Raw genomic sequence first — 144,179 nt, 5'->3', positions numbered from 1 at the left:
CACCAGGGATCACAAGGGAACCTACGGCCGTCGTGGTCAAACATAATTGCACTCCCTTTATGTCACGATAACCGGGTTTTGTCAGTTTTTCTCATTGTCGTTAAAAACTGAATGGCGACTCCTATATTACTAGTCAATTGGGTGTAAACTCACAGGAAATCCAATTACACTTGATTGAATAAAAAGAATCGTCACACCCACGAGGGACGAGGTCACGCATTAGCCTCGCGCTTTTTCGACCCCCTCACAACTATCAAAGTAAGAAAGACTAGATCACATTATAAACAAACTCAAAAAGATCTTATCATCATATGTCGAAAAACATTCGATGAAAGGGATAAGCATGATAACTAAACCTATGCAACAAGTCAGAAGCAACACTCACATTGTAGCACTGGAAATCAAGCATAGCTTTGAAATTCCATGAACTGTTTTAAAGATGGGTTTGAGGCCCATGGTTGTAAAACATTGGGGTTAAATATTTATCATATATGAAATGCATTTTCATATTCCATTTAATCTTGGTTTAGTATTAAATGATGAGTCCCTTCAATTTGACGATATATTCAAGATAGACTGTCAGGACCAGTCTTGTGACTAAGAAATGTCTATCAAGTGAACTTGAATGTCAAAGGTTGAAAATGGTCCCTGGTCGGAGTTTTCTATAAAATTGGACGCATAGAAAACGTTAGACGACTAGAATGCAAGATGACTAGTAGTTCTGTTTCTTGAACTATGTGGACATGGCAATGTCATAATCATTTGCATAGATACTTACTTTGGGAAGACTAGTATCGGACAGACCTATGAAACTTTACTGTAAGAGATGAAAATCTGTCATAAGTAAATTTCATTAAAATGATTAGACACTAAATCCTCAATACCTGAGTGATTTGAGATTACTTGTTTGAGAACTGGTTGCTTTGACGTTGACCAACCGTCGCACCGTAAAAGGAGACTATAAAGGCAACGCTCATGTAATCACCTATCAAACGAAGTCTAATCTCAAGATCGCAAGATTGGGATTGTCCTCCCATAAATCGGGATGAGATGCTAAAAGTTGTACATGGCCACTCGGAGAGCTAGAAACTGTAAAATGCATGGCCGTGCTCAGATGAATCATAGGCTATGATTATCTGTTTATTTGATCAGTTGAACTCTGAAACCGAGAAACACCTCTGGACATAATAAGGATGACAACTCTTACCTTATGTTCAAGAGCAAGCATCGAGCGACAAAGGAATTAGGTAATGCACACTTGTCCCTAAGGACAAGTGGGAGACTGAAGGAAATAATGCCCTTGGTCCAAGTATGCATTCAATGATAAGTCTAATAAATGCGGTTCAGTATTAATTAACAAGTTAATAATTCAGTGAGATCAAGTGAGCTGAATGCCTAGCTAGAGGCCGCTTCAGTTCAAGTGGAATTAATGATATTAATCCACAACTTACTCTTGACTGAACCCGTAGGGTCACACAAATAGTACGTAAACGGATCAAGTATTTAATGGCATTAAATACTCTATCTATGGATATTCGGAATCGACGGATCTTGGTTTCAGTGGGAGCTGAGATCGTCACAAGCAAGTGAATACTCCGGAAACGATGATATTGCCGGAAACAGAAATATGGATCGCATCGGAAATATAAATATTATCCAAGTCGTAGATGTTGCCGGAAACGGAAACATGGTACGTATCGGAAAATATTATCGGAAATGGAAATATTGCCGGAATCGGAAATATTGCCGGAAACAGAAATATTGTCAGAATCAGAAATATTATCGGAATCGGAAAATAATTCCGGAAACGGAAATATTAAATATTTGTTCGAAACGGAAATTAATTCCGGAATCGGAAATATTAAATATTGTTCGTATCGGAAATGAATTCCGGAACCGGGAATTTAATCGGAAGCGTATCGTACGAATTAACATCGGACGAGGCCTGCCGGACGAAGCCCCAGCACGAAGTCGGGCCATCGCCCAGCAAGCAAGACGCACGCCAACACGCACAGCCCATGGCAGCGCCAGGCCCACCGCAAGGCAGGCCCAGCGCGCCAAGGCGTGGCTGCGTAGCGTGGGCTGCGTAGCGTGGGCCAAGCGCACGTACGCGTGGGCGCCCTCGTGGCTTCGTGCGTGTGTGTGTTTGTGTCCATGCACAATTCCTAAATCTATTAGGATTTGGTGTATGATTAAATTCCTATTCCTAAAAGGATTATTTAATTAATTAGAGTCCTTGTAGGATTCTAAGTTTAATTAAATCGTATCCTACTATGATTTCAATTCCCTTTCCAAACCTCTATAAATAAGGGCCTAGGGTCATAATTTATGGACATGGGATTGAAGTATTCTAAGGGTAAGTTTTGAAAGAAAAATAAGCCAAACACTTGCAAACACTTAACCGAATTTCCTAGTAACCTTAAGGGCGATTCTAGTTGGTCTAACTTGAGGCGGATCCGGACGTACTGTGGACTATCTACGGAGGGACGACACTTGGAGTCCTAAACAATTATTCTTGTTCGGTTCGGGCGCAGCTAGGGAGGGCACGCTACAAAGTGTATGCACCTAAATTATGCTAAATGATTATGTGTAAATAATATGTTTCCTGGCATTAAGGTTTTTCCGCATGATTTATGTTTTGTCATATGTATCATAGCCTAACAAGTGTGGCAACGTGCTATTTGTGCATTGTGTGGGCGTCTTTGCACGCGTGAATGGCTAACCTCGAGTTCTAGCTTGCCAAAACCCATTATCCTCCAACTAGGAAACCAAACCCCTTAGGAGCATCATTCAAACCTCATGCATCTAAAATCGCCTTTTTAAGGTCTTTTAGGAGTGCCACTCCTTTTGATTCAAAACCCTTAAACACGCCTCACGCACAAATGCCAAGTTCAAAATTCAATCTAACGGCGTCATAATGCCGGATTTTCGAGTCCAAATTCCAAGTTCCAAATTTAAAATCCAATCCAACGGCGTCACAATGCCGGATTTTCCATTTCAAAACCTCAAAATTCAAATTCAAGTTCCAATCCAACGGCGTCATAATGCCGGATTTTCCATTTCAAAACCTCAAAATTCAAACTCAAGTTCAAATCCAACGGCGTCATAATGCCGGATTTTCCATTTCAAACCTCAAATTTCAAATTCAAGTTCAAATCCAACGGCGTCATAATGCCGGATTTTTTCCATTTTCAAAACCCCAAGTTTCAAATTCAAGTTCAAATCCAATGGCGTCATAATGCCGGATCTTCTAGTCCAAATTTCGAGTTTCAAGTCCAAATTTCCTAGTCCAAACCTCAATTTTCAAATCCAAATCCAACGGTGTCATAATGCCGGATTTTCCAATTCAAATTTCGAGTTTCGAGTTTCAAGTCACGATTCAATCCAACGGCGCCATAATGCCGGAGTTTCTAGTCAAAACTCCTATTTCCAAGTTCAAAACTCAAACCCAACGGCGTCATAATGCCGGATTTTCTAGTCAAAATTTCAAATTCCAAGTTCAAAACTCAAATCCAACGGCATCATGCCGGATTTTCTAGTTCAAACATTCAAATCTTCAAACCCTCAAGTTGCCAATTCCAATCTCAAAACCTCAAGTTCAAATGTCTAAACTCATGATCGGCGTAATGCCAACCTTTTCAAATCCAATTTTCAAAACCTCAAATCCCATGTCAATCTTTCGAGTTTCAATTCCTATGCTCAAAGTTTCAAGTTCCAAATTCATATTGTCGTAATGCCGACCTTTTCCATTCCATATTTCAAACCTCAAGCTCGAAGTTCTAAAATCCAACCTTTCAAATCTCAAGTCTTATGTTCGAAACTTTCCAATTCCAAATCCATGATGGCATAATTTCCCTCATTCAATCTCATTTTCAAACACTTCAAAATTCCAAGTCCACGGCGGCATAATGCCGGACTTTCAAATTCCCAAATTCAATGTCTCAAATTCATGGCGGCGTAATGCCGGATTTTCCATATTCAAAGCCTCACATTCTATATACAAAAGTGCGTCCTTTCCAGTTCAAAGTTCAAACTTCAAATTAAATTCAAACTTCAAACTCATTTTCGAGCTGGAAATCCTTGCCTTCCATTGCTCTCAAATTCAAAATTACAAACATTTCCAATGGGTTGAAACTCCCCTGAAATAATACAAATTCGATCCCTCAAAACACTTCCAATGGGTTGAAAATCCCTTGAAATAGTACAAATTCAAATTCCTATTCAATGGGTTGAAAATCCCCTGAAATAATACAAGTCCAATTGTCAAATGGGTTGAAAATCCCCTGAAATAATACAAGTTCAAAACCCTCTTTTCCAATGGGTTGAAAATCCCCTGAAATAATACAAGTTCCAATTCTCCAACGGGTTGAAAATCCCCTGAAATAGTACAAGTTCAAATTTCGCATCCTATTCCTGGGTTGAAACTCCCCTAAAATATTCCAAGTCTTATCAACGGGTTGAAATTCCCCTAAAATATTGACGGGTTGAAATTCCCTTAAAATAATACAAAATCAATTCCCTTTCAATTGGGTTGAAATTCCCTTCAAATATTCCGAGTCCGACGGGTTGAAATTCCCCTAAAATATTGACGGGTTGAAATTCCCTTGAAATAATACAAAATTCAATTTCCCAGTACAAGTCCAATTTCGAAATTCTCAATGGGTTGAAACTCCCCTCAAATAGTCCAAAGTCCAATAGGTCGAAATATTCTTTCGACATTCCAAGTTCTAGTACAAAGAGTCAACTTCCCCAAAAGAATGAAGACTCCTCTCAAACACTTCCAACGGTTTGCAAATCCCGAATACAAGTACAAAAATCCAAAATCCCGAATCTTCGGAGTGGCACTTAGAGTCAAGTCTAGGTCTCATTCATTGAATGCATATCATATCATGTGTCGGGAAGTCCAAGTTCTAAATCATGTGGTATGTCCTAAATAGGAGTCCTAGGATCCTGTGGGTTCGCCGAAGAGGAGAGAGGTTGAGAAGAACTCCATCAGCCCTAGCCTCCCTCACAGCCGGCATCGAACGAGCAGCCAGTTCATCTCCTACAAATCAAGCTTCAAGTCCCTCAAAATATCTGCTCCAAATGGCAAAATGTTCAAGATTATTGTGGGCGAAGGAACTATGATGAGCGAGTCCGAGTCGGAGGATGAGTCTGGATCCGAGTCTAGCAATGAGTCTAAGAGTCTAGAACTAGAGTCTTGCATCAATCAAGAGCTTCTAAAGGCCGAGCTTCAAGTCAAAACAATCGATGTAATTTCTACTTACTCTTCGAGTTCTAATTCAAAACACAATCCTAATCCAAACAACTTTGCTTCACAAGAAACTGACTTTGAAATTCTAAAAGCTATCGAAAATCATGAAAACGGGACGCCCATAATTGAGGAAACAGAAAATATTAACCTTTCTAACAACAGTGATTCAAAGCTAGTTCAGATTGGTTTAACTCTATCTCAAGCAGAGCGAGATGGTCTTATCAAGCTACTTTCAGAGTACATAGACGTCTTCGCATGGTCCTATCATGATATGCCAAGGGTTGATCCAAGCATCGGTCAGCATACAATTCCCCTTGTTCCAGGTTCAAAGCCCATCAAGCAGAAACTCCGTCGCATGAAACCGGACGTTTCTCTCAAAATTCAAGAAGAGGTCTCCAAGCAGCTAGAGGCCGGGTTTATTCGAGAAGCAAAGTATCCAGAATGGATTGCAAATGTCGTCACAGTTCCAAAGAAGGATGGCAAAGTACGAATGTGTGTGGACTACAGAGATCTTAACAGGGCCAGCCCTAAAGATGGTTTTCCATTACCCCACATCGACATCCTGGTCGACAGCACCGCAAATCATGCCTTACTCTCTTTTATGGACGGGTATGCAGGCTACAATCAAATTCCCATGGCAGAGGAGGACATGGAGACGACAACCTTCATCACTCAGTGGGGTACATATTGCTATACAGTTATGCCGTTCGGACTAAAGAACGCAGGAGCAACCTATCAAAGAACAGCCACAACCATCATGAGCGATATGATTCACAGGGAAATTGAGGTATATGTCGACGACATGATTGTCAAATCCAAAGAGCGACACAAGAATACCTCATTACTTCAAAAGTTTTCAACAGGCTCAGGCAATACAACATGAGGCTCAATCCGCAAAAGTGTGCATTCGGGGTAACGTCACGCAAGTTACTCGGATATGTTATCAGCTCTCGGGGCATAGAGGTTGATCCTTCGAAAATCAAGGCAATTCTCGAGATGCAACCACCAACGAATGAAAAGGAAATTCGGGTTTTCTCGGCAGACTACAATATATCAGTATGTTCATTTCAAGACTCACGATGATCTATGAACCAGTATTTCGAAAGCTCCGAAAAAGCGAGCCCAAAGTGTGGGATGACGACTGTCAGCATGCATTTGACACTATCAAGGATTACCTTTCCAACCCACTAGTACTAAAGCCAGCCATGCCAGGAATTCCCCTCATGCTCTACCTCACAACCACAAATTCAGCAGTAGGGGCTATGCTCGCCCTGGAAGTTGAAGGCAAGGAGAACGCTGTATACTACATAAGCAAAAAACTGATCGAGTACGAGACCAAGTACACTCAGCTCGAGAAACTGAGCATCGCCTTGGTTTGGGCCACAAAGAAACTACGGCACTACATGCTCTCCCATACAATACATGTGATCAGCAAAGCCGATCCTCTCAAGTATCTATTCCAAAAACCAGCTCTCAACGGACGGTTGTCCAGGTGGTTGGTCATGTTAGCAGAATTCGATCTCAAATACATCCCGCAGAAATCTATCAAGGGTTCAGCAGTCTCAGACTTCCTAGCCGAGTGTCCCGTCGAGGCAGAAGAGGAGGATTACGACTTACCCGACGAGCAAATCCTAATGACCAGTGATGACAGTTGGTCAATGCATTTTGACGATGCTTCAAATCAGAACGGGTGTGGTGTTGGAGTAATTCTAGTAGCCCCAGACGGCACTCACATTCCTATATCAGCAAAACTGTAATTCAACGTCACAAACAATGCGGCGGAATATGAAGCATGCATCATGGGCCTGGAATCCGCCTTAGCATTAGGTGTCCAGAAACTTCGAGTGTACGGGGATTCTTCCCTAATCATCAATCAAATTTCCGGCAAATGGAAAGTAAGGAGCGAGAGCTTGGATCCATACCAGTCCTACCTTGAGCAGCTGTCTGAGCAGATAGAAGAGCTACTCAATACATACCTCCCGGCAGAGGAGAACCAATTCGCCGATGCACTTGCAAAGCTGGCCTCAATGATCAACATCCCAAATGGCATGGCTGAAATGCCACTTACAATTAAAACACGTCAAGAAGCAGCATATGTCCATGCTATTGACGACGTCGAGCAAGACGGAGATGAACCTTGGTTTACAGACATTCAAAGGTATCTGCAAAATTCAGAGTATCCCCCGCACTTTTCAAGAAAAAATCGAAGGGCTCTACGACTACAATCAGCCAATTTCGTCATAGAAGGTGACATTCTATACAAAAGGTCCATTGGCGGTCCTAACCTCCGATGTGTTGACAAGCACGAAGCTCAAAGAGTCATGGACAACATACATGCTGGAGTCTGTGGCACCCACATGAACAGGAAGATGCTAGCCCTCAAGACCATCAGGGCTCGATACTACTGGACTACCCTCAAACGGGATTGCTACTTCTTTGTCAAGAAATGTCCTACCTGCCAAAAGTGTGCGAATCTGAAGCACATTCCTTCATGATTGCTATACTCTCAATCATCACCGTGGCCATTCTCAGGCTGGGGTATCGACGTCATCGGCAAAGTCACTCCAACGGGCACCGGGGGTCATGAGTTCATACTGGTTGCTATCGACTACTTTACCAAATGGGTCAAGGCCAGATCATTCAAAGTGTTGGGTTCCAAGCAAGTGGCCCAGTTCATATAAGAAAACATCATATGTAGATGCGGCGTTCCTCATGAGTTCATCAGTGACCAGGGAACCCATTTTCAAGGAGAGTGTGAACATCTATTCACCGAGTACAAGATTCAACATCATCGCTCTTCGCCTTATCGCCCACAAACCAATGGGGCAGTCGAAGCAGCCAACGAAAATGTCAAGACCATCATCATGAAAATGACTACCAATTACAAGGACTGGCCCCAGAAGCTGCATTTCGCATTGTGGGGGTATCGAACTTCAATTCGCACTTCAACTGGTGCAACTCCATTTTCATTGGTCTATGGAATGGAAGCAGTACAACCTATCGAGCTGGAGATACCTTCTCTAAGAATAGTCCTCGAAAGCAAAATCCCAGAAGCTACATGGGTACAAGCACGATATGACGAGCTAGTCATGCTGATGAGCGTCGGCTTCAAGCCGCTCACCATGTAGAAGTCTATCAGCGCCTAGTGGCCAGACATTTCAACAAAAGGGTCAGAACCCGAAACATCAAAGAAGGCGAGCTTGTCCTGAAAGCCCTTCGCAAAAGCACCATGGACCCAAGGGGAAAATTCAAACCCAACTGGGAAGGCCCATACATTGTCAAGAAGATCCTCTCCGGGGAGCAGTCGAACTAACAGACGTCGATAGAACAGAATTCAGATCTCTGACCAACCTCGATCAACTCAAGAAGTTCTATGTCTAAGTTCCATGTTAAAATTCAAGAATCCAATTCAAAGTCCTGTAAGGTAGTCAGAACTACGTCCGGCCTGATTCCCTAACGGGACACGTAGGCAACCTCATTTCGAGGCCCGGCCACTTTAATACAAAAAAATTCAAAATTTCCAAAATTCAAAATTTCCTCAATTAAGGGCATCCTAAAAATCAAATCAAATTTCAAAACTCAATTGTTGTTGTCTTTATTCCAAATGTGCCAATTCAAAGCAAAGCATGTTCAACCGGAATTTAACACAATAACTCTTTATTTGGCTCTAAGGCCTCCAAAGCTAATTCAAATACAAAGTCAGGATCAAGTGAAGCAAAGTTCAAAGCCTTTTTCACTTCCTAAACACATTTTCTAAACACATCTTCCAAACACATTCCAAATACAATTCTTTCCAATACAATTTCAAACACATTTAGCCTACAAAGATCTAGGGTCGGGCGACTATGCTCTCGAGTCTTGGCACCTTGCTAGCCTTCTAAGACGGGAGGACAAAGAACCTCCTTTGGACTCCGAACGGTCAAGCACCGGATGGGCCACACTCCCATCACCTTCCTCATAGTCAGTTCATGCAGGACGTCTAGCTCTAGAACCTCGGACTCTAGCTGGTCCGGAGAGAGAAATGTCCCTCTGGCTTAGGCCTCTCATCCATACAATGTAGCCCACAGACAGAGTAACTGACTCAGGTGGGAACTGGATACTCAAGAATGGCTTGGCGACCCAATACCGCCTCCAAACTTCAATTCGAGTTGCATTCAGCGCAACAGGTTTCGGGTTCTCTTCAGCACAGTCCGGGATCTCCTGTTTCAAGCCATACTGTCTCATCCCTCGAGTAGGCGAGTAGAAGACCAGCATTGTGAGGCTTGGCACCCTCAAAGCAGGAGAATTAGAGGCATGTCTCATGGCAGCAATTCCCCACCAAGGAACTACCCACATTATACAAGATTCAATTCCAGAGAGTGCGCATCGCCACTCGTCCAATAAAAGTTGGCCATACATCATGGGCCGCACAATGAACCCTTTCCTATTATAGCTCTCCATGTTCTCCGGTGGTGCCACCAGCATGAACCTCTCCATAAGCCAAACCTTGGGGAGTATACAAGAAACGCATTTCAAAATTCAACATTCAAAATTCAAATACAAGTACAAATTCAACATACAAGAAAGCTCCAGATCCTTACTTGGAGTAACACCGGACTTCCCGATGGCAAAGAAGAGGGATCCAACTTCAGCAAGTCAAGGCCCAATAATGTTTCTCCAATCACAAGCGGCATTGGGTTCCGACCATTAGCAAACTGCTCTACAATCTCTATTAGGGAGGCATCGCCGTAGCCAAACCCCTGCTTCGAAAAGAGGAAGCGAGCAAAGATGCAAAAGCTCAAGGCCCTCAAGCGGAAAACTTTGGGAACATCAGGCCCAGCAAAGTAGGTGACAAGGAGGGACAAATCCACCCCTCTGCCATATACAACTGCACTCAAAAGTGGGGGCTTCAAGCCCAAATATCTTTCAAAGCCCAAGAAAAAGTGTTCTTCAACACTGGGTATGCATGGCTCCAGCATGATGGGCCACCCCAATATGGCACTAAACTCTTCAGGGAGGGGACATACCTCATTATTCCCAAAGCGGACGACATGATGATTCAGATCCCAAGCCTCCAAAGCAGCAAGAATGAAGTGCACATCCAGCTTTACAAACCGGAAGGAGGCGAGCACCCCAAGATGCATGCCATCAAGCTCCCTTTTCTCCAATTTGCCTAGCGAACCAAGCCACGAGTTTAAGGAATTTTCCAAAGGACATAGGCATTTTCTCTCTTCTTTCGTGAGGAAACAACATACAAGGAATAGCAGGGAAGGATTGATGCAAGAAATGATCCGAAATACTCCCTATTTATGCAGGAGTCGGCTTGCACGACAACACACTGGCGCCAGGCGCCATGTCCTGCGCTAGGCGCAGGGGCCTGCAGCGAAGGACGAGGCCACTGTCCTCATTTATGACTCCGAGTACACACTCTTTAGTGTTTCGGACAGCAAAGTACAAACCTCCATTATTCAAGATTCCAAAGCCGTAAGCCGCGCAAATTCAAGCAGTCCGGATCAACGTTTTGGGCAGATTTCGGGTCAATTTATTCAAAATTCAAGCATTATAGTCCTAGATCGGCGTCCTAAGTCGAGTCTGCATATGCATAGCAAAAGTTGAATATACTTTGACTTGTGCTTTTCCTAACCAAAAAACCTCAGTCAAAGTGGGGGCTTTATAGTGGGTATATACACCCGAAAAAATGGGCAAATTTTTTTTCAAATTTTTTGCAAAATTATCATGCATGCATATAGCTACAAATTTTAGGGCACACACAACGCATACAAGATCAAACATTCAAACATACAAAAGCCAAAACTTCAAAAAATTTCCAAACCAATTCAAGTTCAAAACCATACAACCATAAAAAATTCAAGTTCCAAAACCACACAAATCCATACAAATACAATCCAGCCTATACAAAATCAACCCAGGCAAGCTGGAACTCGCTATCATGCAGGGTCAGTCTGAGTCATCATCAGCTGTGATGTCAACCACAGGCTCCTTGTCCCTGTTTCGCCTCCTGAGGTGCTCCAGATCCTGATCCAGCTCTGTCCCAGGGGTACTAGGATCCTGTTCCGAGATACGAAGTGTGCCAGGAGAGGGATGAACTCCCTGCTGAGGAGAGGGATACTCATAAGGCGGCGGCATTGCCATGTACTGGTACGGCGCAAACATCTGAGCCTGATGCATCCTCTCCATCTCCACATGATAAGCCCATGAATCTGCACCCCAAGGCTGAGGACCACTCCCTCCGAAGTAGTAACGGGGAGGAGGAACAAAGGGCCTCGAACTGCTTGCACCTCCAATCGAATGCCTGGTAGAATCAACATGTACAAAAGAGGCAGCTCTCTGATCAGCATCTGAATACCTCTGATGAGCTCCAGCACCGGACCCCTGTCCTAGGTCCAAGCTCGGTCCCTCCTGCCTCAAGGACGTCTCCGCCTGGGGCTCCCTATCAACGGAACCTCTGCGATCTCGACGGCGCTCCTATACAAAATACAATTTCAAGAATCAACATTCAAATTTCCAGAATACAAATTTCAAAATCAAGAAATGCACCTCTCTGTCCCGGCCAGAAAGCTTCCAGGTCAGCTTGGCGCAATGCCTCTTCCAGGAATCAATCAAGAGCATCCAGCGACGCACTCTCGCCCGAGGTGCCTGCATACAAAATTCAAGATCAATTTCCAAATACAAGATTACAATCAGTTTCAAGAAAATGCAACAGTACTTACAGCGGCATAATGCTCAGGTACAGCATCATACGATCTCCGGTGCGGAGGAGAAGCTACAGGAATGGTCACCTCCACCTATTCCCCGTCCGAGTTCTCATAGCGGAGGATCCTATCAGCATGAGGAATGTCCTCAGGATCAACATCCTCCTCCTACATACAATCATACAATCATCCAATCATACAAGAATACAAGAATACAAACATACAAGAATACAAGATACAAATTTCAAAAGCTCACCGGCAGTACCAAGCGTACTGGTGGAGCCAGCCTCCTCAGGAAGTCGTCATAGCTACCCTTCCTCTGTACAAAGTCCCTCCAAGAACGGCAAACAGCATCGCCCCGGGCATTCACATAGAGCTGGGCAAGATTCTCATCCGGCGCCAGCATGGACTCCGGTGGGTCCTTGGGGACAAACCTGTTCCCCGAATGGTGCTAAAGGGATACTCGCTCCCCCAAATACCACATGTGGCGGTACACCCCTGGAAGCAAAACCCGTCGTCCAGACAAGAAATGGGCATGAGCAGCCGAGGAAGGTACGGGCGCGTTGGCAAAAGGACGCCACACCACCTGCAAAGTAGACAACTCAGGCAGTTATACAATTACAAATACAAGAGAGCAAAACAGTACAAAAAGATTACCTCATCAACAGGTAGAACTCTCCAAGCTCTGCAGGAGGCCGCCAGAGGCACCCTCCTGCGCACCGCTCCTATCCAAGAGGCAGCATACGGGTAAGCCGCAACTCCAGTACGATCCGGCTCCAAAGTCGGAAAGTGCTCATATATCCAAATCTTTCAAAAAAGCAAGCAAAACATCAGTCAAGTTCAAATACAAACATACAAGTACAAGGCACAAAGTACAAGGAGTCTTCAATACCTCCAGCACACTCCACAGGGCAGCCATGCTCGGCTCACTCTGCGGCGCAGTCCGGGAAGCCCATTTTATCTCGTACAAGAGGTGGCTATATGCCAAACCACCCCAGTTGTAGCTCGAAACAGCCCTCAAATCCTGCAGAACTGACAGGAATCTAATATGCACCCGACTGTTCCTGCTCGGGGCCACAACCCTACTCACCAGAGCCAAGAGGAAGAGCCTAACCCTCTGCTCTGCGGACACACCCACACCACAAATAGCATCCACAATCACCGTCACGGAAGCATGGGTGTCGTCATCTGACAAGTCAACAACAGGGCCGAGCAAGGCCCTGGCAGTAGCCGAGCGCCACGTCAGCTCCGAATCAAAGGTCACATTTCTCTCAGAAAAAGGAAGACCCATAATCATAGCAAACTCAAAGGGGGTAATGGTGATCTCCCCCCAGGTCATGTGGAAGGTGTTGATGGTATCCCACCACCGCTCCAACAAAGCCCACAGCCGAGGTTTGATCCCCGTTCTCCTCGAAGTGCCTCCCATGGCACGACAGAAATCAGCCAGGCCCGTTTGTGACCAGATCTCCATGGCCTCCTCATCAGCACGTAGGCCTTTAAAGGCCTTCTGAACCTCCGCCAAGGACCAAAAAGTGCGAAACGGCTTTCCATCGGCCTGCAGGTGAACGAGTTAGTTCAAAACCTATGAAAGTACAAAATACAAATTCAAAACATAAGTACAAGACTCACCAAGCCAGCGCGAGGCCGCTGAGACAAGTGAAACTCTGGTCGAAACACCAGGTCGGAAGGACTCCACCCAATACCAACAAAAGCAGTTACTCCCCGGGGAACCATACCCCCATCCGGCGCATTTATTGCAGCCGCTTCATCATCCGAAGCATCCTCCTCAGCAGCTCGAACCATCGAACATTCGGCGAGCTTCCTCCGAGTGTGACGAGGCATACTAAATCAAGTGGAGTACAAAGTGTCAAAATTCTAAACTGGGGGATATCCTATACTAGCCTATACAAAGTCAAAAAATCAAAAATCCCCAGTGTTAATTCAGCTAGGGACCTCTAGTTCAAAAAATTCAAGTTCTACACCAACGCCTAGGCTATCAACGCCGACCAGGTATACAAGTTCTACACCAACGCCTAGGCTATCCACGCCGAAGCAGGTATACAAGTTCAACACCAACGCCTAGGCTATCCACGCCGAAGCAGGTATACAAGTTCTACACCAACGCCTAGGCTATTCACGCCGAATCAGGTATACAAGTTCAACATCAACGCCTAGGCTACCCATGCCAAAGCCGGCATTTCCAAAACTCTACAAAAACAACATCTAGGCATCCTAGCCTACTCTCCTCTTGAGACCCCGTTAGGTCACCAGTGAGACTACTATCTACAAATACCAGGTACAACATTCAAAAAAATTTTAAAAAAAATTCAAATCTACAAGTTCCAACAGTTCAAGTTCGAGTGGCTATCAAACAATTTTCTACAAGATTCAAGAAGCCTACTATCATGCAATCATCATTTCAAGGTGCAAGAAAATCAAAACTACATGCAATCCTAGAGCATTTTCATAAGCAAAAACATGAAATACTTACATGGACAAGGCAAGAACAAGACCAAGACCAAGGGAAGAGCTTAATCGACCTTTGAGAGAAAGAGCAAAAGAATTTCAAGTGAATGTGCCTCAAAATGGCACGCCAAGGGGTGCTTTTATAGCACAGCCCCGCGCCAGGCGCCGAGGCCCGCGCTGGGCGCAGCCTGCTGCATCCGCAGATTCTGCCGCGCGCGGTCTCCCGTGCTGATTGCACGTCCTTTACTGCTACGGTCTTCCGCACCAAGCATCAAGCGTCGCATCAGGCATCTTTCGAAAATGCGGGTATACACCCGTATCTCCAAGTACAAACAGATGAATATTTCAAGAATACAAAGTCCAAAAAATTACAATGACTCAGGCGTTCGACTCCCAACGGACCCAAGCTCCAGGAAAGTCAGCCGAAATTTCAAAATCTTAAGGGCCAGTAAAAAGCTCTTATCCCCAGCAAAGCACATCCCCAACGGATCAACTCCGGGTATTCAAAATTCAAAAATTCAAGGTTCAAAAATTCAAAATTCAAGATTCAAAAATTCAAGATTAAAAATTTTCGATGGCAAGCTCCGTCCGAACCGATGCGGAAGTACAGTACAAGTACAAACCGGAGTCGTCACAGCCGAACGAAGGTAGACTCTATCCTTTTTTTCTAACGCATGTTTTGTGCAGGTACCGGCGTACAAAGAATGGTCTTGATTGCAGAACATCTTGATCATTCTTCGTCCCTTTCGAAATACTTTGACTTGCGCTTTCCTAACCGAACGCTCAGTCAAAGTGAGGGCTTCTGTAGACACCTAAATCGTGTCTCCCCTTTGGGATGATGACGATACCATTATCCTTACTAGGCGGTTGGAGAAACTCCGTGCGGAAATCCCAATTTCTAAGAACATCTCCAAAATACAAGATCCAAAATCCAATCCCCAAGGCCGTTCCCCTTCCGGAACTCGGTACAAAATGCAATCTTCAAAAACCAATTTCAAAATCCAAGTAAAAACTCATCTAGTAGACCATTCCATTGGTTTTACTAGGCCTTTTCCACTCAAAATCATATAAGGCAAGTCAAATTCGGGCGCCGACCCACAAAACCGAGCAAGTCGGGGCCCGTCCCGTATAATCGGAATTCAATACCCGAAATGTCTTGTTTTTTTATGCAAAATCAAGTCTTAACCTCCAAGAAAGCACTACGTGCCAAGCATCGTACTATTCGTACGAAGGTACATCAATACAAGGCAAATCAAGGACGGAGCCCGCGTCCTTGATTTTGGCAGCACGCATGCCACGTCACCAGCGCCCAACGCTGGTTTGGCTTGCTGCGCTTGCACTGGCTGGCGCTTTCCAACCATTTTTCCTATAAATACCCCCTAATTTTCAGTATTTGGGGAGGCAACTTCAATATACAACGTCGTAATACAAAAATTACGCCTCAAATTCAAGTCCAAAAATCCTTCAAAAATACATACAAACTTCAAGTTCTAAGCAATTGGGAGCTCTAAAAGGAATTCTTGCCTAAACCTAAATAGGTAATTCCGAATCTCACAATATTCAATCATGTTTCTTTGATTTTCCTATTTTAAAAATGATTAGCAAGTTGGCATTTTTACTACTAAAAATGTCACTTGCAACAATCATACATCTTTTCAAAATCCAAACTTTTCAAAATACAAAAATGCAAACTTTCAAGATTCAAGGATGTTCAAAGTTGTTTGCAATCACTTATTTGAACTAGAATCACTTTCAAGTATGGAGTAATCAAAGATGACACCTCTTTAGCTTCTAAAGGTTTAATCTTTTGAGATTCAAGACACCATTTTTCAATATACAAGTTCAAGTTTTCAAATTTCAAGATCCCACAATGTTTAGGGTTGCTCATGACTACTTCCCTAAACTAGGATCCTTTCAAAGTAAGAGCACATCAAAGATCTAACCTTTTCAACATTAAAAGGCCCGATCTTTGAGATTCAAGTCTCTTAAGTTTCAATATTTCAAGTACAGGTTCAATATTTCAAGTTCAAGTTCAATTATTTCAAGTTCAATATTTCAAGATTCAAACTTTCAAGTTCAAGTTCTATATGCAAAATCTAGGATACTTTGGGATGAGCAACTTCTCCCAAGTTAAGATTTTTGGCTTTGAATTCGTGTCGGGCGCACTTATTTTTAAGGAGCCGCTTGGCGTTCGAATCTCATGTGCCCAAGTACAAATTTCAATACCGCAATTTCGATTTTGCACCTTTCAATATTGCAATTTCAATTATGCACCTTTCAATACCGCAATTTCAATGTGCACTTTCAATTCCGCAATTTCAATATCGCATTTTCAATTCCGCATTTCAATTCTGCATCTTTACTTGCCTAGTCCTTCTAGGCAATGTGGACCTACTCCCTAGTCCTTTTCTAGGGGGTCTTGTATTTACTAATTCCGCACTTATTTACAATTGTGATGTTTCTTTATTTGCTTTATTGCTTTCATCACCATACATGCTAAATACAACAAAATGCAAGGTTACATCACGCTTAACAAAGATAATTTCTTGGACAAACCGATCTTAGGTTCCCTTAAATTACCATTAAAGCAAAGTGACTGCCATACAATTAGAGATTCTATTTGCTCTAAAATTCAAACCCACATAGTCTAATCTAGGGTATATTTTCGAAAATGCTATGTCACGTACTCGAATAATTTCTAAAGCTCGCGGAATAAGCATCTCGTTCCTGTGCCCGGATCTCAACCATCCGTTTCGAGGATTCAAAGCCTTATCCAAAATAGAGTCACTTGTGGTCTTTCCAAACGAGACTTTAAATAACGTTTGGTGGCGACTCCTTCGAGGTACAAAAATACAATGGTTTTCTAAAAATTCGCCCCCTTGTAGGGAAAGAGCATACTTGCGATGCGACACAAAAATACCCCCTATAATGACATATCAAAGCAGTAACATATTAAATCTATAAAATAATCCAAAATATACATAAAAAGTAAATAGTAACTACAAATACCTTCTGAATTCAAAAAATCCCCAATCTCTATGTTATCATTCAATTCGATTTCATCCAATTGGGAATTAGCAAATATTTCAAATGAAGGCATGGTTTCCGTAAGCTCCTTCATTAAGTAGAACTGTGCAATAGCCTTATCAACAGAAGCTTGCAAAACATGATCAGAAAAGAATATATCTGATTGAGAAATAACTGGAGACTTATCATGTCCTACAAAAATATTCATATTAAGTAATATCAATAATACGTTAAGGTAACTAGTAACATGCATATAAAGTAACTTCAAACTTCGAAATAAGGTAACTACTAAGAAGTTTAAAAGAAATAATTTTTTAATGATTAGGTAACTAGCAAACTACTTATAAATTTCATAAATTAACAGACCAAATAAAAGGTATCAAGTAACATCAAACTTACAAATTAGGTAACTAGTAACATGGTTACAAAGTAACACTTATATTATAATCAGGGCACTAAAATATTCATATCAAGTAATATCAATAATACTGGTAAGGTAACTAGTAACATTCATATAAAGTAACCCCACACTTAGGAATAACTATTAAGAAGTTTAGAAATAAGGTAAGTACTACAAATAAAAGTATCAAGTAACATATAATTATTAATTAGGTAACTAGTTAACATGCTTACAAAATAACACTAATAGTATATATAAACTAAATAATGACTTGAATATGAAGTAAAAAATAAAAACTGAAATAGTAACAACTAACCAGACTCCTGTTCTTCTCCAACAAGAGCAGATTTCACTTCTTTTGATGAAAATTTCATCAAATCAACATGGTTATTAAACTGATATGAAAAGAGCTGCATATCTCTCTTCATCAACATATATGTTTCTTGTTGTAAGGGGGGTCGAAAAAGCACGAGGCTAATGCGTGACCTCGTCCCTCGTGGGCGTGACGTCGTCAGATCAAGTGTAATTGGATTTCCTGTGAGCTTACACCCAATCGACTAGTAATATAGGAGTCGCCATTCAGTTTTTAACGACAATGAGAAAAACTGACAAAACCCGGTTATCGTGACATAAAGGGAGTGCCATTATGTTCGACCACGACGACCATGGGTTCCCTTGTGATCCCTGGTGTGGGGATCGCTCAACGTACACCCGCAGGGCAGAGATTGAGAGTTCGGGGGACTGTAGCTACCGAGAGGAGTGCTCATCGATAATACTCCAGAGGCAGGTTATCCTTACTAGCTCAGCATAAATAATTGAAGGGACATGCGTTAAACTATTAAACTATTCTGAATTGATTTTAGCAATATGCAACACATAATACTAAATCGATCGTGATTATCTTATTTAGATAGATTTAAGGTACCTAGCATGATAATTCAATTGTCCAAGGTATTATCTTATTAGGCGTGATAGATCAATCAAATTAATAGTTTGACAATTTTATAAAAGGGTGATGAAAGCGATTAAATCATATGAGGGACACATTACAACGCACCCTTGAGAGGTGCGTTGTGGTTCTCAGAAAACTAACCACTTGGCTTTGCTATTTCTCCTTTTATTTAACGAATCTCGGGTTTCCAAGCAATGTTCCAGTATTTAGGCTTAATTGATCAAGCTACAAGGGGCAGGATGCATTCTGTTTGACTTTTGGGTCGATTGCGACAGAACGCTGGATCAATTTCGCAGCGTGAGGCTTAGGCTTAAGGCTAGAGTCAATACTCAGATTATGGAATTGTGAGTCTTTTCACGTCGATTTTAGGCTGTATTTATAGGAAAAGAGTGTGTGGAAAGATAGATTTTAAGATACGAATCCAAAAAGAATCCGGAGATAAAACGACCCTAGGCATTTTCAGCGCCCAGGGCTGGGCGCCGAAGATTTCGGCGCGCAGATCCAGGCGTTGAAAATGGGATATGGGCCGAGTTCTTTGTCAGATTTGGACTCTTAGAACGCGGAGCGTTTGAGATTTATTCGAGTCTTTTAGTGCGTATTAACTCATGACGGAATGCGTCTGGGCCCATTACGAACTCTAGGTTCGTTAGGAATTTAATTAATACGTAACTCTTATTTTCGAATTATACCAAGAATGCAAATTCTATCTCTTTTAGGATTTATGTTGGAGTGCAACACCTAATTCTGACAGGTTTCTATCGTTTATTACTTTGCCACTTTTAACAACTACCTTTTACGGCAGTTACTATTCTTAGCAGGTTTCTACAAATAGCAGCTTTGGCTGAAATGAAAGGGTGATTGAGATCCGTTATTTTCATAGGAGATGCGTTGCCAAGTGGAGATTTATATTCTCATCATCGAACCTTCCCTTTCGGGAATGGGGACGAAAGTAGGCGTCTACAGTTAGCCCCCACTTTGACTGAGTCTCGAGGTGAGACGATGGTCAAAGTACTAGACGAAGTGCGTCATACAAGCCATGGTGTATGTGGCCTGTTTTGCGAGGGTCTCACGAGCCCCCGAGTGATAACATTTGATTTAAGGGTCATCACTTGAAGTGTTAACACATTCCTCACGCGTCATTGGAATTTTTTAACTGATAGTATAGAAACTCCCTCACTTTGTCATTGGAAGTATCTAAAGATGTTTTCGAAATCAAAGCTATAAAGTGTAACTAGGCCTGGCCAAGCACAATCACGAGGTAAAACTCTTTTAAAGATTCTCATTTTCAGGGTTAGCTAAACGAGAAAACCCCCTTGTTTTTATAGGACGTAAAACGAAGGAAAATCCAGCACATCGCTCTTTTTTGGAAAAACAGAAAACCAATCCTTTGATTTTTGGAAAAGGGAAACCATCCTTTGATTTTTGGAAAAGGGAAACCAGGAAAAAGTTATCGCTGCAGCGACTAAGTGTTAGGTTATGATACATATGACATTACATAGATCATGCGGAAACAACCATTAACCCAGGACAACATATTATTTACACATAATCATATAGCATAATTTAGATGCATACTCTTTGTTGCGTGCCCTCCCTAGCTGCGCCCGAACCGAACAAGAACAAGTCTTTAGGACTCCAAGTGTCGTCCCTCCGTAGATAGTCCACAGCACGTCCGGATCCGCCTTAAGATTGACCAACTAGAATCGCCCTTAAGGTACTAGAAAATTTCGGCAATTTGAGCAAGATGTGTGTTTGAATTTTCTCTCAAAAACTCACTTTGAATACTTTGAAACTTGTTATAAATTGTGAGCCCTAGCCTCATATTTATAGGGGTATGGAAAGGGAATCGAAATCCTATTCAGATACAAATTAATTAAACCTAGAATCCTACAAGAACTCTAATTTAATTAATTTATCAAATAGAATTAGGAATTTAATCATTAACCGAACTCTGCATGTTTTAGGAAACGTGCACGAACACAAACACTTGCACACACACGCACGGCAGCCACGATGGGCCCCCATGCGTGCGCGCGAGCAGCAGCCCACGCACCGCCCGCGCGCGCTGCGCGCTGCGCGTGCTGTGCGCGCTGTGCGCGCTGCGCAGCCTGCTGGGCCTGGCCTTGCGCTGGGCCTGGCGTGGCTGTTTGTGCGGCGCGCTTGGCTTGCTGGGCGATGGCCTGGCTTCGTGCTGGGCCTCGTCCGGCAGGCCTCGTCCGATGCTTATTCGTACGATGCGCTTCCGATTAAATTTTCCGATTCCGGAATTCATTTCCGATACGAACAATATTTAATATTTCCGATTCCGGAATTAATTTCCGTTTCGAACAAATATTTAATATTTCCGTTTCCGGAATTATTTTCCGATTCCGGTAATATTTCCGATTCTGACAATATTTCCGTTTCCGGCAATATTTCCGATTCTGGCAATATTTCCATTTCCGATAATATTTTCCGATACGTACCATGTTTCCGTTTCCGGCAACATCTACGACTTGGATAATATTTATATTTCCGATACGATCCATATTTCCGTTTCCGGCAATATCATCGTTTCCGGAGTATTCATTTCTTGCCTGTGACGATCTTAGCTCCCACTGAAACCAAGATCCGTCGGTTCCGAATATTCATAGATGGAGTATTTAATGCCATTAAATACTTGATCCGTTTACGTACTATTTGTGTGACCCTACGGGTTCAGTCAAGAGTAAGCTGTGGATTAATATCATTAATTCCACTTGAACTGAAGCGGCCTCTAGCTAGGCATTCAGCTCACTTGATCTCACTGAATTATTAACTTGTTAATTAATACTGAACCGCATTTATTAGACTTAACATAGAATGCATACTTGGACCAAGGGCATTATTTCCTTCAGTCTCCCACTTGTCCTTAGGGACAAGTGTGCATTTCCTAATTCCTTTGTCGCTCGATGCTTGCTCTTGAACATAAGGTAAGAGTTGTCATCCTTATTACGTCCAGAGGTGTTCCTCGGTTTCAGAGTTCAACTGATCAAATAAACAGATAATCATAGCCTATGATTCATCCGAGCACGGCCATGCATTTCACAGTTTCTAGCTCTCCGAGTGGCCTTGTACAACTTTTAAGCATCTCATCCCGATTTATGGGAGGACAATCCCAATCTTGCGATCTTTGAGATTAGACTTCGTTTGATAGGTGATTACCTGAGCGTTGCCTTTATAGCCTCCTTTTACGGTGCGACGGTTGGTCAACGTCAAAGCAACCAGTTCTCAAACAAGTAATCTCAAATCACTCAGGTATTGAGGATTTAGTGTCTAATAATTTAATGAAATTTACTTATGACAGATTTTCATCTCTTACAGTAAAGTTTCATAGGTCTTGTCCGATACTAGTCTTCCCAAAGTAAGTATCTATGCAAATGATTATGACATTGCCATGTCCACATAGTTCAAGAAACAGAACTACTAGTCATCTTGCATTCTAATAGTCTAACGTTTTCTATGCGTCCAATTTTGCTTATCTCGACTTCTTTTCTTTCAACGAACTCTCGTAGAAGGTGAAATCTACGAAGTACATGCTTGACTCTCTGGTGGTGTCTAGGCTCTTTTGCCTGTGCAATAGCTCCGTTATTATCACAATACAGGGCTATTGGTCCTTTAATGGAGGGGACTACACCAAGTTCTCCTATGAACTTCCTTAGCCATATAGCTTCCTTTGCTGCTTCATGTGCAGCAATGTACTCCGCTTCAGTTGTAGAATCCGCAATGGTGCTTTGCTTAGCACTTTTCCAGCTTACTGCTCCTCTGTTGAGGCAGAAGACAAACCCAGACTGTGATCTAAAATCATCTTTGTCGGTTTGGAAACTTGCGTCCGTATAGCCTTTAACAATTAATTCATCATCTCCACCATAGACCAGGAAGTCATCTTTGTGCCTTTTCAGGTACTTCAGAATATTCTTGGCAGCAGTCCAATGTGCCTCTCCTGGGTCTGACTGGTATCTGCTCGTAGCACTGAGTGCGTACGCAACATCCGGGCGTGTACATATCATAGCATACATTATTGAACCAATCAATGATGCATATGGAATCCCATTCATTCGTCTACGCTCATCAAGTGTTTTTGGGCACTGAGTCTTGCTTAGAGTCATTCCATGAGACATGGGTAGGTAGCCTCGCTTGGAGTCCGCCATCTTGAACCTATCAAGCACCTTATTGATATAAGTGCTTTGACTAAGTCCAATCATCCTTTTAGATCTATCTCTGTAAATCTTGATGCCCAATATGTACTGTGCTTCTCCTAGATCCTTCATCGAAAAACATTTCCCAAGCCAAATCTTGACAGAGTTCAACATAGGAATGTCATTTCCGATAAGTAATATGTCGTCGACATATAATACTAGGAAAGCAATTTTGCTCCCACTGACCTTCTTGTATACACAAGATTCGTCCGCGTTCTTGATGAAACCAAAGTCACTGACTGCTTCATCAAAACGTATATTCCAGCTCCTGGATGCCTGCTTCAATCCGTAGATTGACTTCTTTAGCTTGCATACCTTTTTAGCATTCTTTGGATCCTCAAAACCTTCAGGCTGTGTCATAAACACAGTTTCTGTTAAAACGCCGTTTAAGAAAGCAGTTTTGACATCCATCTGCCATATTTCGTAATCGTAATATGCAGCGATTGCTAACATTATTCGAATAGACTTTAGCATTGCAACTGGTGAAAAGGTTTCATCGTAATCCACACCGTGGACTTGCCTGTAACCTTTTGCGACCAATCTAGCTTTGAAAACTTCAAGTTTCCCATCCTTGTCCTTTTTCAGTTTGAAAACCCATTTGCTTCCAATGGCTTGGTAGCAATCTGGCAAATCGACCAAATCCCATACTTGGTTTTCAGACATGGAGTCTAATTCAGATTGCATGGCTTCTTGCCACTGCTTGGAGCTAGGGCTCGTCATAGCTTGCTTGTAAGTCGCAGGTTCATCACTTTCAAGTAATAGAACGTCATAGCTCTCGTTCGTCAAAATACCTAAGTACCTTTCCGGTTGAGATCTATATCTTTGCGATCTACGCGGGGTAACATTTCTAGATTGACCATGATTCTCACCAGATTCTTCTAAAGATCTCTGAGTTTCATCCTGAATGTCATCTTGAGCATTCTCTAGAGTTTGTTGTTCGACTCGAATTTCTTCGAGGTCTACTTTTCTCCCACTTGTCATTTTGGAAATGTGATCCTTCTCCAAAAAGACACCATCTCGAGCAACAAACACTTTGTTCTCAGATGTATTGTAGAAGTAATACCCCTTTGTTTCCTTTGGATAGCCCACAAGGATACATTTGTCAGATTTTGGATGAAGTTTGTCTGAAATTAATCGTTTGACGTATACTTCACATCCCCAAATCTTAAGAAAAGACACATTTGGAGGCTTTCCAAACCATAATTCGTATGGAGTCTTTTCGACAGCTTTAGACGGAGCTCTATTTATAGTGAGTGCAGCTGTATTTAGTGCATGTCCCCAAAATTCTAATGGAAGTTCGGCCTGACCCATCATTGACCTGACCATGTCTAGCAAGGTTCTGTTCCTCCGTTCTGACACACCGTTCCATTGTGGTGTTCCAGGAGGAGTCAATTCTGATAGAATTCCACATTCTTTCAGATGGTCATCAAATTCATAGCTCAGATATTCACCGCCTCTATCAGACCGCAGTGCCTTAATCTTCTTGCCTAATTGATTCTCTACTTCACTCTGAAATTCCTTGAATTTTTCAAAGGATTCAGACTTATGCTTCATTAGGTAGACGTAACCATACCTACTGAAGTCATCAGTAAAAGTGATAAAGTAGCTGAAACCACCTCTAGCATTTGTACTCATTGGTCCACATACATCTGTATGGATTAAACCCAATAGTTCATTTGCTCTTTCTCCAACTTTAGAGAAAGGTTGCTTTGTCATTTTGCCAAGTAAACATGATTCGCATTTACCATAATCCTCTAAGTCAAATGGTTCTAGAATTCCTTCCTTTTGAAGTCTTTCTAAGCGTTTCAAGTTTATATGGCCTAATCGACAATGCCACAGATAGGTGAGATCTGAATCATCCTTTTTGGCCTTTTTGGTATTTATGTTATATACTTGTTTGTCGTGATCTAATAAATAAAGTCCATTGACTAATCTAGCAGATCCATAAAACATCTCTTTAAAATAAAACGAACAACTATTGTCTTTTATTAAAAAGGAAAATCCCTTAGCATCTAAGCAAGAAACTGAAATGATGTTTTTAGTAAGACTTGGAACATGGAAACATTCTTCCAGTTCCAAAACTAGCCCGGAGGGCAACGACAAATAGTAAGTTCCTACGGCTAATGCAGCAATCTGTGCTCCATTTCCCACTCGTAGGTCGACTTCACCCTTGCTTAACTTTCTACTTCTTCTTAGTCCCTGTGGATTGGAACATAAGTGTGAGCCACAACCTGTATCTAATACCCAAGAAGTTGAATTAGCAAGTATACAGTCTATAACGAAAATACCTGAAGATGGAACGACTGTTCCGTTCTTCTGATCTTCCTTTAGCTTCAAGCAATCTCTCTTCCAATGCCCCTTCTTCTTGCAGTAGAAGCATTCGGATTCAGAAGTGGGTTGACTGACCTTTCTCTTTGCAGATTTGGCGCCAGTTTGCTTAGTTGGGCTGGCCTTGTTGCCACCTTTCTTAGCATTCCTCTTCTTTCCAGATTTCTTGAACTTGCCCCCACGCACCATAAGCACATCCTGCTTATCACTTTTGAGCGTCTTTTCAGCGGTCTTCAGCATACCGTGAAGCTCAGTGAGCGTTTTGTCCAGACTATTCATACTGTAGTTCAGTTTGAACTGATCATACCCGCTATGAAGAGAATGGAGGATGGTGTCTATAGCCATTTCCTGAGAAAATTGCTGATCCAGCCGACTCATATTCTCAATGAGTCCAATCATTTTGAGAACATGTGGACTTACGGGCTCGCCTTTCTTAAGTTTGGTCTCAAGAATTTGCCTATGAGTCTCGAATCTTTCGACTCGAGCCAGATCTTGGAACATGTTCTTCAACTCACTGATGATTGTGAAAGCATCTGAGTTGATGAACGTTTTCTGCAGATCCGCACTCATGGTGGCGAGCATTAGACATTTTACATCCTTGTTGGCATCAATCCAACGATTGAGGGCTGCCTGAGTGACCCCGTCGCCTGCGGCTTCGGGCATCGCCTCATCTAGGACATACTCCTTTTCTTCCTGCATAAGAACTATTTGCAAGTTCCTTTGCCAGTCAAGGAAGTTTTTCCCGTTCAACTTCTCCTTTTCGAGAATTGATCGAATGTTGAATGAATTGTTGTTTGCCATATTAAAAACTACAATTGAAAAGAATAAACAAATAAATAACCATTCACAGTTTCTCTTAATAAACTTAAATTCTAGCATACATGCATAATTCAATGTTTATTAAGCATTTTATTCAAATTATGTGTTCCGGCAGGTGTGAATAAAATGATTCCAAGATCCTAAAATCATTGAAGAACTAAGCACAGTTTGTCGACTTAATCCTAGAACATCTTAGGTAAGCAAAAGCCTTTTGCTAATAGTCTAGAAACTATTCTTGGTTGATAGGTACGTCTAAGAACTTATTAGGTAAACCTATCGATTTTGCCACGACATAAAAGGACTCCTTACTTATATCGTTGAGTTTCACCAAAACTAACATGTACTCACAATTGTTTGTGTACCTTGCCCCTTTAGGACCAATAAGTAACACCTCGCTGAGCGAAAACTATTACTAGATTGATGTAAAGGATATCCAAGCAAGTGTATATTTTGGCATGGCACCTTTTAACTCAATTTTTAAGTTTGGAACTTAAGGCTCTTACTATGTTGGTTAGATTTTAAGTGAACTAAAATCCTTAATCATGCAACATAATCAAGCTTTTGATCTCATGCATTTTAAGACATATTTAAAAGCAATAAATAACTTAAAACATGCATAAGATAAATGTGATCTAGTATGGCCCGACTTCATTTTGAAGCTTTGACTTCAAAGTCCGTCTTGAAAATCTCCGTGGGAGGCACCATTTTCTTCAAATAGGATAAGCTATAACTAATTACAACTATTTGATGGTACGCAGACCATATTTGAATTGAAAAATAACTTTGGTACTTTAGACCAATTACATTCAAATTAATGGTACGCAGACCATATTTTCTATCCTATTTAGGCCATACTAGTCACTTCATAACCTGCAAAACAGTACATATACAATATATACCATTCACCCATTCATTATCATGAATGGCCCACATAGCTCGTTAGTCAAACACATTATGCATCACGTAAACATTTGCAGCAATTAATCAAGGGCACCAATAATCTACCAATTATTCAGTCCTTATTAATTCTAATCAAGTTGTTTTAACCTTAAGGATTTGTAGACCTAATCAAGAGTTTATGACTAAAAAGCGCTCCCACTTAAACCAATAAATTCATATGCTTTACCAATTTTAAACATAAAAATGTATTTCTAGTCTAACCGGAAACATACAAATTTAATTAAAATTTAAAGCTCATATAAATTTATAATTGAATCCAAAAAGTTTAATTTAATTTCAGTCGTATTTAAATTAATTCATGATTTTAATTTTAGTAAAATAATTAGAATAAATAAAATTTATTATAATTACAATATTCAAAATTAAAATCCAAGAAAATAATTTAAATTATTAATTTTAAAATTAATTAAAATTACGTGAACTGAAATTTTCAAATTAAACATTCAAAACGATCTAATCGTAACGCAAACACCCTACGCATTGCACGCCCATGCGCTCGTCGCATAGCTGCTGCATCCCCATCGCAAGCCTCCGCACGCATTGGTGCTCGCTGCGCGCGCCAGCGCTCATCGCACGCGAGCTATCGCTCGCAGTGCGCGCGCGACATCGCTCGCTGGGCGCGCGACATCGCTCGATGGGCGCGCGAGCCATCGCTCGCTGGGCGCGCGACATCGCTCGCTGTGCGCGCGAGCAATGCTGGCAGTGCGCGCGAGTCCTCGCTCGTTGTGCGCGCGAGCAATGCTGGGCGCAGCGCTCGTGGCACGCGAGCTTGCGCTCGCTGCGCGCGAGGCTGCGCGCTCTTGTGCGAGGCAGCGCGCGTTGTGGCGCAGCTCGCTTGCTGCCCACACGCGACTGCCTTGGCTCGCCCTTCGCCCATGCCCATTCGTCCATTGATCGTGGCACACGACACAAGGCAGGGCTGCTGCCTTGTGCTCGTGCACTACGCCCTTGCTCATTGCATTCGTGCCGCACGGGCGACGAGCTCCCTTGCTCGTCGTCGCATGCCCGCATTATACAACACCCCTTAAGGGTAACACGAAGCGTCCATTGCTTCGTGCGTGCAAGTTTTATGAACGAATCGCATAAAAATTTAAAATTTTATATTTAAAATTAATGACAAATTAATAAATAATATTAATTTCATAATTTTAGGGCGAAAAATCGAAAATTTATTATCCAATTGATTTCCGATTGTTATGGATTCAAGTCTAGGTCATAAAAATTTAAAATTTATCATAAATTTACAATTTTTATGGTGGTTTTTAATCATAGGTTTCTAATTAAATTACAATTAATTATGAAAATCAAATTAATTCTAAATTATTCTAATTTTCAACAAATTAATCATAATTACAAATTAGATTGCATAATTAACAAGACTAGGCATTCAAACTTGTTAAACATATGCAATAGGTCAATCAAAAATTCAAGATTTATCAACAAGAATCGCAAATATTTAATTTAACATCTTAAATTTACGAAATTTTGCATTCGAAAAACTAAAACCTTCGAAAAGTCATAGTTAGGCTTCGAATTTGAGAATTCTGGGTTCGGCAGAAAAATAATATTTTTGTCAAAATTTTAGAATGCCTTTTACATGCGGAATTGACACAAAAATCACTCAATTCGGATGAGTAACGAAGAAACTGCCGAAAAACTGCGTACGTATAATTAAATAAACGCAATTTGCAATTAATTAACAATTACGAAAATTAATCACCCCTTTTAATTCTTGCAAATTTGTAATATTTAACCATGTTCATGCAATTTAGATTATGAAAATAATAAGGGGCTCGTGATACCACTGTTAGGTTATGATACATATGACATTACATAGATCATGCGGAAACAACCATTAACCCAGGACAACATATTATTTACACATAATCATATAGCATAATTTAGATGCATACTCTTTGTTGCGTGCCCTCCCTAGCTGCGCCCGAACCGAACAAGAACAAGTCTTTAGGACTCCAAGTGTCGTCCCTCCGTAGATAGTCCACAGCACGTCCGGATCCGCCTTAAGATTGACCAACTAGAATCGCCCTTAAGGTACTAGAAAATTTCGGCAATTTGAGCAAGATGTGTGTTTGAATTTTCTCTCAAAAACTCACTTTGAATACTTTGAAACTTGTTATAAATTGTGAGCCCTAGCCTCATATTTATAGGGGTATGGAAAGGGAATCGAAATCCTATTCAGATACAAATTAATTAAACCTAGAATCCTACAAGAACTCTAATTTAATTAATTTATCAAATAGAATTAGGAATTTAATCATTAACCGAACTCTGCATGTTTTAGGAAACGTGCACGAACACAAACACTTGCACACACACGCACGGCAGCCACGATGGGCCCCCATGCGTGCGCGCGAGCAGCAGCCCACGCAGCGCCCGCGCGCGCTGCGCGCTGCGCGTGCTGTGCGCGCTGCGCAGCCTGCTGGGCCTGGCCTTGCGCTGGGCCTGGCGTGGCTGTTTGTGCGGCGCGCTTGGCTTGCTGGGCGATGGCCTGGCTTCGTGCTGGGCCTCGTCCGGCAGGCCTCGTCCGATGCTTATTCGTACGATGCGCTTCCGATTAAATTTTCCGATTCCGGAATTCATTTCCGATACGAACAATATTTAATATTTCCGATTCCGGAATTAATTTCCGTTTCGAACAAATATTTAATATTTCCGTTTCCGGAATTATTTTCCGATTCCGGTAATATTTCCGATTCTGACAATATTTCCGTTTCCGGCAATATTTCCGATTCTGGCAATATTTCCATTTCCGATAATATTTTCCGATACGTACCATGTTTCCGTTTCCGGCAACATCTACGACTTGGATAATATTTATATTTCCGATACGATCCATATTTCCGTTTCCGGCAATATCATCGTTTCCGGAGTATTCATTTCTTGCCTGTGACGATCTTAGCTCCCACTGAAACCAAGATCCGTCGGTTCCGAATATTCATAGATGGAGTATTTAATGCCATTAAATACTTGATCCGTTTACGTACTATTTGTGTGACCCTACGGGTTCAGTCAAGAGTAAGCTGTGGATTAATATCATTAATTCCACTTGAACTGAAGCGGCCTCTAGCTAGGCATTCAGCTCACTTGATCTCATTGAATTATTAACTTGTTAATTAATACTGAACCGCATTTATTAGACTTAACATAGAATGCATACTTGGACCAAGGGCATTATTTCCTTCACTAAGGACCTGCGCGGTTAGTGGCGCAGACCCCGCCGGCTGAAGGTGGGCGAGCCTGTCCGCTGAGGGTGGACGCCCCGTCCGATAGAAGTGGACGAATCTGTTTTGATGTTTTGAAAATAAGGACCTACGCGGTTTGTGACGTAGACCCCGCCGGCTGAAGATGGCGAGCCTGTCCGCTGAGGGTGGACCCCGCGTCCGATAGAAGTGGACGAATCTGTTTTGATGTTTTGAAAATAAGGACCTACGCAGTTTATGACGTAGACCCCGCCGGCTGATGATGGCGAGCCTGTTTTTGTTTTTTTGAAGAATTTATTTTCTTTTCATTTTCGAAAACTGAGGACCTGCGCGGTTAGTAGCGCAGACCCTGCCTGCTGAAGGTGGGCGAGCCCTGTCCGCTAAGAGTGGACGCCCCGCCCGCTGGAGGTGAGCGAACCTGAATTCGTCTTTTCGATTTGGGACTCGCGTGGTACGTGCCGAGATCTTGCCCGATTGAGGTGGGCAAGTCCCTATTTCATTTGTTCTTGTGATTTCTTTTGAGAATTTCTTTTTATTCATTCTTGTAAGAGCGAATTCTTTCGAGGGATGCTCGGATTTAGTTGCAACCTGAATGTGGGTTGACAACGTGCTTAGACGGACCATTGTCTCGTGGTCATCATCTTTCATGGTTTTGAGCTAGTCTTTACGGCTCAATTTTGCCACTACGTGGGTCCTTGATTAGGGGACTATGTATAAGTATCAACCGCGACCTTTGTCTTGAGGTCGTAATCCGGTTTTATCTTTTGAGATTATCCAAACACGGGATTTCGTACAGCGTACATCTTGTTTAGTAGCTTTTTAACTATTAAAATTAAGTAACAATAATATGTTTAGTAGTTGTTTATAAACATAAAATATTTAAGACATGACTTTGTTGTTTGTTAACTATTTATATTAAGTGACTTTGTGTACGTGACTTTTGTTGTTTGTTAATCTCTACTAATTTAATAATCTCTTGTTGATTATTAGTTAAATATAATTATAATGGCAGGTGGTTCAAAGCCTTCTAAGAAATCTAAAGTTAATAGTAAAAAACAACCTCCCGAGTCTAGTCAAATTCTCAATCAAATGATGCCCCCGTCATGGGTCCAGAATCCTCAATATACTAACCCGCAAAATCAACAAGATTTTCCATGGCAATCTTATCCATCGGGTTTTAATCCGACCCCCAATTATGGCGATTATAATTTTCCTAATCCACCACCTTTCACTACTACAATGGATGCAGGTGGAAGTGGTACTCCCCCCCCCCCCCCCAAATTGCACCTTCCTACACCATGTCCACATTCTCTGTCGGTAATCAATTTGCCGGCTCTAGTCAGATTCCACAAAATGTCAACCAACTAGACTTATAGCTTAATGATGAAGAGATGACTAGAGAATCTAGGAAGAGTGATGTTTGGCCATATTTTAAACTTAGTCGTTGTCGTACTAAAGCTAAATGTAAGGAATGTGGAGGTATATTATCAGCGAAATCTAGTAATGGAACCGGACACTTAGGGAGACTTATAAAAAGATGTCCCAGTAGAGATCCCGACGATACCCAGCCTAAACTAACTCAATTCCACCCGTCTGGATTAGGGTCATTTCACTATAACTATGAGAGGGATAAGGATGCTTTGTCAAAAATGCTTATTCAAGCTGAAAAACCATTTCTCTTTGCTGAGAATGATAATTTTAATGAGTATATTCAGTCTGCACTCCAACCGCAACACCGTAGAGTGTCTAGAAAACAAGCAAAAGCAAGTGCTATGCAGCAATATTCTTCATGTAAACATGAACTTATTTCTGAGCTGTCTAACTTTGATGGTAAAATTCTTATTACCGCCAATCTTTGGGATTCTGGAGTAAGTGCTTTGCATTATTTGTGTGTGACTGTGCATTGGATAAATCATGATTGGATGATGCAAAAACGTATTGTCGGTTTTAGAGCATTAGAATATCCTCACAATGCAGTTAACATAGCTCATTTGATCATGAGTTGTATTGAAGAGTATGGTCTTAAAAATAAGATTTCATCTATGACTTTTGATAATGCTTCCACTATGACTTAATGTGCCAAGATGATTTCCCAAAATCTTTTAGACGTAGTTTTGGATGGAACTACTTTACATGTTCGATGTGCATGCCATGTTTTAAACTTATGTGTACAAGATGGTCTTAAGGAAAATAATCCGTATTATACCAAGGTCAGCGAAGCATGCAATTTTATTAACATGTCTGGTATGAGAAAGCAAGAATGGAAGCATCATCTCAAAAGTCGACGTCTAGCGGTAAGAAAAATTCCAGTTGATGTTATGCATAGGTGGAATTCATCATATGAATTGCTTAAGTTTGCAATGGAATATAAGCAACCAATTACCGAGTTTTTTAATTATCGATGTCCTAATTTAGCATTATTGGAGTCGGACTAGGAGCAATGTGAAAGACTTATGGAATTTTTACATTTGTTTTATGATTCAACAAAATTATTTTCTACGGTTTATACTCCAACTTCTCATACATTTATTGTTAATGGGGCTTTAATTGCACAACTTTTTAGCAAAATTCGTGATGACGAACAATGCCAAAGTTATCTTCCAAAAATGGAAAACAAATTTGAAAAGTATTATGATACTATTCCACTAGTTTTCATATTTGCTTCATTTTTGGATCCAAGGCAAAAATTTGAAACAACTTGTTCATACATTGAACTTTATATCCAATTTTTAGGCCTTCCTATTGACCTTGAGAGTTACAAAAAAATTTAAGTGATTCTTTTTTTCAACTTTGTAGTTGGTATGATAATCGTTTTGGTGAAACTCGCAATGCTCCTATTAAAACAAGGACTCCGGTAGTGGTAAATTAATATCTAATGTATTTTCAAAAGGTTCTACTTTACTTGGTCTTAGCAAAGGCAAGTCTAAGAAAGTACATACTGAAGGAAATATGTCCTTCACCCAAGGTGCATTAAGTCTAATACCAAGGTTCAGATTAATTGCGAACAATTAATTCAGTGAGATCAAGTGATCGGAACAGCTAGCTGGAGCAATGCTTCCGATCAGTGAGTTCTAATGGATATTGAACTCACAACTTACTCTTGAATGAACCTACAAGGTCACACCAATGACACGTAACAGATCACCAGATTAAATGAATCGGAAATTCATTTAATAGCTTTTCGGGAATTAGTTGGAAACGTATTATACGATACGACCTTTGTCGAAATCGTATATCGTATCGCGAATATTCGTAAGCTGGGCGACACGAATAAATCGTATCGTACGCAGTGATTCTTCGTATACGAAACGATAAATAATATATCGAAAATATATTAAATCACGAATACGAAGGGGCATCGGAGTTGTCGGCCCGTCGAGCCAAGCACGTAAGCGTGCAAGGCCCAACGAGCCAGCAAGCTCGGGAGCAAATGCGAGCAAGGCCAGCCCATAGGGCGCGAGCACGCAACAGCGCGCAACAGCGCACAGCAGCGACGAGCGAGCAAGGCCCACGGCCTAGCTGCTCGGCGCGAGCGCTGTGGGCTTCGGCCTGCAGTGTGTCGCTGGGCGCGGGCATGCGGTCCGTGTGACTTGGCGTGCAAGGCTTGCTAGCCGGCCTTGCCTCTTGGCTTGGTCGGTTAGTTAGGTTATGTAAATAACCTTACAACCTAATTTCCAACTTAGCACAATTCATATTACTCAAACCCTAGAGACACAGAGAACCCTAATTCTCTTTGGGCCTCCAAAGTGAGTTCTTCCCAAAAGCAAAGTATCTTGATCAATTGTCTAAGCTACGATTATCAAGACGGATCTGATCGTGTCGGTGAACCAAGTAGAGGAACGACAAGTGGAGTTCTTTATTCGTGTTCATTGACAGATTATTGTGGAAAACACGCTTCGAATGTAAGTTTGCTTAATCTGTGCTTTATACATGTTTCCTGGCTTTGGGGATTGTTCCGCACATGTTATTATGTTTAACTGTATTCCCCTACAGTGGTATCATGAGCCTTATGTACTCAAAGCATGAATTAGCATGATTATTATTGTTTTTGCATCTATCGAAAAATTTTGAATTTTTGTTGATTTTTCGGAATTTTTTACGAATTATTGGATGAATTGCGTAATAATCAGGTCCGAAATCAAAAATCTTCGCTTTTTCGATTTTTAAAACCCTAATCTAATGGAAAACGATTTTCTAAGATCAATACATGGGAATAGAATTGCGAAAACAGGCCTCGAAGTATCGTTTTTTGGGCGTTTTTGTTAATTTTTCATTAAAAATTAAAAGTCTCGGAAAGTAATTCAATTAAAAGGTCAACCTAAACTACTCGAAATTGCTTGAAATTTTGACACAATGTTTCTGAATACATTCTTGATCTATGGTAAAATTTTCAGATTTTTCCGATAAGTATAAACTCTAATTTTGCCTTTCCCCAATACGTAAAATTTGAAACCCTAATTGAATTTTAATTAATTTTGGTTTAATAATTCGGTTCATTGGGAAAGGGGATATAATTTCATGGGTCAGTGGCTAATTTTAAAAATTATTGGATTAAAATTTTGAATGGTTTCGTTAATTTTAATCGCACTTAAACCAAATTATTAAAAATCTGAAATTTAATTGTTTATGAACGATTTAAAGCTTCGGATTTTATTAATTAAAAGTTCAAACTTTAATGTTGATTCGATCGTTCTTAAAATTTTGAATATTGTTAGCCCTTGATTTAATAATTTTACGAAATTGGATTGTCGTTAAAGTTTATTGAATCGTTAAAAATCGTTGTTTTTCGAAAATAAAAATCGTAACCTTTTTTGAAAAATAAAATTAATGCAAGTTCGTGAATTAAATTTAATTTTAATTAAGTTGGTCCGTATTACGAACCAAAGGCACGAACATGAGCATGGTGGAAGTATGGCTCGTCGAGCCATACTAGGCCATTGTGCTTAGGCCGAGCCATGCGACACGGGCAGCAGCAGCTATGCTGCGTGCCTCGTGCGCGCTAGGCGAGGAAAGGGCAGGCGAGGGAGCTTGCGGGGCTGCGACGAAGAAAGGCGCAAGCCTTGCGACGTCCAGCACACACACGATGCACAACACGCAGCGCAGGGGCAGCATGGCTGCGGGGACGCGGAGCGCTCGCGCGATGGGGCTTGGGGTGTGCGAGCCTTGCTCGTGCGCTCTTGGGCCTCACGCAAGGCACGGGGCTGGGCGCAAGCCTAGCCCGACTAAGTAATTGGACTTTTTTTTGTTAAAAATCGTTTAATTCGTTGGGCTTCGTATATTTGCATTAATTTGGGCTAACGGGATATTTAATTTTAATATTTTATTTGCTTGGGCCGGGCCGCGAGTTTTAATTTAATATTTCATAATTAATTATCCGGAATAATTATTGGTTTGAGTGGGAGCCACTAAATGAAATTAAAATGAAATAATTATTTTAATTATTTTCATAGGTCGCATTATTTTAATTAAATTCAATTTTAATTAGAATAAAGTCTAAGGATTAATAATTTGGAAATTGATTAATCTTTTAGGACGCGTTTATGTGAACGTGAATTTTAATTAATTCACGTAAATACTTGCATATTTATATGGGCCATTCGTTTTAGCACACGAATGGGTGAATGCATAGAATATCTATTTTATGTAATGCAGGTACTCCAAGTGACTAGTATGGCCAATTTAGGATAGTTAAATACGGTCTGCGTACCGTTCTATCTTTGAATGTAAAGTATTAAATATAGTCTGCGTACCATGGAAATTTTGATGTAATTTATTATTTTCAAGTATTTCTAAGTTTAGAACTTTAAGTTAGCATTTGAACGAAGATTCAAGACGATGCCAAGCTAACAAGGAGGTGATGAAGATTGGATGCTTCAAGACAAGATGTTTTGGGCCATACTAGATCACCATTTATTTATGCAATATAATATATATATGTTATGCGTGAATGTATGAATGTATGTATGCTTTGCATGAACAGGTTGTTTCCTATGAATCGATTAGTTTTAAGTTCACTTAGTAATCGAACCAACATAGAAACAACTAGGTCCAAGTAATATTGAGTTTAAAAATTTCCTTCCAAATCAACACTTACAAAAATCTAGGGATCTAAGATAGTAGGTTTACGCTAAAGCGAGGTGCTATTTTAGTTGACTTAGGTGGTAAGGCGTCCTAAAGGAGCACGTTGATTGTGGTTACAACTCAAACAACAATGGCATTAAGTTGTGGCAATGGGATAAATTATGGCATTAATTTATTAACCAAGAGTAATTTGGAGATTACTAGCAATAGGTTTTGCTTACCTAAAATCTTAAACTACTTAAGACATGCTAAAGCTGCTTAAGGATTTAGGACTTTTGGGGTCTTGGAATCGTTTCATTCATTTTGGACCATGTTTTTGCTTTTTGCATGAATGAAATGTTTTAATAGCTTTAATGATTGCATGTTTTGCTTTTATTTCAAAGTTATTGAATTGTATGAATGGTTATTTATTGCAAATTCTTTTCGATTGTAGTAATCAAATGGCCGCAAACAATAACACTTTCAATCTGCGTTCAATTCTCGACAAGGAGAAGTTGAATGGCAACAATTTCCTCGACTGGCAAAGGAACTTAAAAATAGTTCTTATGCATGAGGAAAAAGAATATGTCCTTGAGGAAGAGTTACCGCAAGAGGCTGGGCCGGAGGTAACTCAAGCTGCCCTTAATCGTTGGATTCAGGCTAACAGGGATCACTAGTGGAAAAAATACCTGTTGAGGGGGGCATTTTGGGCTTATAGAGGCGAACATGGCCCGCTTCGACAGACGTGGCTTCAACAGCTCACTTAGCTGTTGAGGCGGGCTTTGTTCGCCTCAACAGGTCATCTGTTGTGGGGGGCTTTCAAAAGCCCGCCTCAACAGCCCAAACCCAAAGGGAAAAATAAGGACCTGTTGTGGGGGGCATTACCAAAAGCCTGCCTCAACAGACACCTCTGTTGAGGCTCACTTTCTAAATGCCCCCCACAACAGACCTGTATTTTTGCGCCATAAATTCATATGTTGTTGAGGCGTACATTAAAAGCCCCCTTCAACAACATTAATTTTTTTTCCAAATTCTTTTAAAATATAAAATAGGTGGCAATAACCAAATCTATATATATACACCATGAGTTTTGAAACCTGTACACCAATCAACACCAGAATAGCAAAGGTATGAATCTGCTTATTTTTTATTAATTAAATTAACTTTATTTATATTAACCCAATAAGCGTATAGTACGTACGTTTACAATTTTTAAACACCTAGCTAGCTAGTCTAACAAATTAAAACTAATATTAACAAATAAAGACAAAAGGCTAGAGAGCTAGTCTAACAAATTTCTCTAATCCGGCCACTTAATTAGCTCCCTTTAGATCATGCATTACAAACCTTAATTAAGGCCGTGTTGACTTTCTTCCAATCGACTCGATACCTGCAAGATGGAAGAAAAATATATGAGTACCAAAGTTTACACTCACGATATTATCTTTACATTCCATTGAAGCATAAAAAGATATAGTTGCATACTATAGAGATAATTAAGTTGTTGAAAACCATGCAGCTAAACATGTACTTCTAATTGCTCTGTGAGCATTAAAGTGTCCACGAAAGCTGATGCCTGTCAAACCATGATTAGTTGGTGGAACAACTCTAATTTAGACAGATCTAATTCACATTAATCATGTAATAAGAATCAAATGAGTCCTTAGGTTCTTTAGTTAAAAGTTGGGAGCGGAAATGTTATTTTAGCTCTAAATATGACCTAAAACGACTCAATTAGCCTTAGAATGTGCATACGTAGATTGGAATGAGTTTTATAAAGTTACAAATATGCATATTAATCATGTAATAAGAATCAAATGACTCCTTAGGTTCTTTAGTTCAAAGTTGAGAGCGAAAATGTCATTTTAGCTCTAAACATGACCTATAACGACCTAATGAGCCTTAAATGTGCATAAATAGATTCGAATGAGTTTTATAAAGTTAAAAATATGCATATTAATCATGTAATAAGAATCAAATGAGGCCTTAGGTTCTTTAGTTCAAAGTTGGGAGCGGAAATGTCATTTTATCTCTAAATATGGCCTATAACGACCCAATGAGCCTTAAATGTGCATACGTAGATTGGAATATGTTTTAGAAAGTTAAAACTATGCATATTAATCATGTAATAAGAATCAAATGAGTCCTTAGGTTCTTTAGTTCAAAGTTGGGAGCGGAAATGTTATTTTAGCTCTAAATATGACCTATAACGACCTAATGAGCCTTAGAATGTGCATACGTAGATTGGAATGAGTTTTAGAAAGTTAAAAATATGCATATTAATCATGTAATAAGAGTCAAATGAGTCCTTAGGTTCTTTAGTTCAAAGTTGGGAGCGGAAATGTCATTTTAGCTCTAAACATGACCTATAACGACCTAATGAGCCTTAAATGTGCATAAATAGATTCGAACTATGCAGTTCTGTGCACTGATCTGCACAGCTCAAATCAGAACTGTGCAGATCATTGCACAGAACTAGTCAGTTCTGACCAGTTCTGTGCACTGATCTGCACAGCTCAGATCAGAACTGTGCAGACAGTGCACAAAACTGGTCAGTTCTGATCAGTTCTGTGCAGATCCGTGCATAGAACTGCACAATAGGCAACAAGTTCAAATAAACACTGAAATTGATATAGACATATTAGCAACTAATCAAACTTAAGGCCTTGTTGCTGTTTGGCTACTAGTCAAATAAATATAATGTGAATTTGCCAATTTGAAAGCAGGGAATGGAACTCTGTCTTGATGCCTGCAAGAAGCTTGCTGAGATCATGAGATCGTGCCTCAAGGAAGAAGCTGATTCTCCTTCAATTCAGTAATCCCCTTCTTTACTTTTCAAATATTCCTTCAACCCACCCAGGCCTTGGATTTATGATAGATAATTTATTCTAGAGGTTTCCCCAGTTTTTCCCTTAAGTTATTCCATCCCATTGTAAATACCATACTCCCTTACTAGAACATACTGAATCAGTAGCTACGGAAGATGGAGATTATTAGAATTGTAAGGAAACAAATGCACTTCTAGACATAAAGGTTAATATCACAACAAATTGTCTCAACTTCAATTACTTCCTATTCAGTTCAAACATAAAGGATTCTGCTTTTTTCTTTTGATTTTGAAGCCTCCCTCTCTCAACTACTTCAACGATCATTACCAGGTCAATGCTGATTTCATTTTGCAAAATTTCTTGCACCCATCTGGTGTACATAATTTATTATAACTTTTATCTAGTTTTTAAATTTTGATTACTTCATTTACATTTATTACTGAGAAAGTGAAGTACTGTGTAAAATGGCTATTTTTCCAGGGCATCCCAATACAGTAACAGAACATAACATCTTCTGAAAGTTTATGCCACTCGAAAAACCCTCATAAGACAAATCAAAAGAATCAAATGAAGCAAACCAAACTGAACTTTACACGAGTGCTTAGTACTTAACTAACCTTCCTCACAGAATGCTTGCTATGTGCATTAATGGAAAGGCAATCTTGTTTGTCAGACTCAAAAGATGCAACTGTATTAAAAAAACATTCCAGCTCTACTATGTGGATGGATCACGAGTTTACAACTCATTATAAATTTATGTAAATATATCTACATTCTTGATCAATCGACGAATAATAGGTTCAATTTTGTTGCATAGGAATACAACATACTGGAGGCTGGAGTTAACAATTGATACCTCTAGTTTACAACTTTTAAATTTTTTAGGAAACAAGTCATTTTGATCACCTTTTATTCTGCAGTGGCTAACATGTCATAATGTGGTGTTTATTCGCTTGTTAATTCTGTAAATGGGAGGAATACATGGAGGAACATGGGATCATCTGCATTTAATTAATAGAAATTTATAAATTCTTACAATTTGTTTAAGCGATTAGTTCATCAGCAGGATTCTCAATGAGCACTTGAACTGTTGACCAACTTTTTCTTTAGGATGAGCTTTGAGCCAAGGTAACTATCGAGGCACGTCTGAGACATGAATCCCTTTCTTTTGAAGTGTTTTTCTCTGTCAGTAGGGAACAACATATCAAAAATTTAGTTCGACATTCAAACTCTTAGTTGATTAATCACATAAATAAATAGTTATTTTTACTTACGCATAGGCTGAGAATCTGGTGTAATAGCTGACAAATATGAGTGCTAAATGGACCTCAGGTGCAGAAAGTTTTTCTGAAAATAGACAAAAGAAGCATGAAAAAAGCTTAAGTTCACATCAAAGTTCAGTTGAGGACGTAGGTACGAAGTATATGACCAAATTCACTTGGTGTGCAATGAATCATCCTGACCATCGAAGTGTCCAATTGGTATACAACAGAAGACAGAAGAAGCAGCAAGCAGCAGTTGCAGATAGAGAAGACAGAGCACAAGAGAGTGGCAACCTACACAAAGCAGGAGAAGGAGTCGTTACCAAGCTAGCAGAAAAAATCCAGCCATATAACCTCATTAAATGAAGTGTATTAGGCATCAATCCCCAAGTGCATAAGTAGTAGAAAGAAAGAGAAAAGAGGTATTGAGAATTTTGTATTATGAAGAGACTTGTGACCTAAAGTCACTGACTTTGAGAGTAGCAATCTAAAGTTGCTGATTTTGTATTGTGATCATTTGAGTTCTATTAATCAAAGCTTCTCCTTTTCTCCTAATTCTCGTGTGTGTGTGTGTATGATCTGTTATCTGAATCTGCAAGTTCCTTGCATGGTGACTGGACAATCCAGTGCAGAATGAAAATCCTAGCATTGTTATGAAACACTATCTATTGATGCTACTCGTGCTAAAAGCACTTTAAGGGCGACACGACAATCAGAAGCACAAACGCATAACTTGGTGGAGAAGTCAGTTTTTTTTTTGCAGGGAGCCAGCCTGAAAGTAGACGTAGAAAAGAGGAAGTGATGAGTTCACTTAAAATTTTAGGTGAGGAGAATAAGCAGCATGATGAAATCTATCTGAATAGTGACCAAGTTGATGCAAGGAGAAAGTTTCAATATTATAGTGGAATTATGGGCACCGATGCAAGATAATCTCAAAGTACCTTTAGGTCACATCACCAATCAGAAACTCAAATGAATCATTTAAAAGAAAAGACAACCTCATTTATTGCAGCTAAGGAAGTTAGATTATTGTGTAAGGCATCAGGGGGCAAATGACCAAGGATATTAAAATAAGTAAAATGCCTCATGTCGAGATAGGTGATTCAGGAGTCTGAATATCAACTGCAAAATTCAGAAGAACATATATTACGAATAGTTCAGTCCATAGAGTTCTTTCAGTAATACTGACTGAAAGTCTGAAAGACAAAGCTTAAAAAGGAACAGATGCATTGCGCTGATAATCAGCATTACCCTTCTTTGGTATCGCCAATGTCATCTAATACATTTCCTCTTCCAGAATCTTTTCAGCATTTGCAGCTATAAGAACAAAGACTAGTCCTAAGAGGACTACATACCAAAACATATGCAATTACTGTATAAAATTTACCCCATAAACTGGTTTCTTGGTGAAGTTTTCCCTCAATATATTTTTGACCTAATCAACTACCCTAACCCAGGCAATGGCAAATCAATACTAATGCAATTAGGTTGAACCCCAAAAAAATTAAGCCCTACAGAAATTAACACATTTCAAAAGCCAGCAACAATCATAAAACAAAAATACTCAAACTTCCAGTCAATTTAAAAATAAAAGTAATACATTGCACCGTTATAGCACATTCGAGCCAATAATACTAATTATTCACTCAGTTAGAAAATACCTAACTTCTAATCAAGTTGAACCCTACAAAAATTTAACTGAACTAGAAAAACCACAAAAATTTAACCTAACTTCTATTTTGTAACTGAACTAGAAAAACCACAAATATCAAACCCTAATTTGTAAATTCATCCAATATTGGAACATTAGCCTAAATTCGCTGCATAATCAACTCATTATGCTCAACTAATTGAAGAGAAACTGAATTTTAAGACCAAGCAAAACAAGAATCAATAATAACTAACCTTGACAGATATATTGCGTCATTGTGTGAAACAGAGTCAACCGAGATAGCTAGGAAGACGACGGTCGGCGGCGACTGTTATGGAAGAAGAGGCGAGGAAGGTGGTGGTGGTGGTGGTGGAGCCGCGCAGTGAGGAGCGGTGAGGAGCCGGCAGAAGCGTTGGAAGGTTCTTGCAATTGATTTGTTCGAATAGAGATTTGAAGAGATTTGTACGTGTTATCTGTTTGGCGGTGAGAGTAACTTAATTGTTTTAAATTTTGTTTTGTGAATATCTATTGAAGCGAACAAAACGAAGCCCCCTTCAACAGGATTCTACCTATTGAAGCGGGCAACATAAAGCCCCCCTCAACAGGATCTATAGAAGCGAACATAACAAAAGCCCGCCCCGACCTGTTAGTTAAACTTTTGACCCGCGTTGACTAAGTGGTTATTGAAGCTCACTTATATATGCCCCCCTCAACAAGGGGGCTACAACAGGGGTTTTTTCCACTAGTGGATGTCAAATGTGTGATGCTTGCATCCATGAGTCCTGAACTTCAGAAAACGTTCATTAACTCGGATGCTTACCAAATCATCTCGGAGTTGAAGAACATGTTTCAGGACCAAGCCAGAATCGAAAGATTCGAGACTCGGAGGTTGATCCTTGAGACTAAGCTCAAGAAAGGAGAACCAGTGAGCCCACATGTTCTTAAAATGATTGGACTCTTTGAGAACATGAGAGCTCTAGATTCTGACGTCTCAAATGAAATGGCTATTGACATCATTCTCCATTCGCTTCATAATGGCTATGATCAGTTCAAGTTGAATTACAACATGAACAACATGGAGAAATCTCTTACTAAGCTTCACGGTATGCTGAAAACCGCTGAAAAGACGCTCAAGCAAGAGAACAAGCACGATATGCTTATGGTGCGTAAGGGCAAGAACTTCAAGAAATCAGCCAAGAATAAGGGCAAGAAGGGTAAGGGCAAGGCTTCGCCCTCATCCAAGTCCAACTGCGCCAGTTCTGGTAAACAGAAAAGGGAGACTCGTTCTCTTGCCGACTCTGAATGCTTCTACTGCAAGAAGAAGGGGCATTGGAAGAGGGATTGCTTGAAGAAGAAGGAAGATGAGAAGAACGGGAACGTTGCTTCTACTTCAGGTATGTATGTTATACATTGTAATCTTGCTAATTCTACTTCTTGGGTATTAGATACTGGTTGTGGCTCACACTTATGTTCCAATTCACAGGGACTAAGGAGAAGTAGAAAGCTTGATAAAGGCGAGATGGATCTACGCGTGGGAAATGGAGCACGGATGGCTGCATTAGCCGTAGGATCTTATTTTATTTCTTTGCCTAGTGGGTTTGTTTTGGAACTAGAAAACTGTTACTACGTTCCTAGTATCACCAGAAACATTATTTCCGTTTCAAGTTTGGATTCTAAAGGTTTTAGTTTTCAATTTAAAGACAATAGTTGTTCTTTTTCTTTGAATGGAATGTTTTATGGTTCAGCACAACAAGAAAACGGTCTTTATGTGCTAGATACGAGCAAACACAATTATAACATAAATACCAAAAAGGCTAAAACTGGTGATTCGGATCTCACATTTCTGTGGCGTTGTCGATTAGGCCATATAAACATAAAGCGCATGGAATTACTTCAACGGAAAGGAATTCTAGAATCATTCGACTTAGAGAAGATTGATCAATGCGAATCTTGTTTACTTGGCAAAATGACAAAGCAACCTTTCTCAAAGGTGGGAGAAAGAGCAAGCGAACTACTAGGGCTAATACATACGGACGTATGTGGGCCCATGAGTACGAAAGCTAGAGGTGAGTTCAGCTATTTCATAACGTTTACGGACGACTTCAGTAGATATGGCTATATTTACTTAATGAAGGACAAGTCTGAATCGTTTGAGAAATTCAGAGAATTTCAAAATGAAGTAGAGAATCAACATGGCAAGAAAATCAAAGCTCTAAGATCGGATCGAGGAGGTGAATATCTTAGCCACGAGTTTGATGACCATCTAAAAGAATGCGGTATTCTTTCTGAATTGACTGCTCCGGGGACACCTCAATGGAATGGAGTGTCGGAACGGAGAAATAGGACCTTACTCGATATGGTCAGGTCAATGATGGGTCAGGCCAAACTTCCTTTACAGTTCTGGGGACATGCGTTGCAAACTGCAGCACTCACACTGAATCGTGCTCCGTCAAAAGCTGTTGAAAAGACTCCATACGAATTATGGACTGGGAAACTTCCAAAGTTGTCTTTTCTGAAGATTTGGGGTTGCGAAGCATATGTCAAGCGATTAATTTCGGACAAGCTACAACCTAAATCTGACAAATGTTTCTTCGTTGGGTATCCAAAAGAAACTATGGGGTATTATTTCTACAACAAGTCAGACAACAAGGTATTCGTTGCTCGTGACGGTGTCTTTTTGGAAAGAAATCATATTTCCAAATTGACAAGTGGGAGAATAATAGACCTCGAAGAGATTCGAGACGAACAACGAACTCAGAACTCTTTAGAAGCAGTTCAGGTTGATGAACCTCCAAGGTCTTTAGAAGAGCCAGTGGGAGTAGTTCCTCAAAACGTTGTTGCCCCTCGTAGATCAAATAGAACTATTTTTCAGCCGGACAGATGGACAGGCGTCCTCTTGACTGAAAACTTAGACGTTCTCATATTGGATAGTGATGAACCTTTGACTTACAAGCAAGCTATGACGAGCCCAAGCTCCATTAAATGGTTAGAGGCCATGCAATCTGAAATAGACTCCATGTCTGAAAATCAACTCTGGGATTTGGTTGATTTGCCGGATGGGTTCACACCTATCGGATGCAAATGGGTCTTTAAGTTGAAGAAAGACAAAGATGGAATTGTATACATATACAAGGCTAGATTGGTAGCAAAAGGTTATAGGCAAGTTCACGGCGTTGACTGCGATGAAACCTTTTCTCCAGTCGCGATGCTTAAGTCTATTCGGATAATCCTTGCGATTGCCGCTTTTCATGACTATGAAATATGGCAAATGGATGTCAAAACTGCCTTCTTGAACGGTGTTCTTGAAGAGATTGTGTTTATGACACAGCCGGAGGGTTTTGTCGATCAAAAGAACCAAGGAAAGGTATGCAAGCTTAAGAAGTCCATCTACGGACTAAAGTAGGCATCAAGGAGTTGGAATAAACGATTTGATGAAGCAGTCAATAAGTTTGGCTTCATCAAGAATCAGGACGAATCTTGTGTATACAAGAAGGTCAGTGGGAGTAAAATTGCATTCCTAGTCTTGTATGTTGACGACATACTGCTTATTGGAAACGACATTCCTATGTTGGAGTCTGTAAAGACTTGGCTCAGGAAGTGTTTCTCAATGAAGGACTTAGGAGAGGCACAGTACATATTGGGCATCAAGATCTATAGGGATAGATCTAAGAGGATGATTGGACTAAGCCTGCTAGCTAGGTTCAATATGATGGAAGCCAAGAGAGGCCATCTACCCATGTCATATGGCGTATATCTAAGCAAGAATCAGTGTCCCAAAACATCTGATGAGCGTAGAAAGATGAGTGGAATTCCATATGCTTCGGCTATTGGATCCATCATGTATGCTATGATTTGTACAAGGCCGGATGTTTCATTTGCACTCAGTGCAACGAGCAGGTACCAGTCAAAACCAGGTGAGGCGCATTGGACTGCTGCCAAGAACATCCTAAAGTACCTGAGAAGGACTAAGGATCAGTTTTTGGTTTATGGTGGTACAGATGAGTTGATTGTTAAGGGCTATACGGACGCAAGATTTCAAACCGACAGAGATGATTTCAGATCACAGTCTGGGTTTGTGTTCTGCCTCAACGGCGGAGCAGTAAGCTGGAAAAGTGCTAAGCAAAGCACTATTGCGGATTCTACAACTGAAGCCGAGTACATTGCTGCCTCGGAAGCAGCAAAGGAAGCTGTTTGGATTAGGAAGTTCATCAAAGAACTTGGTGTTGTCCCCTCCATTAAAGGACCAGTGGCTTTGTATTGCGACAATAGCGGAGCCATTGCCTAGGCAAAGGAGCCTAGGAGCCACCAGAAGTCCAAGCACGTACTGCAGAGATTTCATATACTTCGAGAGATCGTTGAAAGAAAGGAAATCGAGATTTGCAAGGTTGGAACTGACTACAACGTCGCGGATCCATTGACTAAACCGTTGCCACAAGTGAAACACAACGCACATGTAGCAACCATGGGAATCAAGCATGTTGGAGGATGGCTTTGATTTTCTAAGTATTGTTTTAGAACATCTGTTAGATCTATGTTTAAAACAATTGGTTTAACCATTTCATATTTATGAAATTTATTTATTTCATATTCATTTAATTGTGGTTTAGAATTAAATGATAAGTCCATGTGATTCAAATCATTCAAATGGGATGTCAAGATGGATTCTTCGACAAAGAAACACCCATAAGTGAACTTGAATATTGAAGTCACAAAGGATCCCTAATCCAGGTCATTGAAAGGTGGACGACTAATGACTAATGAATATTAGATTGCAAGTAGATTACTTAGTTCTGTTTCTTGAACTAGAGTGACTGGATGTCAGAATCTTTTCCATAGATACTTATTGGATCTTGTATCGGATTGACCATGAGAACACTTTAAGGGATTAAAGTCATGTCATAGGTAGTTCTCATTAATGGTGATTAGAAACCGTTCCTCGGAACATGAGCGATTATGTCTGCTCGTTTGAGAATTAGTTCGCTTTGATACTAGCTAAACGTCGCACCATAAAAGGAGGCTATAAAAGCAGTTATTGGGCGTACTATGAATCAAAGTGAGTGTTCATAGATTGCAAGAATGGATTGTTCTCCTATCTTTGATAGGATATGGTGTTGTTGTGTAACAAGGCCTCTCGGAGAGTTAGACACTGTAAAATGCATGGCCGTGCTCATAATGGTTAGGCTTAACCTTCAGAAAAGTTTGACAGTTAAACTCTGTAATCCGGGAAACACTTCTGGACCTAATAAGGATGGCTTGGATCTTACCTTATGTTCAGTAAGTAACACTAAGTGACAAAGGAATGTGGATGCACACTTGTCTGAATGACAAGTGGGAGATTGAAGGAAATATGTCCTTCACCCAAGGTGCATTAAGTCTAATACCAAGGTTCAGATTAATTGCGAACAATTAATTCAGTGAGATCAAGTGATCGGAACAGCTAGCTGGAGCAATGCTTTCGATCAGTGAGTTCTAATGGGTATTGAACTCACAACTTACTCTTAACTGAACCTACAAGGTCAAACCAATGACACGTAACAGATCACCAGATTAAATGAATCGAAAATTCATTTAATAGCTTTTCGGGAATTAGTTGGAAATGTATTATACGATACGACCTTTGTCGAAATCGTATATCGTATCGCAAATATTCGTAAGATGGGCGACACGAATAAATCGTATCGTACGACGGTGATTCATCGTATACGAAACGATAAATAATATATCGGAAATATATTAAATCGCGAATACGAAGGGGCATCGGAGTTGCCAGCCCGTCGAGCCAAGCACGTAAGCGTGCAAGGCCCAACGAGCCAGCAAGCTCGCGAGCAAAGGCGAGCAAGGCCAGCCCATAGAGTGCGAGCACGCAACAACACGCAACAGCGCACAGCAGCGACGAGCGAGCAAGGCCCACGGCCCAGCTGCTCGGCGCAGGCGTGCGGTCCGTGTGACTTAGCGTGCAGGGCTTGCTAGCCGGCCTTGCCTCTTGGCTTGGTCGGTTAGTAAGGTTATGTAAATAACCTTACAACCTAATTTCCAACTTAGCACAATTCATATTACTCAAACCCTAGAGACACAGAGAACCCTAATTCTCTCTATGCCTCCAAAGTGAGTTCTTCCCAAAAGCAAAGTATCTTGATCAATTGTCTAAGCTACGATTATCAAGACGGATCTGATCGTGTCGGTGAACCAAGTAGAGGAACGACAAGTGGAGTTCTTTGTTCGTGTTCGTTGACAGATTATTGTGGAAAACACGCTTCGAATGTAAGTTTGCTTAATCTGTGCTTTATACATGTTTCCTGGCTTTGGGGATTGTTCCGCACATGTTATTATGTTTAACTGTATTCCCCTACACATACTACTACTTCATCTGACATGTCTGAATTTCAAATGTTTTTAAATTATGACTTTATGCGAGGTGAAAGTGAAGAAACCATGAATGATCTAGACTTTCTTGATTGGTGGCAAAAGCAATGCAAACAGTTCCCTGTTTTATCAGCCATGGCAGGAGACATTTTTGCTGTTCAAGTTTCATCTGTTGATTCCGAACGAGCTTTTAGTGCATCTGGTCGTGTTTTGGATGACAGAAGAATTAAATTAAGACCGGATACTCTTGAGATATGTGTTTGCTTCAAAGATTGGTTAGATGCCGATAAAAGAATGTAAGGTCGTGAAGAATGTGATGCTGATTCAGATGATGCAACTGCAACAACCGCATCGGTCTAATCACTAGCATCTGAATTAGAAGGCAACGAAGAACAAGACGATGAAGCTGGTGAAGATGGTGAAGATGGTGAAGATGATCAGGATTATGAATATGATGGACATCAATAATAAGTGTTTAAGTCATGAAGAACTATGAATGTAATTCTCGATTAATGTATGCATAATAAAATGTGATGTATTATCGATTAGTGTTTAAGTCATGAAGAACTATGAATGTAATTCTCGATTAATTAATGTTCCTCCAAATAGTTACTGCTAAGTTTAGAACTTTAGTCTTTAGATGGTGACATGGTGTACCATGAATATTTGAAATCATGAGGTATTATTCAATAGTAAAAAGTCACTTTAGAGTTTAGATACGAAGTACAAAAAAATAAATGAATTTGCATCGTTTGTTTACATAATTCCTTGGCTTCATTTTCATAGTCTATTGGGAATTGTGGATGATTACAACCAAAAGAGACAACTTAATTGGATTACAAAACTATAAACATATAATTATAATCAAAATGCATTGTATAATGCTAATGAAACATCTATACTCCCACTGGCCACAAGCAAAGCCAACTTATTATAGTTTAAGGTAAAGTCTTTTAGATTCCTTTTCTTTTGAACATTATATAAAAAAGGTTCCAATAATTTGTGACGATGCATGTTTTTTGATAAAGACTACCATTTTATTGATCTTATCAGCTCCAACGGTAACAATCTTCGTACATCACAATCATTAATCACCTGGCCTATTTTGGTACTTGTGTGTAGGCTACTAGGCTTGTGCAATGGGGCGGGTCTGGGTTAGGCACGTGGGCTTAGGAACGAAGTAGGCACGTGGGCTTAGGCACGAACTAGGCACGCAGACTTAGGCACGGGCACGACCCGCTAGGCCCGCGGGCTCGTGCCGTGCCTGGGCCAATGAATTCCGTTTTTTGCCCCGACCCGACCCAGCCCGCTTACATCGTGCCGTGCCGTGGGCCGTGCCTGAAATGACTATGGGCCCGCGGGCTCGGCACGAATCCCGGCCCGGCACGGCCCACAACCATCTTTATTGAGATCTAACGCAAAACACAACAGAATTGAAAGAGAAGGGACAAAAATAACCAAATTTCCGAACAAAATTGGCTATTTCCGCCCTAGAAAATCCTAATTTTTGTAAACCCTAAAAAGAGAGAGAAAAGAGGGAGAGAGATTTATTTTGTAAACCCTAATTTTTGTAATCGTGCATTTAGTTCATAAGACTCTTTATTATTAATGAATTAATTTTTTTTCCCGTGCGATGCACGGTTTGGTGTTAATATTTTGTGATTAAAGCTTAAATTTTAATTCGTATGATACAAATAAGATAAGTATACAGTACTATGATAAATATTTTGTTATATCTCTAATACTGTGTGATGTTAAAATCTTTTGATGATGATAAAAATAAGAATATGATGATTAATAAAGATTTAGTCTCATAATAAATGTATCTAAGTACCATTACGCTAATCGTGAAAAGATAAATACAAACCTTATCTTTTTACCTTATCTTAATTATATTAATTTTAACTAAGCTAAATAACTTTAAAAATCAAAATGATCAACACATTTTGTCGAAAGTATTGAAAGTTTGAAACTCTTCACGGTTGCACGTCTAATTAACATGACTTTTAATGACTATGTTGTGTTTTGTTTGATCTAATTTTTTCTATTTTAAGGGTTTCGTTTTTTTTTTTGGCAAAAAATGTATGTAGTATATGTTATGGGGTATTAGGACATTCTTAGATTTGCATATTTAACTCTAGAATAGTAATTATGATCTTGCCTTGACTCTTTTTTTTTGTGTTTGACGATAGTTATCCTTAATTTTTTGAAACAAATAAATTAGAAAGACTGAAAAATGTACCAAATCAATCATTCAAATAAAATAAAAAATCATAGTTTTTAGGGATAAATTAGATACAAAATTAGATATAAGAATGGATATCAGATCCATATAAAAGTAATTATCTGATAATCGAATACTCATGCTTTTCACGGTGATAAAATTACTACTTAAAAACACATTGACAAAGTCGTGGGTAAGAAGTATCAAACCAAATAGTTTATGAATCTGTCAAAACACATGGATTGCGATTCATTGCATATTACATTTTTTTTTTGTAACACAAGGAAAATAGTATAATGTATTGCTATCTCTAGATTACTTACGATACATCATAAAACTTTATATTTTGATAATCAAACTTGGAAGAATCATCCATGCATGTTTCCCCGGCCCCTCTATTATCATGCATGCCTCGTGGGGATTGTGCCTTTATCTTGCTTTAAAAGAATAGTTACATCCTGAATTACCACATTTTATAGTGAAAATAATATCACCAATTCTAGCATATGTATCAAAGAACCCTACATTCTGCTTTAAAACTGCCTCTAAATATTTCTTTCTCGGTGCTCCTGCTTGCCTTTCTCCAGAGTAGATCCAACACACAATTTCTACAATTATTAAAAACAAACAAAATCCATCAAAAATTCGAAAATTTTGTTTACCTACTAAAACCAATTTCCAACCCCACAATAATAGAAAAAATTATACCATTAATCACAATTAGTATAATACAATAAACCGTTACAACCATTAAAAAAATACGAAAGAAAGTAGAAATATGGAAGAACAAATGCAAAACCATTCTATGAACATTAAACTTTAAAACCTACCGCATGCTCATTCGTGAATATGATAAATTGTTACAAGGTTTACAAATTACAACCAATAAAAATGAAATTCAAAAAGTTAAAACATGAAATACAAATGTGAAACCATTCTTCTAAACTCAAATCCTACGTACTGCATGTCTGCATTTATTCGAGAATATGTATTAGGGGGTGGGAGTTAGATAAATGGTTAAATATATACATAGAGAGACTGAGAAAGAGACCTAATACATTTGAATTACTCAATCTTTATCTTTTATTTATCTTTATTTTTGTGACTGGACATTTATCTTTTTATAATTTTTTTTTTAATCTTCTTTGTAATTAATATTTTTTTATCTTTTTTAATTAATTTAAAATATAAAAATAATGACATTGTGACTGGACAATCTTACGTGGCACTCTCAATGCTCTTGAAAAAACTCCCCTATGTATATATTAGATTAGATTAGATTAGATTAGATTGGTTTTTTTTTTTTTTTGGATTTAATTTCATTTTAGATTTATTTTTTAATTATTATAGTGTTTGATTTTGGATGAAATTGTTTATAAGAAATATTAATAATTCATTCGACTTTTTAATTCAAAAATAATTTTGAAGTCTTATTTTTCATTGGCCGAAACCATTAGATTTCCTACGTGGCGCTCTAATATTGGATTAATGTTTGATTTTGGATTGAATTTTATTTTAGATTAGTGTTTGATTTTGGATGAATTTGATTTTGGATTTATTTTTTAATTATTAGAGCGTTTGATTTTGGATGGAATTGTATATATTAGTAATTAATTAATTAATTTAAATGTCTACATGGCACCTAATTAATTATCTACGTGGCACTCGATTTTTTTAAATCAAAAACAAATTAAAAATCTTATTTTTCATTGGCCGAAACCATTAGTAATCCTAGGTGGCGCTCTAATAGTTCAGCAAAGATGCCTCCTAATATATATATTAGATTAATTTTTTTTTATAAAAAGCCAAAACTTAGCTACACCAACTTTGTAGCCCACTCTATGGCAAAGGCTTCACTCCTCTTTGAGGAAGTCCTAATCTTTTTGGAAGAGTGTCCACCTGACATCTTCCACCTTGTTCTTGCGGACAAGGCCCATATTTAGTAATACACAAATTCTTATTTACATGAGGTGTACGATAAATATTGTACATCGAATTTAAAGTTGACGTAAAATGCTTAAAAGTCACCATTATATATGTAAAAGTTATCTACTTTTAGTAATAAAAAGTTTCATTTTAATAAAAAATATTTATTGAAAATCGCTAATAATGTATAAATTAATCATTGAACACTTTAAAATGTTTATCTATTAACTTTTTTTAATAGTATAAATATTAGAGAAAACTGAGTAAAAGTTAGAGAAAACTGGATTAAAGTCACATTGGTGCACAATAAATTTATTGTACAACTTGTGCACGCAAGACCTCTTGTGACATGGACTAAGGAGATTGTTGGTGCAACCCCTCACTTTAAGTCATGTTTCTTTTCCTTTGCTTGCATGATCAAGGGGTTTTTTGAAGGTTGTAGGCCAATTATTGGCATTGATGGTGCTCACCTCAGTGGAACCTACAAGGGACAATGCTCACTGCAATTGCCATAGATGGGAACAATGAGATATTCCCAATTGCTTATGGGATTGTTGATGGAGAAACTGGAGACACTTGGGCATACTTCTTCAGATGCTTGAGACAAATGTTCAGAAACTTTGGTGTGCACAGAGAGGACTGGACTTTCATAAGTGACAGAATGAGGGTAAGATTTATTGCTTTTTCATAGGGGTATCTGGTGAAAATCTAAGATACCTCAGGGGTATCTGGTGAAAATATAAGATACCACAGGGGTATCTGGTGAAAATATAAGATACCTCAGGGGTATCTGGTGAAATAAAGTTTATGAATTACCAATGAATTGTTTATGTGTCTAATGTAGAGTTTATATGTCTGATATAGGGTGTGGATGGTGCTGTTTATGAAGTGTTCCCCCAAGCAACAAGGAGAGTGTGTGCCCAACACTTGTACTCTAACTGTAAACAAGCTGGCTGGCATGGAACTGCCTTCCATAAGTCCTTCTGGGTTGCTGCAAATGCATACAACCCATATGTGTACAACAAGGCAATGGAGAAGATTGCCAAAATTGATCCAAAGGCTGTGGATTATCTGTCCCAAGTGCCAGAGCAGTGGTCAAGGCACAAGTTTGAACCACATGTGGTTTGTGATCACAACACCACCAATTTTGTTGAATCTTTCAACGCTTGTACCAAGCCTTTTAGAGACATGCCAGTGTACACTTTGATGGAAGGTAATGAAGGAAATAATGCCCTTGGTCCAAGTATGCATTCTATGTTAAGTCTAATAAATGCGGTTCAGTATTAATTAACAAGTTAATAATTCAGTGAGATCAAGTGAGCTGAATGCCTAGCTAGAGGCCGCTTCAGTTCAAGTGGAATTAATGATATTAATCCACAGCTTACTCTTGACTGAACCCGTAGGGTCACACAAATAGTACGTAAACGGATCAAGTATTTAATGGCATTAAATACTCCATCTATGAATATTCGGAACCGACGGATCTTGGTTTCAGTGGGAGCTAAGATCGTCACAGGCAAGAAATGAATACTCCGGAAACGATGATATTGCCGGAAACGGAAATATGGATCGTATCGGAAATATAAATATTATCCAAGTCGTAGATGTTGCCGGAAACGGAAACATGGTACGTATCGGAAAATATTATCGGAAATGGAAATATTGCCAGAATCGGAAATATTGCCGGAAACGGAAATATTGTCAGAATCGGAAATATTACCGGAATCGGAAAATAATTCCGGAAACGGAAATATTAAATATTTGTTCGAAACGGAAATTAATTCCGGAATCGGAAATATTAAATATTGTTCGTATCGGAAATGAATTCCGGAATCGGAAAATTTAATCGGAAGCGTATCGTACGAATAAGCATCGGACGAGGCCTGCCGGACGAGGCCCAGCACGAAGCCAGGCCATCGCCCAGCAAGCCAAGCGCGCCGCACAAACAGCCACGCCAGGCCCAGCGCAAGGCCAGACCCAGCAGGCTGCACAGCGCGCACAGCGCGCACAGCACGCGCAGCGCGCAGCGCGCGCGGGCGCTGTGTGGGCTGCTGCTCGCGCGCACGCATGGGGCCCATCGTGGCAGCCGTGCGTGTGTGTGCAAGTGTTTGTGTTCGTGCACGTTTCCTAAAACATGCAGAGTTCGGTTAATGATTAAATTCCTATTTCTATTTGATAAATTAATTAAATTGGAGTTCTTGTAGGATTCTAGGTTTAATTAATTTGTATCTGAATAGGATTTCGATTCCCTTTCCATACCCCTATAAATATGAGGCTAGGGCTCACAATTTATAACGAGTTTTAAAAGTATTCAAAGTGAGTTTTTGAGAGAAAATTCAAACACACATCTTGCTCAAATTGCCGAAATTTTCTAGTACCTTAAGGGCGATTCTAGTTGGTCAATCTTAAGGCGGATCCGGACGTGCTGTGGACTATCTACGGAGGGACGACACTTGGAGTCCTAAAGACTTGTTCTTGTTCGGTTCGGGCGCAGCTAGGGAGGGCACGCAACAAAGAGTATGCATCTAAATTATGCTATATGATTATGTGTAAATAATATGTTGTCCTGGGTTAATGGTTGTTTCCGCATGATCTATGTAATGTCATATGCATCATAACCTAACAGTGGTATCACGAGCCCCTTATTATTTTCATAATCTAAATTGCATGAACATGGTTAAATATTACAAATTTGCAAGAATTAAAAGGGGTGATTAATTTTCGTAATTGTTAATTAATTGCAAATTGCGTTTATTTAATTATACGTACGCAGTTTTTCGGCAGTTTCTTCGTTACTCATCCGAATTGAGTGATTTTTGTGTCAATTCCGCATGTAAAAGGCATTCTAAAATTTTGACAAAAATAGTATTTTTCTGCCGAACCCAGAATTCTCAAATTCGAAGCCTAACTATGACTTTTCGAAGGTTTTAGTTTTTCGAATGCAAAATTTCGTAAATTTAAGATGTTAAATTAAATATTTGCGATTCTTGTTGATAAATCTTGAATTTTTGATTGACCTACTGCATATGTTTAACAAGTTTGAATGCCTAGTCTTGTTAATTATGCAATCTAATTATTAATTATGATTAATTTGTTGAAAATTAGAATAATTTAGAATTAATTTGATTTTCATAATTAATTGTAATTTAATTAGAAACCTATGATTAAAAACCACCATAAAAATTGTAAATTTACGATAAATTTTAAATTTTTATGACCTAGACTTGAATCCATAACAATCGGAAATCAATTGGATAATAAATTTTCGATTTTTTCGCCCTAAAATTATGAAATTAATATTATTTATTAATTTGTCATTAATTTTAAATATAAATTTTAAATTTTTATGCGATTCGTTCATATAACTTGCACGCACGAAGCAATGGACGCTTCGTGTTACCCTTAAGGGGTGTTGTATAATGCGGGCATGCGACGACGAGCAAGGGAGCTCGTCGCCCGTGCGGCACGAATGCAATGAGCAAGGGCGTAGTGCACGAGCACAAGGCAGCAGCCCTGCCTTGTGTCGTGTGCCACGACCAATGGACGAATGGGCATGGGCGTAGGGCGAGCCAAGGCAGTCGCGTGTGGGCAGCAAGCGAGCTGCGCCACAACGCGCGCTGCCTCGCACAAGAGCGCGCAGCCTCGCGCGCAGCGAGCGCAAGCTCGCGTGCCACGAGCGCTGCGCCTAGCATTGCTCGCGCGCACAGCGAGCGATGTCGCCCGCCCAGCGAGCGATGTCGCGCGCCCAGCGAGCGATGGCTCGCGCACCCAGCGAGCGATGTCGCGCGCCCAGCGAGCGATGGCTCGCGCGCCCAGCGAGCGATAGCCCGCGTGCGATGAGCGCTGGCGCGCGCAGCGAGCACCAATGCGTGCGGAGGCTTGCGATGGGGATGCAGCAGCTATGCGACAAGCGCATGGGCTGCGCGCGCATGGCCAGCGATGGCTGTGTGCGTGCGGCCCATGGGCGTGCTACGCGTAGGGTGTTTGCGTTACGATTAGATCGTTTTGAATGTTTAATTTGAAAATTTCAGTTCACGTAATTTTAATTAATTTTAAAATTAATAATTTAAATTATTTTCTTGGATTTTAATTTTGAATAATATAATTATAATAAATGTTATTTATTCTAATTATTTTACTAAAATTAAAATCATGAATTTATTTAAATGCGACTGAAATTAAATTAAACTTTTTGGATTCAATTATAAATTTATATGAGCTTTAAATTTTAATTAAATTTGTATGTTTCCGGTTAGACTAGAAATACATTTTTATGTTTAAAATTGGTAAAGCATATGAATTTATTGGTTTAAGTGGGAGCGCTTTTTAGTCATAAACTCTTGATTAGGTCTACAAATCCTTAAGGTTAAAACAACTTGATTAGAATTAATAAGGACTGAATAATTGGTAGATTATTGGTGCCCTTGATTAATTGCTGCAAATGTTTACGTGATGCATAATGTGTTTTACTAACCAGCTATGTGGGCCATTCATGATAATGAATGGGTGAATGGTATATATTGTATATGTACTGTTTTGCAGGTTATGAAGTGACTAGTATGGCCCAAATAGGATAGAAAATATGGTCTGCGTACCATTAATTTGAATGTAATTGGTCTAAAGTACCAAAGTTATTTTTCAATTCAAATATGGTCTGCGAACCATCAAATAGTTGTAATTAGTTATAGCTTATCCTATTTGAAGAAAATGGTGCCTCCCACGGAGATTTTCAAGACGGACTTTGAAGTCAAAGCTTCAAGATGAAGTCGGGCCATACTAGATCACAAATATCTTATGCATGTTTTAAGTTATTTATTGTTTTAAATATGTCTTAAAATGCATGAGATCAAAAGCTTGATTATGTTGCATGATTAAGGATTTTAGTTCACTTAAAATCTAACCAACATAGTAAGAGCCTTAAGTTCCAAACTTAAAAAAATTGAGTTAAAAGGTGCCATGCCAAAATATACACTTGCTTGGATATCCTTTACATCAATCTAGTAATAGTTTTCGCTCAGCGAGGTGTTACTTATTGGTCCTAAAGGGGCAAGGTACACAAATAATTGTGAGTACATGTTAGTTTTGGTGAAACTCAACGATATAAGTAAGGAGTCCTTTTATGTCGTGGCAAATTCGATAGGTTTACCTAATAAGTTCTTAGACGTACCTATCAACCAAGAATAGTTTCTAGACTATTAGCAAAAGGTTTTTGCTTACCTAAGATGTTCTAGGATTAAGTCGACAAACTGTGCTTAGTTCTTCAATGATTTTAGGATCTTGGAATCATTTTATTCACACCTGCCGGAACACATAAATTGAATAAAATGCTTAATAAACATTGAATTATGCATGTATGCTAGAATTTAAGTTTATTAAGAGAAACTGTGAATGGTTATTTATTTGTTTATTCTTTTCAATTGTAGTTTTTAATATGGCAAACAACAATTCATTCAACATTCGATCAATTCTCGAAAAGGAGAAGTTGAACGGGAAAAACTTCCTTGACTGGCAAAGGAACTTGCAAATAGTTCTTATGCAGGAAGAAAAGGAGTATGTCCTAGATGAGGCGATGCCCGAAGCTGCAGGCGACGGGGTCACTCAGGCAGCCCTCAATCGTTGGATTGATGCCAACAAGGATGTGAAATGTCTAATGCTCGCCACCATGAGTGCGGATCTGCAGAAAACGTTCATCAACTCAGATGCTTTCACAATCATCAGTGAGTTGAAGAACATGTTCCAAGATCTGGCTCGAGTCGAAAGATTCGAGACTCATAGGCAAATTCTTGAGACCAAGCTTAAGAAAGGCGAGCCCGTAAGTCCACATGTTCTCAAAATGATTGGACTCATTGAGAATATGAGTCGGCTGGATCAGCAATTTTCTCAGGAAATGGCTATAGACACCATCCTCCATTCTCTTCATAGCGGGTATGATCAGTTCAAACTGAACTACAGTATGAATAGTCTGGACAAAACGCTCACTGAGCTTCACGGTATGCTGAAGACCGCTGAAAAGACGCTCAAAAGTGATAAGCAGGATGTGCTTATGGTGCGTGGGGGCAAGTTCAAGAAATCTGGAAAGAAGAGGAATGCTAAGAAAGGTGGCAACAAAGCCAGCCCAACTAAGCAAACTGGCGCCAAATCTGCAAAGAGAAAGGTCAGTCAACCCACTTCTGAATCCGAATGCTTCTACTGCAAGAAGAAGGGGCATTGGAAGAGAGATTGCTTGAAGCTAAAGGAAGATCAGAAGAACGGAACAGTCGTTCCATCTTCAGGTATTTTCGTTATAGACTGTATACTTGCTAATTCAACTTCTTGGGTATTAGATACAGGTTGTGGCTCACACTTATGTTCCAATCCACAGGGACTAAGAAGAAGTAGAAAGTTAAGCAAGGGTGAAGTCGACCTACGAGTGGGAAATGGAGCACGGATTGCTGCATTAGCTGTAGGAACTTACTATTTGTCGTTGCCCTCCGGGCTAGTTTTGGAACTGGAAGAATGTTTCCATGTTCCAAGTCTTACTAAAAACATCATTTCAGTTTCTTGCTTAGATGCTAAGGGATTTTCCTTTTTAATAAAAGACAATAGTTGTTCGTTTTATTTTAAAGAGATGTTTTATGGATCTGCTAGATTAGTCAATGGACTTTATTTATTAGATCACGACAAACAAGTATATAACATAAATACCAAAAAGGCCAAAAGGATGATTCAGATCTCACCTATCTGTGGCATTGTCGATTAGGCCATATAAACTTGAAACGCTTAGAAAGACTTCAAAGGGAAGGAATTCTAGAACCATTTGACTTAGAGGATTATGGTAAATGCGAATCATGTTTACTTGGCAAAATGACAAAGCAACCTTTCTCTAAAGTTGGAGAAAGAGCAAATGAACTATTGGGTTTAATCCATACAGATGTATGTGGACCAATGAGTACAAATGCTAGAGGTGGTTTCAGCTACTTTATCACTTTCACTGATGACTTCAGTAGGTATGGTTACGTCTACCTAATGAAGCATAAGTCTGAATCCTTTGACAAATTCAAGGAATTTCAGAGTGAAGTAGAGAATCAATTAGGCAAGAAGATTAAGGCACTGCGGTCTGATAGAGGCGGTGAATATCTGAGCTATGAATTTGATGACCATCTGAAAGAATGTGGAATTCTATCAGAATTGACTCCTCCTGGAACACCACAATGGAACGGTGTGTCAGAACGGAGGAACAGAACCTTGCTAGACATGGTCAGGTCAATGATGGGTCAGGCCGAACTTCCATTAGAATTTTGGGGACATGCACTAAATACAGCTGCACTCACTATAAATAGAGCTCCGTCTAAAGCTGTCGAAAAGACTCCATACGAATTATGGTTTGGAAAGCCTCCAAATGTGTCTTTTCTTAAGATTTGGGGATGTGAAGTATACGTCAAACGATTAATTTCAGACAAACTTCATCCAAAATCTGACAAATGTATCCTTGTGGGCTATCCAAAGGAAACAAAGGGGTATTACTTCTACAATACATCTGAGAACAAAGTGTTTGTTGCTCGAGATGGTGTCTTTTTGGAGAAGGATCACATTTCCAAAATGACAAGTGGGAGAAAAGTAGACCTCGAAGAAATTCGAGTCGAACAACAAACTCTAGAGAATGCTCAAGATGACATTCAGGATGAAACTCAGAGATCTTTAGAAGAATCTGGTGAGAATCATGGTCAATCTAGAAATGTTACCCCGCGTAGATCGCAAAGATATAGATCTCAACCGGAAAGGTACTTAGGTATTTTGACGAACGAGAGCTATGACGTTCTATTACTTGAAAGTGATGAACCTGCGACTTACAAGCAAGCTATGACGAGCCCTAGCTCCAAGCAATGGCAAGAAGCCATGCAATCTGAATTAGACTCCATGTCTGAAAACCAAGTATGGGATTTGGTCGATTTGCCAGATGGCTACCAAGCCATTGGAAGCAAATGGGTTTTCAAACTGAAAAAGGACAAGGATGGGAAACTTGAAGTTTTCAAAGCTAGATTGGTTGCAAAAGGTTACAGGCAAGTCCACGGTGTGGATTACGATGAAACCTTTTCACCAGTTGCAATGCTAAAGTCTATTCGAATAATGTTAGCAATCGCTGCATATTACGATTACGAAATATGGCAGATGGATGTCAAAACTGCTTTCTTAAACGGCGTTTTAACAGAAACTGTGTTTATGACACAGCCTGAAGGTTTTGAGGATCCAAAGAATGCTAAAAAGGTATGCAAGCTAAAGAAGTCAATCTACGGATTGAAGCAGGCATCCAGGAGCTGGAATATACGTTTTGATGAAGCAGTCAGTGACTTTGGTTTCATCAAGAACCCGGACGAATCTTGTGTATACAAGAAGGTCAGTGGGAGCAAAATTGCTTTCCTAGTATTATATGTCGACGACATATTGCTTATCGGAAATGACATTCCTATGTTGAACTCTGTCAAGATTTGGCTTGGGAAATGTTTTTCGATGAAGGATCTAGGAGAAGCACAGTACATATTGGGCATCAAGATTTACAGAGATAGATCTAAAAAGATGATTGGACTTAGTCAAAGCACTTATATCAATAAGGTGCTTGATAGGTTCAAGATGGCGGACTCCAAGCGAGGCTACCTACCCATGTCTCATGGAATGACTCTAAGCAAGACTCAGTGCCCAAAAACACTTGATGAGCGTAGACGAATGAATGGGATTCCATATGCATCATTGATTGGTTCAATAATGTATGCTATGATATGTACACGCCCGGATGTTGCGTACGCACTCAGTGCTACGAGCAGATACCAGTCAGACCCAGGAGAGGCGCATTGGACTGCTGCCAAGAATATTCTGAAGTACCTGAAAAGGCACAAAGATGACTTCCTGGTCTATGGTGGAGATGATGAATTAATTGTTAAAGGCTATACGGACGCAAGTTTCCAAACCGACAAAGATGATTTCAGATCACAGTCTGGGTTTGTCTTCTGCCTCAACGGAGGAGCAGTAAGCTGGAAAAGTGCTAAGCAAAGCACCATTGCGGATTCTACAACTGAAGCGGAGTACATTGCTGCACATGAAGCAGCAAAGGAAGCTATATGGCTAAGGAAGTTCATAGGAGAACTTGGTGTAGTCCCCTCCATTAAAGGACCAATAGCCCTGTATTGTGATAATAACGGAGCTATTGCACAGGCAAAAGAGCCTAGACACCACCAGAGAGTCAAGCATGTACTTCGTAGATTTCACCTTCTACGAGAGTTCGTTGAAAGAAAAGAAGTCGAGATAAGCAAAATTGGAACTGATGACAACATATCAGATCCATTAACTAAACCTCTGCCGCAAGCGAAGCACAACTCGCACACTGCAGCTATGGGAATCAAGCATATTGGAGAATGGCTTTGATGTCTCTGTTTAATGTTTTAAAGTTTTAGAGTTTAAATCTTTGTAAAACATTATTGGTTAATCATTCACAATAAATGAAAAGAATTCATTTTTCCATTTAATTTGTGGTTTATTAAATGATGAGTCCCTTCAATTTGACGATATATTCAAGATAGACTGTCAGGACCAGTCCTGTGACTAAGAAATGTCTATCAAGTGAACTTGAATGTCAAAGGTTGAAAATGGTCCCTAATCGGAGTTTTCTATAAAATTGGACGCATAGAAAACGTTAGACGATTAGAATGCAAGATGACTAGTAGTTCTGTTTCTTGAACTATGTGGACATGGCAATGTCATAATCATTTGCATAGATACTTACTTTGGGAAGACTAGTATCGGACAAGACCTATGAAACTTTACTGTAAGAGATGAAAGTCTGTCATAAGTAAATTTCATTAAATTATTAGACACTAAATCCTCAATACCTGAGTGATTTGAAGATTACTTGTTTGAGAACTGGTTGCTTTGACGTTGACCAACCGTCGCACCGTAAAAGGAGGCTATAAAGGCAACGCTCAGGTAATCACCTATCAAACGAAGTCTAATCTCAAGATCGCAAGATTGGGATTGTCCTCCCATAAATCGGGATGAGATGCTTAAAAGTTGTACAAGGCCACTCGGAGAGCTAGAAACTGTGAAATGCATGGCCGTGCTCGGATGAATCATAGGCTATGATTATCTGTTTATTTGATCAGTTGAACTCTGAAACCGAGGAACACCTCTGGATGTAATAAGGATGACAACTCTTACCTTATGTTCAAGAGCAAGCATCGAGCGACAAAGGAATTAGGAAATGCACACTTGTCCCTAAGGACAAGTGGGAGACTGAAGGAAATAATGCCCTTGGTCCAAGTATGCATTCTATGTTAAGTCTAATAAATGCGGTTCAGTATTAATTAACAAGTTAATAATTCAGTGAGATCAAGTGAGCTGAATGCCTAGCTAGAGGCCGCTTCAGTTCAAGTGGAATTAATGATATTAATCCACAGCTTACTCTTGACTGAACCCGTAGGGTCACACAAATAGTACGTAAACGGATCAAGTATTTAATGGCATTAAATACTCCATCTATGAATATTCGGAACCGACGAATCTTGGTTTCAGTGGGAGCTAAGATCGTCACAGGCAAGAAATGAATACTCCGGAAACGATGATATTGCCGGAAACGGAAATATGGATCGTATCGGAAATATAAATATTATCCAAGTCGTAGATGTTGCCGGAAACGGAAACATGGTACGTATCGGAAAATATTATCGGAAATGGAAATATTGCCAGAATCGGAAATATTGCCGGAAACGGAAATATTGTCAGAATCGGAAATATTACCGGAATCGGAAAATAATTCCGGAAACGGAAATATTAAATATTTGTTCGAAACGGAAATTAATTCCGGAATCGGAAATATTAAATATTGTTCGTATCGGAAATGAATTCCGGAATCGGAAAATTTAATCGGAAGCGTATCGTACGAATAAGCATCGGACGAGGCCTGCCGGACGAGGCCCAGCACGAAGCCAGGCCATCGCCCAGCAAGCCAAGCGCGCCGCACAAACAGCCACGCCAGGCCCAGCGCAAGGCCAGACCCAGCAGGCTGCACAGCGCGCACAGCGCGCACAGCACGCGCAGCGCGCAGCGCGCGCGGGCGCTGTGTGGGCTGCTGCTCGCGCGCACGCATGGGCCCCATCGTGGCAGCCGTGCGTGTGTGTGCAAGTGTTTGTGTTCGTGCACGTTTCCTAAAACATGCAGAGTTCGGTTAATGATTAAATTCCTATTTCTATTTGATAAATTAATTAAATTAGAGTTCTTGTAGGATTCTAGGTTTAATTAATTTGTATCTGAATAGGATTTCGATTCCCTTTCCATACCCCTATAAATATGAGGCTAGGGCTCACAATTTATAACGAGTTTTAAAAGTATTCAAAGTGAGTTTTTGAGAGAAAATTCAAACACACATCTTGCTCAAATTGCCGAAATTTTCTAGTACCTTAAGGGCGATTCTAGTTGGTCAATCTTAAGGCGGATCCGGACGTGCTGTGGACTATCTACGGAGGGACGACACTTGGAGTCCTAAAGACTTGTTCTTGTTCGGTTCGGGCGCAGCTAGGGAGGGCACGCAACAAAGAGTATGCATCTAAATTATGCTATATGATTATGTGTAAATAATATGTTGTCCTGGGTTAATGGTTGTTTCCGCATGATCTATGTAATGTCATATGCATCATAACCTAACAGGTAAATGTTCTGTCTTTGGCTGCATATGTTTTACACCACCCATGTCCTTTTTTTTTTAATACATTTTCTGTTTTGCTGCTTTATTTTGTTTGTGCTTGGATGCTTGGATCTAATAGAGGCTAGGAGTTGGTGTATGAAGAAGATTGGGTCTAGATTTGACAAGGCTGTAGAAATGGGACCAAACCAATTGACTGAATATGCTGCTGGGGTATTAGAAGAGAGGAGTCAACAGTATAGGTTTTGTTCTGTAACAGTTGCTGGGGGAGGGGAATATGAAGTGAAAGAGGGGGCTGTCAAATACCCTATTAAGTTTGATGCAAGGACTTGTGGTTGTGGAGTATGGCAAATATCTGGCATACCTTGCAGACATGGCCTTAGGGTTATTTACCACCAAAGACTTGAGGCTACTGATTTTGTGTCTCGCTACTTCAAAGGGCAAGCATACAAGTTAACTTACTCAGAGCACATACACCCCATGCCTGACCCAACCCAATGGCCTTCTTTTGACCTTCCTATTATCCTCCCACCACCCATGAAGAGAGCATCTGGTAGACCCCCTAAACTGAGAAAAAGAGAGTAAACATGATCCAAAAAGGGGAAAGAGAAATAGCACTGTGAGGTGTGGTAAGTGCAAGGAGGTGGGACACAATGCAAGGACATGCAGAGGTGGGGCCACTGCAAAGCAAAAGAAGGCTGCTGCTGCTGCTGGTTCTGCTGGTGCAGCTGCTGCTGGTGCTTCTGGTTCTGCTGGTGCAGCTGGTGCAACTGGTTCTGGTGCAGCTGGTTCACAGCAAGGGGGAGATCAAGGTGCTTCCAGTTCACAGCAACAACGTAATGCATCAAGTAAGGGAAAAAGGAAGCGTACTTGATTTTGTGATTTATGCATAACTTTTTGCTAAACTTATCATGTATATCTTTTGCCAATGGGAGCAAGTTTTTGTAGAGCTACACTTAAAGTTTTTGCGTGTCGGGGGCACACTTTTGTAAAGCTACTTAATACGGAAATGAAATATCATATTATTGATAAAATGTCATCATTCACTTTCTCATTACAAATACTAGAATAAAAAACATTACAATGTCAATTTTGATAGTTCCATGCATTAATTTCTTTTGTTGCTTGAGTTTCTTCTTCATTTGGTGAATTTCTTCATTCAAGCTTCTGTTTTCTTCAATTTCTCCTTCCTTTGTGCTACCTCTGTTGTTTCTGATTGGCAGTGGTTGCTCAATGCTTCCCTTGCACCACTTGAAGTTGTCACATAAGTCACACTTGTAATATAGTCTTTGAGGATTTTTCATTGTTTCTGAACTTCTTATTGCAAATTTTTTCCCACATATGTTGCATGTTTTGTTTGGAACTACAACGTATGAGGATTCATACGTTGTAGAAGAAGATTGGGAGTGAGAATATGAGCTCATTTGAAGGTGAGTTGGGAATTAGGGAAAATATGAGTTGGTTAAGGGGAAGAACAGAAATTTGTAGTGAAGAGTTGCAGCGGCTCCCCCTTTAAATAGAGAAGGCTCACCAACGGCTTAAAAAAACTAGCCGTTGGTGAGCAGGGGTATCTGGTGAAGTTACCATAAAGCACAAGGGCACCTGGTGAAAATCTAAAAAACCTCAGGGCTACCTGGTGAAATAAATTACGAGGGTACCTGGTGAAAAAAAGTTTCTAACGGCCACTTAACGGCAGGGTTAAGTCATGCGAGAAAATGAAACCTGAGGGGTACCTGATAGATTACTGAAACAACGAGGGTATCTGGTGAATTAACTTAAACCTCGGAGGTATTTCATGAAATATCCGGAAAAAAAAAGCTACACCAACTCACGTTAAACGCTGTTCTCCTTTTCGACCATGTTCTCCTCTTAAATCTTTTCCGGAGATTCTCTTTTGCTGTGGTTTTGCATAAACCCTAGACGACGAATTCGAATTCTGCTTTCACAATAAATTTGGGATCACGGTTATACGTCGATTTAGTAGAAACTTCAGGTACATTTTCATATTCTCTAAATTTTATGTTAGTTTATTGCCTGCTAGATTTTTTAATTCTGATTTCACCTTGTTTTCTTTGAATTTTGATGTGCATAGGTTGATGCGTTTTAGTTGGGATTCAATTTTTAACCTAAATTTGGTTCAGGAACAGTAGAATTCAATTCGTATAGGAGTTTATGATTTAATTGTAGTAACTGGAATTACAATGAATTTTGAGAAATTCCGAGTTAATTGAACTAAAAAATAACAGTATAGTGTTACCTAATTCTTGGTACGAGAATGGTTATGGAAACGAAACGCAATGTGGTATCGAGTTAGTTTAATTAGTCTAATTGTGTACCACTCACATGTACCCGGTTGGCATGTTTAGGATCGAAGTTCGGTTGGGTGTGGAGAAGTTGGGGAAGTGGTAGTGAATTAGGTAATACTGGACCACATTAATTCTTGATTTGTGGCTGTGAACAGATGATGTATTGATATAGTATGTTTGTTCTTAAATGTTGCAGGCTGCAGGTTCTGTTCCTATTAGGTTTTTGCTTTGTTAGAGGTGGGAGGTTTTGCTAGAGGCAGCGACTGGATTATCGTGTGTTGTCATATATTCACTACTGAATGGGTATAGTTCACACCTGGAATTATTATTTGGCACGTTCGATTGGAATACTAAATAGTTTCTGCCAATCTCGGCTACTGAGGGTGCAACATTTGAAGGAAGTGGACTTTTGTGCAACTCAACTGTTGTTTTAAGTAGGCGAGGTAAAATATAGAGGGACTTCCTTTGTTTGATGGTAGTATTTCTATGGGTTCAGCAATACTCAATTATGTGCTAAATCTGTGGCCTTTTTCGGGCCTCAGAGTTGATGATCTGAAGTTATCTGATCGATTGGTTAAAAGACTTTCGCTTCCTGAACACACCCAGCCGTTTGTTTTCGCTATTAGTGAGCCAGAAAATGAGGCCATTGTATATATTCTTGCTGCACAGAATTTGTCTGAAAGATCAGCTAGGGATGCTGAATATTTAATAAAGGAAGTACGACCTGATGCAGTTGTTGCTTTAGTTGGTCATAATACATTGTCTGAAATTCAAGAACATGAAATGGTTGAAGGTACGGGTGATCTGGTTCCAACTTCAGTTTTTAGAGTTTTGATGAGGTGTTTTATGGACAAAACAAACAAAGACAGGTACGAAAATCTTGCTGGAAACTTGGTTCTGAAAGAAATTTTTGGTATTGGCTTCTATGGGCACTTCTTTGTTGCGAAGATGTTGGCACAGGAAATTGGTTCTTCATTCTCGGTTATTGAATCTCCCATTATGAAGTCAGCTGGAGCTGAAATTGATTCATCTTCTGACACTAGTTTGTCTAGTAATAAACTTCAAACTTTGGCATTGCGGCCAAGTAGCCTGGTTCCACAGGATTGGGGTTCCCTAGTTGGTAAATTTCGAAGACTTCACATTACCAGTGATATCCAGTCTCAGATGATCAAGTTGGTATGTCCATTTTTATCCCAGTCATTTATAAACTTGAGTCCTTTTGGGTCTCCTGTGGATAGAGAGTCATGTATAATGGAGCCTAGGTGCAATTATTGCCCCCCACCATTTGCACAAACGGTTTATCCCTTACTCATGGATCTTCATGATATTTTTTCTGATATTCCATCTATGGGTCGTGCTCTAGCATATGCACAGAAAATGTTTCTTGACGTGGGTACAGGAGAGGGGGTTGATGCTGATTTATTGTCTGAAGTTTATACCTTCCGTATTGCAGTGGAAGGGTTGAGGATTGCTCTGAATAATGCTGGTAGACTCCCAATCCAGAAATTAGGGAAATCTATGCCGGGCAAGATTGAATTTCATGAGCTGTCAGTTGAGGATAAATCCCATTGTCTTCTTGCACAAACCCTTCGAAGTCAGGCAAAAAGATTTAAGACAGTAGTGGCAGTAGTGGATGCTAGTAGCTTAGCTGGTCTTAGGAAGTTCTGGAACACTCCGATCCCCGGAGAAGTTAAGGATATGGTTGATGAACTTATTGTATGCCAAGAAGTTGATGCAGAAAGCACAGATGATAAAAAGAAGCGGCTGTTATCTGGTAAACCTGTAGTTGCAGTTGCTTCCGGTGCTACTGCTGTTCTGGGGGTGTCTTCCCTTTCTAAAGCTGTACCATTGTCATCTATTGTGAAGGTTTTCATGTTTAATGTTCCATCATCTTTAAAGATTTTTCTTACACAAACACATAAAGCAACTTTATTTGCACTAACCAAGATTCTTGGTCCATCAAAATTTGTGGCTCCGGGCTTTGCAAGTTCTGGGGCTAAAGCATCCACCGCATTCAAGGCGGCTGCTTCTGCGGAGAAAATTCGTGCCGTTACTCATAGTGTTATAGCTTCTGCGGAAAAGACTAGCTTATCAGCTATGAGAACTGCATTCTACGAGATAATGAGGAAACGGCGTGTTCAGCCAATTGGTAGAAAGCCATTGGCTACCTTTGGCCTTAGTGTAGCGAGCTGTGCTGGGTTGCTTGCATATGGTGATGGAATTGAATGTGCTGCTGAATCTTTTCCTGCAGCCCCTTCCATCGCTAGCTTAGGCCGTGGTATCCAAAATTTGCAGCAGGTGTCTCAATCCATCGGACATTCATGTGGAAATAATATTCAAAAAGCTATAGAGTCACTGATGCACAGGTTCCAAAAACTGAAGATCCAGTAGAGTGAGAATCTATGACTTCTGTTGTATATTATCCTAGCTGTCAGCGGTGGTGAATTCATTAACGATCATTCATCCCATTATATGGAGATTCAGGTGTACATACATCATCCATTGAAGGGAGGGGGTTTGTATTGATGACTGTGGTTTTCCTACTTGCTTTCTGTCAAATACTTTTGTTCTCTCAATCATAAAATAACCTCTCATCATTTTTATAGTGCTTCTTTTCTGTTCTTATTATTACAAATATAGCCCTTCTTTTTAAAATATGTATCTGGCATGTCAAACTAGTTATCCTGAAGAGAAAGGAGAAACTAGAGAGAAAAGGGCATATACACTGCTTTTGAGGATGTCCAGAAAAGTTATCACGTTTCCTGATATAGTAGTGATTTATGATAAAATTTCCCAATATGCCACCTCTTAGACTTAGTGATGGCGATAGGATAGAAATGGCCCAATTATCATAAAGGAGCTTTTCATAACATACTAACATCATAATATCATATCATTTCCGTAATTCTGAGTGGTAGGGAGTCTTGGGACAATATGACAACTAATTCAGAGCCCATTTTACTGGTTATGCATAACTGCATTAGGCAACTTCATCTACCTAGTGTAGTTTATGGGGGTATTGTTTCTGCTATAGCAACATGACCTTTACTTGTGTAGGTGGTCTTCACAGTGTTGCATCTTTGATCTGTAGGTTCTCCACTCTGTAGCTCTGCACTTTCTTTTCCTGAGATCTGAAGAAGAGTAAGTCCACATTAGCTTGCATATGATGTTGTGGATACAGGGAAAACATCTTTGTTTAGTTATTTAACAATCTTAGAGTAGCGCAACAGTGTCTGCAAATGATACTATGACCAAAATGGAGTAGAAGAATGAGTATCACACAGACCCCTTTCAGCCAGTCAGCTAACCATTCAGTTCTGTCAAGTAGAAAACCGAGGGATACAAAACTTAGCAACAAACTTGCTGAAACATACAAAATATTGAAGGTGAACTGAATGCTTCACACGTAAGGTTGCAGAATTGCCACAGTGACACAAAGTTCATTTGCCTGCTTCTTTATGAGGGTTTGTGGAGAAGTAGAGAGGGCAGCCTTTTCATGCCTGTCTTCCCAGAACACTGGGTATACTAATATAGTGAAATTAAGGAAGGTAATTCACCATTGTAGATTTCCTTAATTCCGGACACTGGTAAGAACTAGAGAAGTGTCTTCAAGTATGGAATCAATTATGAGGGTTGGGTCCTGAAACAGTCTCCTTTTATTGGCCTGTTATTGGTATCATTTCCTATTTACTCTGTTGGGGACATCTTATCCTGTACTCTGCCTCTTTCTTTTTTCTGCCTAAATATATTTTTTATTTTATGAAGAAAATAATTAATTTTAGTAGATTTGCAATGAGTTTGAAAGTGCTTATATTAATCAAGTAATATCCAAAGACTAGTACGGTGTTCTGCAGTTTTACTAGCAGAATTGCATAGTAGATTGATAGTATCTCCTTATTTTCACCTTTAAAAGAGGAAAGATGTAAAAGATATGTAGAGTCTGTCTAGCATCCTTTACTAGATTTTTTGTTTTCGCCTTTGGTAATGTCTTATGCTTTAGACCCTTTTCTAGAAGCATTAAACTGAAGGGAGATCATAAAGGAATGTATTAATTTGCTTGATTTGTTCTAGATTAGTTTATGTTGATGGAGTATTCATACCCGTAGCTGATGATGTCAACTCCTAAGAAAAATTGCTATCCATCTGGTATCTCCCTAATATATCAAGCATACAACTTATTCTGCTAAGAATTGTCTCATTTTTAAGAGTGTAGAAAATGTGCTTCCTACTTGAAGTGCAATACAGGTGCGATTTGATTCTGAGATATTCTATTGTTCCATGTCTTTGGATTGGAACTTTCACTCGATTTAGTTTTTTGGATTGTTATCTCTTATTTACAGCCTTACAGGTAACCCATTAAATGCCTCCATTGTTTCTTAAGATCCTTGTATGCTTGACTGACATGCTTCATTTACTAGTATGCAATTAGGTTATACACAGTAGCAAAATAGGAATGCCAGAAAATTAGTTTTTGTAAGCTAGTTTAAGTTTTACTTGTATATATAGCGAGACACCTAGAAGCTTTCTAATAGGAAAGAAAGAGATGTATTGGCTGAATTACAGCATCCTGTCTTTGGCAAGTAGGTATTAATCTACTCTTTTATTTAATGATCCCTCACACAGTTCCCACTCTTTGGGTGGAAGGGGAGGACGCAAGGGTGTTACTCTAGTATCTCTTTTATATAAGTGAAGAGGTGAAGTTATTTTAGTAAATCCACTTTTGGTTTCCCCCTTGGATTACTAAAATACCCTCCACACTTTTAGAATAGAGAATATAATGACAACCTAACTAATAGGAAAAACCCAAAGAAACATTTTAATCAATCTAGACCCTTAACTAAATTTTTACCATTTTAATCAATCTATTTATATGCGGTTGGTGTCCCCCTTGTATTACTAAAATACCCTCCACACTTTTAGAATAGAGAATATAATGACAACCTAACCAATAGGAAAAACCCAAAGAAACATTTTAATCAATCTAGACCCTTAAATACATTTTTACCATTTTAATCAATCTGTTTATATGCGTTCGGCTCTATCTAACTTACATATTTCTTATATTTGCACGCATTACATTTATATTATATTTTTTACATGTTATTTCAGGTTTAAATGTAATAACACAAATATGTTTCTTATATTCGCACGCATCGCGTGCATATAAGACTAGTTTCTTTTGTGCAACACACCAGCTAAACACCACAAGTAAACAGGGAAGAATACAAGGAAAAATACAGCAAGTAAGAGAAACAGGAATCTTTTTGATAGATGAATGCTCAAGGCAGATTACAAAAGGGAGTAGCTTAAGGCTACAAATCTCCAAGTTGGTAGCTTGAGGCTACTAATCTCTATTCTCAATACAAAAACACAATCCCCTCCTCTCTCCTCTTTCCCCTATTTAATTACTAACTTAGGCTACTGGTACGGTGCTTCATAAATGCAGCTGCTGCTTTGTTTTGTCTTCTAGTGGCTAACAACCTTGCTTTCCAACTCTGCTCCTGCTGCAGGTGCTTGGTGTGCCCTCTGAGCATGTGTAAGCCCTTTCTTGTGGCGCCAGCTGTACACAAACATAGGTGGGTCAGCTCTCATGTGGTCCATTACATTATGGTTGAGCAAACCATGTCATTTTCTCTCCAGATTCAGTATTGGCAGATGCTTTTGCAAGTTTTCTCTACACCAGTAACCTATACATGTACGTGTCCAAGTGTCAGACACAGGCCTTTTGTGAAACGTTTGCATGATTTTGGCCCCAAAGAAGTGCCCAAGAGTCGTGCCAATGTCGAGTGTCGAGCATCCGGCATTTATACTTGAGGTGAAATGAAGGGTCGGAGTAACATAGCCAGTTACGATCTTTGTTCAATTTGATTCAATGCTTTATATAATATGAGGATATCATTTAGGATTTCAGGGGATCGACCTTCTATAGTAGTTTGCTGCCTTTATCTTCTTTTTCTTTAAAGTTCTATTGGACAACTATTAGATAACCGTTGTTATATGGGTCGGAATGTTATTCAACAAATATCATATCAGGAAGACGGGAGCAGGAGAGAAGTGTATGCTGAGATGCTTGTGCGGGAACGCATTAAAGGAAGAACTAGGAATGGGTTGGGTATATTAGGAGAGAAGTAGGAGTTGCAGATATAGAGGATAAAATAAGGGAGAACCGATTGCATTGGTTTGGGCATTTGAATTGAAGACTAGAAGATGTGCTGGTAAGGAAAGGAAAGAGTTGGGATCATGGGGATTTTATAAGTAGCCGAGGGAGACTGCAAATGATATGGATGGAAGGACTTAAGCAGGATATGAAGAATTTGGGTTTACAGGAGCACAAGACAGCCAATAGAGGGAATGGAGGGAGAGGATCATGGTTGATGAACACAAGAGATAAAGTCTTGGTTCATGTAGCTGATCCCGTCATTGGGATTAAGGATTGGATGTTGTTTTCTCAGTAAGGCAAAGTAGTAAATATGGTGAATGGTGATTATTAGCATTCTACTAGTATTCTAAGATTATATGGGCTGCAACTCCTAAGTCCCTAGTTCTAATGAGTATCACAATTTTTTGAATTGCGTCTGTTTCTACTTCCGACTATGGAGTTGTCTGTTGTCCTCAGTTTGTCTGTGGTATTATTTGTCACTATTATAATCCTTTATTTTATTAGCTTTAAACTAGGGAAAAGGGTTATTATGTTCAAGACCAGACAAAGTCAAAAAATCAACATGCAATAAAGGAGTATAATCTTTCTGAAAGTGATTAATAGACAAAAAAATAGTACCTTGTTACACTCCTGTTGTAGAAGTTGTTTGTGTCAAGTATCTTCAGTTTCCTACGATTCATCAAATATTGCATGTGGTTGTTTGGGGATGATCAGCCTTGTTTGTTGTGTTTACATTTAATTAACTGTTCAAATGCCACCTTATTTTCGAAATTATCTTAATGATAATTATCTTCATGCCCAATTTTGTTATCTGATTTCTCTAGCGGTCCTTGTATTGATGCATAGTTTTTTTTCAAATATTTAATTTCATTTCATGCGTCTGTTTTTCAGGTACTGTTGGGTACATTAAGGGGGCTTTCATTTTGGGTTCTTAGAAATGGGAAAGAGAATTGTAAATTTTCTGCTATGTCCTAGTGTCCTACCTGAACTTCCATGCAGTTAAGTACTTCCATTTACTATTTTCCGATGCTCATTTCTTAAGCAAAATTTTCAAACTGTAATGTGTAACCTTCTTCCTCAGGCATGCCCAATTTTGTTAACTGATTTTGCCCAGCGTTCCTTCTATGATGCATAGTTTTCCTGAAATATTTAATTACATTTCATGCATCTGTTTTTAAGGTACTGTTGGATATATTAAAGCAATTTGCAATCCAGGAAACTCTTAGTACTACTGTTTTAGAGTAAGAAGAACCGCTTGGGCTTTACTAAGATCCCATTTTGGATTCTTTCGTTCTTCCCTTTGGCTAGGACTTTGGTGCTTAATGCTTTCTTCTGGGTGGTTGAAAGGTATTCTTTATCGTGTATGTTTTTCTGAGGTTGTAACTGACAACTAGGAAACATGCATTTGTCTTTATTAAAATGAAAATGTTAGCTCCATTACTCTGGTATTTAGGCTTTTCTATCCTCTGTATCTCATTACTTAGTTCTTCACTATTGACCTTTATGACAGCCTGGCAGGTGTATGCATTTTCATTATAGCAGCTACTGAACCAGAAAAAAAAAGGACAAACAAAGGGTAACTTATTTGTGTTTATTTTGTTGTAATTGCTTTTTTTGTGAAGCCTTAATCTTGTGCATTTATTTCTTCACTGATATTCTTATGTGCTAAACTGGCTGCATGGCCAGACCAGCAAACTTTTTAGTGTGTTCCAAATGCACCCCTGGCTGTATGTATTAGAGTATATCAGTTCGGCTTGTCTTTATTTGCTATCTGTTAGGTTTTGTATTAAACATAATTGCCGATGTATTGGAGATGTTTGATGAGTGAACTCAAAGCTTCACAACAAAGAAGGGAGTGGGGATTGGGGAAGGGTGGTGGTCTCCCGGAAAAAAAGATATAGTTTGCCTATTGGCCATCTAGGCTTGAATCTAGGCTTTTCATCATTATCATTACCCCATTGCCTCAAAGAAGCTCCCGCAAGAAGCGGGGTAAGGGGGGGTCGGACGTACGCAACCTTACCCCTGCAATTGCAGAGAGGTTGTTTCCAATTGACCCAAACGCGATAACGGGACAACCATCTTCAACTTCATGGAAAGGAAGCGAAGAGGTATTAAGAGCCATTTTGATTTAGTCCATTTCATCCCACAACCAAAAGAACAAATGAATCTTTTATGAGGCCATAAACGACCATATTTTTTCACAATTATTTTAGCACCACTAGGAGTTATAGTTGTCTCTTAGTTCTTGTTCCCCATTTCAGTGATTATGCCAGCTTCTCTTTTGGAACCCGAATGATGTTCACTTAGAAGTTCTCTATGAAATTATTTTATTAGGGATGTATTTTCTTGGGTTGGATTCAAAGTCAATCCTTTAACATAGTTTTGCATGTCCATTTAAATGCTTGATCAAGTATAAGGGTGCAGTTTTGTACATTGGCTTGCACCTTTTAGGACAACAAGGCAGAAGTCAAGGAAATGAAGGGGACAGGTGGAGCTTCATTTCCTTGGAGGGTTGGTTTTTATTAAATTGGGAGGGAAAATTGATCCCTCCCTTCCTCTTTTCTTCCTTCATTCCCCCAACCCCTTATCCAGAACTTCCCTTTCTCCCCCTTTCCTCTTATCCAAACAAAGAGTTCAATGAAAAAGGAATTCATACTTTACACATCTTCTAGTGGTCATATCACTTATTACCCACACTGCTATGTTGGAATATGGGTTTATAAGGTGCCGGTGTCGGGTATGTGATTTAAATTGATGTGTTGAAGGCATGGAAGATGATATTGTCTTTTCATGACTATGGTGGGATAATAAACAAGAGTGGATAAAAATGTGTTAGGGGAATATGATGGTTAGTAGAGGTCATAATAGGTAGTGAGTAATATTAGGTAGAAGACAAATTAGGTAAGTGTAGTAGAATGGTTATAAATAGTAGCACATTAGGTTATGAGAGATATATTGAGAATTTGGTAAAGCTTAGGTTTTGGAGAGTGGTGACCTCAAGTCACTAAACCTAGAGATTGGTGGCCTCAAGTCACTACGCTTTGTTTCCATTTTGTGTTCTTCACCCTTCAAGTAAATTAAATCATTTTAGGACTAAGGCTTTGTTGTTGTTGTTGTTGTTGTTGTTGTTTTTGTATTTGTATTAATTTTCTACTCAAAATAGTCAGTTCATCTCACTTGGTATCAGAGCGGTATAGTTCTGGGAGGGTTGTTGATCTGATTTTTTGAGTTTCATAAATAAAAAAAAAAAAAAAGAAGATGGACTTCAACATATCTGATCAGAAATCCCAAGAGTAGTGGGATGAAATATTCCAAAAATGTAAGGAAGAGTTCATGAAAAACATTATGGAAGGCCTTTCTCCGATTTTCTCTTCGTTTCGACAAGAATTGAAGGAAATCAAAGAGATGTTACTGAAATTAAAGAGGAAATTAAGGAAATGAGAGAGGGTGAACATTATGTAGATCCGGCGGCGAATGGTGTACAAGAGAACAGGGAGGTGGAGAAAAATGGGGGTGGAGGTTTTTTATCAGACCAGTTTGGAGGGAGGGGTTCGAACGGTGGAAGATCTGAAGGTAATTTCGGAGTTCTTGATTTTTTTGACGGAAAATCTGGTTCCAGTGGTAGTCTTGTTGATGGTAATCTCAACATCTTCACGTGGAGGGGTGCTGAAAAGGAGCCACCAGGGGAAGGGTCGTGGTGGGGCCGGAGGTGCTGCATCTGGTGGCCCAGGGTTCTTCGCCGGAGGAAACTTGAGTGGTAGATCTGGTTGTCTCTTACCAGATAAGTTTGGACGTTGTAGCTCACACGAAAGATTTCTTGACAGTGAAGGTCAAAGAGAAGTCACCGGTAGGGGTGGTATGACCGGAAATTGCAGTGTTGGTGGTGGCCAAACTAATAACGACAAAGGGAGGAAAATTTCAGCAACGAATTCAGGTGGAGGAGGGTTAATTGTGAAGGGTGGTTGTTTTAGACTTGGATTCGTCGGAGGTGTAACTGGTGGCGGAGGGCGGCGCATTAATGGAGAGTTCCATAATATTTCAGAAAGAGTGGTGTGTGGGAGAAGCCTTGCTGAGTTGCTCGTTGGTTTGATGAAGAACCCTAATGTGGAAGATGCTAGTAAGGTTAGTATGGTAAAAGGCCTAATAGATGGCAGTATAATTGAATTTAATGTTCTTAGGCCACATGCAACCTATACAGCTAATGAAGTTCAAGAAAACTCATTTTGAGCCCAAATTTACCTTTAATAAGGATAAGCTTACAGCTGGGCTTATGAGCTTTAGACCCATTTCCATATCAAATGACAACCACACCAGTTCCACCCATAACTACAAGATCGAACCCAACCCGAACACAACCCAAACCCGAACACCATTCCCTCCGACCCGTACTCGCTTTACACTTCCCATCTCAATTACACACCCATTTTAACCAAAATTCCATACTATTTCATGACCAAGTACTAAAATTTCTATTTCATATCCAATCTAATGGCCATCATCCTGACAATTACCAATCAAGTGCTACAAAACAAGTGGCAGCAGGATTTTGAAGATGACAAGCTGCAATTGTATTCCATGATTAAGCACCTTGAGTATATATCAATTCTCACCAATGGGAAGTTGCAATTCATTCAGCAACTCGTTCTCAATTGGGCCGCAAGAAAGGGGATAAGGATCATTGTTGTCGGCACCGAGAAGTCAGTGCAAACTTCTATCCACCTTGAGGACAAGGTGGAAGTTTAGGGGGTCGGTATTGTAATGAACTAAATAATAGAGGTCATAATAGGTAGTGAGTAATATTAGGTAGAAGACTTTAGGTAAGTGTAGTAGAATGGTTATAAATAGTGGCACATTAGGTTAAGAGAGATATATTGAGAATTTGGTAAAGCGGCTTTGGAGAGTGGTGACCTCAGGTCACTAAACCAGAGATTGGTGGCCTCAAGTCACTACCTTTTGTTTCCATTTTGTGTCATTCACCCTTCAAGCAAATTAAATATATTTTAATCATTAATTTTCTGCTCAAAATAGTCCGTTCATCTCAGTACCAACATAGATGAGACTCAGGAAGATTGCAGGCTTATCGAATATTGCGGGGACATTGGGCTTGTGGTTGGTGTGTATGTATCTGGTATTGATTAGGTTGTTCCAAGGCTTTATATTTCAAGTATCAGCCGTATTAGTTGACAGTTAGATCTAACTATTGCTATTAACATTAAAATATTGTAACTAATAAACAATATGATTAATTATTTACAACTGAAATATCAACAAAACATGTAATATTGACAACTAATTAAATTAAGTGTGTTAAATTTTGTAACCTGTTCAAATAATGAATTTCTCTGAAGTTTGGTAGCTTGCAAACTTTGCAAATTCTAGGCTAATCATATTAAGAATTTATTACAGTACAAGGCTGTAGTGTTTTAAGGTGAGGGAAAAGGCTAAAAAAAAGAAGAATGAAAAGGGGGAGACACTGCAAGGGTAGTAAATATTGCTTCCAACACTTACGTTCTCGTAGCTCCAATGGTGAATCTCGTGCTTGCTAGTCGTTCACTCCGTCTTGACTTTCCGTGCCTGGGATCTTGCCTGTTAGTTTTTCCTTTAGGGCTAGACTAGGTAGCTCTTTCCGTGCCTGGGATCTCGCCTGTTAGTTTTTCCTTTAGGGCAAGACTTGGTAGCTTGCTTGTGCCAACCTTTGTGTGCTTGCTTTTCCGTGCTAACCTTGGCTAGACACACCATGTTAAACTCTTGGCCGTCCATGTTTCCCTTCGGCCCTTGCTAGTTGCTATCTTGGCTTCAATTGTATTACGTTGTCCGGTAACCCATGCTGGTACAGCCTACTGCAGAGGGTTATGTTCATGATTTCAAGACTTGCGAGTTGCTAGCAGTGTTTAAAAAAACGCGCTTAAGCACTAAAGCGCGAAGCTCTAGGGCAATGCGCTTAATTATGTATTAACAAAGCGTTTGTGAATAAGCGCGCCGAAGCGTGTTTAAGCGCGCAAAGCGCAATAACCCTAAACCCGAACAAGAGGAGATACGCTGCCATCATTGATCTAGTGTACTTTGGTGGATATGCTACTGAATCGAAGATGAGGAGCTGTAAGTAAATAGAGCAGTAAATTGCATGGTTGGTACTGATCATTGGTAACCTTCAAAACCAGTTGGTAAAGCTGTTGTAAGGAGTTCATGAAAGTACATATGGTGGATGGCCTGGATGCATATATTTCACTCATCTTAGTAGTCTGGTCATCTGGTGGATGGTTACCCAGGCCATGTGGTTTGCCAAATACATTTAGAATCTTGCATAACTGAGGAAGAGAACTGTGAAGCTAAGCAAGGTGCATCCAGAGTCGTGCACGGTTGAACGAATCGAGGTATCAAAAACTTGCTCAAACATAGCGTTATTCTGCTGCCATTGTAAATATACTTTGTATTGAATGATCATGTAGAATTGAATATCGGACCTGGCATCCGGAACTTGTGAGATGATCTGACATTGTGTTGATCATCTAGTTAATTCAGTTGTCTGTTAGCTAAAGATATCCCTAGGGTGATCACTTGAATGTATTCATCTCTTTGAAGCAGTTGCGTAACTTGAATGGTTTCTCTTTCATTAAAACTATATGTAGCCTGAAATGCTTGTGCCATCCAACATAGTCTTTGTGCAAATGTATGTGTTAGGTTGGAAAGGTTGATGAGAACTCCTTTTCCAGGAAAAACTAGTTATCAACTTTTCTTAGTTAGGTTTACAAGTGGAGGAATATAATTTGGAATTGGTTTTCCTTTGTAACTTTTTAGGGAAGAACTTGACTATAGATAATGGTGTTTGAGGCTTAAGCCAGACATATGTTCCATGGAAAATAAACCTTAGTCGTATTTGAGTTGCTAGCTTATTCTGTCATACCTTTCTTAGTGCGCACTGTCTATCCCTAAATACATGAGGCTCAGAGCAATTGAGTGTGTGCAAACCATCTCATGTTAGCATGAGCCACAAGTTTATTTACTTGCAAGAATAGTGGTAAAGGGAAAGTGGTTACACACAAGTTTTCTATTAATAGCACAGAACAACATATGAATTTGAGTAATGGTACTTTCTGGTCATCATGGAGACCCTATTGGCTGCTCCTGTGTGTAGATATAATCAAGGTGAGCAGCCAGAGACCTCCTGGACAAGCACTCATCTTTATCTAGCATCTCACAATTGATTTCATCACTTATTTCAGCGTCACTTGTGTCCTGTCATGCAACCGAATGTTGAGTACAAAATAATTTCCATTTGGTTAAAGTATTATCTGGTGCTAAGAGATTTAAAGAGGGAGAGAAATTGACCATGTTTACTCTTTGTTGGTTTTGCAGTACTTGATCACTACGCCCGAGTTCAGCAACAGTAAAACTTAGCATGAAGATGAGGAGGATGAGAGTGAAGAAACAGCTGACCAGTTTGGCCATAGTTGTATTATATGCACTTGAGCTGTGTAGTGTTTGTTTTATGAGCTCATTATTGGGACATGATTACTTGAGTATGGCATGTATATATACATATATGTAGCACGAGAATGAGATTAAGGAAATATTCATTTGTCCATCTCACCGGGTTACGCGTTTAATTCTCATTGGGGGGGCCTATAAGACACTTGTCGTCTTAATTTCAAAAACAGGGTGCGTGAGAATGGAACATATATCTTGTAGATTGGACTCAAAAGAAGGAAGAAAATTCTTTTTTGAGATAAGATCTCAAGAAAAGCCAAGAGGTATGATTTGATTCTCAGGAAATATGTGAATACCTTTTGTTCATATATTCTTCAATTGCTTTCCTAATTGACTTTGATTCAACACCTTTTGCTCTTGTTTACTGTACGAACATATTTTTTTAGAAAAATTTGTCAGCATTTCTTGCTTTTCTCGTATCAAACAACCGACTTTCTGTTGTTTTAGTCCCAAATTGAGACATGTGAGTTGCTTGATAGGATGTTATTTTGCTACAAGCTACAAAACACTCCCTCTGCTTTGAAATAATTGGAACACCCACACATTTTACAACAATTAAGATTAATCATTAGAATGTAACAAATAAATATGGGAAAAGTAAAATGTTGTAATACAACAATAAAAAACAAAAAATTAGATTGAGTGTAGTGGGATAAAAAAATAAAAAAAATAAAAAAGGTTGAGTGAAAAGCTATGAGAATATAAAAGATAGAATGAGTGGAAAAAGAATGCATTAAATATGGTGAGTCATCTACCAAGAATGCATTAAATATGATATGAATGCATTAAATATGGTGAGTCATCTACCAAAAATAAAATAAAACACATTGTCCCTATTCTTTTAAAACATTCCTTCATGGAAATTGTCACCGATATTTTGAAACGGAGGGAGTACAAGTCATGTGGGTCGTTGCTTGTGTTTTCTTGCTGTGAACTCAGAAGTCTGGAGTAATCTGCATTTGTTGCTCAAATTTCCATGTAGAAAATGACAATTGATACTAAGAAGAGATCCTACTGAACCAGCACCTATCACAGGGTTAACCAATATTTTTCCAGATTAACTCTCCCCTCTTCATGTTCATCACTCATCCCTCGCAAAAATATATATGTTCATCACTCCTCAATAACTTCCCACTCCCGAAAGTTAAGCAAAATTATTTACCCAATTTCAATTAGTTTATCGTATTAATCGAAAAAGGGGATGAGTTTAATATTCATTAATATAGAAGCAGGACAATTAAATAATTAGGGCTAATTTTTCTATTCAATCCATTTAGAACACTTAATTAACCCAAAATTTACATACAAATCAAAATTCGTACATTTTAGCTTTAGGTTTCGTTTGTTGAAGCTCCATTCTTGGTGAACTGAGAATTGCACAAAAGATTATAGATAAGAGGAATTACACATAGCACACAATAATTTTTCGCAGAGTAATTACGCAGAGAAGAGAATCACCATTATTGTGTTGATGAAGAACCATTAATGAACATGAAGAGCGGAGAGCACAAGCAATTACTGGGAAAAGGCTGGGAACAAAAACAGTTTCTTTTTCTTTTGTTGTTGATTAGTATTATTTTAAATTTTAGGAAATTAATTAAAATAGTTGGAAAATGCATTAAGGACATATTTTCCAATAGTTATCATCGGAAAGTGACTCGGAGTTGTAATTTAAAGTGCGGTATAATGTTCAAGGATATAATTAATAAAACTGAAAGTTCAAGGTTGTAACCTGTAGAGTGCTAACTTTGTTGGGTTGTATTTGACAAATTTTTCTTTTCTAAAGTGAAACTTTTTTTTTCCCGTATAGAGGAACTTTACATAAGTAGAATACATTCATATACTTGTGGTTGTTTTATATTTATTTGGAACGTTTTCCAACGAGTAACGTTTACCCTTAATAGTTTTAAATTCGCAATTGTAAAAATTATATATTTGAAACATATATATCGAGACGAATCTAATGTTTGTAGCATAATTACATTTTTGTTATATATAAATAACAAATGATGGTCAAAATAAAGTGAATATTTGTGTCAAAAGTAAAAATGGAACAACCAATGGGAAACTAAGGCGGAAATATTTATTGATGTTTAATTTTCAAAATTTAAAATTCAGGCATATAAAACTATTTCATATTTTAAGCTAGTAAGTAACATTAAACAATATCAAAAGATAGTAATCGTTAAAAGGGTGTACTTTTAAGGTAGTGATTACAAAAATCATCTATATACTAAATTCGAAGTGCTAGGCGTAAAGTATGCTCTGTTCTTTATGTACTAAAAGAATTGGGGGTAAAACTTTCATTAAGATTATGCTCTCTTCTTTTGTTATGCTATGGTTTTTTCTAGTATGATCTGATTGGTCTAAATGTTTAATGTGAATGTTTTTTATTTCTTCCGTAAGGTCCAGTTTTTGTTGGTCTTATCTAAATGTTTTATATGAGTTTTTTTTGTTGTTGTTGTGGTCTGACCTGATTTTTTCTTGTCTGGTCTAGACTAATTTTTTTATATGATATGTTATGATTTTAATGAGAATAACCAATCTCTATTCTATAAGGGAACTTCTGTGGTCATTATAGTAAATGACATTTTAGTGCCCCTATATATTAGTCTAAAATGCCCCTACTTTATTTTAGAAGACGCCCCTAATACTTACCAATTATATTAACATTAATAGTAATCCAATATACATATATAAAGGAGGCGTATTTGCTGAAAGATTAGAGAGCCACCTAGGATTACTAATGGTTTCAGCCAATGGAAAATAAGATTTTTAATTTCTTTTTGAATTAAAAAAATCAAGTGACACGTAGGTAATTAATTAGATGCCACGTAGATATTTTAATTAATTAATTATTAATATATACAACTCCATCGAAAATCAAACACTCTAATAATTAAAAAATAATCGATTGTCACGTATATAATTAATTAGGTGCCACATAGATATTTTAATTAATTAATTAATTACTAATATATACAACTCCATCTAAAATCAAACACTCTAATAATTAAAAAATAAATCTAAAATAAAGTTCATCCAAAATCAAACATTATTCTAAAATAAAATAAATAAAATTCAATTTAAAATCAAACATTAATCCAATATTAGAGCGTCACGTAGAAAAATCTAATGGCTTCAGCCAATGGAGGAATATTTACTGAAATATTAGAGCGCCACCTAGGATTACTAATGGTTTCGGCCAATGAAAAATAATATTTCTAATTTCTTTTTGAATTCAAAAAATCAAGTGACACATAGATAATTAATTAGGTGCCACGTAGATATTTTAATTAATTAATTACTAATATATACAACTCCATCGAAAATCAAATACTCTAATAATTAAAAAATAATCGATTTCCACGTAGATAATTAATTAGGTGCCACGTAGATATTTTAATTAATTAATTAATTAATTAATTACTAATATATACAACTCCGTCTAAAATCAAACACTCTAATAATTAAAAAATAAATCTAAAATAAAATTCATCCAAAATCAAACAATAATCTAAAATAAAATAAATAAAATTCAATTTAAAATCAAACATTAATCCAATATTAAAGCGCCACATAGAAAAATTTAATGGTTTCGGCCAATGAAAAATAACATTTCAAAATTAATTTTGAATTAAAAAAGTCGAGTGCCACGTAAAGAAATGATTAACTTTCACGTAGATATTTTTTATTAATTATTTATTAATATTACGCATATACAATTTCATCCAAAAACAAACACCTTCATAATAAATAAAAAATCTAAAATGAAATTCAATGCAAAATCAAAAACTAATCTAATGTAATATATAAAAGTGGTATATACATAGGATTATTATTTAAACATAACAATTTAATAGAATACGTGCATCGCACGGGCTAAAATCTAGTATAGAATAAAAAAAGCATAAAGGAAAATCATTCAATCAAATACTTAATTACAGCATGTAGATTCAAAAATTAAAAAAGAAAAATCCTTCAATAAAATACTTAATCAAGCTAAAGTTCCTTATTAATTAAAATCCATCAAAATTACTCCACAAAAAAATAATAAAGCAATCAAATAGAAAATCAAAATCACATATCTTAATCACAACAAAATATAATTAATTATCAAAAGGTCTTTCATTATCTTTGATGGTTTGAATAATAAAATGGAATTTCTTTTATAGAAAAAGAGAAATCTTTGGTAATGGGCTTTAACACTTATGAATTGACAGGTTAAACATATTTCAACATTGCAATGGGTCTCTACAGAATACGGTCAAGGGTGTCAATTAGACATGATCAAAATTCAGCGAAAGCAAATCGGAATTTTCTGAAAATCTTAAATCCATTTTCAAATTCAACCTAAAACACATCAAGATGTACAAAAGTCCGCAGAAATTCATCAAGTTACAAGAAAAACGATTTTTTCCGTTGCCAAACTTTTTAGCAACGATTTTGGCTCGTTATGGGAGATGTTATTGCGAAAGGATCCACAACGACATTTTTTGTTGCAAAAAATGCATTTTTGGCACATAAATTTTGTAGCAAAATAACTTGTTCCCAAATTTCAAAATTTTAATGGAACATGTAACTTATTTTTGCAATGAAAATACTTGTTGCGAAAATTCCGTTACTTTGGTACAAATGTAATTGTTGCCAAAACCAAATATTATAATCAAATCCATTTGCAACAAAATAGTTGTTGTCAGAAAAAAAAAAAAAAAAAAAAATTTGTTGTCAGAACCTGATTGCAATAGCACATCAACATTTTTAGTAGCTTTAGCCCTCTCTTTCTCCTGTAGCATTGCATAACCATATGAAATTATTTAATCTTCACAATTTAACATTAATTAAAAAAGTTACAAATAGCTAAATTAAGCAGTAGCCAAATATTTAGCCCACATAAACCAATTCAATGTATGTTCGTCACAAAAGTACACCGAAATTACCATGACAATATCAACATATTTTCCAAAATGTACATCATGTTTCCCAAATATATGCAGATGCTAAGAGTTTAAGAGTTTGTTTAACAAAAGGTGGCTAGACAAGTATTTTAGCTACTTGCACTACAAAAAAATTGTACCATTAACGACGGGAAATCTCGTCGCTAAAGGCTAATAATCGTTGATTAATGACGGGATTTTCTGTCACGAACCCGTCATAAAAGGGGGGCCTGTCGTTAATGAAAAATCTCGTCGTTAACCCGTCGTAAAAGGAATTTGCGACGGTTTTTCCCGTCTTTATTTGATTGTTAGCCCCGTCGCAAAAGGCTTTTGCGACGGGATTTTTGACCCGTCATAATTAGGTTGTCATTAAAGATACAAATTCTTGTAGTGTTGAAATTTGATCTGCACCTTGTAGTCATCTTAGGATTCCATGATTCGTTATTCCTGAAATAAAGGCTACAATGAATCGACAGTCAAAATATGAAGTTTTTGTATACAAATTCAGATAAAGATCAAATAGAAAATCTCACGAAAATTAAAAAAAAAATATAAGCAGATTTCAGTTTAAACTAGTTATTGCTCCGGGTGATACCGGTGACTATATGTAATTTGAGAACTAATCTTGATAACCTACATATAACATGAGATAAATATTTGTGCATAATTTATTTTTATATTTTATTTATGTAAGGGTGATTCAATATAAAATTTTGTTAAACACCTTAGTAAACTAAACTTAACAATAGTATAGATTTCTTGATCTTGAGAATCCTAGTTGGTTGAGGTGGTATGCTGCAAAGAATCATCCGGGGGGGGGGGGTGGTGGGTGGGTTAGGTAGTCATTATCATTATCATTACCTCATTCCCTCAAAGAGGCTCCCGCAAGAAGGGGGGTAAAGGGGGGTCGGGTGTACGCAACCTTACCCCTACCATTGTAGAGAGGTTGTTTCCAATTGACCCAAAAGCGATAACGGGACGACAACGGGACGACCATCTTCTACTTCATGGAAAGGAACCGAAGAGGTTTTAAGAACCATTTTGATTTAGTCCGTTGCATCCCACAGTCAAAAGAACAAATGTATCTTTGACTCTATCGGAAATGGACTGGGGGGTTAGGTAGTATCACTTTTTTTTCAGTCAGTAATGGCTTGAAGAAGAAGAATATAGTTAATTGGGTGATAGCTCTACAAAAGGAGCAGATTAGTGAGAGAGAAGGCCTAATGAATATAAAGTATTAGTTTTAAGGCTTTTATTTATTTTTGATGACGGGGAACCCCACTTACACGGGAGGCCTATGGGGGAGACCCCACAACCACACACAAGCAGACAAGTCTTGGTGCCTAGCAGGATGCTATACCATGCCCTAGAGGTGCCATTCGCATCGAACACGGATCCCTCCTGCTAGAGCCTGGCGCTCTAACCACCGAGCTCTGGACCAGGCGGGCGTTTTGGTGTTAGTTTATTTTAGCTTTGGTTACTTTTGGGAGGGAGAAAGCCTCTCGGAATCTTGTATTATCATTCCATAGTTCAATTCTGCAGAATAATGAATCAAATTCAGCTTCCACTCCCTTCTAAATTCATACATGTATGTCGATTCATATCAGATGCCTAATTTTCCACTCTATGGAGAGGAGAGGTTATTGGGTGGGGGAGGGGGTTTGGCCAATCATCCATATATGTACATGTCCATACAAGAAAAACCTTGTTGGTCTCACGCAACAACAGGTTGTACACATGGGATTATTTGATGATTGCAACTAATCTTCTTTCCAACAGACATAGACAATGTATTAAAAGCTGTTTTGAAGGCATTTTCAGAGATAAAGGGTAGATTACTCTAGGAATAGTATTTTGCAACTCACAACCAACTTTAGCAACACAAAATGAAGCTTCACATACATCCAACATGTGTTACAAGGACAAATCTGACTATGGGCTCATCAAACTCCAATAATTGCAGCAGAGTAAGCAATTCACGTGTGAACGTAATCAAAGTAAGCATAATAGGTCGGTTGTTTCAATACAACAATTTAAGCATGTTGAATGAGGCCAGTAATTCAGTCCAAGTTGAAGGCCCAAGTAGAAGAATCAAAGAAGCAGTCAGCAATCAACCTAGGATCATGTGATCTTTTATGACATTTTGTCATCTTGTGTTAGTTGTCATTTTTAGGATATCTTTCTAGGGACTAGTGTAAGCTTTCTATTGGTTGGTTAGCTAGTTTAACTAATTTTGGTGTCTCCATTATATAAGGGAGCACTTGTAACTGTTAGGTTATGAATAATACAACAATTTAATTCATGTAGAAAAACCATAAAGCCAGAATCCAAATTAATTGCCACATGTCAATTAGCATAATTTAGGTGACATACAATGTGATGCATGCCTTCCCTAGCTGCTCCCGAACCGAACAAGAACAAGTCTTTAGAGCCCCAAACGTTGCCCCTCTGTAGAAAGTCCACAGCACGTTTGGATCCGCCTTAGGTTCAACCAACTAGGATTTTACTTAAGGTTTTATGTATTCGGGTAGGCTTGTATTATGTTCTCCCTTTAACACAATGGGAATAAAGAATATGATTTCAATTAAATTGATTTGTTATAATTATGAGGCCCTAGCCTTATATTTATAGTGTAGGAAATAAGGAATTTGAGTTTTACTAGGAATAGAATTACCAAACCTACTAGGATTGAAATTCTTATTCAACTAGAATTGCAATAGTAATTAAACTCTTAATTATTTGAATTCTAGTAAAACTAGGAATACTTAATCCAAGGTTACTTGGAAATTAAGAAATCGGATATTTCTTGGATCCAAAGACAAACAACCCTACGCAGCCACGATGGGCCACGTGGGTGTGCGTGCTGCCTCGGCCCATGCCTCGGCAAGCCTTGCACACGATGCTTGCAGGCTGGGCGCAACCCATGCGCTGCTGCCTTGCCGTAGGCTTGGCGCGACCCATGAGCTGCTGCCTTGCCGCAGCTTGGTGCGGCCCATGAGCTGCTGCCTTGCTGCAGCTTGGCGCGACCCATGAGGCTACTGCCTTGCTTGTGGCTTGGCGCGGCCCCATGGTTGCTGCCTTGCTCGTCGAGCGATGGGTCGGCTCGCTTGCCGGCTTGTCGCTCGTCGAGCTTTTGATTCGTTTTTCAATTCCGGAATTCATTTCGGTTTCGAACAAATATTTACGTTTCCGTTAATATTTCCGATTCCGGAAATAATTTCCTTTTCCAACAATAGTTCCGATTCCGGTAATATTTCCGTTTCCCGCAATATTTCCGGTTCCGGAAATATTTTATTTCCGATAATATTTTCCGTTACGAGCCATGTTTCCGTTTCCGGCAACATCTATGACTTGGATAATATTTATATTTCCATCATGAACCATATTTTCGTTTCCGGCAATATCATCAGTTCCGCAGTATTCTTTATTTTGCCTTTTGACGATTTCAGCTCCCACTGGAACCGAGATCCGTCTTTTCCGAATGTTCATAAATGGAGTACTTAATGAATAATATATTCACTTAAATACTTGATCCGTCCACGTACTATTTGTGTGACCCTACGGTTCAGTCAAGAGTAGGTTGTGGATTAATATTATTAATTCCACTTGAACTGAAGGGGCCTCTAGCTAGACATTCAGTTCACTTGATCTCAATGAATTATTAACTTGCTAATTAATACTGAACCGCATTTATTAGACTTAGCATTAAATGCATACTTGGAACAAGGGCATTATTTCCTTCAGTCTCCCACTTGTCCTTAGGGTTAAGTTTGCATTTCCTAATTCCTTTGTCGCTTGAAGCATACTCATGAACATAAGGTAAGAGTAGTCATCCTTATTATGTCCAGAGGTATTTCTCGGTTTCAGAGTTCAACTGATCAAATAAACAGATAATCATAGCCTATGATTCATCTAAGCACGACCATGCATTTTTCAGTTTCTAGCTCTCCGAGTGGCCTTGTACAACTTTTAACATCTCATCCCGATATATGGGAGGACAATCCCAATCTTGTGATCTTGAGGTTAGACTTCGTTTGTAGGTGATTACCTGAGCGTTGCCGCTATAGTCTCCTTTTACGGTGCGACGCTTGACAACGTCAAAGTAACCAGTTCTCAAACAAGTAATCTTAAATCACTCAGGTATTGAGGATTAGTGTCTAATAATGTAATGAAATTTACTTATGACAAATTTTCATCTCTTACAGTAAAGTTTCATAGGTCTTTCCGATACTAATCTTTTCAAGTAAGTATCTATGCAAATGATTGCGACATTGCCATGTCCACATAGTTCAAGAAACATAACTATTAGTCATCTTGCATTCTAGTCGTCTAGCGTTTTCTATGCGTCCACCTTTATAGAAAACTTCCGACCAGGGACCATTTTCAACTTTTGACATCCAAGTTCACTTGATAGACATTTCTTAGTCACAGGACTGGTCCTGACAGTCTATCTTGAATATATCGTCAAATTGAAAGGACTCATCATTATATGAATGGTTAACCAAAACGTTTTACAAAATCAAATGGAAAAATGAATTCTATTCATTTATATGAATGGTTAACCAAAACGTTTTACAAAGTATTTAAACTCTAAAACTTTAAAACATTCATTTAGGACATCAAAGCCATTCTCCAACATGCTTGATTCCCATAGCTGCAGTGTGCGAGTTGTGCTTCGCTTGCGGTAGAGGTTTAGTTAATGGATCTGAGATGTTGTCGTCAGTTCCAATCTTTCTTATCTCGACTTCTTTTCTTTCCACGAACTCTCGTAGAAGGTGAAATCTACGAAGTACATGCTTGACTCTCTGGTGGTGTCTAGGCTCCTTTGCCTGTGCAATAGCTCCATTATTGTCACAATATAGAACTATTGGTCCTTTAATGGAGGGGACTACACCAAGTTCACCTATGAACTTCCTTAGCCAAATAGCTTCCTTTGCTGCTTCATGTGCAGCAATGTACTCCACTTCAGTTGTAGAATCTGCAATGGTGCTCTATTTAGCACTTTTCCAGCTTACGGCACCTCCGTTGAGGCAGAAGACAAACCCAAACTGTGATCTGAAATCATCTTTGTCGGTTTGCAAACTTCCGTCCGTATAGCCTTTAACAATTAATTTATCATTTCCACCATAGACCAGGAAATCATCTTTGTGCCTTTTCAGGTACTTCAGAATATTCTTGGCAGCAGTCCAATGTGCATCTCCTGGGTCTGACTGGTATCTGCACGTAGCATTGAGTGCGTACGCAACATCCGGGAGAGTACATATCATAGCATACATTATTGAACCAATCAATGATTCATATGGAATCCCACTCATTCGTCTACGCTCATCCAGTGTTTTTGGGCACCGAGTCTTGCTTAGAGTCATTCCATGAGACATGGGTAGTTAGCCTCGCTTGGAGTCTGCCATCTTGAACCTTTCAAGAATCTTATTGATATAAGTTCTTGGACTAAGTCCAATCATCCTTTTAGATCTATCTCTGTAGATCTTGATGCCCAGTATGTACTGTGCTTTTCCTAGATCCTTCATCGAAAAACCTTTCCCTAGCCAAACCTTGAAAGAGTTCAACATAGGAATTTCATTTCCGATAAGTAATATGTCGTCGACATATAATACTAGAAAAGCAGTTTTGCTCCCACTGACCTTCTTGTATACACAAGATTCGTCTGCGTTCTTGATGAAGCCAAAGTTACTGTCTGCTTCATGAAAACGTATATTCCAGCTCCTTGATGCTTGCTTTAATCCATAGATGGACTTCTTAAGAGTGCATACCTTTTTAGCATTCTTTGGATCCTCAAAACCCCCAGGTTGTGTCATAAACACAGTTTATGTTAAAACGCCGTTTAAGAAAGCGGTTTTGACATCCATCTGCCATATTTCGTAATCGTAATATGCAGCGACTGCTAACATTATCCGAATAGACTTTAGCATTGCAACTGGTGAAAAGGTTTCATCATAATCCACAACGTGGACTTGCCTGTATCCTTTTGCAACCAATCTAGCTTTGAAAACTTCTAGTTTCCCATCCTTGTCTTTTTTCAGTTTGAAAACCCATTTGCTTCCTATGGCTTGGTAGCCATCTGGAAATTGACCGAATCCCAAACTTGGTTTTCAGAAATGGAGTCTAATTCAGATTGCATGGATTCTTTCCATTGCTTGGAGCTAGGGCTCGTCATATCTTGTTTGTAAGTCGCAGGTTCATCGCTTTCTAACAATAGAATTTCATGCCTCTCATTCGTCAAAATACCTATGTATCTTTCCGGTTGAGACCTATAACTCTGCGATCTACGTGGTTACATTTCTAGTTGGTTCTTGATTGTCACCAGATACTTCTAAAGATCTTGGAGTTTCAACCTGAATGTCATCTTGAGCATTCTCTAGAGTTTGTTGTTCGACTCGAATTTCTTCGAGGTCTACTTTTCTCCCACTTGTCATTTTGGAAATGTGATCTCTTTCCAAAAAGATACCATCTCGAGCAACAAACACCTTGTTCTCAGATGTATTGTAGAAGTAATACCCCTTTGTTTCCTTTGGGTAGCCCACAAGGATACATTTGTCAGACTTCGGTTGAAGTTTGTCTGAAATTAATCGTTTGACGTATACTTCACAACCCCAAATCTTAAGAAAAGACACATTTGGAGGCTTTCCAAACCATAACTCATATGGAGTCTATTCGACAGCTTTAGACGGAGCTCTATTTAGTGTTAGTGCAGCTGTGTTTAATGCATGTCCCCAAAATTCTATTAGAAGTGCGGCCTGACCCATCATTGATCGAACCATATCTAGCAAGGTCCTGTTCCTCCGTTATGATACACCGTTCCGTTGAGGTGTTCTGGGAGGAGTCAATTCTGACAAGATTTCACATTCTTTCAGATGGTCATCAAATTAATAGCTCAGATATTCACCGCCTTTATCAGACCGCAGTGTTTTAATCTTCTTGCCTAATTGATTCTCTACTTCACTTTGAAATTCCTTGAATTTGTCAATGGATTCAGACTTATGCTTCATTAGGTATAAATAACCATATCTACTGAAGTCATCAGTGAAAGTGATAAAGTAGCTGAAACCACCTCTAGCATTTGAACTCATTGGTCCACACACATCTGTATGGATTAAACCCAATAGATCAGTTTCTCTTTCTCCAACTTTAGAGAAAGGTTGCTTTGTCATTTTTCCAAGTAAGCATGATACGCATTTTCATAACCCTCTAAGTCAAATGGTTCTAGAATTCCTTCCTGTTGAAGTCTTTCCATGCGCTTCATGTTAATATGGCCTAATCGACAATGCCACAGATAGGTGAGATCTGAATCATTCTTTTTGGCCTTTTTGGTATTTATGTTATAAACTTGTTTGTCGTGATCTAGCACATAAAGTCCATTGACTAATTTAGCAGATCCATAAAACATCTCTTTAAAATAAAACCAGCAACTATTGTGTTTTATTAAAAAGCTAAATTCCTTAGCATAAGCAAGAAACAGAAATGATGTTTTTAGTAAGACTTGGAACATGGAAACATTCTTCGATCCAGTTCCAAAACTAGCCCAGAGGGCAACGACAAATAATAAGTTCCTACAGCTAATGCAACAATCCTTGCTCAATTTCCCACTCATAGGTCGACTTCACCCTTGCTTAACCTTCTACTTCTTCTTAGTCCCTGTGAATTGGAACATAAGTGTGAGACACAACCTGTATCTAATACCCAAGAAGTTGAATTTTCAAGTATACAGTCTATAACGAAAATGCCTGAAGATGGAACACAGTTCCGTTCTTCTGATCTTCCTTATATTTGGGACATTCTCTTTTGTAATGGCCGATTCCATCACAACAAAGACAGCTTGATGTGGACTTGTGCTGCTTTGTCTTCTTTTTGGAAACTGAGTCAGCATTGCCCTTGGACTTTCCACCTTTCTTGAAAGGTCTCCCTTTAGCCTTGAGTAAATCTTTGGCTTCACAGTCGAGTACTATTTCAGCATTTTTGACTAGCCGAACAAACTCACCGATTGTTTCTTCTCTTTGTTCACTCATGTAGTACTGCCTGAAGCGTCTAGATCCTTTATGAAGTGAATTGAGTAAGACGGAGACAACCATCCTTTTGCTTATTGGTGAACCTAGCAGACTCAAGTGATCAAATAATGATAACATGTAGTTTACATGATCCCTAAGTGGTTTACCAACTCTTTGTTTAGAGCGAAGGACTTGAGCATGTGTTTCCTGGACTTCTTGCCTGAAACATCTGTTATGAAGATCAACCTTTATCCCTTTCATTGATTCAATCAACTCATGGAAATTTAGGTCTCTTTCTTCCGTGCTTCCACAACAGATATCCCTTAGATGCCCGAGAAGCATATATGGTTCGTAAGCTACAAAACTTCTATGCCAATCGTTAGAGATGTTGCTCAGCATGAGACTCATGACCTTCTGGAGATCCGCATCCCAGGCGGCGTGTCTTTCAGGAGTCATGTATGGGGTAGAACAGTGCATACTCAATGCCATTGAGTTTTACTACTTCAACCAGCTTATCTTGCCATTCAAGAAAACTTGTTAGGCTCAACTTGATCATAAGTTCAGAACCTTTGATGATGTTTTGATTGTTGTTTGCCATAGTTAAAACTACAATTGAAAAGAATAAACAAATAAATAACCATTCATAGTTTCTCTTAGTAAACTTTAATTCTAGCATACATGCATAATTCAATATCTATTAAGCATTTTATTCGAGTTTTGTGTTCCAACATGTGTGAATAAAATGAATCCAAGATCCTTAAATCATTGAAGAATAAAGCACATTATGTATTTAGTCTCAATTCTAAAATATTTTAGGTAAGCAAATCCTTTGCTAATAGTCTAGAAACTACTCTTGGTTGATAGATACGTCTAGGAACTTATTAGGTAAACCTATCCCGTTTGCCACAACAAAAAAGGACTCCTTACTTATATCGTTGAGTTTCACCAAAACTAACATGTATTCACAACTATTTGTGTACCTTACCCCTTTAGAATAAACAAGTAACACCTTGCTATGGCGGAAAACTATTACTTAGATTGACGTAAAGGTTATCCAAGTAAGTGTTATTTTGGAAAGGCACCTTTTAACTCAATTTTTAAAGTTTGGAACTTAAGGCTCTTACTATGCTGGTTAGATTTTAAGTGAACTAAAATCCTTAATCATGCAACATAATCAAGCCATAATCTCATGCATTATTAAGACATATTTAAAGCAATAAATAACTTAAAGCATGCATAAGATTTAAATGTGATCTAGTATGGCCCGACTTCATCTTGAAGCTTCAACTTCAAATTCTGTCTTTGAAAATGGATTGGAAACTCCGTCTTGAATTTCACCAAGGGAGGCGCCATTTTCTTCAAATAGGATATGCTATAATTAAAAATAATTACAACTACTTGATGGTACGCAAACCATATTTAAATAAAAACTTTGGTGCATAAGACCAATTTTACATTCAAATTAATGGTACGCAGACCATATTTACTATCCTATTTGGGCCATACTAGTCAATTTCCATAACCTGCAAAACAGTACATTTACAATATACCATTCATCCATTCATTTATCAATGAATGACCCACATAGCAAGTTAGTAGAAAAATCATGCATCACATAAACATTTGCAGCAACGTCTAATCAAAGGTTCCAACAATCTACAAATCATTCAACCTTATTAGTTCTAATCGAGTTGTTTTAACCTTAGAGGAATGTAGACCTAATCAAGAGTTTAATGACTAAAAGCTCCCACTAAAACCAAGAATTTACATGATTTACAAATTTTAAACATAAAATTGTATTTCCTAGTCCAACTGGAAACTTACAAATTTAATTAAAATTTAAAGCTCATATAAAATAATTTTTAAATCCCTTAATATTATTTTCAGTTGATTAAAATTAATTAATTATAATTTTATCAAGGTTTTAATTTTATTAAAATAATTTATAATAATTAAATTAATAAAAATTAAATTTCGAGAAAAAATTAAATTACGAAATTAAATTTAATTAAAATCGTTTTCAACCGAAAAATTAAACGAACGACCCAACGTGCCAAGGCAAGGACGTAGGCCCAAGCCCACGCCTCGCCCAAGCAAACCACGCCGCAACGCCCATGGGCCGCGTGCACAAGTGCAGCGCCCATGGCCTGCTTTGTTGCTGGCCGAGTGAAGCACCACAGCTAGCAACGCAACAACTCTTGCTGTGCTTGCTGCTGTGCGCTAAGCAGGGGGCTTGGCGCGGCGGCACGCGAGCTCCCTTCCTCGTTGTGCTGCTGGCCTGCCTCTTGCCTTGCGCTACGACGCATTGTCGCCCTACTCGATCACCCGCACAGCACACACCACATATGCCCGTGCCCGCGCGCGCATGCTCGTGCTTGCTCGCTGCCTCGTACCGCATGGGCGACGAGCTACCTTGCTCGTCATCGCATGCCCGCACTATGAAACATCCCTTAAGGGTAACACTTAGCTTCCATTGCTCCGTGCGTGCAAGAATTGTGACCGATTTATAAAATTAATAACTTTTATATTTACATTTAACGACAAATTAATAACCGATCATATTAATTTCACTAAATTTAGGCGAAAAATCAAAAATTTATTATTCAAATTAATTTCCGATTACATATATTCTTAGGGATTAAAACTAGGTCATAAAATTTTAAAACTTTTCAATTTTAACAAATTTTATGGTAGTTTTTATCATAGGATCCTAATTAAATTATCAATTAACTATGAAATTCGAAACAAATTATAAATTATTTGAAATTCAACGAATTAATTATAATTACAAATTAGGTTGTATAATTAACAAGATTAGACCTTAAAATTGTTAAATATATACAGTAGGTCAATCATAGATTCAAGATTTACATACAAGATTTGCAAATATTTAATTTAACATCATAAAAATTACAAATTTTGCATTCGAAAAACTAAAACCTCCGAAAATTCATTGTTAGGCTTCGAATTTTGGAATTCCGGGTTCAGCATCAAATCTTTGAATTTTGTCAAAATTTTAAAACGTCGTTTACATGCGAAATTCACTATAAAAACGTAAGATTTCGACCATTATTGACAAAACTGCCGAAAAATCCTGCGAACATATAATCAAATAATCGCACGAATTTGCAATCAATTAATCCACGAAATTAATCACCCCTTTAATTCATTGCAAATTTATAAAATTTAATCCATGTTAACTATAATTCATTATGGAATTAATTAGAGGCTCGTGATACCACTGTTAGGTTATGAATAATACAACCATATAATTCATGCAGAAAAACCATAAAGGTAGAATACAAATTAATTGCCACATAGTCAATTAGCATAATTTAGGTGACATAAAATGTGATGCGTGCCTTCCCTACCTGCTCCCGAACCGAACAAGAACAAGTCTTCAGAGCCCCAAACGTTGCCCCTTCGTAGAAAATCCACAGCACGTTCGGATCCGCCTTAGGTTCAACCAACTAGGATTTTACTTAAGGTTTTATGTACTCGGGAAGGCTTGTATTATGTTCTCCCTTGAACACAATGGGAATAAAGAATATGATTTTAATTCAATTGATGTGTTATAATTATAAGGCCCTAGCCTTATATTTATAGTGTAGGAAATAAGGAATTTGAGTTTTACTAGGAATAGAATTACCAAACCTACTAGGATTGAAATTCTTATTCAATTAGAATTGCAATATTAATTAAACTCTTAATTATTTGAATTCTAGTAAAACTAGGAATACTTAATCCAAGGTTACTTGGAAATTAAGCAATCGGATAATTCTTGGAGCCCAAGACCAACAACCCAACGCAGCCACGATGGGTCACGTGGGTGTGCATGCTACATCGGCCCATGCCTCTGCAGGCCTTGCAAACGATGCTCGCAGGCTGGGCACAGCCCATGCGCTGCTGCCTTGCCGCAGGCTTTGCGCGGCCCATGAGCTGCTGCCTTGCCACAGCTTGGCGCGGCCCATGAGGTTGCTGCCTTGCTTGTGGCTTGGCGCGGTCCATGAGGCTGTTGCCTTGCTTGTGGCTTGGCGTGGCCCCATGGCTGCTGCCTTGCTCGTCGCGCGATGGGCCGACTCGCTTGCCGGCTTGTCGCTCGTCGAGCTTCCGGTTCCGGAATTCATTTCCATTTCGAACAAATATTTACGTTTCCGTTAATATTTCCGATTCCGGAAATAATTTCCTTTTCCGACAATATTTTCGATTCCGGTAATATTTTCGTTTCCGGCAATATTTACGATTCCGGCAATATTTCTATTTCCGATAATATTTTTCGATACGAACCATGTTTCTGTTTCCGGCAACATCTATGACTTTGATAATATTTATATTTCCGTCATGAACCATATTTCCGTTTCCGGAAATATCATCATTTCCGGAGTATTCTTTATTTTGCTTTTTGACGATTTTTGCTCCCACTGGAACCGAGATCTGTTGTTTCTGAATGTTCATAAATGGAGTACTTAATGAATAATATATTCACTTAAAAACTTGATATGTTTACGTACTATTTGTGTGACCCAACGGGTTCAGTCAAGAGTAAGTTGTGGATTAATATTATTAATTCCACTTGAACTGAAGCGGCCTCTAGCTAGGCATTCGGTTCACTTGATCTCACTGAATTATTAACTTGTTAATTAATACTGAACCGCATTTATTAGACTTAGTATTAAATGCATACTTGGAACAAGGGCATTATTTCCTTCAGTAACAACAACACACTATTCTAAAAAATCAAATGAATAAAAAACAAATGATGGTTGCTTAACTCTTTCTTGCTGAAATGATGAACAAAGTCTTCATGGTATCAGAGCTAGGTTCGACTAAATTAGCTCATTCTCTTATTGTTCTTATTATTTCAGCATGATACATAGAGTAACTAGTATAAAAGTATAACTTTTTATTTATAAAGCATCATTTTTTGAACTGCTTATTTCATCAGCTTGAAAATGGTTACAAGAATAGAACCAACGAGTCCCTTGTATTTGCATCCTTCTGATGGAAGCAGTGCTATTGCTATAGAAAAATTAGTAGGGTCAGCAAACTTTAGATCTTGGCAAAGGTCTATGGAAATCAGTCTAGCTTCTAAAAGAAAGTTAGGATTTGTTACTGGTTTAGTAAAGATTGATCCTACAGATGAAGTAAAATAGTAAGCTTGGGATACTTGTAATAGTATGGTGATATCTTGGATAATAGCAAATGTGTCTAAGTCCAAAGTCTGTCATGTTTGTGAATAGATGTGAACAGATCTGGAAACAATTGCAGCAAACATACACGGTGACAAATGGGTCAAGAAAATATAAGTTGAACAAAGAAATATATGAAACAAAACAGAAAGGGAAACTGATTTCTGAATACTATACTGAAATGAGAACAATGTGGCAAGAGTTAGAGAATCTGAACTCTCTCCCAACAATTACTAGTCTTACAACAGAAATTAATGCATTCATACAAGCTTTGAATCATCAACAAGAGGAACAAAAGTTGTTCCAATTTTTGAATGGACTGGATGAGGTGTTTGGACCTCAAAGAAGCAACATATTCATGATTCCTACCTTACCTTCTGTTGAGATAGCATGTAGTATTTTGCAACAAGAAGAGTCATAGAGAGAAGTTCTCAGACCTATGAAAGAGGACACTGAGGTTACTGCTATGTTTAGAAAGGAATAAACATAAAATGCTCAGCTTGTGGTAAGGGAGGTCATCTCAAGGAGAAATGTTGGACTGTGGTAGAATACCCTAGTTGGCATCCCAGAGGTCAAGGAGATCAAAAAGGAAAGGCAAAGGTGTTCAGTCCATATAACACAAGAGGTGGAAAATGGACAAGAGGTGGAGGTAGAAATGGAAGAGGTGGAAGAATGGATGCACAGGCATAAGGATCTAGTGAATCTAGTTCACAATCAGTAAACTCACCCTTCTCAGCTAAGGAACTTGAAATTCTCATGAAATTTCTTCCACTTCCTTCACAGAAAAATGAAAATGGAGGATCAATCACAGATGAAGAAATAGATGCTAATTATGCATGTATGGTGAGTTGTCATTATGCAAGGACAATAAGAAATGAATGGATAATAGATTCAGGGGCATCAGATCACATGACTGGAAGTCTTGAGAATCTGACTAAAGCTTTAAGAATGGGAAATGAGGCTCAAATCAATCTGCCTACTGACTTCCACAATATAACACAGTGGATTGGTGTGTCAGAAAAATGATATGCAACTCAAGAATGTGTTGTATGTGCCAGAATTCAAACACAGTCTACTCTAAGTTCAGAAATTAATTGGCTTAAGACAATGGGTGCAAAGTAGATATCTACTCCACTTATTGTCTTATTCAAGACATACACAGTCAGCCAATTAGAGGAGTTGGGAAAGCAGTAAATGGTCTTTACTACCTAGTAAATGAACCTATGGAGACTGTTGTGGATGAGCTCAAGAAGAAAGTCAAAAAAGAAAAAGTAGGAAAAATAAGTGCAAATACAATAGAGATCATGAAAATCCCCTCAGTAGTGAGTGATGCTCCTCTGTTGAAAGAAAAAACTCTGTGGCACCAGAGGTTGGGTCATGCACCAATTGAGAAAATTCAGAAGATAAACAATTTAAAAGGGTTTAACAAGGTGAAGTTTGATACTTGCTTAACCTGTCCTCTAGCCAAATTTACTAAGCTTCCTTACATTGTGAGCAATAACAGGGCTAAGGAAGTGTTTGGCCTTGTTCACATTGACATTTGGGGACCCTACAAAGTCTGTACAAAGGGAAATCATAGATATTTTCTCACTGTTGTGGATGATCATTCTAGAACTACTTGGGTGCATTTGCTCAAACTTACATCAGATGCATTTGAAGCCATTGAAATGTTCTCTAATATGTTCAGAAATCAGTTTAACAAGCATATAAAGGTGTTGAGATCAGATAATGCCTTGGAATTTGATGATGACAAATGCAGACCTTTCTTCTCCAAACTTGGAATCATACATCAGACATCTTGTGTGAATAGAGCACAACATAATGGAAGGGTGGAGAGAAAACACAAGAATATACTTGAGATGGCTAGGTCTCTGAGGTTTCAAGCTGGTTTGCCACTGCAGTTTTGGGGTGAGTGTGTGCTTGCTGCTGTATACATTACCAACAGGTTGCCTATACCCCTTCTCAACCACAAGTCACCATTTGAGGTATTACACAAAACTGAACCTAAATATTCTCATATGAAAGTGTTTGGTTGTTTAGCAATGGAAAGTAATCAAAGTATAGTTGTTGATAAATTCAGTGAAAGAGGTGTACCATGTGTTTTTCTTGGATACCCTCATACACAAAAGGGTTATAAACTTCTAAATTTGCAAACCAATGTGCATTTTGTAAGCAGTGATATCAGATTCTATGAAAATATAATCCCATATAAGCTCTTCAAACCTCACATTGCATCCTACAATCATGCTCCTAGTGAGAAAACTTCACAAATTGCCTCTGGCAACTGTGAAGATATTGAAACTGGAGATGAGCTGTCTGAAAGAGAAGAAAAATCTGAACAAAGTGAGATTGGAGTGTTACCTTAACCTGAACCTCAAACACAACCTACCACTAGAAAATCCTCAAGACCACGCAAAACGCCCTCTTGGTATAAAGACTACCACACATCTAACAATGTTTTTGTATTCCAACCTCACCAAATCCAAAAAACCACCATTACTCACCTCACTCCTCAATTCTTTTGCTTCCTAGCCAAAATCACAAACAATCCTAACCCAACTCACTTCAAAGAAGCCACAAAAAACCACAATTGGGTGAAAGCCATGAATGAAGAGCTTGATGCTCTTGTAGAAAACCAAACTTGGGAAATAACTGACTTTCCACCTGGAAAAACAGCCATAAGATCTAAATGGGTGTACAGAACTAAGTATGACAAGGATGGAAATCTTGATAAATATAAGTCTAGACTTGTTTCCGTTGGAAATAGGCAGAACTATGGAATTGACTAGGAGGAAACGTTTGCTCCAGTGGCAAAAATGGCCACTGTTAGGTCTTTATTTGCTGTGGCATCTATTGAAAACTGGTATGTTCAACAAATGGATGTTAAAAATGTCTTTTTGCATGGTGATTTACAGTAGATTGTATATATGAAGATGACACCAGGATATGTTGGAACAAGAAGCAAGATTCAAGTGAGAAAAGAGGGGGGAGATGTTGACAGAAACATCAAGAACAAGGAGAGTTTGCAAACTTCTCGAGTCTCTTTATGGACTCAAACAAGCACCTGGCAGTGGTTTGCCAAACTAAGTTCAGCTTTGAAGTCATATGGTTTCACCCAGTCAAATTAATCTGACTACTCAATGTTTACTAAAGAAGTAGGATCACACTTCACAGTCATACTTGTCTATGTGGATGATCTCATTGTTGCAGGAAACAATTTGACTGAAATCAATGCAGCAAAAACATTTCTGTCAAGTCAGTTTCACATGAAGGACATGGGTGAGCTGAGATATTTTTGGGAAAAGAAGTTGAAAGAACAGAAGATGGATTTTTTCGGTCACAAAAGAAATATATTCTTGATCTCTTACAAGATTATGTATTGTCTCACTACAAAGGTCTAAAGTTGCCTATGGATAGTCATCAAAAACTCACTGCTGGTGTCGGTGAACCTCTTAGTCATCCTGAAATGTATGAACAGCTGGTTGGAAAGCTCATTTATCTTACAATTACCAGACCTGATATTGCATACACAGTGCATGTGCTCAGCAAGTTTATGCATGCTCCTACTTCTGTTCATCTTCAAGCATCTAAAAGGGTACTCGGATATCTATGAGGGGCACTGGTCAAGGGATATTACTTGCTAGCAAATCCAGTGCACATCTAACTGCATTTTGTGACAGTGACTGGGCAGGGTGTCAAACTACAAGGAGATCAACTTCAGGTTTTTGTATTCTGTTGGGACAATCTCCTATATCTTGGAAATCCAAGAGACAAAGTGTTGTATCTAGAAGTAGTGTTGAAGCTGGATATAGGTCCATGGCCTTGACAATATGTGAAGTCATGTGGCTACAACATCTCTTACAAGATCTTAGCTTCAAGAACATGGGCACTACACCAATTATGTGTGATAACCAAGCAGCACTGGCCATTGCAGCAAATCCAGTCCACCATGAGCGGACCAAGCATGTGGATATTGACTGTCATTTCATCAGAGAGAAGACTATTGAAGGAATCATTAGTCCATGCTATGTTACTTCCTCTGAACAAGTTGTAGATGTCTCACTAAATTGTTGCCAACATCTCAGCACCATCATCTTTTATCCAAGCTTGGAGTTCGATCCTCCTCACTCTAAGCTTGACGGGGAGTGTTGAATAAGGCCAGTAATTCAGTCCAAGTGGAAGGCCCAAGCGGAAGAATCAAAGAAGCAGCCAGCAAGCAGTCAGCAATCAACCTAGGATCATGTGATCTTTTATGACATTTTGTCATCTTGTGTTAGATGTCTTTTCTAGGATATCTTTCTAGGGACTTGACAGGCTGAAGTCGTATCACCTTATCAAAATAAACCTAAGTTCACTAGCTAGGTAGCAAGGGAAGTCAGGATCGAATCCACAGGAAACAATGTTCTTTCTACTATTAATTAACTAATCTAGACTATTGGTAACAAGAGGTTTGAATTGGTTTGTAGGTTAAGCTAAGGCAATAATCAAAATGCAATATAACAATATTAAGGGAATCTAGGGCAACAGTTCACCACAAATGCAGACCGGGATCGGACAACGGACAACAACAATCAATTAACAATCATAACTAGGAAAACATGCATCTCTCGAATCTTATGAATTCGTTAGGATAAAATAACTAGCAAGCTCTCGCTATGTACTAGAAATAATTCCTATCTAATAGCCACAGACCAGAAACATCAGACTTATACCTCTCGGTGTATAATCTAAGGTTAATCAAACTCAAATCAAAATAGTCCGGCCGAACAGAATTGACGAGCAATAATAATAAGCTATAGAAATTACAATTAATTAATCAACTAATCATGTCCACAATTAATCCCAATCATGCATTCATGGATCCCCTAAACCCTAGAAATTAAACTACTCACTCATGATAACAAATAACAAAGCAATTAATATAATGGAAAACATGATCAAAAGCAATAAATAAAGCAAAATAGAAACCAATACCTAAATGAAGAACGAAAGGATGAACTAAAAATTGAAACTTTGATTGAAATTAAAAATAAGTATTTTTTGAACAATTTAGAGAGAAAACTAAAATATAACTAAGTGTTCAATACTAGAATAATAGATATCTACCAAAAATAAAAGGGCTAGTATTTATAGTTTGCCCAAAATACAAGCCAAAAGCAGGAAATAAAACTCGCGAAATACGTTGGAGGTTGGCGTCGCCCGATCGGGCGGCGCTTCGCCCGATCGGGCGGCGCTTCGCCCGATCGGGTGAACTGCTCGATAGTCGGCCCGATCGGGCGGTTTGCGAAAGGCTCAGAAAACACGAAGTTTGGCCGACCGATCCGGACCGGGCGATGTGCGCCCGATCGGGCGCGCATTGACAACTGCAATTCCCTTTTAATTCGCCGATCTTCTCATTTCTCCCTCAGCTCAAAGGGCGATTTTCAATCATCATCATCCTTCGCCCATATCACCGAGTCTAACTCCCGGGGCTTAACCGTAAGCATCTAAGGCTCCCGAAAGTCGACGATAATGGTCCCGAACTACTTCGGGCTCATGTAGTGGCCTAAATCAACATGAAACGGGTCTAAAAAGACCAATTTCTCACCAATTAATCCCAAAACTCAAGGCACACTCAATAGCACAGATTTGTACTAAAAACGGCTCCTAAGAGCTCATTTGATGCATAAAAGTGCTAAGGAACGGGGGTAAAACTCTATATAAAACACACATATCAAACTCCCCCAAGCTAGATCCTTGCTTGTCCCTAAGCAAGGAAATCATCGGTGAATACAAGACCAACTTCAACCCCAACATATTTCAAAATGAAAGACATAATTCAAGGCAAAATCTAACGAGCATGCATCAATGTCAACCAATCAAATCCACCCAACCACAATTCCTCCCTAACAATCGTCACGCAAAGCGAACCACAAGTACACAATGGAATTCAAGACTAGTGCTCACACACTCGTCACTCATTTATGTGGCGGGTAAAAGATGTACCCGTTCGTTCTCCTCCCAACATATAAGTGAAACAATGCCCTTCCAAACTCACAACACTCGTGTGTCTAGAAAAACATACACTCAACCTAGTAGTCGACTCGAAATGTGTCATGTCATAACTTGCATTGATAAACAACTACTTTCACATTAATACGACTATATGCACAAAGGTCGGAAGTGAAGGAAATAATGCCCTTGGTCCAAGTATGCATTCAATGTTAAGTCTAATAAATGCGGTTCAGTATTAATTAACAAGTTAATAATTCAGTGAGATCAAGGGAGCTGAATGCCTGACTAGAGGCCGCTTCAGTTCAAGTGGAATTAATTATATTAATCCACAGCTTACTCTTGACTGAACCCGTAGGGTCACATAAATAGTACGTAAACGGATCAAGTATTTAATGGCATTAAATACTCCATCTATGGATATTCGAAATCGACGGATATTGGTTTCAGTGGGAGCTGAGATCGTCACAGGCAAGAAATGAATACTCCGGAAACGATGATATTACCGGAAACGGAAATATGGATCGTATCGGAAATATAAATATTATCCAAGTCGTAGATGTTGCCGGAAACGGAAACATGGTACGTATCGGAAAATATTATCGGAAATGGAAATATTGCCGGAATCGGAAATATTGCCGGAAACGGAAATATTGTCAGAATCGGAAATATTATCGGAATCGGAAAATAATTCCAAAAACGGAAATATTAAATATTTGTTCGAAACGGAAATTGATTCCGGAATCGGAAATATTAAATATTGTTCGTATCGGAAATGAATTCCGGAACCGGGAATTTAATCGGAAGCGTATCGTACGAATAAACATCGGACGAGCTTGCTAGACGCAAGGCCTAGCACGAAGCTAGGCCCAACGCCTAGCAAAGCCCGCGCGCGACCAAAGCAAGCAAAGCCCAAACGCGAGAGCAAGGCCAGCAGGCGCGCCCCCCTCGTGGGCTGCGAGCACTTGCTGTGCCTGGGCTCAGGGCGCGCGCGCACGGCGCCCCTCGTGGGCTGCTGCGCCTGCGTGAGTGTTTGTGCTTGCGTACGAAACCTTGATCGGTTAGGATTCGTATAAAGATTGATTCCCTAAGTCTACTAGATAAATTAAGTGATTGAATTTTAGATTAATTCAGATTCACTAAATCGTTTCCTAGTAGGATTCTAATATCCGATACCCATGCCCTATAAATAGGTGATCAATGCTCACAATTTATATCGAGTATTCAAGTATTCAAAGTGATTTTTGAGAGCAAAAATTCAGTCATACAATTGCCTATATGTGCTGAAAATTCTAAGTACCTTAAGGGCGATCCTAGTTGGTCAAGCTTAAGGCGGATCCGGACGTGCTGTGGACTATCTACGGAGGGACGACACTTGGAGTCCTAAAGACTTGTTCTTGTTCGGTTCGGGCGCAGCTAGGGAAGGCACGCAACAAAGAGTATGCATCTAAACTATGCTAAATGATTATGTGTAAATAATATGTTTTCCTGGCTTTATGGTTTTTCCGCATGATTTATGAATTGTCATATGTATCATAACCTAACAGTGGTATCACGAGCCTCTTATTATTTTCATAATCTAAATTTCATGAACATGGTTAAATATTACAAATTTGCAAGAATTAAAAGGGGTGATTAATTTTCGTAATTGTTAATTAATTGCAAATTGCGTTTATTTAATTATACGTACGCAGTTTGTCGGCAGTTTCTTCGTTACTCATCCAAATCGAGTGATTTTTGTGTCAATTCCGCATGTAAAAGGCATTCTAAAATTTTGACAAAAATGGTAATTTTCGGCCGAACCCAGAATTCTCAAATTCGAAGCCTAATTATGACTTTTCGGAGGTTTTAGTTTTTCGAATGCAAAATTTCGTAAAATTAAGATGTTAAATTAAATATTTGCGATTCTTGTTGATAAATCTTGAATTTTTGATTGACCTACTGTATATGTTTAACAAGTTTGAATGCCTAGCCTTGTTAATTATGCAATCTAATTTGTAATTATGATTAATTTGTTGAAAATTGGAATAATTTAGAATTAATTTGATTTTCATAATTAGTTATAATTTAATTAGACACCTATGATTAAAAACCACCATAAAAATTGTAAATTTATGTTAAATTTTAAATTTTTATGACCTAGACTTGAATCCATGTTAATCGGAAATCAATTGAATAATAAATTTTCGATTTTTCGCCCTAAAATTATGAAATTAATTTTATTTATTAATTTGTCATTAATTTTGAATATAAATTTTAAATTTTTATACGATTCGCTCATATAACTTGCACGCACAAAGCAATGGACGCTACGTGTTACCCTTAAGGAGTGTTGTATAGTGCGGGCATGTGACGACGAGCAAGGGAGCTCGTCGCCCATGCGGTACGAATGCAATGAGCAAGGCCATGGTGCACGAGCACAAGGCAGCAGCCCTGCCTTGTGTCGTGGGCTGTGTGCGATGGGCGAATGGGCGAGGGCGAGAGCAAGGCACGAGCAGTCGCGTATGGGCAGCAAGCGAGCTGCGCCACAGAGCGCACTGCCTCGCGCAAGCGTGCGGAGCCTCGCGCGCCACGAGTGCTACGCCCCAAGCATCGATCGCTCGCGCGCAGCGAGCGCTATTGTGCGTGCGACGAGCGCTGCGCCCAGCGATGGCGTGCGAGCGCTTGTTGCGACGTGCGACGAGCGCTGCGCCCAGCGATGGCGTGCGAGTGCTTGTTGCGAAGTGCGACGAGCGCTGCGCCCAGCGATGGCGTGTGAGTGCTTGTTGCGACGTGCGACAAGCGCTGCGCCCAGCGATGGCAAGCAGCTCGCTATTGCGACGTGCGACGAGCGCTGCGCCCAGCGATGGGCTGCGGCAGCATGCTCGTGCGTCGAGCGCTGGCGCGCGCAGCGAGCACCAGCTCGCGTGATGCCTTGCGATGAGCAGCTGCAATGCGAGGCAGCGCATGGGCTGCGCGCACATGGCCAGCGATGGCTGTGTGCGTGTGGCCCATGGGCGTGCGTTGCGTGGGATTGTTGCGTTGCGATTAGATCGTCTTGAAATTTTAATTTGAAATTTTCAGTTTACGTAATTTTAATTAATTTTAAAATTGATAATTTAAATTATTTTCTTGGATTTTAATTTTGAATATTGTAATTATAATAAATTTTATTTATTCTAATTATTTTACTAAAATTAAAATCATGAATTAATTTAAATACGACTGAAATTAAATTAAACTTTTTGGATTCAATTATAAATTTATATGAGCTTTAAATTTTAATTAAATTTGTATGTTTCCGGTTAGACTAGAAATACATTTTTATGTTTAAAATTAGTAAAGCATATGAATTTATTGGTTTAAGTGGGAGCCCTTTTTAGTCATAAACTCTTGATTAGGTCTACAAATCCTTAAGGTTAAAACAACTTGATTAGAATTAATAAGGACTGAATAATTTGTAGATTATTGGTGCCCTTGATTAATTGCTGCAAATGTTTATGTGATGCATAATGTGTTTTACTAACCAGCTATGTGGGCCATTCATGATAATGAATGGGTGAATGGTATATATTGTATATGTACTGTTTTGCAGGTTATGAAGTGACTAGTATGGCCCAAATAGGATAGAAAATATGGTCTGCGTACCATTAATTTGAATGTAATTGGTCTAAAGTACCAAAGTTGTTTTTCAATTCAAATATGGTCTGCGTACCATCAAATAGTTGTAATTAGTTTTAATTATAGCTTATCCTATTTGAAGAAAATGGTGCCTCCCACGGAGATTTTCAAGACGGACTTTGAAGTTAAAGCTTCAAGATGAAGTCGGGCCATACTAGATCACATTTATCTTATGCATGTTTTAAGTTATTTATTGCTTTTAAATATGTCTTAAAATGCATGAGATCATGGCTTGATTATGTTGCATGATTAAGGATTTTAGTTCACTTAAAATCTAACCAACATAGTAAGAGCCTTAAGTTCCAAACTTAAAAATTGAGTTAAAAGGTGCCATGCCAAAATATACACTTGCTTGGATATCCTTTACATCAATCTAGTAATAGTTTTCGCTCAGCGAGGTGTTACTTATTGGTCCTAAAGGGGCAAGGTACACAAATAATTGTGAGTACATGTTAGTTTTGGTGAAACTCAACGATATAAGTAAGGAGTCCTTTTATGTCGTGGCAAAAATCGATAGGTTTACCTAATAAGTTCTTAGACGTACCTATCAACCAAGAATAGTTTCTAGACTATTAGCAAAAGGCTTTTGCTTACCTAAAATGTTTTAGAATTTAGTCGACAAACTGTGCTTAGTTCTTCAATGATTTTAGGATCTTGGAATCATTTTATTCACACCTGCCGGAACACATAATTCGAATAAAATGCTAATGACTTGTTTAAATTGCATGATTGCTTTCATTTTCAAGTTATTATTCATGATAAATGTTTAAACTTTGCATGCTTCAATGTATGTTTTAATTATTATTTATAATTAAATATCTTGCACTGCAGTAAATCCTTTTAGAAAGGTAAGAGTAAATTTCCTTGATTGGTAGTGAATCCAAGAACGATTCACGGAAATGAGAGAAAATGAGCAATTTAAAATGTACGTTTCTTATAGCGACTTTTGTGGTTGTTTTCGAACATCAAAGTCGAATGGCAAACCAATTGGTGCTTGTGAATTAAAAATACACTGTAGTTTTGAGATCATAAAGCATTGAGTTTAATACGCTCAGCTTTACCAATGGTTAACAACCTAATATCTTTGTCCATTTAATTCTCGAATGAGTCTAGTCCCTAGATATTCGAATAGATCGATGCTTAGAGAACTTTAGAAGCTTCTGGTAAGATCATCTAGTTGAAACTTAATATTCAACATAAATTAAATGGTAAGAACCTTATTGGGGTGACATTGGACATGTCTAACAAAGTATAAAAGTCAACACTAAAGAATTCAATTCTTAAGACTATAAGAAAGGGTACAAGAAATAGGAAAACGAGGAACAAATGAAAGGAATTTACGATTCCGTTTCTACCTATAAGTTTATGTTTAAAGAGAAGTGACCTAGCAATCAAACTTCCTTGGTATCATATACCGCTTGAGGTTCTTACTTCGGTAATAACTCAAACAATGGAAGCTAGGATACACTAATGACCTACAAGTGGGAAATGAAGCATGGCAATGCTACATTAGTTGTAGGGTCATCTAGTTTGTTTTAAGTCCTTTCAAAGGCTGGAACTTAATGGCTATTTTGTTCCATAATCAACATACCTAAATTTCTGTTTTCAAACACAGAAAGACTCACATTCAAGAAAAACAAAAACAATGTTTGTTTGTTTATTTGTATGAAATGGTCAATTACAGGTTGAGTCAATATGCTTGATTAAAACAAACAACTCTTTAAAGAACTTTACTAGGTTCAAATCAACCCCTTGATTTGAGTTCCACTAATCTTTGGCATTCTTGCTTAGACCATATCAACAAGTTAACATTCAAAAGCTCTATTTTAATGGACTTTTGAAAGTTCATTGATTTCTAGATCAATTTAAGACGACTAGTCTTACTTGTTGAAAGTAACAAAAGATATGAACTATTGTTAGAACGCCTAGAAAATAGAGTTCAAATCTAAAGAAAGATTTTATGACTTTATTATTTCACATGGATTTGAGTGAATATAGGTTTATTTACTCAAATGTGATATAAGTTGAATCTGTTTGGCTAAGTTCAAAGATTCAGAAGTATAAATCCCACTTGGTAAGAAATCATAAAGATCTAGGATAGATCATGTTGATGATTACTTGAGACCAAATATGATCATCAATGATTGTGTGTTGTAATTTCACAATCTAGGTCCATAAGATATGGCATATCTTAGTTGGAATAATCGAAGTCAATTAGTACTTGATTCGATTAATGATGAATCATAAAGACTTTTCCTATAATTTCTAAACAAAATGCTCAACTACCACCAAACTAAACCAAATTCGTCAAAGCTATTGAAAAGTAATTTCAGAATAACTTTTTATAAAATATATCTAGAGAGTTGCAAAACTCAGTGGGAGCTTAGTGTTTGTCATTCGACAAACTAAGGCCCAAGTATAGATATATGTTTCATTGTGATTTATTCAAATGAGACACAAGGGTATTGTTTCTACCACGAATTTTGAGAACATAATGTTTGTTTGCTCGAAATGATGTCCTTTTGGAGATTCGTTTCCAAAATGACAAGTGGCAGAAAATAGACCTCGAAAGTCTTCGAGGCGAACAACAAACATAAACGGGCATCCTGGAGGCTTTTCGAAGTGCTTCAGAAAATCCAAACTTATTCTTTAAGGACTTTAGAAGTGGCTTTAAAGAATATACATCTCTTAGAAGACTTTACAAGTGCTTCAAGGAGAACAGAATATTCAAAGGACTTTCAAGTGGTTGTTGATATTCTATTGTTTGATGTTCTATACCCAAGTAGGCATGGAGTTCAAGTCACTGAAACTATGAGACTCTTCTATTAGATAGTGAAGAAACATAGAGTCCAGGTCAATGAAACTATGAGATTCTTCTATTAGATAATAAAGAAACCTACAACTTGCAGTCAAACTATTATCATGTAGATTAATGAGTTTGTGACTTGTAAGAAAGCTATGACGAAACCCAGATTCCCTAAAATGGTTAGAGGCCATATATAGACTCAAATATTTTAAATGGTTAGAGGCCATAAAACATACTCAAGGTTTTGATGACAAAATTGAAATTTTGTTGATTTGCAAGAATAGTTTCACACCTATTGGTTGCAAGTTTGTTTTAAGGATAAAAACCATCAAACATGAAATTGTGTTCACACACAAAGCTAGATTAGTTGCTAAAGGTTACAAGCAAATTCACGGCGTGGATTGTGTTGAAACCTCATGCATAATCGTAATGCTCAAGTCTATAATTCAAGCAATGATTGCATATTGGTACATATGACAATCGGATGACAAAACATCTTCCTCAGTCAAATGTTGGAAGAAACTATGCACATGGTATGTCATAGGATTTGTGGATCCAAATAAATGCTTGAAAAGAATAGCTAAATCTAAGTACAGATTTAAGCAAGCAATTGGGAATGAATTAGAAATGTATTTTAGTGAAGCTAATAAGTATTTTAGTTTCATAAAACGTACATAATTCTTATAGATATATAAGAAGTTTAGTGGGAGTACGTAAAACTTAATTGGTCCTATGTGTATCACGCACATATCTCTCTATTGTAAAATAACATTCAAATGCTAATAACTTAGATTTGAGATTATTCATCAATGATGGACCATGGCGAAACTTAGTACATACTGGGTATTAAGATCTATTTACAAAGATCTTATGATATTGTTTTGGATTAAGTAATGGCATTTACTAAATCAAACACGAAAGTCTCCATTGGAGATATTCGACCCATGTGAATAAATCTAAGTAAAGGATGTTTGAACTATGTATAAGCATTTACTAAGTTAAACATCAAAGAGTCTAAATGAGATTCTTAACCTATATTATATGTCAAAGAATTTAGTTGGATTCAGTATCTACTGTAACTGAATGAGCTAAAGTTACATGAATAGAATTCAATTGGGAATTATTCTGCAAAAGAATTTATCATGTATGATATAATATGAGGATCGCCAAAAACGTATCGTATGACTTTAGGCATGACGAACATATACCAATCTCTATTGATCTAAGTGAAGATCAACTAGATTGAGATTAAGAATACTTATGGTACTTGAAAAGGTACATAGGAATAGTTCTTGATTCAAGGAAATAAAGATATGCTAAATATTGATGCTACACGCATAAACACTGGCAAAGAATCAAGCAAGACCCTTTGGAGTTAACCATTGACAAGGACGAGCTAAAGAGCATCGTGTTTTGAAATGGCAACATGGATTGAAGACCATGAGTTGTTGCGTGGGAAATTAAAATAATAATTTCTATGTTCTGAGATATAGTTGGAGAGTCTTCCACATATCTATGAACTGCTTGGATAGGTAAATCCAAACAAAGCATCACTAGCAACCTATACAGTTGAAGTAAAAGTAATTATTGCCTAAGAAGCAATAAAACAGGGTTGTTTAAAGTTCTTCACTGAACTTGGGTAGATCACCTATCTGCTGGCTTGATGGTTCTTCATTGAAAAATGCGTAGAACCACTCTTGAAGCAAGAAAAACGTCTGCTAACTTGATGGTTCTTCATTGCAAAATGAGTAAAACCACCATCAAAGTAAGAAAGACTAGATCACATAATAAACAAACTCGAAAAGATCTTATCATCATATCTCGAAGAACATTCGATGAAAAGGATGTTAAGATTGGCAAAGCGTGATAACTAAACCTATGCAACAAGTGAGAAGCAACACTCACGTTGTAGCACTGGAAATCAAGCATAGCTTTGAATTCCATGAACTGTTTTAAAGATGGGTTTGAGGCCCATGGTTGTAAAACGTTGGGGTTGAACATTTATCATATATGAAATGTATTTTTCATATTCCATTTAATCTTGGTTTAGTATTAAATGATGAGTCCCTTCAATTTGACAAAATATTCAAGATAGACTGTCAGGACCAGTCCTGTGACTAAGAAATGTCTATCAAGTGAACTTGAATGTCAAAGGTTGAAAATGGTCCCTGGTCGGAGTTTTCTATAAAGATGGACGCATAGAAAACGTTAGACGACTAGAATGCAAGATGACTAGTAGTTCTGTTTCTTGAACTATGTGGACATGGCAATGTCATAATCATTTGCATAGATACTTACTTTGGGAAGACTAGTATCGGACAAGTCCTATGAAACTTTACTGTAAGAGATGAAAATCTGTCATAAGTAAATTTCATTAAAATTATTAGACACTAAATCCTCAATACCTGAGTGATTTGAGATTACTTGTTTGAGAACTGGTTACTTTGACGTTGACCAACCGTCGCACCGTAAAAGGAGGCTATAAAGGCAACGCTCAGGTAATCACCTATCAAACGAAGTCTAATCTCAAGATCGCAAGATTGGGATTGTCCTCCCATAAATCGGGATGAGATGCTTAAAAGTTGTACAAGGCCACTCGGAGAGCTAGAAACTGTGAAATGCATGGCCGTGCTCGGATGAATCATAGGCTATGATTATCTGTTTATTTGATCGGTTGAACTCTGAAACCGAGGAACACCTCTGGACATAATAAGGATGACAACTCTTACCTTATGTTCAAGAGCAAGCATCGAGCGACAAAGGAATTAGGAAATGCACACTTGTCCCTAAGGACAAGTGGGAGACTGAAGGAAATAATGCCCTTGGTCCAAGTATGCATTCAATGTTAAGTCTAATAAATGCAGTTCAGTATTAATTAACAAGTTAATAATTAAGTGAGATCAAGTGAGCTGAATGCCTGACTAGAGGCCGCTTCAGTTCAAGTGGAATTAATTATATTAATCCACAGCTTACTCTTGACTGAACCCGTAGGGTCACACAAATAGTACGTAAACGGATCAAGTATTTAATGGCATTAAATACTCCATCTATGGATATTCGGAATCGACGGATCTTGGTTTCAGTGGGAGCTGAGGTCGTCACAGGCAAGAAATGAATACTCCGGAAACGATGATATTACCGGAAACGGAAATATGGATCGTATCGGAAATATAAATATTATCCAAGTCGTAGATGTTTCCGGAAACGGAAACATGGTACGTATCGGAAAATATTATCGGAAATGGAAATATTGCCGGAATCGGAAATATTGCCGGAAACGGAAATATTGTCAGAATCGGAAATATTATCGGAATAGGAAAATAATTCCGGAAACGGAAATATTAAATATTTGTTCGAAACGGAAATTGATTCCGGAATCGGAAATATTAAATATTGTTCGTATCGGAAATGAATTCCGGAACCGGGCATTTAATCGGAAGCGTATCGTACGAATAAACATCGGACGAGCTTGCTAGACGCAAGGCCTAGCACGAAGCTAGGCCCAACGCCTAGCAAATCCCACGCGCGACCAAAGCAAGCAAAGCCCAAACGCGAGAGCAAGGCCAGCAGGCGCGCCCCCCCTCGTGGGCTGCGAGCACTTGCTGGGCCTGGGCTCAGCGCGCGCGCGCGCACGGCGCCCCTCGTGGGATGCTGCGCCTGCGTGAGTGTTTGTGCTTGCGTACGAAACCTTGATCGGTTAGGATTCGTATAAAGATTGATTCCCTAAGTCTACTAGATAAATTAAGTGATTGAATTTTAGATTAATTCAGATTCACTAAATCGTTTCCTAGTAGGATTCTAATATCCGATACCCATGCCCTATAAATAGGTGATCAATGCTCACAATTTATATCGAGTATTCAAGTATTCAAAGTGATTTTTGAGAGCAAAAATTCAGTCATACAATTGCCTATATGTGCCGAAAATTCTAAGTACCTTAAGGGCGATCCTAGTTGGTCAAGCTTAAGGCGGATCCGGACGTGCTGTGGACTATCTACGGAGGGACGACACTTGGAGTCCTAAAGACTTGTTCTTGTTCGGTTCGGGCGCAGCTAGGGAAGGCACGCAACAAAGAGTATGCATCTAAACTATGCTAAATGATTATGTGTAAATAATATGCTTTCCTGGCTTTATGGTTTTTCCGCATGATTTATGAATTGTCATATGTATCATAACCTAACAGGAAGGTCTTTAAAGCTTGTAATGATAGGATTAGGTAAGGGTGCTGTAAATTTGGGTAAAATGTGAGCTTAAAGCCTTGGCTTTGGGGAGCATAAATCCTAAATATAACCATGATCAACCAAAATAATGACCATAACCCTCCCACTCAACACATGAAAAAACAACAAATAACCAACACCATACTTTCTTGCCTTTTTTCACAATTATAACCAACACTCATAAGGATATGAACTTACAAAACTTGAGTGAAATAATACTTTGAAATTCTTCTGAGAGTACTAGATTTTTTCCTTTTTTTTTTCAGTCTCTTTTTTTCTTTCTTTTAGGAACCTTCACATTTTTTATTCTCCTCATCTCTTTCATTTTTTCAACTCATTTTTTTTTCCAACAACAATCATCTTTTTCAATACTCAATATGCTCAAAATGTACCACACTACAACTCTCTCACCTCACTACTATTAGCTCCCCCAAGCTAGGCTTTGGACTAGTAACCAATAGGGAATTCACGGTCTTGTAATGTGGTTAGTCACCGAATAAAGGGCACAAGCACAACATGGGTAGAAAAAGAGGGAACAAATGTATCTAATTTCATCCGAAGGCTACCTAAATAGAAAAATTCCTTCGTCCTCCTCAATGTGCATGTATAAGAGTCATAAAACATTACTGATAGTTGCAAACCAATACTCATAATCAACGACACACCAGGAAGCTATCACACATTCCTAACCAAGTCAACTAGCCAAGCACCAAGTCCACAAATAGTTAGTCAAAGTTGACTCATGTTATGGCATCAAAGTAATCGAATTCAAATCATGGCTAACACATCCACATTGCTCGTCATCAAATACCAAGAATCAAAACAATTTTCAATCAAAGGGGCACAGGGAAGCATGATTTTGTATTCATCAGAACGTATTTTTGTATTTTTTTTAAGCGATAAACTAATCTAGAAAACATACCAAAATAAACACACAAATAAAAAGAAAACATAAAGAAAACATACCTAATATGTACAGGTAAGTGAAACACCCCCCAAGCTAAATCAGACAATGTCCTCATTGGCTCAAGGGGTACCGTACCATCTCGATCATCCTCAGCATCATTGATGGCCTTGACCATCATCACCATCATCACCACCGCGACCACCATGACCGCTAGGGCCCTCTCTATACCCACCGTAGTAGTGGGTGGGTGTGAAAGTGCCCGGCACCGGGAGCTCCATATCCCTCCGCGGGATAGGTAAACCAGGAAGGGTGTTGGGCATCCTGAGGAATATAGCCCTGCCTGGCGTACTGATCATAGATAAGGAACATGGCTCTCTGGTGATCACTCGCAAAGTCATGAAATCGGATCTCGAGCCTGTCCAACCGCTCCTGAATGGAGCGCTGCTCCTCCTCTGGTGTCGGGCCACCCTGTGGCCTCCCCTCATCCTGACGACGCCCCCTCCTGAAGTAGGTGCGAGGCTCGGGCTGGAACTGGTGGGGCTCTGGCTGTGGGTCGGGTTGGGGCTCAGGCTCCTGGTCTTTCTCAACCCCAACATGATAAGAAGCATAAAAAACATTTACATTAGAATGCAACTCATTAACATGAGAATAAAGGGAAAGGGGGTTAGAATCATGCATATTTGGCCCGCTATTGAAATCATGCGACATTTCAAGAGAATTCATGCAAAAACTAGAATCAACATTAGAAACATGTAAATTCCTAACACATGTCCCATGATTGGTCATTACCCAATCATGGGTATCTCTAGCTAACCAATTATAAAAATTCCAAGCTTCATCCAATGATTTAACCCGAAACTCACCATGAAACATATTCTCAACCATTCCCCTTGTAAGCTCATTAAGACCATCATAAACTACTTCAAACAATTCCCATAAATTAAACCTATAATTGCTTCCAAGAGATTCCTCAAGTCTTTCAAAATACATCCAAAACGGGTCATGCTCAAATTGAGGCAACGTGTAACTTGCCATTTTTTGAATTTTTAAAACAAAACAAATAAATAAGAAAAACAAAAGAACTATGAACAATGACCTAGACTCATCAAACTAACACAAACTAATGCAAACCGTAGTCCCCAGCAACGGCGCCATTTTGATCAAGGGGAAAACTAGGTCGTTACTAGTGTCTCCTAATCAAACAAATTACCTAAACTAACCACTAAACACAAGTAAAGCGGTAAGCAAGGGCCGGAATCCACAAGGACTAAGGCGCGCTAATTTATGTTAATCGAACAACAAGCTAGCTAGGTCGGAACGGGGTGAAAAAGTCAACTAACCAACTAAAACTAAACTAACTACCAAAGGACAAACATGGTCAAGGAATGAGATCGAACACCAACAATAATGAAACAAGTATACGAGCAACAATTAAGAATGATGATGCATATGCAAAGTATGAATGATGCTTTGGTTAGAAATAGATCCCCAAATGACTCCCGCCTTTGATCAATTCTTAGAATAGTCAAATGCGAACTCCCGTCCTACACACAACTACCCTTAGGTCACGATTAAGAACAAACAAAACAATAGTCGACTTAGGTCACGATCCCTCGATTTTCCTAAAGTCAACTACCCCAAAATCTAAGTCATACATAAGTAGCTAATTTGCATACAACAAAGTTTGAGTATGCTCAAACAAACAATAATTTAATCATGCAACATCACCAAATTCAAACTCATTTACCCAAATCAACCGTTGTTAGGTTTTCACCCAAACCCTAACTAGTAAACTACTCCATAATCATAAAAATATAAAATTTATAGAAATTAACAACTAAAAATATGATTCTAAACAATTACAACAACTAATCTAAACATGAATCATTAAACTAAACCAAAATAATTAAACTAATTAAAACAATCAAATCATCATCAATAATAGCAAAATGATCTACGGGTTTCCGAATAGCATTGATTTTAGCCTCGAGAAAGGTCATGTGATCGGCTATTTGGTTGGCCCTAGAATGAAACTCTTTGATGCAATTCTCAAGAAGAAGCTCTAAGTTAGGTTCTGATGATTCCGAATGTTAAGAATTTTGAAAATCAACAAGGGAAGAAGAGTCACAATCAATCATATGAGGGAGATCATGCGAATTCTTGCAAATAATTGAAGGACTTTGATAAGAAGCATCAAAAACATTTACATTAGAATGCAACTTATCAACATGAGAATAAAGGTAAATGAGGTTAGAATCACTCATATTTGGCTCGCTATTGAAATCATGCGACATTTCAAGAGAATTCATGCAAAAACTAGAATCAACATTAGAAACATGAAAATTCCTAACACATGTCCCATGATTGGTCATTACCCAATCATGGGTATCTCTAGCTAACCAATTATAAAAATTCCAAGCTTCATCCAACGATTTAGCCCGAAAATCACCATGAAACATATTCTCAACCATTCCCCTAGTAAGCTCATTAAGACCATCATAAACTACTTCACACAATTCCCATAAATTAAACCTATAATTGCTTCCAAGAGATTCCTCAAGTCTTTCAAAATACATCCAAAACGGGTCATGCTCAAATTGAGGCAACGTGTGTAACTTGCCATTTTTTGAATTTTTAAAACAAAACAAATAAATAAGAAAAACAAAAGAACTATGAACAATGACCTAGACTCATCAAACTAACACAAACTAATGCAAACCGTAGTCCCCAGCAACGACGCGATTTTGATCAAGGGGAAAACTAGGTCGTTACTAGTGTCTCCTAATCAAACAAATTACCTAAACTAACCATTAAACATAAGTAAAGCGGTAAGCAAGGGTCGGAATCCACAAGGACTAAGGCGTCCTAATTTATGTTAATCGAACAACAAGCTAGGTCGGAACGGGGTGAAAAAGTCAACTAACCAACTAAAACTAAACTAACTACCAAAGGACAAACATGGTCAAGGAATGAGATCAAACACCAACAATAATGAAACAAGTATACGAGCAACAATTAAGAATGATGATGCATAAGCAAAGTATGAATGATGCTTTGGTTAAAAATAGATCCCCAAATGACTCCCGCCTTTGATCAATTCTTAGAATAGTCAAATGCGAACTCCCGTCCTACACACAACTACCCTTAGGTCACGATTAAGAACAAACAAAACAATAGTCAACTTAGGTCACGATCCCTCGATTTTCCTAAAGTCAACTACCCCAAAATCTAAGTCATACATAAGTAGCTAATTTGCATACAACAAAGTTTGAGTATGCTCAAACAAACAATAATTTAATCATGCAACATCACCAAATTCAAACTCATTTACCCAAATCAATCGTTGTTAGGTTTTCACCCAAACCCTAACCAGTAAACTACTCCATAATCATAAAAATATAAAATTTATAGAAATTAACAACTAAAAATATGATTCTAAACAATAACCACAACTAATCTAAACATGAATCATTAAACTAAACCAAAACAATTAAACTAATTAAAACAATCAAATCATCATCAATAATAGCAAAATGATCTACGGGTTTCCGAATAGCACTGATTTTAGCCTCGAGAAAGGTCATGTGATCAGCTATTTGGTTGGCCCTAGAATTAAACTCTTTGATGCAATTCTCAAGAAGAAGCTCTAAGTTAGGTTCTGATGATTCCGAATGTTAAGAATTTTGAAAATCAACAAGGGAAGAAGAGTCACAATCAATCATATGAGGGAGATCATGCGAATTCTTGCAAATAATTGAAGGACTTTGATAAGAAGCATCAAAAACATTTACATTAGAATGCAACTTATCAACATGAGAATAAAGGTAAATGAGGTTAGAATCACTCATATTTGGCTCGCTATTGAAATCATGCGACATTTCAAGAGAATTCATGCAAAAACTAGAATCAACATTAGAAACATGAAAATTCCTAACACATGTCCCATGATTGGTCATTTCCCAATCATGGGTATCTCTAGCTAACCAATTATAAAAATTCCAAGCTTCATCCAATGATTTAGCCCGAAACTCACCATGAAATATATTCTCAACCATTCCCCTAGTAAGCTCATTAAGACCATCATAAACTACTTGACACAATTCCCATAAATTAAACCTATAATCGCTTCCAAGAGATTCCTCAAGTCTTTCAAAATACATCCAAAACGGTTCATGCTCAAATTGAGGAAACGAGTAACTTGCCATTTTTTTAATTTTTAAAACAAAACAAATAAATAAGAAAAACAAAAGAACTATGAACAATGACCTAGACTCATTTAACTAACACAAACTAATGCAAACCGTAGTCCCCGGCAACGGCGCCATTTTGATCAAGGGGAAAACTAGGTCGTTACTAGTGTCTCCTAATCAAACAAATTACCTAAACTAACCAATAAACACAAGTAAAGCGGTAAGCAAGGGTCGGAATCCACAAGGACTAAGGCGCGCTAATTTATGTTAATCTAACAACAAGCTAGGTCGGAACGGGGTGAAAAAGTCAACTAACCAACTAAAACTAAACTAACTACCAAAGGACAAACATGGTCAAGGAATGAGATCAAACACCAACAATAATGAAACAAGTATACGAGCAACAATTAAGAATGATGATGCATAAGCAAAGTATGAATGATGCGTTGGTTAGAAATAGATCCCCAAATGACTCCCGCCTTGGATTAATTCTTAGAATAGTCAAATGCGAACTCCCGTCCTACACACAACTACCCTTAGGTCACGATTAAGCACAAACCAAACAATAGTCAACTTAGGTCACGATCCCTCGATTTTCCTAAAGTCAACTACCCCAAAATCTAAGTCATACAATTATTTAATCATGCAACATCACCAAATTCAAACTCATTTACCTAAATCAATTGTTGTTAGGTTTTCACCCAAACCCTAACCAATAAACTACTCCATAATCATAAAACTATAAAATTTATAGAAATGAACAACTAAAAACATGATTCTAAACAATAACAACAACTAAGCTAAACATGAATCATTAAACTAATTAAAACGATAAATAAAACAATAAACAAAATTGCCACACTTAAATTCAAAAGCTCCAATTTTTCATTGATTTTTCTCACTTTATCTCTCTAAAAGCTAAACCCTAAACCCTAAGAAAAAGAAAAACTAAACTAATTATTTACATCCTCCCAAGGTCTCCAAGAAAAATGGTATATAAACTACCTTCTAATAATGAAAAAGAAAATAAATGAAAAATTGTTAAAAGAAAAGAAAAGGAATTAAAGGGAAAAGGAGAAGAAAGAAAAAAGGGAAAAGTAACCAAAATAAAGAAAAATGAAAAAACCCCCAAAACTCTTTGAATAGTCAGACCCCTAATTTCCATTTTTGCCTTCATATTCCCTTCACTCCCTCCTCTCTTTCGTATTTTTCCTCCTTCATCCTCACCATCACACAATCATCTTCAATCAGCACCGTCACCATCGATCAACATCATCATCACCGTCTATCATTTATCAATAAATAATATGGAATTCAATCTACGGCTCGAGAACGCTGCTCAAATCTTCACCAATGAAATCCCAACCCTTAATCTGTAATAGAATCGCTGCCGTCGAATTTCATTAATCCATAAAACCAAACGCGTTCAATTGTTCGAACGAACACAAATGGAGGTTCGGCAGGAATTATTTTCGGTTTGGGCGAACACCGTTCAAGTTCGACCGAACCTCATACAATCAGGAACTCTAAATCTTCGATTCGGCCGAACTCCGTTACGGGTTCGGTCGAATCCGAATTGTTCTGTTTTTTGCTCTGCTTTTTACTCTGTTTTGGATGATTTGCTGTGCCATTTTCGTGGCTATTTTGGTTGCGTTTTTGCTGTTGTTGTTGGTTGTGTGTTGCATAGTTGTTGTTGATGACGATGGTTATTGGGTGACGGTGGTGTTTGCGGTGGAGGCGTGGCGGAGAGGGTAGCCAAGCAGGTGGTTGTGGGCTCCTGTGTTGGTGAAAGGTGGACCAAGTTGGTGGTGGGAGGTGAGATGTTGAGGGATGTAGTGGTGAGAGGGGGAAAGATGCAGGTGGTGTGGTGATGGATAGGAAACAAGGTAGTGTAGGCTAAGCTTGCCTTTAAACCGACCCATGAACTCGTACTCCCATACGGGAAATGATAAATCCAAGGAAGAATTTCACTTCTTCCAAGTAAATCGCCTTTAAAAAAATGTGGATTTCCTTGGAAGAAGTAAATTTTTCCTTGGATTTATCACTTCCCCTCCCATACTACTAAGTTACCTACACAATTAAACAAAAACGAGAGTAGAAATAGGAAACCTAATAAAACAAAAGAAATATCAATTAGTAATAATAATAATAATAATAATAATAATAATAATAATAATAATTAGTGTTTTTCGCTTTTTTCTAGAATCGGCTGCTGCTAACATTCGCTCTTTTCTTTTTCATCGTTTGTGTTTTGCTTTGAACAAGGGTGTCGGAGCAAAATTAGTGGCTAGGCTCCCATCCAACTTTGTGTAATCGCTTCTTTATTATAATAATAATAATAATAATAATAATAATAATAATAATAAAATAATAATAATAATAATAATAATAAGAAGAAGAAATAGAAATAGAAATAAATTTAGAAAATAATAATGAAAACTAAAATAATTAAAATATAAAATTATAAAACAAATAAAATAAATAAATTACGGAATTAATATCTAAAAACTAACAAAAATAGCTAAAAACGATAAATTAAGCTATAAATAATCAAAATAAGAAATTAAGGGAAATAAAGATTAAAATACTAAAAATAGGATAAAACGACTCAAATAATTGCCTAATCACTACCCTATGAGCGACATAAATGTCACTCATCACCTGCATTGATAAAAATGAGCGACATGATTCACAAAGAAATCGAGGTATATGTCGACGATATGATAGTCAAATCCAGAGAGCGACATGAGCATACAACGGTACTTCGAAAGTTCTTTGACAGGCTCAGGAAATACAATTTGAGGCTCAATATTCCTCAAAAATGTGCATTCGGGGTAACGTCAGGCAAGTTACTCGGGTATGTCATAAGTTCTCGGGGCTTCGAGGCTGATCTTTTAAAAATCAAGGCCATTCTAGACATGAAACCGCTAGCGAATGAGAAAGAAATTCGGGGGTTCCTCGGCAAGTTACAATACATCAGCAGATTCATTTCAAAACTCACCATAATTTGTGAGCCTGTTTCGAAAAATCCGCAAGAGTGAGCCCAAGGTATGGGACGAAGACTCTCAACATGCATTTGACACCATCAAGGACTATCTTTCAAATCCACTAGTGTCAAAGCATAAAATACCGGGGGGCTCCCCTCAGGCTTTACCTTACAAAAACTGATTCGGCGGTAGGGGCCATGCTTGCCCAAGAGATCGAAGGCAAAGAAAATGCTGTGTACTATTTAAGCAAGAAGCTGCTCGATTACGAAACCAGATATATTCAACTCGAAAGACTCAGTATCGCCTTGGTTTGGGCCACAAAGAAACTGCGATACTACATGCTCTCTCACATAGTGCACGTGGTTTACAAAGCTGATCCTCTCAAGTACGTATTCGAAAAACCAGCTCTCAACGGACGGTTATCCAGGTGGTTGGTTATGTTAGCAGAATTCGATCTGAAATACATTCGTAAAAAATCTATCAAGGGTTCAGAGGTCTAAGATTTCCTAGCCGACTGTCCCATCGAGGCAGAAGAGGAGGACTACAACCTACCCGATGAACATATTCTAATGACAAGCGATGACAGTTAGTCGCTGCACTTTGACGGGGCCTCCAATCAAATCGTATGTGGTGTCGGGGTAATCCTAGTACCCCCGGACGGCACTCACATTCCCATATCAGCAAAGTTGCAATTCAATGTTACAAACAATGCGGCCGAATATGAAGCATCCATTATGGGCCTGGAAGCCGCCTTAGCATTGGGCGTCCAGAAACTTCGAGTATACGGGGACTCCTCCCTAATCATCAATCAGATTTCCGTTAAATGGAAAGTCAGAAGCGAAAGCTTAGCCCCATACCAGTCCTATCTCGAGAAGCTGTCTTAGCAAGTGGAAGAGCTTCGTTACACCTACCTCCCAAGAGAGGAGAACCAATTCGCCGATGCACTGGCAAAACTTGTTAGGTTATGATACATATGACAATTCATAAATCATGCGGAAAAAACCATAAACCCAGGAAAACATATTATTTACACATAATCATTTAGCATAGATTAGATGCATACTCTTTGTTGCGTGCCTTCCCTAGCTGCGCCCGAACCGAACAAGAACAAGTCTTTAGGACTCCAAGTGTCGTCCCCCCGTAGATAGTCCACAGCACGTCCGGATCCGCCTTAAGATTGACCAACTAGAATCGCCCTTAAGGTACTATTATTTTCGGCACTTTATAGGCAAATGTGTGACTGAATTTTTCTCTCAAAAACTCACTTTGAATACTTTGAAACTTGTGTTATAAATTGTGAGCCCTAGCCTCATATTTATAGCGGTATGGAAAGGGAATCGAAATCCTATTCAGATACAAATTAATTAAACCTAGAATCCTACAAGAACTCTAATTTAATTAATTTATCAAATAGAATTAGGAATTTAATCATTAACCGAACTCTGCATGTTTTAGGAAACGTGCACGAACACAAACACTTGCACACACACGCACGGCAGCCACGATGGGCCTCATGCGTGCGCGCGAGCAGCAGCCCACTCAGCGCCCGCGCGCGCTGCGCGTGCTGTGCGCGCTGCTGCTCGCGCAGCCTGCTGGGCCTGGCCTTGCGCTGGGCCTGGCGTTGCTGTTTGTGCGGCGCGCTTGGCTTGCTGGGCGATGGCCTGGCTTCGTGCTGGGCCTCGTCCGGCAGGCCTCGTCCGATGCTTATTCGTACGATGCGCTTCCGATTAAATTTTCCGATTCCGGAATTTATTTCCGATACGAACAATATTTAATATTTCCGATTCCGGAATTAATTTCCGTTTCGAACAAATATTTAATATTTCCGTTTCCGGAATTATTTTCCGATTCCGGTAATATTTCCGATTCTGACAATATTTCCGTTTCCGGCAATATTTCCGATTCTGGCAATATTTCCATTTCCGATAATATTTTCCGACACGTACCATGTTTCCGTTTCAGGCAACATCTACGACTTGGATAATATTTATATTTCCGATACGATCCATATTTCCGTTTCCGGCAATATCATCGTTTCCGGAGTATTCATTTCATGCCTGTGACGATCTTAGCTCCCATTGAAACCAAGATCCACCGGTTCCGAATATTCATAGATGGAGTATTTAATGCTATTAAATACTTGATCCGTTTACGTACTATTTGTGTGACCCTACGGGTTCAGTCAAGAGTAAGCTGTGGATTAATATCATTAATTCCACTTGAACTGAAGCGGCCTCTAGCTAGGCATTCAGCTCACTTGATCTTACTGAATTATTAACTTGTTAATTAATACTGAACCGCATTTATTAGACTTATCATAGAATGCATACTTGGACCAAGGGCATTATTTCCTTCAGTCTCCCACTTGTCCTTAGGGACAAGTGTGCATTTCCTAATTCCTTTGTCGCTCGATGCTTGCTCTTGAACATAAGGTAAGAGTTGTCATCCTTATTATGTCCAGAGGTGTTCCTCGGTTTCAGAGTTCAACTGATCAAATAAACAGATAATCATAGCCTATGATTCATCCGAGCACGGCCATGCATTTCACAGTTTCTAGCTCTCCGAGTGGCCTTGTACAACTTTTAAGCATCTCATCCCGATTTATGGGAGGACAATCCCAATCTTGCGATCTTGAGATTAGACTTCGTTTGATAGGTGATTACCTGAGCGTTGCCTTTATAGCCTCCTTTTACGGTGCGACGGTTGGTCAACGTCAAAGCAACCAGTTCTCAAACAAGTAATCTCAAATCACTCAGGTATTGAGGATTTAGTGTCTAATAATTTAATGAAATTTACTTATGACAGACTTTCATCTCTTACAGTAAAGTTTCATAGGTCTCGTCCGATACTAGTCTTCCCAAAGTAAGTATCTATGCAAATGATTATGACATTGCCATGTCCACATAGTTCAAGAAACAGAACTACTAGTCATCTTGCATTCTAATCGTCTAACGTTTTCTATGCGTCCAATTTTATAGAAAACTCCGATTAGGGACCATTTTCAACCTTTGACATTCAAGTTCACTTGATAGACATTTCTTAGTCACAGGACTGGTCCTGACAGTCTATCTTGAATATATCGTCAAATTGAAGGGACTCATCATTTAATAAACCACAAATTAAATGGAAAAATGAATTCTTTTCATTTATTGTGAATGATTAACCAATAATGTTTTACAAAGATTTAAACTCTAAAACTTTAAAACATTAAACAGAGACATCAAAGCCATTCTCCAATATGCTTGATTCCCATAGCTGCAGTGTGCGAGTTGTGCTTCGCCTGCGGCAGAGGTTTAGTTAATGGATCTGATATGTTGTCATCAGTTCCAATTTTGCTTATCTCGACTTCTTTTCTTTCAACGAACTCTCGTAGAAGGTGAAATCTACGAAGTACATGCTTGACTCTCTGGTGGTGTCTAGGCTCTTTTGCCTGTGCAATAGCTCCGTTATTATCACAATACAGGGCTATTGGTCCTTTAATGGAGGGGACTACACCAAGTTCTCCTATGAACTTCCTTAGCCATATAGCTTCCTTTGCTGCTTCATGTGCAGCAATGTACTCCGCTTCAGTTGTAGAATCCGCAATGGTGCTTTGCTTAGCACTTTTCCAGCTTACTGCTCCTCCGTTGAGGCAGAAGACAAACCCAGACTGTGATCTGAAATCATCTTTGTCGGTTTGGAAACTTGCGTCCATATAGCCTTTAACAATTAATTCATCATCTCCACCATAGACCAGGAAGTCATCTTTGTGCCTTTTCAGGTACTTCAGAATGTTCTTGGCAGCAGTCCAATGCGCCTCTCCTGGGTCTGACTGGTATCTGCTCGTAGCACTGAGTGCGTACGCAACATCCGGGCGTGTACATATCATAGCATACATTATTGAACCAATCAATGATGCATATGGAATCCCATTCATTCGTCTACGCTCATCAAGTGTTTTTGGGCACTGAGTCTTGCTTAGAGTCATTCCATGAGACATGGGTAGGTAGCCTCGCTTGGAGTCCGCCATCTTGAACCAATCAAGCACCTTATTGATATAAGTGCTTTGACTAAGTCCAATCATCTTTTTAGATCTATCTCTGTAAATCTTGATGCCCAATATGTACTGTGCTTCTCCTAGATCCTTCATCGAAAAACATTTCCCAAGCCAAATCTTGACAGAGTTCAACATAGGAATGTCATTTCCGATAAGCAATATGTCGTCGACATATAATACTAGGAAAGCAATTTTGCTCCCACTGACCTTCTTGTATACACAAGATTCGTCCGCGTTCTTGATGAAACCAAAGTCACTGACTGCTTCATCAAAACGTATATTCCAGCTCCTGGATGCCTGCTTCAATCCGTAGATTGACTTCTTTAGCTTGCATACCTTTTAAGCATTCTTTGGATCCTCAAAACCTTCAGGCTGTGTCATAAACACAGTTTCTGTTAAAACGCCGTTTAAGAAAGCAGTTTTGACATCCATCTGCCATATTTCGTAATCGTAATATGCAGCGATTGCTAACATTATTCGAATAGACTTTAGCATTGCAACTGGTGAAAAGGTTTCATCGTAATCCACACCGTGGACTTGCCTGTAACCTTTTGCAACCAATCTAGCTTTGAAAACTTCAAGTTTCCCATCCTTGTCCTTTTTCAGTTTGAAAACCCATTTGCTTCCAATGGCTTGGTAGCCATCTGGCAAATCGACCAAATCCCATACTTGGTTTTCAGACATGGAGTCTAATTCAGATTGCATGGCTTCTTGCCATTGCTTGGAGCTAGGGCTCGTCATAGCTTGCTTGTAAGTCGCAGGTTCATCACTTTCAAGTAATAGAACGTCATAGCTCTCGTTCGTCAAAATACCTAAGTACCTTTCCGGTTGAGATCTATATCTTTGCGATCTACGCGGGGTAACATTTCTAGATTGACCATGATTCTCACCAGATTCTTCTAAAGATCTCTGAGTTTCATCCTGAATGTCATCTTGAGCATTCTCTAGAGTTTGTTGTTCGACTCGAATTTCTTCGAGGTCTACTTTTCTCCCACTTGTCATTTTGGAAATGTGATCCTTCTCCAAAAAGACACCATCTCGAGCAACAAACACTTTGTTCTCAGATGTATTGTAGAAGTAATACCCCTTTGTTTCCTTTGGATAGCCCACAAGGATACATTTGTCAGATTTTGGATGAAGTTTGTCTGAAATTAATCGTTTGACGTATACTTCACATCCCCAAATCTTAAGAAAAGACACATTTGGAGGCTTTCCAAACCATAATTCGTATGGAGTCTTTTCGACAGCTTTAGACGGAGCTCTATTTATAGTGAGTGCAGCTGTATTTAGTGCATGTCCCCAAAATTCTAATGGAAGTTCGGCCTGACCCATCATTGACCTGACCATGTCTAGCAAGGTTCTGTTCCTCCGTTCTGACACACCGTTCCATTGTGGTGTTCCAGGAGGAGTCAATTCTGATAGAATTCCACATTCTTTCAGATGGTCATCAAATTCATAGCTCAGATATTCACCGCCTCTATCAGACCGCAGTGCCTTAATCTTCTTGCCTAATTGATTCTCTACTTCACTCTGAAATTCCTTGAATTTGTCAAAGGATTCAGACTTATGCTTCATTAGGTAGACATAACCATACCTACTGAAGTCATCAGTGAAAGTGATAAAGTAGCTGAAACCACCTCTAGCATTTGTACTCATTGGTCCACATACATCTGTATGGATTAAACCCAATAGTTCATTTGCTCTTTCTCCAACTTTAGAGAAAGGTTGCTTCGTCATTTTGCCAAGTAAACATGATTCGCATTTACCATAATCCTCTAAGTCAAATGGTTCTAGAATTCCTTCCCTTTGAAGTCTTTCTAAGCGTTTCAAGTTTATATGGCCTAATCGACAATGCCACAGATAGGTGAGATCTGAATCATCCTTTTTGGCCCTTTTGGTATTTATGTTATATACTTGTTTGTCGTGATCTAATAAATAAAGTCCATTGACTAATCTAGCAGATCCATAAAACATCTCTTTAAAATAAAACGAACAACTATTGTCTTTTATTATAAAGGAAAATCCCTTAGCATCTAAGCAAGAAACTGAAATGATGTTTTTAGTAAGACTTGGAACATGGAAACATTCTTCCAGTTCCAAAACTAGCCCGGAGGGCAACGACAAATAGTAAGTTCCTACAGCTAATGCAACAATCCGTGCTCCATTTCCCACTCGTAGGTCGACTTCACCCTTGCTTAACTTTCTACTTCTTCTTAGTCCCTGTGGATTGGAACATAAGTGTGAGCCACAACCTGTATCTAATACCCAAGAAGTTGAATTAGCAAGTATACAGTCTATAACGAAAATACCTGAAGATGGAACGACTGTTCCGTTCTTCTGATCTTCCTTTAGCTTCAAGCAATCTCTCTTCCAATGCCCCTTCTTCTTGCAATAGAAGCATTCGGATTCAGAAGTGGGTTGACTGACCTTTCTCTTTGCAGATTTGGCGCCAGTTTGCTTAGTTGGGCTGGCTTTGTTGCCACCTTTCTTAGCATTCCTCTTCTTTCCAGATTTCTTGAACTTGCCCCCACGCACCATAAGCACATCCTGCTTATCACTTTTGAGCGTCTTTTCAGCGGTCTTCAGCATACCGTGAAGCTCAGTGAGCGTTTTGTCCAGACTATTCATACTGTAGTTCAGTTTGAACTGATCATACCCGCTATGAAGAGAATGGAGGATGGTGTCTATAGCCATTTCCTGAGAAAATTGCTGATCCAGCCGACTCATATTCTCAATGAGTCCAATCATTTTGAGAACATGTGGACTTACGGGCTCGCCTTTCTTAAGCTTGGTCTCAAGAATTTGCCTATGAGTCTCGAATCTTTCGACTCGAGCCAGATCTTGGAACATGTTCTTCAACTCACTGATGATTGTGAAAGCATCTGAGTTGATGAACGTTTTCTGCAGATCCGCACTCATGGTGGCGAGCATTAGACATTTCACATCCTTGTTGGCATCAATCCAACGATTGAGGGCTGCCTGAGTGACCCCGTCGCCTGCAGCTTCGGGCATCGCCTCATCTAGGACATACTCCTTTTCTTCCTGCATAAGAACTATTTGCAAGTTCCTTTGCCAGTCAAGGAAGTTTTTCCCGTTCAACTTCTCCTTTTCGAGAATTGATCGAATGTTGAATGAATTGTTGTTTGCCATATTAAAAACTACAATTGAAAAGAATAAACAAATAAATAACCATTCACAGTTTCTCTTAATAAACTTAAATTCTAGCATACATGCATAATTCAATGTTTATTAAGCATTTTATTCAATTTATGTGTTCCGGCAGGTGTGAATAAAATGATTCCAAGATCCTAAAATCATTGAAGAACTAAGCACAGTTTGTCGACTTAATCCTAGAACATCTTAGGTAAGCAAAAGCCTTTTGCTAATAGTCTAGAAACTATTCTTGGTTGATAGGTACGTCTAAGAACTTATTAGGTAAACCTATCGAATTTGCCACGACATAAAAGGACTCCTTACTTATATCGTTGAGTTTCACCAAAACTAACATGTACTCACAATTATTTGTGTACCTTGCCCCTTTAGGACCAATAAGTAACACCTCGCTGAGCGAAAACTATTACTAGATTGATGTAAAGGATATCCAAGCAAGTGTATATTTTGGCATGGCACCTTTTAACTCAATTTTTAAGTTTGGAACTTAAGGCTCTTACTATGTTGGTTAGATTTTAAGTGAACTAAAATCCTTAATCATGCAACATAATCAAGCTTTTGATCTCATGCATTTTAAGACATATTTAAAACAATAAATAACTTAAAACATGCATAAGATATTTGTGATCTAGTATGGCCCGACTTCATCTTGAAGCTTTGACTTCAAAGTCCGTCTTGAAAATCTCCGTGGGAGGCACCATTTTCTTCAAATAGGATAAGCTATAACTAATTACAACTATTTGATGGTTCGCAGACCATATTTGAATTGAAAAATAACTTTGGTACTTTAGACCAATTACATTCAAATTAATGGTACGCAGACCATATTTTCTATCCTATTTGGGCCATACTAGTCACTTCATAACCTGCAAAACAGTACATATACAATATATACCATTCACCCATTCATTATCATGAATGGCCCACATAGCTGGTTAGTAAAACACATTATGCATCACGTAAACATTTGCAGCAATTAATCAAGGGCACCAATAATCTACCAATTATTCAGTCCTTATTAATTCTAATCAAGTTGTTTTAACCTTAAGGATTTGTAGACCTAATCAAGAGTTTATGACTAATAAACGCTCCCACTTAAACCAATAAATTCATATGCTTTACCAATTTTAAACATAAAAATGTATTTCTAGTCTAACCGGAAACATACAAATTTAATTAAAATTTAAAGCTCATATAAATTTATAATTGAATCCAAAAAGTTTAATTTAATTTCAGTCGCATTTAAATTAATTCATGATTTTAATTTTAGTAAAATAATTAGAATAAATAACATTTATTATAATTATAATATTCAAAATTAAAATCCAAGAAAATAATTTAAATTATTAATTTTAAAATTAATTAAAATTACGTGAACTGAAATTTTCAAATTAAACATTCAAAACGATCTAATCGTAACGCAAACACCCTACGCGTTGCACGCCCATGGGCCGCACGCACACAGCCATTGCTGGCCATGTGCGCGCAGCCCATGCGCTCGTCGCATAGCTGCTGCATCCCTATCGCAAGCCTCCGCACGCATTGGTGCTCGCTGCGCGCGCCAGCGCTCATCGCACGCGGGCTATCGCTCGCAGTGCGCGCGCGACATCGCTCGCTGGGCGCGCGAGCCATCGCTCGCTGGGCGCGCGACATCGCTCGCTGGGCGGGCGACATCGCTCGCTGTGCGCGCGAGCAATGCTAGGCGCAGCGCTCGTGGCACGCGAGCTTGCGCTCGCTGCGCGCGAGGCTGCGCGCTCTTGTGCGAGGCAGCGCGCGTTGTGGCGCAGCTCGCTTGCTGCCCACACGCGACTGCCTTGGCTCGCCCTACGCCCATGCCCATTCGTCCATTGGTCGTGGCACACGACACAAGGCAGGGCTGCTGCCTTGTGCTCGTGCACTACGCCCTTGCTCATTGCATTCGTGCCGCATGGGCGACGAGCTCCCTTGCTCGTCGTCGCATGCCCGCATTATACAACACCCCTTAAGGGTAACACGAAGCGTCCATTGCTTCGTGCGTGCAAGTTATATGAACGAATCGCATAAAAATTTAAAATTTATATTTAAAATTAATGACAAATTAATAAATAATATTAATTTCATAATTTTAGGGCGAAAAAATCGAAAATTTATTATCCAATTGATTTCCGATTGTTATGGATTCAAGTCTAGGTCATAAAAATTTAAAATTTATCGTAAATTTACAATTTTTATGGTGGTTTTTAATCATAGGTTTCTAATTAAATTACAATTAATTATGAAAATCAAATTAATTCTAAATTATTCTAATTTTCAACAAATTAATCATAATTACAAATTAGATTGCATAATTAACAAGACTAGGCATTCAAACTTGTTAAACATATGCAGTAGGTCAATCAAAAATTCAAGATTTATCAACAAGAATCGCAAATATTTAATTTAACATCTTAAATTTACGAAATTTTGCATTCGAAAAACTAAAACCTTCGAAAAGTCATAGTTAGGCTTCGAATTTGAGAATTCTAGGTTTGTCAAAATTTTAGAATGCCTTTTACATGCGGAATTGACACAAAAATCACTCAATTCGGATGAGTAACGAAGAAACTGCCGAAAAACTGCGTACGTATAATTAAATTAACGCAATTTGCAATTAATTAACAATTACGAAAATTAATCACCCCTTTTAATTCTTGCAAATTTGTAATATTTAACCATGTTCATGCAATTTAGATTATGAAAATAATAAGGGGCTCGTGATACCACTGTTAGGTTATGATACATATGACAATTCATAAATCATGCGGAAAAAACCATAAACCCAAGAAAACATATTATTTACACATAATCATTTAGCATAGATTAGATGCATACTCTTTGTTGCGTGCCTTCCCTAGCTGCGCCCGAACCGAACAAGAACAAGTCTTTAGGACTCCAAGTGTCGTCCCTCCGTAGATAGTCCACAGCACGTCCGGATCCGCCTTAAGATTGACCAACTAGAATCGCCCTTAAGGTACTATTATTTTCGGCACTTTATAGGCAAATGTGTGACTGAATTTTTCTCTCAAAAACTCACTTTGAATACTTTGAAACTTGTGTTATAAATTGTGAGCCCTAGCCTCATATTTATAGCGGTATGGAAAGGGAATCGAAATCCTATTCAGATACAAATTAATTAAACCTAGAATCCTACAAGAACTCTAATTTAATTAATTTATCAAATAGAATTAGGAATTTAATCATTAACCGAACTCTGCATGTTTTAGGAAACGTGCACGAACACAAACACTTGCACACACACGCACGGCAGCCACGATGGGCCTCATGCGTGCGCGCGAGCAGCAGCCCACTCAGCGCCCGCGCGCGCTGCGCCCTGCGCGTGCTGTGCGCGCTGTGCGCGCTGCGCGCAGCCTGCTGGGCCTGGCCTTGCGCTGGGCCTGGCGTTGCTGTTTGTGCGGCGCGCTTGGCCTGCTGGGCGATGGTCTGGCTTCGTGCTGGGCCTCGTCCGGCAGGCCTCGTCCGATGCTTATTCGTACGATGCGCTTCCGATTAAATTTTCCGATTCCGGAATTTATTTCCGATACGAACAATATTTAATATTTCCGATTCCGGAATTAATTTCCGTTTCGAACAAATATTTAATATTTCCGTTTCCGGAATTATTTTCCGATTCCGGTAATATTTCCGATTCTGACAATATTTCCGTTTCTGGCAATATTTCCGATTCTGGCAATATTTCCATTTCCGATAATATTTTCCGACACGTACCATGTTTCCGTTTCCGGCAACATCTACGACTTGGATAATATTTATATTTCCGATACGATCCATATTTCCGTTTCCGGCAATATCATCGTTTCCGGAGTATTCATTTCTTGCATGTGACGATCTTAGCTCCCACTGAAACCAAGATCCGTCGGTTCCGAATATTCATAGATGGAGTATTTAATGCTATTAAATACTTGATCCGTTTACGTACTATTTGTGTGACCCTACGGGTTCAGTCAAGAGTAAGCTGTGGATTAATATCATTAATTCCACTTGAACTAAAGCGGCCTCTAGCTAGGCATTCAGCTCACTTGATCTTACTGAATTATTAACTTGTTAATTAATACTGAACCGCATTTATTAGACTTATCATAGAATGCATACTTGGACCAAGGGCATTATTTCCTTCAAAACTGGCATCAATGGTCAACATTCCAAATGGCATGGCTGAAATGCCCCTTAAAATTGAAACGCGTCAAGAAGCAGCATATGTCCATGCTATTGACGACGTCCAGCCTGACAAAGACGAGCCTTGGTTTACAGACATTCAAAGGTATCTACAAAATTCCGAATATCCATCGCATTTTTGAAGCAAGAGTCAAAGGGTTTACGCCTACAATCAGCCAACTTCGTTTTGGAAGGCGGCGTGCTATACAAGAGGTCCTCTAACGGCCCTAACCTCCGATGTGTTGTCAAGCATGAAGCACAAAAAGGCATGGACACCGTACATGTTAGGTTATGATACATATGACAATTCATAAATCATGCGGAAAAACCATAAAGCCAGGAAAACATATTATTTACACATAATCATTTAGCATAGAATAGATGCATACATGTTGTATCGTGCCTTCCCTAGCTGCGCCCGAACCGAACAAGAACAAGTCTTTAGGACTCCAAATGTCGTCCCTCCGTAGATAGTCCACAGTACGTCTGGATCCGCCTCAAGTTAGACCAACTAGAATCGCCCTTAAGGTGCTTAGGAATTTTCGGCTATGTGTTTGCAAGTGTATGGCTGATTTTATTTCAAAACTTACCCTTTGAATACTTCAATCGTACCCATAAATTGTGACCCTAGGCACCTATTTATAGGGGTATGGAAAAGGAATTGTAATCCTACTAGGATGTGGATTTGCTAGTTAGAACTTTATTAGGACTCTAAATAACAAAACCAATCTAATAGGATTAGGATTTTAATCTTTGCACAAATCCTAATAGGATTAGGATTTCCCGCACAAGCGTTTTCACGAGCCGTGCACCCGCGCAAGCCTTGCGGCCCACGACAGGCGCACAGCGCTCGCCCACGCTGCTGTGCTCTCGCGCGCGCGCCCTTGGCTGGGCCTGGCCTTGCGCTGGGCCTGGTCGAGGCGTGCGTTGGTGCGTGCGGCTCGCTGGGTGATGGCCTGGCTTCGTGCTGGGCCTTCGTCTAGCGGGCCTCGTCCGATGCTAATTCGTACGATACGCTTCCGATTAAATTCCCGATTCCGGAATTCATTTCCGATACGAACAATATTTAATATTTCCGATTCCGGAATTAATTTCCGTTTCGAACAAATATTTAATATTTCCGTTTCCGGAATTATATTTCGATTCCGTTAATATTTCCGATTCTAACAATATTTCCGTTTCCGGCAATATTTCCGATTCCGGCAATATTTCCATTTCCGATAATATTTTCCGATACGTACCATGTTTCCTTTTCCGGCAACATCTATGACTTGGATAATATTTATATTTCCGATACGATCCATATTTCCGTTTCCGGCAATATCATAGTTTCCGGTGTATTCATTTCTTGCTTGTGACGATCTCAGCTCCCACTGAAACCAAGATCCGTCGATTCCGAATATCCATAGATAGAGCATTTAATGCCATTAAATACTTGATCCGTTTACGTACTATTTGTGTGACCCTACGGGTTCAGTCAAGAGTAAGCTGTGGATTAATATCATTAATTCCACTTGAACTGAAGCGGCCTCTAGCTAGGCATTCAGCTCACTTGATCTCACTGAATTATTAACTTGTTAATTAATACTGAACCGCATTTATTAGACTTAACATAGAATGCATACTTGGACCAAGGGAATTATTTCCTTCAGTCTCCCACTTGTCCTTAGGGACAAGTGTGCATTTCCTAATTCCTTTGTCACTTGATGCTTGCTCTTGAACATAAGGTAAGAGTTGTCATCCTTATTATGTCCAGAGGTGTTTCTCGGTTTCAGAGTTCAACTGATCAAATAAACAGATAATCATAGCCTATGATTCATCCGAGCACGGCCATGCATTTCACAGTTTCTAGCTCTCCGAGTGGCCTTGTACAACTTTTAAGCATCTCATCCCGATTTATGGGAGGACAATCCCAATCTTGCGATCTTGAGATTAGACTTCGTTTGATAGGTGATTACCTGAGCGTTGCCTTTATAGCCTCCTTTTGCGGTGCGACGGTTGGTCAACGTCAAAGCAACCAGTTCTCAAACAAGTAATCTCAAATCACTCAGGTATTGAGGATTTAGTGTCTAATAATTTTAATGAAATTTACTTATGACAGATTTTCATCTCTTACAGTAAAGTTTCATAGGTCTGTCCGATACTAGTCTTCCCAAAGTAAGTATCTATGCAAATGATTATGACATTGCCATGTCCACATAGTTCAAGAAACAGAACTACTAGTCATCTTGCATTCTAGTCGTCTAACGTTTTCTATGCGTCCAATTTTATAGAAAATTCCGACCAGGGACCATTTTCAACTTTTGACATTCAAGTTCACTTGATAGACATTTCTTAGTCACAAGACTGGTCCTGACAGTCTATCTTGAATATATCGTCAAATTGAAGGGACTCATCATTTAATACTAAACCAAGATTAAATGGAATATGAAAAATACATTTCATATATGATAAATGTTCAACCCCAACGTTTTACAACCATGGGCCTCTAACCCATCTTTAAAACATTTCATGAAATTCAAAGCTATGCTTGATTTCCAGTGCTACAATGTGAGTGTTGCTTCTCACTTGTTGCATAGGTTTAGTTATCATGCTTTGCTAATCTTAATATCCCTTTCATCGAATGTTTTTCGAGATAGGATGATAAGAACTTTTGAGTTTGTTTATTATGTGATCTAGTCTTTCTTACTTAAATAGTGGTTCTACGCATTTTGCAATGAAGAACCATCAAGTCAGCAGACATGTGATCCATCCAAGTTCAGTGAAGAACTTTTTAATGTAAACAACTCAGTTTTATTGCTTCTTAGGCAATAAGTACTTCTACTTCAACTGTATAGGTTGCTAGTGATGCTTTGGTTTGGATTTACTTATCCAAGCAGTTCACGGATATGTGGAAGACTTTCCAGCTGTATCTTGGAACATAGAAATTAATATTTAATTTCCCACGCAACAACTCATGGTCTCCAATCCATGTTGCCATTTCAAAACACGATGCTCTATAGCTCGTCCTTATCAATGGTTAACTCCAAATGGTCTTGCTTGATCCTTTGCCAGTGTTTATGCGTGTAGCATCAATATTTAGCATATCTTTATTTCCTTGAATCAAGAACTATTCCTATGTACCTTTTCAAGTACCATAAGTATTCTTGATCTCAATCTAGTTGATCTTCACTTAGATCAATAGAGAGTGGTATATGTTCGTCATGCCTAAAGTCATACGATACGTTTTTGGCGATCCTCATATTATATCATACATGATAAATTCTTTTGCAGGATAATTCCCAATTGAATTCTATTCATGTAACTTTAGCTCATCTAGTTTCAGTAGATACTAAATCCAGCTAAATTCTTTGACATATAATATAGGTTAAGAATCTTACTTAGATCCTTTGATGTTTAACTTAGTAAATGCTTATACATAGTTCAAACATTCTAAACTTAGATTTATTCACATGGGTCGAATATCTCCAATGGAGTCTTTCGTGTTTATTTAGTAAATGCCATTACTTAATCCAAAACATTAATATTAGATCTTTGTAAATAGATCTTAATACCCAGTATGTACTAAGTTTCGCCTTGGTCCATCATTGATGAATAATTTCAAATTTAAGTCATTAGCATTTGAATGTTATTTCACAATAGAGAGATATGTGTGTGATATACACAGGACCAATTAAGTTTTTATGTACTCCCACTAAACTTCTTATATATCTATAAGAATCATGTACATTTTATGAAACTAAAATACTTATTAGCTTCACTAAAATACATTTCTAATTCCCAATTGCTTGCTTAAATCTGTACTTAGATTTCATAAGCTAGCTTTCTTTTCAAGCATTTATTTGGATCCACAAATCCTATGACATACCATGTACATAGTTTATTCCAACATTTTATTGAGGAATTGTTTTGTCATCCAATTGCCATATGTACCAATATGCAATCATTGCTTGATTTATAGACTTGAGCATTACGATTATGCATGAGGTTTCAACACAATCCACGCCGTGAATTTTCTTGTAACCTTTAGCAACTAATCTAGCTTTGTGTGTGAACACAATTTCATGTTTGATGGTTTTTATCCTTAAAACAAACTTGCAACCAATAGGTGTGAAACTATTCTTGCAAATCAACAAAATTTCAATTTTGTCATCAAAACATTGAGTATGTTTTATGGCCTCTAACCATTTAAAACTTTTGAGTCTATATATGGCTTTTAACCATTTTAGGGAATCTGGGTTTCGTCATAGCTTTCTTACAGGTCACAAACTCATTAATCTATATGATAATAGTTTGACTGCAAGTTGTAGGTTTCTTCACTATCTAATAGAAGAATTGCATAGCTTCAGTGACCTGAACTCCATGTTTCTTCACTATCTAATAGAAGAATCTCATAGTTTCAGTGACTTGAACTCTATGCCTACTTGGGTATAGAACATCGATCAAACAATAGAATATTAACAGCCACTTGAAAGTCCTTTGAATATTCTGTTCTCCTTGAAGCATTTGTAAAGTTTCTAAGAGATGTCTATTCTTTAAAGCCACTTCTAAAGTCCTTAAAGAATAAGTTCGGATTTTCTGAAGCACTTCGAAAATCCTCCGGAATGTCCGTTTATGTTTGTTGTTCACCTCGAAAACTTTCGAGGTCTATTTTCTCCCACTTGTCATTTTGGAAACGAATCTCCAAAAGGACATTATTTCGAGCAAACAAACATTATGTTCTAAAAATTCGTGGTAGAAACAATACCCTTGTGTCTCATTTGAATAAATCACAATGAAACATATATCTATACTTGGGCCTTAGTTTGTCGAATGACAAACACTAAGCTCCCACTGAGTTTTGCAACTCTCTAGATATATTTTATGAAAAGTTATTCTGAAATTACTTTTCAATAGCTTTGACGAATTTGGTTTAGTTTGGTGGTAGTTGAGAATTTTGTTTTAGAAATTATAGGAAAATTCTTTATGATCCATCATTGATCGAATCAAGTACTAATCGACTTCGATCATTTCAACTTAGATATACCATATCTTATGGAGCTAGATCGTGAAATTACAACACACAATCATTGATGATCATTCTTGGTATAAGTAATCAACAACATGATCTAACCTAGATCTTTATGATTTCTTGCCAAGTGGATTTTATACTTCTGAATCTTTGAACTAGCCAAACAGATTCAACTTATATCACTTTTGAGTAAATAAACCTATATTCACTCAAATCCATGTGAAATAATAAAGTCATAAAATCTTTCTTTAGCTTTGAACTCTGTTGTCTAGGTGTTCTAACAATAGTTCATATCTTTTGTTACTTTCAACAAGTAAGACTAGTTGTCTTAAATTGATCTAGAAATCAATTAACTTTCAAAAGTCCATCAAAATAGAGCTTTTGAATGTTAACTTGTTGATATGGTCTAAGCAACAATGCTAAAGGTTAGTGGAACTCAAATCAAGAGATTGATTTGAACCTAGTAAAGTTTTATTGTTAAAGATTTGTTTGTTTTAATCAAGCATATTGACTCAACCCGTAAATGACCATTTCATTCAAATAAACAAACAAACATTGTTTTTGTTTTTCTTGAATGTGAGTCTTTCTGTGTTTGAAAACAGAAATTTAGGTATGCTGATTATGGAACAAAATAGCCATTAAGTTCCAGCCTTTAAAAGGACTTAAAACAAACTAGATGACCCTACAACTAATGTAGCATTGCCATGCTTCATTTCCCACTTGTAGGTCATTAGTGTAGCCTAGCTTCCATTGTTTGAGTTTTTACCGAAGCAAGAACCTCAAGCGGTATATTATACCAAGGAAGTTTTATTGCTAGGTCACTGCTCTTTAAACTTATAGGTAGAAACGGAATTGTAAGTTCCTTTCATTTGTTCCTTTGTTTTCCTATTTCTTGTACCCTTTCTAATAGCCTTAAGAATTGAATTCTCCAGTGTTGACTTTTATACTTCGTTTAGACATGTCCAGTGTCACTCCAATGAAGTTCTTACCATTTATGTTGAATATTCTGTTTCAACTAGATGATCTTACCAGAAGCTTCTAAAGTTCTCTAAGCATCGATCTATTCGAATGTCTAAGGACTAGACTCATTCGAGAATTAAATGGACAAATATATTAGGTTGTTAACCATTGGTAAAGTTGAGCGTTTTAAGCTCAATGCTTTTATGATCTCAAAACTACAGTGTATTTTGAATTCACAAGCACCAATTGGTTTGCCATTCGATTTTGATATTCGAAAACAACCATAAAAGTCGCTAAAAGAAACGTACATTTTAAATTGCTCATTTTCTCTCATTTCCGTGAATCGTTCTTGGATTCACTACCAATCGAGGAAATTTACTGTTACCTTTCTAAAAGGATTTATTGCAGTGCAGGATATTTAATTATAAACAATAATTAAAACGTACATTGAAGCATGCAAAGTCTAAACATTTATCATGAGTAATAACTTGAAAATTAAAGCAATCATGCAATTTAAACAAGTTATTAGCATTTTATTCGATTTTATTGTTCCGGCAGGTGTGAATAAAATGATTCCAAGATCCTAAAATCCATTGAAGAATTAAGCACAGTTTGTCGACTCAATCCTAAAACATCTTAGGTAAGCAAAAACCTTTTGCTAATAGTCTAGAAACTATTCTTGGTTGATAGGCACGTCTAAGAACTTATTAGGTAAACCTATCGATTTTGCCACGACATAAAAGGACTCCTTACTTATATCGTTGAGTTTCACCAAAACTAACATGTACTCACAATTATTTGTGTACCTTGCCCCTTTAGGACCAATAAGTAACACCTCGCTGAGCGAAAACTATTACTAGATTGATGTAAAGGATATCCAAGCAAGTGTATATTTTGGCATGGCACCTTTTAACTTAATTTTTAAGTTTGGAACTTAAGGCTCTTACTATGTTGGTTAGATTTTAAGTGAACTAAAATCCTTAATCATGCAACATAATCAAGCCGCAATCTCATGCATAATTAAGACATATTTAAAGCAATAAATAACTTAAAGCATGCATAAGATAAATGTGATCTAGTATGGCCCGACTTCATCTTGAAGCTTCAACTTCAAAGTCCGTCTTGAAAATCTCCGTGGGAGGCACCATTTTCTTCAAATAGGATAAGCTATAATTAAACTAATTACAACTATTTGATGGTACACAGACCATATTTGAATTGAAAAACAATTTTGGTACTTTAGACCAATTACATTCAAATTAATGGTACGCAGACCATATTTTCTATCCTATTTGGGCCATACTAGTCACTTCATAACCTGTAAAACAGTACATATACAATATATATACCATTCACCCATTCATTATCATGAATGGCCCACATAGCTGGTTAGTAAAACACATTATGCATCACATAAATATTTGCAGCAATTAATCAAGGGCACCAATAATCTCCCAATTATTTCAGTCCTTATTAATTCTAATCAAGTTGTTTTAACCTTAAGGATTTGTAGACCTAATCAAGAGTTTATGACTAAAAGGGCTCCCACTTAAACCAATAAATTCATATGCTTTACTAATTTTAAACATAAAAATGTATTTCTAGTCTAACCGGAAACATACAAATTTAATTAAAATTTAAAGCTGATATACATTTATAATTGAATCCACAAATTTAATTTATTTTCAGTCGTATTTAAATTAATTCATGATTTTAATTTTAGTAAAATAATTAGAATAAATAAAATTTATTATAATTACAATATTCAAAATTAAAATCCAAGAAAATAATTTAAATTATTAAATTACGAAAATTAATTAAAATTACGTAAACTGAAAATTTCAAATTAAAATTTTAAGAACGATCTAATCGTGACGCAACATCACCACGCAACGCATAGCCATAGGCCACACGCACGCAACCATCGCTGGCCATGTGCGCGCAGCCCATGCGCTGCGTCGCATCTGCTGCTGCATTCCATCGCAAGGCATCCGAGGCACGCTTGGCCTCTGGCTCGCTGCGCGCCTGCCCTCGTCGCACGCGAGCTTACGCTCATCCCACGAGACAGTAGCTGCGAGCTGGCGCTCGCTGCGCGCGAACGGTCGATGATGGGCGTAGCGCTCGTCGCACGCGAGCTTGCGCTCGCTGCGCGCGAGGCTTCGTACGCTTGCGCGAGGCAGTGCGCGCTGTGGCGCAGCTCGCTTGCTGCCCACATGCGACTGCTCGTGCCTTGCTTTCGCCTTGCCCACTCGCCCATTGCACACAGCCCACGACACAAGGCAGGGCTGCTGCCTTGTGCTCGTGCACCATGCCCATGCTCGCTGCATTCGTACCGCATGGGCGACGAGCTCCCTTGCTCGTCGTCGCATGCCCGCACTATACAACACCCCTTAAGGGTAGCACGTAGCGTCCATTGTTCTGTGCGTGCAAGTTTTATGAGCGAGTCGCATAAAGATTAAATTTTTTTAATTCAAAATTAATGACCAATAAATAAAACATATTAATTTCATAAATTTAGGGTGAAAAATCGAAAATTTATTAATTAATTAATTTCCGATTAACATGGATTCAAGTCTAGGTCATAAAAATTTAAAATTTAACACAAATTCACAATTTTTATGGTGGTTTTTAATCATAGGTATCTAATTAAATTATTAATTAATTATGAAAATCAAATCAATTCTAAATTATTCCAATTTTCAACAAATTAATCATAATTACAAATTAGATTGCATAATTAACAAGGCTAGGCATTCAAACTTGTTAAACATATACAGTAGGTCAATCAAAAATTCAAGATTTATCAACAAGAATCGCAAATATTTAATTTAACATCTTAAATTTACGAAATTTTGGGTTCGAAAAACTAAAACCTCTGAAAAGTCATAGTTAGGCTTCGAATTTGAGAATTCTGGATGCGGCCGAAAAACGCTATTTTTGTCAAAATTTTAGAATGCCTTTTACATGCGGAATTGACACAAAAATCACTCGATTTGGATGAGTAACGAAGAAACTGTCGAAAAACTGCTTACGTATAATTAAATAAACGCAATTTGCAATTAATTAACAATTACGAAAATTAATCACCCCTTTTAATTCTTGCAAATTTGTAATATTTAACCATGTTTAAGCAATTTAGATTATGAAAATAATAAGAGGCTCGTGATACCATTGTTAGGTTATGATACATATGACAATTCATAAATCATGCGGAAAAACCATAAAGCCAGGAAAACATATTATTTACACATAATCATTTAGCATAGAATTGATGCATACATGTTGTAGCGTGCCTTCCCTAGCTGCGCCCGAACCGAACAAGAACAAGTCTTTAGGACTCCAAATGTTGTCCCTCCGTAGATAGTCCACAGTACGTCCGGATCCGCCTCAAGTTAGACCAACTAGAATCGCCCTTAAGGTGCTTAGGAATTTTCGGCTATGTGTTTGCAAGTCTATGGCTGATTTTATTTCAAAACTTACCCTTTGAATACTTCAATCGTACCCATAAATTGTGACCCTAGGCACCTATTTATAGGGGTATGGAAAAGGAATTGTAATCCGACTAGGATGTGGATTTGCTAGTTAGAACTTTATTAGGACTCTAAATAACAAAACCAATCTAATAGGATTAGGATTTTAATCTTTGCACAA

The 144,179-nt window shown here is 38.6% G+C and overlaps 3 protein-coding genes across 20 annotated transcripts; 2 read left to right on the top strand and 1 right to left on the bottom strand.

The window, feature by feature from the left end:
* Positions 1-66,130: 66,130 nt before the first annotated feature.
* On the top strand, positions 66,131-80,276 carry LOC110795707 (uncharacterized). 18 transcript variants are annotated; one of them, XR_008923231.1, is made up of 7 exons: positions 66,131-66,308; positions 66,818-69,105; positions 72,132-72,436; positions 73,673-73,779; positions 73,961-74,128; positions 74,300-74,357; positions 80,138-80,276. XR_008923231.1 is itself a non-coding variant. In XM_056831364.1 (3 exons), the coding sequence occupies exon 3, from the start codon at positions 67,108-67,110 to the stop codon at positions 69,010-69,012; it is 1,905 nt and encodes a 634-aa protein (XP_056687342.1). In that variant the 5' UTR covers positions 66,131-66,308; positions 66,682-66,732; positions 66,818-67,107; the 3' UTR covers positions 69,013-69,233. The 18 variants fall into 18 exon arrangements, 2 of the variants coding, with proteins under 2 accessions (XP_056687342.1, XP_021856415.1); XR_008923229.1 differs by having other exon boundaries at positions 74,292-74,357; XR_008923235.1 differs by adding an exon at positions 66,682-66,732 and having other exon boundaries at positions 73,961-74,357.
* LOC130462646 (phytosulfokines) lies at positions 79,629-80,246 on the bottom strand. Its single transcript, XM_056831365.1, has 2 exons — positions 80,111-80,246; positions 79,629-80,017 (listed from the first exon to the last, which is right to left on the bottom strand). The coding sequence occupies exons 1-2, from the start codon at positions 80,228-80,230 to the stop codon at positions 79,883-79,885; spliced, it is 255 nt and encodes an 84-aa protein (XP_056687343.1). The 5' UTR covers positions 80,231-80,246; the 3' UTR covers positions 79,629-79,882.
* A 20,938-nt stretch (positions 80,277-101,214) lies between the features above and the next one.
* On the top strand, positions 101,215-102,011 carry LOC130463328 (uncharacterized mitochondrial protein AtMg00810-like). The gene is made up of 3 exons (XM_056832424.1): positions 101,215-101,302; positions 101,609-101,677; positions 101,794-102,011. The coding sequence occupies exons 1-3, from the start codon at positions 101,215-101,217 to the stop codon at positions 102,009-102,011; spliced, it is 375 nt and encodes a 124-aa protein (XP_056688402.1).
* Positions 102,012-144,179: the final 42,168 nt, after the last annotated feature.

Source organism: Spinacia oleracea, chromosome 6, assembly GCF_020520425.1.
Source record: "Spinacia oleracea cultivar Varoflay chromosome 6, BTI_SOV_V1, whole genome shotgun sequence".
Taxonomy (NCBI): Eukaryota; Viridiplantae; Streptophyta; class Magnoliopsida; order Caryophyllales; family Amaranthaceae; genus Spinacia; species Spinacia oleracea.
This window is presented reverse-complemented; position numbering and strand designations above follow the sequence as displayed.

What these genes read in the sequence shown, in the direction of transcription:
- LOC110795707 (XM_022000723.2), top strand. Translation starts at nt 67,108, where the DNA reads ATGGGTTCAGCAATACTCAATTATGTGCTAAATCTGTGGCCTTTTTCG.
- LOC130462646 (XM_056831365.1), bottom strand. Translation starts at nt 80,230, where the DNA reads ATGGCCAAACTGGTCAGCTGTTTCTTCACTCTCATCCTCCTCATCTTC. An exon ending in ACCAACAAAGAGTAAACATG is followed by an intron (nt 80,018 to 80,110) that starts GTCAATTTCTCT and finishes GTTGCATGACAG; the next exon opens with GACACAAGTGACGCTGAAAT.
- LOC130463328 (XM_056832424.1), top strand. Translation starts at nt 101,215, where the DNA reads ATGGCCACTGTTAGGTCTTTATTTGCTGTGGCATCTATTGAAAACTGG. An exon ending in TAAAAATGTCTTTTTGCATG is followed by an intron (nt 101,303 to 101,608) that starts GTGATTTACAGT and finishes TCATTGTTGCAG; the next exon opens with GAAACAATTTGACTGAAATC. An exon ending in GTTTCACATGAAGGACATGG is followed by an intron (nt 101,678 to 101,793) that starts GTGAGCTGAGAT and finishes CTCACTACAAAG; the next exon opens with GTCTAAAGTTGCCTATGGAT.